This window comes from Carettochelys insculpta, chromosome 1 (genome assembly GCF_033958435.1).
Source record: "Carettochelys insculpta isolate YL-2023 chromosome 1, ASM3395843v1, whole genome shotgun sequence".
Taxonomy (NCBI): Eukaryota; Metazoa; Chordata; order Testudines; family Carettochelyidae; genus Carettochelys; species Carettochelys insculpta.
Window position 1 is genome coordinate 211,420,044 of NC_134137.1, and position 121,896 is coordinate 211,541,939.

The window sequence follows — 121,896 nt, forward strand, 5'->3', positions numbered from 1 at the left end:
TCTTGTTGATAATAATAATAAGAGTTCTACAGATATTTGAGTTGACGAACAACTGTCTGCTTTTATTTACAAGAAAAGTGGCGGGGGGGTGCTCTTGGGTGCTCTGTGGTGTGGGCGTAGGGGCAGAGAGTATAGTGGAGGATGGGGGGGGCACTGGTGGGCCTGCCAGCGTTCACCCCGCGGCCTCATCGAACTGGGCCCACAGGGCCTCCCGGACCCGGGTCCCTTTGGGGTCCACCTGGCGACTGGGGGCAGCGGGTGGCTGCACATCGGCCCTGCCGGCCTCCACAGCCCAGCCCTGAAAGAAGGCCTCCCCCTTGCTCTCGACGAGGTTGTGTAGGGCGCTGCACGCGCCCACAATCTGGGGGATGTTGGTGGGGCCCGCATCAAGGCAGGTGAGGAGACACCTCTGGTGCCCTTTGAGGCACCCAAATGTGCGCTCCACCACCTGGCATGCGTGGTTCAGGTGCCGGTTGAAGCGCTCCTGGCTGGCAGACAGATGGCCCATGTACGGGTGCATGAGCCAGGGCCAGAGGGGGTATGCTGCATCTGCGATGACACAGAGGGGCATGGTGGTGTCTCCCACAGGGATCTCCCGCTGGGGGATGTAGGTCCCCGCCTCCAGCTGGCGGCACAGGCCCGAGTTCCGGAATACCCAGGCGTTGTGGGTGCTGCCAGGCCAGCCCACATAAATGTCCAGGAAACGGCCCCGGCTGCCCACCAAGGCCTGGAGGACCACAGAATGGTAGCCCTTCCTGTTTAGGTAGCGTCCTGCACTGTGCTCCGGGGCGCGGATGGGGATATGAGTCCCATCCAGAGCCCCGAAGCAACTGGGGAAGCCCAGGGTGGCAAAGCCCACGATGGCAGCATCCAGGTCCCCAAGCCTCACGAGCCTGTGGAGGAGCAAAGCGTTGATGGCGCGGACGACCTGCAGGGGAAGCACATTGGAGAGCACCAGTGAGGGGTGTGCAGGGTGTGTGTGGCCCTCCCCTGCCAGGGCCCCCCTCCCCTCCCCTCCCCTGCCAGGGCTGCCTCCCCCTCCCTCCGTGGGTCCTCTTACCTCCATGAGGACAGCCCCGACGGTGGCCTTGCCGACGCCAAACTGCTGGCCCACGGATCAGTAGCTGTCTGGAGTGGCCAGATTCCAGACAGCGATGCCGACCCGTTTCTCGACGCTGAGGGCATGCCGCATGGCGGTGTTCTGGTGCCTCAGTGCGGGGGTGAGCCACTGGCATAGCTCCGAAATGTCTGCCGTCTCATCCGAAAGTTCTGGAGCCAGCGGTCGTCGTCCCACTCTCCGAGCACCAGCCGCTCCCACCAGTCAGTGCTGGTGGGGTAGCTCCACAGCCGGCAGCGTATGAGGCAGGGGGCAGGGGGTGGGGTGCTGCAGGGTTGGGGGTTGCATCTACCTCCCCTGCGGCAGTTCCTCCTCTGTGGCAAGGAGGTGCTCAGCTGCCTCCCGCATGGCATGGAGCAGGGCGAGCACTGCTCCTGCAGGGGCGGCTGTGTGGACCTCTGGCTGCTGCTGCTGCTGCTGCTGGGAGCCCATGACTGTGTCGCCCGAGGTGTGCGTGCCTGTGGCTCTGCAGACCGTGTGCTGTGCAGGCTGCGTGTGCCTGGGAGGGGCCCTTTAGGGGAGTGGCTATCTGTTGCCCCGGAAGCACTAGTCCGCCCTGTGACCCTGTCTGCAGCTGTTCCTGGCACCCTTATTTCGATGTGTGCTACTTTGGCGTATAGATGTTCCCTCGCTGCGCCTATTTCGATGTGGTGCTGCGCAACGTCAACATTGAATGTTGACGTTGCCAGCCCTGGAGGACGTGTAGATGTTATTCATCAAAATAGCCTATTTCGATGTCGCTACATCGAAATAAGCTATTTTGATGTAGCGTGCACGTGTAGATGTAGCCTAAGAGGGTTATCAGAGAAGGTGTGGGGCTGTTAGTGGATGGAAGAGGTAACCTAGTGACAGATGATGTAAGAAAAGCTGAAGTACTCAAGCTTTTTTTGCTTCAGTCTTCACAGACAAGGACGGCTCCTACACTACAATGCTAGACAATGCAGTGAGGGAAGGTGGAGAGCAGCCCTTGGTGGGGAAGGAACGAGCTAAGGAAAGTGATCAAGAGTAGTCAACATGGATTCAACAATGACAAGTGCTGCCTGACCAATCTGATTAACCTCTATGATGAGGTAACAGGCTCTGTGGACATGGGGAAGTCAGTGAATGTGATATACCTTGACTCCAGCAAAGCTTTTCATACAGTCTCCCACAACATTTTTGCTCATAAATTGAGGAAGTATGGATTGGATCCATGGACTACAAGGTGGATAGAAAGCTGGTTTGATGGTCAGGCCCAAGGAGTAGTGGTCAATGGCTCAATATCTGGATGATGATTGGTTTCAAGCAAAGTGCCCCAGGGCTTGTTTCTGGGGCTGGTGTTCTTCAAAATTTTTATTAATGACCTGGATGAGGGACTGGATTGCACCCTCAGCAAATCTGCGGATGACACAAAGCTAGGAGAGAGGCAGATACATTGGAGGGTAAAGATAGGATCCAGAGTGACCTGGTTAAATTGGAGGATTGGGCCTAAAGAAATCTGATCGGTTCAACCAGGAGAAGTGTAGAGTCCTACACTTGGAATGGAAGAATCCCAAGCATTGTTATAGGCTGGGGTCTGACTGGCTAAGTAGCAGTACAGTGGAAAGGGAGCTAGGGGTTATGGTGGATGAAAGGCTGGATATAAGTAAACAGTGTACCCTTGTAGCCAGGAAAGCTAATGGCATATTAGGATGAATTAGGAGGAGCATTGCAAGAAGATCTAGAGAAGTGGTTGTTTCCTTCTATTCGGCACTGGTGAGGCCACAGCTGGAATATTGCGTCCAGTTTTGGGCCCCCTAGTGTAGAAAAGATGTGGATGTGCTGGAGCAGGTTCAGTGAAGGGCAACAAAATGATTAAGGCGCTGGAGCACATGATCTAAGAGGAGAGGCTGAAGGATCTGGGATTATTTTGTTTGCAGAAGAGAAGGCTGAGGGGTGCTTTAATAGCAGCCTTCAACTTCCTGAAGGGGAACTCCAAAGAGGACGGAGAGAAATTGTTCTCAGTGGTGACACATGGCAGAACAAGAAGCAATAATCTGAAGTTACAGAGGGGGAAGTGTAGGCTGGATATTAGGAAAAACTATTTCACCAGGAGGGTGGTGAAGCATTGGAATGTATTGCCTTGAAAGGTGGTGGAATCGGTTTTTAAATCCCAGCTTGACAAGGTCCTGGCTCGGAGGACTTAGCTGGGGTTGATCCTGCTTGATGCAGGGGGCTGGACTAGATGACCTCCTGAGGTCCCATCCAGCCCTATGATTCTATGAAAGCCCTTCTGGGAGCACTGGCCCTGAACTCCCTTAGAGCAACATGAGCCCCACTCACTGGCTATGCTGAGGTTTGCCTACCTCTTTCAGGGAAAGCAAAGATGCTGCAGGGCTTCCATACTGTTTGAGAGAGATCCAGGTCTTTCCAAACTTCTGACATGTCACAGCAGCCCCCAGGTTTTCCCTGGTCTGAGAACCAGCTTCTGCTGGCCCTGCTGCTCATGATTCTCAGTCTGTTCCACTGCATCTGGAGGGACGACCCCAACAGACAGCCTGCAGAGCAGGCCCACAGTGTCACAGTGTTCCAGCTGCCCTCAACCTCTTGGGTGCCTAGGAAGGTCTGGAGGTACCCCACCAGCACTGATTGGTGGTCATGGGGCAATGGGGGAACTTGCAATGGACCCAGGATTTCAGGCTGTGCAAGCAGACCTTCCTTGAATTGTGCAACTGGTTCGCCCCTGCCCTCCAATGACATGATACCAACATGTGGCCCACCATCTTCCCTCGAGAAGTGGGTCGTGCTTGCCCTGTGGAAGCTGGCCACCAACAGCTACAGCTCCGTGGGCCACCAATTCAGCATCAAGGGCCCAGTGAAGTTGTGATCTTAACTCTCTTATGTATTGATCTGAGGGGATATTGTACCCTTGAAAGCCCCTCTCAAAATTTACCGAGAAGTCTTCTGTATTATTTCCCACTGGTAAATGGGGAATTTTCTACATGATTGAACTGTGATTGGAGATGGGGCTGGGGCAAGTTGATCAGGTGGTGTCTGTGGAGCGTCCTGCTTCCTAGTTTTCTCCAGTTCAGTTTCTGTTTGCTTCTTCACTAGCTCTGCTCTGCATGCCTCACAGAAATTAAATCGTGGCTTAAAAAGTAATTTATTTACAAAACAAAAGATGGAAAAATACCAAGTAAGTAAGCATACTCAGTTGCTGGATGTAATTCAAGCAACTAAAGATTATTAGTATTAGAGTACAGAGAATGACTTCCCTGTGATTCAGCTTGGGAGAGTAAAGGGAAAAACATCATCAGCCAAACTGAGAAATTCCACACCAGACCCAAAATAAAAACTTACCTGCTTGCGTCTGTCTAAACAGTTCCTTTCTACTTACATATCCGTGCTCTGACAATGATGTGGCTGGGATATTTACTGGATTCATCAGCATTTTTGGTCTTTCCCGCTTCCAGTCGCAGAACCCAGACAAAGACCCCTTAGTCTGCAATTGTCCCCAGTTCAGAAGGAGGATCCTCACCCCACATTGACTGAACTGGCTTTCCTCCACTGAGATAGCTCCAAGAGTTAACCCTTTACAGGCATTCATTGAGGACACCTAGGCTACGTCTACACGTGAACCCTACATCGAAGTAGCCTATTTCGATGTGGCAACATCGAAATAGGCTATTTCAATGAATAACGTCTGCACATCCTCCAGGGCTGGCAACGTCGATGTTCAACATCGACGTTGCGCAGCACCACATCGAAATAGGCCCTGCGAGGGAATGTCTACACGCCAAAGTAGCACACATCGAAATAAGGGTGCCAGGCACAGCTGCAGACAGGGTCACAGGGCGGACTCAACAGCAAGTCGCTCCCTTAAAGGGCCCCTCCCAGACACACTTTCACTAAACAGCGCAAGACACAGAGCCGACAACTAGTTGCAGACCCTGTGCATGCAGCATGGATCCCCAGCTGCAGCAGCAGCAGCAGCAGCCAGAAGCCCTGGCCTACAGGCTGCTGCACACGGTGACCATAGAGCCCCGCAAGGGCTGGAGAGAGAGCGTCTCTCAACCCACCAGCTGATGGCCGCCATGGAGGACCCCGCTATTTCGATGTTGCGGGACGCGGATCGTCTACACATTCCCTACTTCGACGTTGAACGTCGAAGTAGGGCACTATTCCCATCCCCTCATGGGGTTAGCGACTTCGACGTCTCGCCGCCTAACGTCGATTTCAACTTCGAAATAGCGCCCAACACGTGTAGCCGTGACGGGCGCTATTTCAAAGTTGGCGCCGCTACTTCGAAGTAGCATGCACGTGTAGACACGGCTCTAGAGAGCAGCAGAGGTAAAAGCAATGACTAGAAAGGGCACGCTGGGGGCATTGGGGGATACTTTTGGAGGCTGATAAAATCTATTTTAATAATGCTGCTGTCTGCACTAGCATAAGGTCAGCACTGAAAAATCAAGTTTGGTGTTACTCATGAAATCAGGTTTACAAAAATTGACCTTAGAGCCCCTTAAATTTGACCTAATGAGTCCTGTGGTGAAGACTGATGCTTTACAAACTTGACCTAAGTCCCTTAATTTCAGTTTTTTCCTCTAGTGTAGACCAGGCCTTAATCAGGGACGAGTCGGTGAGGCAGTGGGCTGGTTTGTTTTTGCTTCTTTTTAGCCCCCAACTGATTTTTCTGTGGGTCAGTGGCCCCCCAACCCAAAAAATGTTTTTTGTGTCAAGGGAGGTCTGTCAAACAAAATTTGCTCTATTTGCACTGGGTTGAGCAAACATTTTGGTAAACAGACTGATATTCACCTGCATAAAGCACTCAGCTCTAAGGGCTAATACTATTTCAGAAGCCATATTTGCAAAGCACACTTGGCATTTCAAGCTGTGCCACCAGAGACAAATGTGACTTGTCTATATGTGCAAATCTCTGATTATTCAAAGTCGATTGCATTTGGTCCTCAGCCTCTCTCTGAGTGGTTTTCCATCATCCACTTCACCACTGCTGGAAGAGGATACAATGCCGTGCCTTTCAGTGGAGTTGCACTAATTTATGCAATTGGGATATTTTAACCTCAAGATTCATTCTGATGCATTGTTATGAGAAAAATATAATCTTAGGATTGATCAAAACTTTTTTCAAGTAGGAAAAGTGTTTTGACTACTTTGTTGTTCGCGAGGAGGAGGGTATTTTCTCTCCTTCTCAGACAGTCTCTCCCCGCCCCCCACCCCACACACAGGAAAAAGGCAGCTCCCCAGTTCTACAGTTTCTCCCACCAAATCTTTTCAGCTTATCTAATTTGTTTATAAATCTGTTTATATTGTCTGTACAATTTTGCATTGGTTCAGATGTTGTTAGAATTTCCTACATTAGAAGCTGGGACTAGGCCCTTGTGTTTTATGGCTTTAAAAGAATTCATAACTTTCTCTAATACATAAACTCTCTTGTCTGGCATCCTTGGGACCTGACTGGTGCTGGACAAAAGAGTTAGCTGGACTATGGAAGGTCAATATTATTAAGCAGCTTTGCCAACACTTCCACTGCTTACTGGGCTTTTAGAAGACATGTAGGGGTAAATCACAGCTAAATAACAGCAAAGAACACTGACATCCAGGGCTGGGGAATGGAAACAAACTTTATGAGACAACAGAAAACTCGGCCACACCCACGATAAGTGGTCGTTTGACCAACTCAAATCAAGACGGATTACAGATGTTACCAGACAAGAGAGTTCCAGATTAGCGAGGTTCAGCCTGTATTACATATTCTGGAGCTAATCAAAAGACATACAAATACGATGTGGATTGAGAGGAGCAAGTGTGTGTAGCATGGGGGTAATGGACTCATGCAGACCATGAAACTAGGCATCTCCACTCAGTATTAGGCCTGAAAATTCGGTGAGGCAGTTGGGTTGTACACAGTGGTCCAGTGGGCAGGCCTGGTTTTCTGGTGCTGGAGCCTCTCTTCCCTGCCAACCACTGCCCTTCCTGCATGCTTGAGCTGGGAGCAAAGATGACGAACTACGCTCTGACAAACCATGTGCTCTGCCATAGTTGAACCGCTCCCTGATGAGCCAGAGGATTCACCAGAGCACAGCTCCTCTCTGACCTTCCTTTTCCTCATCAGTCACCTTAACTTCTGGTCTGTCTCCCCTGCCAGTCAAGCTTGGAATTAGCCCTATTAACCCACTCCCCCGCCCCTCCATGGTGCCTTATACTCGTGGTATCTGACCACTCTCGCCTCTGTTTTGTTTCATGTCTAGACCCACGTCAGTTCTGATCCACAGCACCCACCTTAGATAACTGCTCTGTGGCTGAACCCCAGCCCTGCGGCCCCTTACCTCCTCTGTGGGAGGAGCAACCACGATGATGCTGAGAGCCACCCTGGGCCTCACAGCAAAGTGGGAGGGGGGAGCTGGCTCCTCATCCCCAGAAGGGGTGGGACCAAGGGCATGTGCCTCATTTCTCCTGTCCCCCTGTAATTGCAGGCCTGAGCAACCTCCAGTCTTGTCACTCACCTCAGGGGTCCATTGCAGTCCTCAGTCTAACCTCGTACTCCAGAGGCCAACTGCACCCTATCCTGGCCACCTGCACCACTGGCAAGCATGCTGGAGGTGGAAGGCAGGTGGAGCCAGGCCTGCCTGCTGCTCTGGCCCTCACCCAGAACCCCTGACCTCTCTCACTGCTTCTCCTCCAACTCAACCACCACCTGTTTTCTTAGGCCACTTCCGCACAGTCCCACACCTTTTTCCCTCTCCTGCTGTCTCCCCCCAAGGTCTTGATCCTGTGAGAGACTCAGCTAGGTTATTCCCATGGGTAGCAGTGCAGTGCTCTAGAAAACCAACCTCCTGCCTCAGGTTCCATGCAGTGGCCTCAGCCATCCTGTCTGTGGCTTCCCTTTTATCAGGGTCAGCTGTTGCCCTAAATATCTACAGGAGCCCTATGTTGATTTTGTCCCTTGTAGGGCCAATACGGGCCAGTCACCACATCTTACTTCCACATGCAGCATCACGTTCCCCCTCCATTCCCTGCAACATACAGAGGTGGCTCTCTGGCACCCCAGGAATGGGAAAGCTTCCATGTTACCCCAGAAGAGGGAAATGGTCTGTCTTGTCTGTGTCTGGAGTGGGAGCATAATGTGATCAGAGCAAGCTAATGCAGGGAAGTTTTCCTGGCTTTTCTTTGTAGATTTAAATAAGGTTATGACTAAGTGGAATAATCCCTGTGCTTAATCTGAAAAATGTCACGTCATAATGTCATGAGAAATTTGTGATGAGATCGCCAGTGGGAGTCCAAGAAAGTGAGATTTTTCTACAAAAGGTTTACAAAAACAGCATTTTAAAATTTTTCCCATGGCAAAGGAAGTCCAGGTTTTCCTGGGAAGAAGCAGAAAGGAAAAGCAATTGTCCTTTGAAAAACTACTGTGTTTATTTGGGAGATTTAATTAACCTATTAGAGTGGGAAGCAAAGGAAATTTAACTTTGGGTGGGTCTGTCCATAACCACCGCAACATAGCACTTCCCAGCTCTTTGAACATTCTCACCAACGAATAAGTTCTGGAAAAGCAAATCGATTAAGTTAGGAACAAACCTGAACGTCTTGAAAATGTGTCTAGTCAGCCGCATGTTGTATGGATGTGAGACATGGGCGATAACAAAAGATTCAAAGAGAAGGATATTGGTGTTTGAGAGAAGTCGTTATAGAAAGATCCTGAGAATAGGATGGATGCAGAAGGTCACCAGCGAGGAATTATATAATATACAGCCAAAAGAGAACCTACTGCAGAAGGTTGTACAATGGAAGTTACAGCTATTTGGGCATATCTGCAGAATGAACAACAAACAAAAAATCAAGACCCTGATATTTGGCATAATGGATCATTCAAATAGGAGAGGCAGACCCCACAGAGAATGGATAGATGATATAGTAGATTGGTGCGGAGCTAGTCTACAGAAACTAAGCCACTCCACACTGAAGAGAGAAAGGTGGACGGAAATAATGAGGAAGGCATTGGACACCAATGGTCGCTGAGACCATGGTTGTTGTTGCTGGTGATGATGATGATGATTCCTAAGTCCCAGTACTTTGCAACCAGATGGACCTCCACTAGTCTGTGCAGGTTTTACACATTTTCTCTCATGCAATGGATTCAGATGCAAAACCCATTTCTGTTTGATACATAGGCAGCAGACAATCTATCTCTTACCTAGGTCTTTCTCTGTGCCTGCATTCCTAATCTTCTGTTTGAGTGCTGTTCTGTACACATTCCCTACTTCTTCCTTGCCTAGTTTTGCCATGTCTCTTCTCTTCTTTAACTTTGTCTTATATTTTCTCTTGAGTTTCATCTTGATGTTTGTGATCACTAGATGGTGGTCCGAGTCTGTATCAGCTTCTTGGACAGTTCGGCAGTGCTGTACTGATGTTACCCATCTTCTTTTCAAGATCATATCATTCCTATCATATCATATCATTTATATCACTTCCTATCATTCAATCACCATGTCAACCTCCTACAGTCCTTTTGTTAGAATATCATGTTGCAGATAGCCATCTGAAGCTCCATAGCAAACCCTAGTAATTTCTTGCTTCGTTTGTTTCTTTCTCCATATCCAAATCTTCCCTAGAGGCTTAATGGCGGAGTCACTTAGAGAATGATACACTTTAAATTGGCTGAGGAGGGGGGTTATTTGTTTGCCATTCTTCATGGAATCATACAAAGAGTGTGGGTGCTCTACATCAGTTAAAAGATACCATACTAGCAGCTCCTCTGACACAGCTGTATTGGTACCTAGAACCCTGCAAATCTCTGGCCATCTGCTTTATACCCATGGGTACTCACTTTTATGGATGGTGATGCAGATATCCTCAACTCATTTTTGTGGTTACAGATGCAGATACAAATTTTCTGTCCACACCGGGCTCTACTGGTACTGCCCCCAGTCCTGTCCTCTGGCAAGGCTGTACCGACTCCAGGAGAAGCAGCTGAGTGGGAGACCTGGGGCCAGTACATCTGTGCTGAAGGAAGTGCCCATGTGGGTCTACCTGGCAGTCCCACATTCTGTTGTTTCTTTTTTGCTGCTGATGTTCCACAGAGCTCTGTGGCTCAGAAGTGCATATCCAGCACTCTGGGAGGCAGATCCCCTGTCCCAGGTAAGGTGGGATAGTGAGGGGATAGGGTGAGTTTAGGGACCTAGGCTGTCCAGGGAAGAGTCATGGGAGTGGGGTACGTGAAGAGGTCACATGCCCCCTTTACCTGCTGCCCCAGTTTGGGTCCTTCCCAGGAATCACATCCAAATGGTTACGATTTAGGTAGCTAAATGTACTGGCAGGAATTATAAGATCATTCAAGGTAAATATTATGGAGTCTTGGCACTGGAAAGAACATGGAAAAGCTCCAGGAAACATTTCTTCCTGGTGCTAGCAAAACAAGTCTTGAAACATTGAGTTGTGTGTTCGTTTCGAAAGCATGCAGAAGTTTGTAAGTGCACTAACAGAACAATGGCTTTAAAGGCAGAAACATAATTATCATCAACTAGTCTGAGCTCTTCTACGCCACAGTCCTAAGAGTTTTTCCTCTTGGTTCCTAGAGCTCAGTGTAAAGCCCCTGCATGCACAGCTCTTCCTTAACTAGTTCTAGTTCTCCTCATCCCCTCCCCCGTCGCTCCCGTGTTATCTGCTCACATGTACAAAGAGCGAATTAAGGCTGCTCTCCATCTTTTGTCAGCTTATCACATGCATGAAGCCAGAGGGACAGGTCTGGGGATTCTGGTGGGTGGGAGGGAGGGGCACCATCCATCTGCCCTGCTCCTCTCAGACCCAACTACACCCTTCCCCTTCCGTGCCCCACTGTGCTGCCTATGGTACATGCACAGGCAGCTCTCCCCCACCCCTTCCAAGCACTACGGCCCAAGAGTAATGTGAGCTTCAGTGCTTTTAGGCTGTGTTGCTACAGGGGAGAGGTGGGACTGCCCCCCACACACTGGAAACAGCATGGTGCTGACAGTGAGTTCAGGGAGAGGCCACCCTGGGGGGGGGTGTAACGCCACCCTGGGGGTGTGTGTAACACCCCCTCCCCATGCCACATGCTCCCCACACATCACCTCTGTTCAAAGTGGCAGAGTTGATTGATCCATTTCTCTCTGCATCATCCTAAGGTGGAAGACTTGTAGGCCAGCTCTTTATTAGTCCACCTACAAAGACACTCAATAACTCCTGCAGCGTATTGTGTTGTGTCTTTTAAATGTAATGGAGCTCTGTAATCAGGTGAGACCCTTTCTTCTTGTGGTCTCTGTGAGTGGTTCATTGTCTACGAATGGAGGAACACTGAAAATCCTCCCTAATGAGACTTTGACAGGCGACTTGTGCGACCACAGCAGGGAAGGGAAGGTCTGTGCAGTCATAAGTCTGAAAGTGACATTCAGACTCTACACTTTGCTTTAATTTCAGCCAAACTCTGTAAATCAGCAATTAACAGAAATGAGATGCAATAACATATTACCCTCTCCAAATATCTTCAGGAAAAAACTCCCAAAAGGACAGGAAACTCAGGCAACCTCTAAGAAACTTGGAAATAACAAATATTTCTGTCTTGTACGGCACTACCAGATGGACTCCAGCAGGCACCATTTCTCCTGTGCAGCTGCTATTTTACAAGTATTTAATAATACCTGCATGGAAACCTCACAGTCAATCAGTTACTGGTATCCACTTAAAAGCCACTTTGCTTTTTCTCTCATCTTCTCTAGCACACCACAGTCAGATGCACACAAGGAACGCTAGCAGTAGGAGCACTGTGGCCAGCAGCCAAGGAACTGAAACCTTGTGGCCTGTGGAAAATAAAATCAAACAAAAGAACTTCAGATCCATGACAGAGTGGAGAGGGCAGGAAGGGGCACTGGGCAGGGGTGTGTTCTTTCCGAGTTCTAGTGTTTCTCAGGTTAAATCACAGCAGAAATTGGCTGAGTACATCCTCACCAGTCGCCCTGCATGTAAACTGCTTCCCACAATCTCAAGGTGAAATCAGCACTGGAAGCCAACCAATGATAATCTAAGGGTTTAGTCCAATTCTTGCTAAAATTAATGGAAGGACTGGCACTGATTTCACTGAGAATTGGATCAAACCAAAAATGTTCACAGAGTTAATAAGAGCAGAGAGGAAGCCGTGCTAGTCTGTACACTATCAATACAAAAAGCAGTCAAGTAGCACTTTAAAGACTAGCAAAATAGTTTATTAGGTGAGCTTTCATGGGACAGACCCACTTCTTCAGACCATAGCCAGACCAGAACAGACTCACTATTTAAGACACAGAGAACCAAAAACAGTAAGCAAGGAGGACAAATCAGAAAAAGATAATCAATGTGAGCAAATCAGAGAGTGGAGGGGTGGGGGGGGAAGAGGTCAAGAATTAGATTGAGTCAAGTATGCAGACGAGCCTGAGTCACTATAGGGGCTCGTCTGCATACTTGACTCAATCTAATTCTTGATCTTCCCCCCCACCCCTCCACTCTCTGATTTGCTCACCTTGATTATCTTTTTCTGATTTGTTCTCCTTGCTTACTGTTTTTGGTTCTCTGTGTCTTAAATATTGAGTCTGTTCTGGTCTGGCTATGGTCTGAAGAAGTGGGTCTGTCCCATGAAAGCTCACCTAATAAACTATTTTGCTAGTCTTTAAAGTGCTACTTGACTGCTTTTTGTTTTGAGAGTTAATAAGAGTTTGTTCAATTTTTTTCCACTTGAAATTCAGGTTTGTATCAATTTACACTTTTTAAAAAAAGAGATTTCAAGTATGTTTTATATTTAAAAGAAATGAAAAAGCAAGCTGCACTTATTTTCTTTTCAACACTAAATTTTTCATCTCTTTTCAAAAACCTGAACAAAAGTCTCAATTTCAGATGAAATTAACATTTTTATTTTAAATTTTTTTCAATAAAATATCAAAACTTCAAATGTTTTGTGGCAAATTTTGACGTGATTATTAACCATTTACACTAAAAAGTTCATTTAAAATCATGCAACTAATGGACTTAATCCACATTACCAAGCAGCCTCACACACCTTCCCAAATGCTACAAAACTGGAAAGATTGTCTTACATTCAAGGAACCAAATACAATATGATTTGGACCATGTCGATTTCAGTGCCAGCACTCTCATGGGATTATTTTGTGATCTGGGACAAGTTGTTTATGACTGAGTGCTCACAAGGAATTATTCTGCTAGTTTCTATTGAAATCAGTGGAAATTAATCAATGGAAGGAAGCTAACTCCTAAAGCTTTTAATGCTCCATTTTCCTCTCTATAACAAGTGGGCTAATATTACTTCTGTATCTCACCATGAGGCTGATAGAACACATTAATTAGCATTATGATAGCAATGATCTAAAAATGCTTACAAAAATCCAGCCTCAAATGTCTCCCTCCCAGCTCAACTAAATACCAGACACCACTACTAACTTCTACATCACTGTGTTGGCCATAAAAAAAAGGAAGAAAGTTGGTATCACGTGGAAAATTTAGAAGTAGAGAGCACATAACTGAATTCATTACTATAATACATAATACAAGTGATACAGTGGTGACTGAAGTATTTATTTTCATATTTAAGTCAATAAAAACATACAATTCTCAGCTGGAGCCAAGAGTTTGCCACAGGAACCCTGATCCTAGTCAGAGAGAGTATACATAGCTTTCCAACTTTTTTTCCCTCCAGAGCCTAGTGATACACTGCCATCCCCTGAAATCCATCCACACAATGTCCCCCTAGCTGCTTCCAATAGGATTGTGCAACATACTAAGGAAATGCTAAACTCTGAGAAGGACCCTTTCTCTCTTTCCCGCATCGCCACAAACACACTTGTCTCTCCACTTTCTGGAAAATCTGTTTTCAATTATTTCCCCATCCGAAAAAAACCCCCAAAAACCGGCAACAAAAAAACAAAACAAAACAGAAAAGGCTGAAGTTGTGCTAACAGAAAATCTTACAGCCAAGAGGATATTAACACTGATTGTGTGTCGCTTACTGACCCTCTTCCACTTCCACTCTCACACTGTAGTCTCTATTTTTCTCCATGTGTCGTACTCTGCAGATCAGCTCTTCTCCGAGAAGGCCTGTAGAACTGTTGACAAAGAGTTTACTGATGACAGACACCGTTCCATTGGGGTGCTGGACCTCCTCTTCCCTTCTCTCACTGTCAGCTTTTGGCAGTATCCAGGAGATCTCAGGACGAGGCCAGGCGCTGACTAAACAAGCGGCTGTCAATTTACCGTCAGAGAGCACGTAATGGAGGGATCCTCTGAGCTGCTCTGAAAACAAGTGCAATCACAAGAATCTGGTGACCATATGGAACAGCAACAAACCTCATTGCATTCTGATGCAGCCCCACAGGGAAGGGACCCAAACAAGTCCCAGTGCCCCAGACCCTTGCTATGGTTCATTTCCTATTGCCTTGTTTGCCTATATTGAAGGGAACTATCATGGAGGGGGTTAAGCTCTTGTCAGACCTCAAAATAGAGGGTTTCCACTGAGAGGTAAATCGTGTGGCTGCTTCACAATGTCCTTCAACCTGCTCCCAGTAGTCTTGGGCTGTGAGGAAGCTCACACTACTGAGTCCTAGCCATGACTGAGAAGACACTGCAGAGAGTTAGCCCTCCCTCCCTCCCTGAGGTTTAGCTGGCACTCAGAGGACATTAATGTAAGGGTGCTCACAGCAGGAGTTCCCACATGTGTGGGCCTGCAGTGAAGCAGCTCACAGTGCTGGAGTTCGCTAGCAGCAACAGACAGAGTTCTTGTCAACTACAGTTTCAGCCAGTGCAGACATGGTATTGGTGTGGGAAATCTCCCGGTGCTGGAGGCCTTGATGAACCTGATTGGTGAATGCTGTGGGGAAATGCTGTAGATAGAAAAAATCTTTCCTGCCTGTTAGAGATCCTTAACCACAGAGAACCTCACCATAGACAGTCAAACAGGTATCTTGTGGAATGGGTCCAGTCGGAAAAGTATTAAAGAGGCATGTAAAACATCCGTCATCCTGGATTCTGACTCCCCAGAGAGTGATGGCCGTATCATTCAGTGACAGGCGTGTGAAATTTAATCGATCTTGATATGCGACAGCAAGATTTACTCCTTTTTGTAAACTGTGCGTGGCCACATTTTCATTTTGTTTACTGTTTTTCTTCTGCCATGTAACTTGCAGAATTTCATATGGTCCTGTCAAAAGGCAGCTCAATGTCATGTTGCTACCCATCTCCACTACTTTCTTCTGTGTCATCGTGTCCACTGTAGCAATATAAAACAATATAAATGACAAAATAAATGAACAGGAATATAAACATAGTATTTACATTTCAGTGTATAGTAAAAAGCAGTACAGACAAGTAATGCAATCAGTCTCCTGAGAGCAAAGGATGGTACACAGCTCTTGAAAGACAATGAATCAGTGCTTCTTGCAGGAGGGAGCACTACAATGATCTTTTGAAATGCCCCTGCACTGTGATCCTAGAATCCCTTGACCAAATCCCTCTGCAGCTGCTGAGAGAAAATCTTGCTATACTTCCAACCCTGACTGAGCTCCAAGTTGCAATCAAAGTGATGAAGTGCAGCAAGGCAACTGGACCAGACTTTGAATCTCTGCCAAAGTCTCCAAAGAAGGCAGGCCAGAGCTCCACAAACAACACCTCCTGATTCTCAGGATCTGGGTTAGGGAGCGGATGCTGCAAGAGTTCAGAGACACACAAATTGTCAGTCTCTTCATAAAGGGTGACAAGTTGGACTGTGGAAACTATCTTGGCATCTCCCTCATAGCAACAGCAGGTAAAACCGTAGTTCAAATCCTTGGAAACCAACTCGTGCTACTCTCAGACAAAATTCTCTTAGACTCCCAGTGTATCTTTAAACCATTCTGAGGAACAGCAGACATGATCTGCACCACCTGACAAGTGCAAGAAAAATGTAATGAACAAGCCTGATATATGAGTTACGTCAACCTGACCAAAGCGTTTGACATAGTCAATTGTAGTGTCCTGTGGGCCACCCTCTCAAAGATCAGCTGAATTCATTAGCTGAGGGGAATAAGGGAATTTCAAAATGTGTGGGATCCTTTCAAAAAGGACCCCCGTGTTGCTGCACTGAGCCGTGCACGTTCGAAAGCAGCGCTTTCGAAGCACCATGCCTGGAAACATCCTAATGCCAATATTCAATTCAGAGCCTCATTAGTAATCTTCGAAATGGCCATTTGTGTGGCCATTTTGAATTTTTGGCCAAGTGTGGCCATAGTCTGAATGTCAAAAAGACCAAGCTCCACCAGTCTTTGCCAACAGGACAATCTCATGTACCTTCTATTGAAGTCAATGGAGAACTGCTGGAAAATGTTGGAGCGTTTCCCATACCTTGGAAGCTACCTTTGTGCTAAAGTCAACATTGGTGCAGATGTAACCCTTTTATTAATACCAGGTGCCTGCCAGAAGGGCTGGGTTCAGCTCCTAGGGGGTCTCCTGTCAAGGATACAACCAACTGGCTTGAGCCCCCACCCAGTGGCCTGGGACAATCTCACCCCACTTGCTGGGTGCCTGTAAGGTGGTCCTCCCCCCTCGCAAGCACAGAGTCTAAGATAGAAACAGCTTATTTAATGACCACAACCCACCTCAAGGTTACAGTGACAGATGCAGTATATCTAAGCAAAGGAGAGACAAGATACCCTTTACCAAGATACCATCCCCATATGCAGTAGAACCAAGTCTCTTGCTGGGGCTCTTGGCCCTTTACCCCACACACAGTTACAGGGTGTACCTTCTGCAATCCCAAACCCAGAGCCCACAGATACATCACCAGGACAGTACTAGCTGTCCACTTGTCTGCAGCATCCCCTTGCTGCCACCTGCTGGCCACTGGCTACTCCTCCTACCAGCTGCCATCATCCACTGCTCCTTTACCCATCACACTGCTGGGGATTGCCCTGAGGCAGAACACTGTGATTTCAGCTCTGCATGGCCCCAGCTGCTGCTCTGTGATTTCAGCTCTTAATAGCTGTGTCTACACGTGCACGCTACTTCGAAGTAGCGGCACTAACTTCAAAATAGCACCCGTCACGGCTACACGTGTCGGGCGCTATTTCGAAGTTAACATCAACGTTAGGCGGCGAGACGTCGAAGCTGCTAACCCCACGAGGGGATGGGAATAGTGCCCTACTTCGACGTCCAACGTCGAAGTAGGGAACGTGTAGTTGTTGCACGTCCTGCAACATCAAAATTGCGGGGTCTGCCATGGCGGCCATCAGCTGAGGGGTTGAGAGACGCTCTCTCTCCAGCCCCTGCAGGGCTCTATGGTCATTAGCCGTGTCTACACGTGCCCCAAACTTCAAAATGGCCACGCAAATGGCCATTTCGAAGTTTACTAATGAAGCGCGGAAATGCATATTCAGCGCTTCATTAGCATGCGGGCGGCAGCCGCGCTTCGAAATTGACGCGGATTGCTGCCGCGCGTCTCATCCAGATGGGGCTCCTTCTCGAAAGGACCCCGCCTACTTTGAAGTCCCCTTATTCCCATGAGCTGATGCCTTATTATTATTCCCAAGGCATAGGCAGAGCCAAGGCATTCAGCAAGCAAGTTCAACTAATACCCCCCTTCCCTTCTGTCTGCAATGCTTCAAACCAGGCAGCCCTGTGTAATCAATGTCCCATGCAGCCATGGTGACTGCCCTGTCCCCCATAACAACCCAGAGCATTGGTGAGACCTCACAACTCCCACACTGAGTGTCAGCTTATATTGTGATTTTACAACAACGTGTTTACAATAGACCAAATCTCATGGCTTACTTGCTACCCATTAGGCTTTGCCTGAAAGGTATCACACATGCAGCTCTTTGCATTCTCAATGCAGATGACCTCTGGGAGACACATTCCTCCCAGCCTTCAGCAGCATTACGTTCCTGCTGCCACATTCCTTACACAGAAATCCAGCATCATTTCAGCTGTGCAAGCTCTGCTTTTGCCTGTCTGAGACAAAGGGTCTTTGAGAACTGGGACATTTATGCCAAGACAAAGCTCCTTGTATAGTGTACAGTGGTTGTTCCAACACTACTGTACACATGTGAAACCTGGACAACATACAAGCATCATATGAAGGCACTTGAACAATATAATAATGCTGCCTCGGAAGAATCCTAGATATCTGTTGGGAGGATAGGCTCATAAACACTAGCATCCTGGAAGAGTCAAACATGACCAGCTTTGAAGCCATGATCATTCATCTACAACTTCGTTGGACTGGTCATGTGGTTTGGATGTCTGATCAGCACCTGCCAAAACAGATTCTGTTTTTGGAGTTGAAGGAAAGACAGAGGAGAATTGGGCCAGAGGAAATGATATAAGGACATACTAAAGGCACACATGAAAAAGTGCAGCATTGGTGTCGACATTTGGAAGAACCTTGCCCAAGACCACCCCCAGTGGAAAGCAGTAATCTCTGTGGGGGTGGCACAGTTTGAGAAGTCCCACCACAGTGCAGATGAGAAGAAGTGGAGAACAAAAGAGAGGCAAAAACTGCTCTGCACCCCTCCAACAGCTACCTATACCTGCCCCTTCTGTGGTAAGACCTGCAGCTCCAGACTCAGGCTGTTCAGCCATCAGTTGACTCACAGATAGGGAGAGTGACATGAAGATATGCTACTCATTATCAAGTGACCACCAAGAGAGACAAGGGCAATTTATCCTTCTTTGATATCTGCAAGACTGGCACCCATCTCACTTAATTTACTTCTTCCACTGGTTTTGCTCCCCCAACCCCTGCTAAATAAGTCCTGGATTTTTATTATCTAGTCCAATCTGAAAATCAGAAGAAGTGGGTCTTACCCACAAAACCTCATTACCTAATAAATACATTTGTTAGTCTTTAAGATGCTACTGGATGGTTTGGTTTTTAGATCTACATGATTTGAAATATCTCCTGGAAGACTTCTGTAGGTAAATCTGTGAATTAAGTGTCTTCACTTAACTCCCTATCATTTTCTTATAACCTTGTATTAAGTTCTTGTAACTTTGTATTGTATTCCTATACAGAAAGTTTGTAATCTGACAATTTCCTTCACACAGAAGCTTTGTATTAAGTCTTTTTTCTAGAAATACATAGGACTCTGTATTAAGTCTTTTTGCAGAAATTCTGTATGAAGTCTTTGGTAATAGATCTCTCCCCTCGTACTTAATTGTTTGCCCTGTTGAATGACTGAGGTATGAATGAGAGGCGTGGAAGGCAAGCACCTGAGAATAGTTGAAACAGCTGGAGAGGGGAATAGGACCAGATCCAAGGACAGTAAAGACCTGTCAAGTGAAAGAAGATCAAGACATATAGACAACTTTGGGAGCACCTTTTTTTGAAAGCAGATTCAAAAGGCCCACTTTGAAGATGAATGTGGTTGCACTGAGGCAATGCCCAGGGGGCACCAGAGATGACAGACACAGGCAAGAGTGCATCGGTTTACACATACATGTGGTGACTAACTGGTGGAGATTTGCGTGAGAAAGGGGCCACTGTAAGTTCAAAAGTGTCTTGCAGGAAGACCCCAGGCCTCATCTTGTTAACATTGGAACATCTATCCAGATTGGCAGAAACCTGGCTCCATCCTTCCCTGATCTAACTCACCTGATCAGTGAAGTTCAGAGGAGCAACTAGTTGGTAATAACAGTAAGATGGAGTGTTTTTGTGTGTGTGTGTGTGTGAGAGAGAGAGAGAGAGAGAGAGCATGAGTGTAATATATCACACATATATGATACAGTGTTAATTTATATAAGTATTACCAGTAGATGTGGTATTTTGCCCAAGGCTTTTTTTCTGCTGGAATCCCACGGAACATCGTTCCAGCACCTTTTTCCTGGTACCATCATTTTGAAAAGGCAGCTGAGCAGCTCCAGCTACATGTGGCTCTTCAAAGAGCCATTTGCAGCTGCTGCTGCTGTTCCCACTCTTTTCCAACTCCCGGCATCTTTTGGCTCTGAAAGAGGACTCAGTTTAATTGGTTTAAACAAATCAATTCAATTTAATTAAGTCCTATTATCAGCACATCAGGGTGCTGGGGGAGCTGGAGGGAGCCACACAGCTGTGGGGTGAAGAGCAGACAGCCAGTGCACATGGAGCTCTGAGTCCTGGCTGAGGTGAGTGAATCTTAGGTTTGGGCCAGAGGGTTAAGCCTGGGAGTGGGGAGGTGGCAGATTGGGACTGCAGAGGGAGGGGGGTTATGCTGCTGTGGGCAGAGGGGGCCTTTTGGGGCTATAGACAGCGGTTTGGGGCTGTGGGGGGTGGCTTGGCCATCATACAGGGGCATTTAAGCTGCACAGGGGCAGTTAGAGCCTGGAGCAGTGGGTGGCTAAGCGCCTGGGGGAAGTTTGGGCCCCATATGGTGTGGTTAGGTTCCTGGGGGTCAGTTTGGGCCCCCTGGGGGTGGTTAAACTATGCAGGTGATGGTTTGGGATCCACACTGGTGGAGGTTTGGGTCCCACATGGTGGAGGTTAAGCCACTAGGGGGCAGCTTTGGCCCTGCTGGGTTGTTGCTTGGGTTCCGCAAGGGGGCCTTTAAGCTGCCAGGGAGGTTGGTTCTCAGGGAGGGTGAAGGACAGTTTGGGGCTTGAGTTCTTCCACCTTTTTATGTTTCTAGAAGAAAGCACTGGTTTTGCCTTATCCCCTTGTAAAAGATCCTGTATAATTCTTTTAATTACAACACCTCTGCATTCTTCCAGGAGGTACAAATCACACAGGTTGAGAACAACTGTCTTAGAAAACTCAGTGGCATAGTAAATTGTCATATATTTACACTAGTGTAACATGAGGAATCAGAGACCCACCCCCCATACCTCTTGAGAAATCTGAGAAGAAATTCCACGAGCTTCACTTTCTACCCTGCAGAACATGAGGGACATAGCACCCAAAACCAGCTGTTGGAAAGTCATCTGATAACAGATCTCTTCTTTCAGCTGGAGATGGGGGAGAGATACAATACATGAAGTTATAAGCCTAAGTCATTCTATTTACAATGCAGCCAAGACAAGACCATTCTTGAGTATAACAAAACAACATTTGCTAACTTAGTCCATTCTAAAGGGTCCATTCCATTAGTAGAAGCTGGAAAGCTACTTGAAGTTATAGCTGTTTATTCCTCTTTCCCAAGTCCTACATGTATAGCCAGAATTTTAAACAGGCCTCTGAAGGTTGCACCCCAAAGAACTGTGCACATACACAGTACATACAAAATAGGCATTTGCTCATGTAGATCAAGTTTGTGCACCCCACACCTCTAAGCATGAAAAACAAGTGAGTCGAGTTTTAGAGGTATAACTGAACCGTTAGCATCTGCAGACTGAGAAACATGCATGAAAATATCAGGGATGGAGGGAGACAGGGATTCGACAGAGTTAGAACTTTGTGGGCATGTTTAGTTTTCTTATGATCAGTTTGCCTACTAAAATGCAATTACTGCTCTTTGGATTAATCACTCTGCTGCTCAGACAAAGTGACCACCAACTGTGGGTATAGGAAGAAATGTCTCATCTACATACAGCACAATTAGATGGGTGGTCTCTATTGCAAATATTTCTAAAGCACTTTTACCTTAGTACTATAGTATCCGAGTGCTCCAGGACTGCTTAGATCAAAGCTGGCAGATGATCAGACCCCTTTTTTCATTAAAAAGTTCATCCCTTTTTGTGAAAATTTTCAAAATTGGTAAACTTTCAGCCACCTCTAGTTTATATCCTTTGTCTGGCATTGACCACACTGGAGACAAAATACCAGACATGATGAATGAATCTTCTTTGTTTCCCCCATCAAAGTAAGGGAGCAAGCAAGAGCCATACAAACACATGCAGTTTTTCCATAGCATTAACAGCAAAGCTTCTATAGACTGTACATTAAACTAAGTGTTTATGAGGATGGTGATGGGGTGGCAAAGCTTACCCAAACTTCAGAAAAGTTTGTATCTGGAACATCTCCAGTTAAAATGTAGTTAGGCAATATTTAACTGCTATTCTTCAGTCTGCTATGATCATTTTTTCAGAATCACCTCATAGTTTTTAACAATCTACAGAAGGAACAGAAATTGACAATGGAAGGCATTCGTCCTCAGGGCTTAACAGCAAAAAATGAACAACTTAAATCCACTATTTAATAATACCTGTCCCATAGGGCACTCTTCAAACACATGCCTTATATTTACTACATTATTTCATGCATATAAAAAATAATGCATTTGTAAGGAAATTATATAAAACATCTAATTCCTAGTTAAATTCAGCTTGCCTTGCTACTCTGCCAAGTCAATTAGTAACAATATTCTTCACTATGGTGGCATTTGATCAAATCGTTTTCAGTGACTTATGACCTACGAGCAGAGGCTGACAGATTTGGGCTCATTTAGTTTGCAGAAGAGAAGACTGAGGGGTGATTTTATAGCAGCTTTCAACTTCCTGAAATGGGGCTCTAAAGAGGATGTAGAGAGACTGTTCTCGGTAGTGACAGACCGCAGAACAAGGAGCAATGGTCCGAAGTTACAGAGTGGGAGGTGTAGGTTGGATATAAGGAAAAACTATTTCACCAGGAGAGTGGTGAAGCACTGGAATGCATAACTGAGAGAGATGGTAGAATCTCCTTCCCTAGAAGATTTTAAGTCCTGGCTTGACACAGTCCTGGCTGGTATGTCTTAGTTGGGGTTGATCCTGCTTTAGGAAGAGGCCTGGGCTAGATGATTCCTGAGGTCCCTTCCAGCCCTAGGATTCTATGACTTCAATCTGCATGTAGATTGTAAATTGCCTAAAGCAGTTTAGGATTTCTCGGGTGGCAAGAGGACCCTGGGCTACGTGAGGCATTTACTGGTTCAACTGAGACAGCTGAGCACACTTGGACCTACTTTTTGGATCAGGCTTGGAGGCTAGGTAACTTCATTGAAACTAGTATCACAGACCAAGCCTTACTGGCTGCACTCTGAAGTTGAGGCTCATCTTTCATTTTGAGGCAAGGGACCAAATTAACGGAACCAGGAAGATTCCAGAACATTCTGAGGTAGAATATTATTCTGCAAGGTAGACCATTCCGTGGATGGATGGTAGAACATTAAGGGTATGTCTCCACTGCAGTAAAACACCCATGACTGACCCATGTCTGCTGATTCACACTCACAGGGCTACTGTGGAGGGGCTATCAAACTGTAGTGGGCTTGGAATGGAGGTCTGGGCTTGGAATGGAGGTCAGGCTCTGGGATCCCTTATTTACAGTGTTGACATACCCTTTAATACTTTTTATTCTCCACCAGTGACGAGATATCCCCCTAGGTACAATCTTCACTCTCTTGTTTCTTACAGATCATGATCTGTTGACAGATCTGCTGCATGCAGAATAAAAAAAACATCCTTTGTATTTTTCTACATCACAGCAACTTCAAGATGTGTCAGCACATTTGTTTTGGGTGACAATCTGGTAAATCCTAATGGTCTCAATTGAGTAGCTAATGGAGTTCCTCTCACTGTGAGAAAGCTACTTGTTATTGTATGGGCAAGATTAACCCATTTAGAAAAAAGCTATCTGTTTACACAGTGACTGAGCAAGGTCTTGAGGGCGCATGGTCCTCGTCTTGTTTGCTAGATCTTTAGCTGGTAGCGGCTGTTAAAATACTGTCTGAAATTCTTTATAAGCTGGTATAAGTTGGTTTAACATTCTTGACTTCAGGGCTACGTCTACACGTGCCCCAAACTTCGAAATGGCCATTTGCATGGCCATTTCGAAGTTTACTAATGAAGCGCGGAAATGCATATTCAGCGCTTCATTAGCATGTGGGCGGCCGCGGCGCTTCGAAATTGACGCTCCTTGCCGTCACGCTTCTTGTCCAGACGGGGCTCCTTTTCGAAAGGACCCCACCTACTTCGAAGTCCCCTTATTCCCATCAGCTCATGGGAATAAGGGGACTTCGAAGTAGGCAGGGTCCTTTCGAAAAGGAGCCCCGTCTGGACACGCCACGTGGCGGCAAGGAGCGTCAATTTCAAAGTGCTGCGGCCACCCGCATGCTAATGAAGCGCTGAATATGCATTTCCGTGCTTCATTAGAAAACTTCGAAATGGCCATTTGCGTGGCCATTTCGAAGTTTGGGGTACGTGTAGACACGGCCCAGTAAAGCAATTATCAAAATATGTCAGCTGAGGATCTGGCCTTTTGTTAATTATGAAAGAGAACTCTATAATTTTTAACACAAAGCTCTCATAATTACATAATGTTGTGCATAAAATCGCTTTAGATACTTAGTTCCATTTACAACAAATCAAGAGCAAGGAGAGCCCTTTTAAGCCACTGTTGTAAGAGTGACAGGTACGATGCTCAAGCAAATGCTTTGGAGGGTGTTAACAAATTTACACAGATCCTCCATACTTGCTACCTCTAAAACTGTTCTAATTTGCTAGGTTTCATATGTCCATTCTGCCATCTAGCCTGGATTTCACCCAAGAGGGTTAGACTGCCTCCAGCTTTAGGCTGGTTTTAACAGTTGCCAAGTCTTTTTTTTTTTTTTTTTTAACCATGGAACATGCACATCACCTGCTGTTCCCCCACCCCACTCCACCCCAAGCTACAGATACAAAAGAAAACTTGTAAATGATCAATATTATGAATGCTCTTTGAGGCTTTGAGTCCAGGCTCAGCGCATTCCTTCCCCGAGGAGACCTTATGCCTGTTAGTTCAGCCTCCCTACCCGCAGTGTGATCGGATTGCTGGCTCCTCAACTTTCTCCTCATTGACTTCTCCGGGGGAAGAACTTGGGTTTGGAAACAGAGCCCCTGCACTTCCAGGCACTGTGAAACCAATTTGGCAGTGAGTCTGTCCCTAGCCTGCATGGGCGGCTGCTCGGTCCCCCCTCCAGAGATTAGCAGGGAAGGGTGGCTGAGGGAGCAGGGAAACACAGCTCTTTTCAGAATTTACTAGTGTGAAAATGGGTGGTGGCTGAGAGCCTGGATGCCTATTAGAAACCCCTCCCACTGCCAGCCCTCGCTGAAGGGAGCAGTGCCAGATGAACATGGGAGTGGGGTGGCTCAAAGCACTTCTGGGGGTAAGAATCACACTCCTTACCCAGCTGATAAGGTAACAGCACTTTCTGGGTAGCATTGGCAGAGAGAAGAAAACTGTTGATTGAGGATATCCTGAAGTCTCTCCTCCTACCCCCCACCCCAAAGAGACCACCAAGCAGTTCTGTAGCACCTTAAGACTGTTTATTAGGTAATGAGCTTTCGTGGGTAAGACCCACTTCTTCACATTAGCAGTAAAAATAAGAATTCAGAGCCCTTCTATTAATGCCAGATGCCTGCCAGAAGGGCCAGGTTCAACTCTTGTGGGGTTTTCCTGTCAAGGATACAACCAACCGGCTCGAGCCCCCACCCAGTGGCCTGGGACAATTTCACCCCCAATGCTGGGTGCCTCTAAGGTGGTTCTCCCCCCCCCCCCCCCCGCAAGCACAGAGTCTGAGATAGAAATGGCTTGTTTAATGACTGTAACCTACCCCAAGGTTACAGTGACAGATGCAGTTTATCTCAGCAAAGAAGAGACAAACCCCCTTCACCCAGATACCATCCCCATATGCAGTAGAACCCAGTCTCTTGCTGGGGCTCTTGGCCCTTTACCCCACACACAAGCTACGTCTACACATGAAGCCTACATCGAAGTAGCCTATTTCGATGAATAACGTCTACACTTCTTCCAGGGCTGGCAACGTCGACGTTCAACATCGACGTTGCGCAGCACCACATCGAAATAGGCGCTGCGAGGGAACGTCTACACGCCAAAGTAGCACACATCGAAATAAGGGTGCCAGGCACAGCTGCGGACAGGGTCACAGGGCGGACTCAACAGCAAGCTGCTCCCTTAAAGGGCCCCTCCCAGACACACTTGCACTAAACAGCACAAGATCCACAGAGCCGACAACTGGTTGCAGACCCTGTGCATGCAGCATGGATCCCCAGCTGCAGCAGCAGCAGCCAGAAGCCCTGGGCTAAGGGCTGCTGCACGCGGTGACCATAGATCCCTGCAGGGGCTGGAGAGAGAGCGTCTCTCAACCCCTCAGCTAATGGCCGCCATGGAGGACCCCACAATTTCAATGTTGCGGGACGCGCAACGACTACACGTTCCCTACTTCGACGTTGAACGTCGAATTTGGGCGCTATTCCCATCCCCTCATGGGGTTAGCGACTTCGATGTCTCGCCACCTAACATCGATGTTAACATCGAAATAGCGCCCGACACGTGTAGCCATGACAGGCGCTATTTCAAAGTTAGTGCCGCTACGTCGAAGTAGCGTGCACGTGTAGACACGGCTACAGTTACAGGGTGTACCTTCTGCAGTGCAGTCCCAAACCCAAAGCCCGCAGATATATCACTAGGGCAGTACTAGCTGTCCACTTGTCTACAGCATCCCCTTGCTGCCACCAGCCACCCACCACTGTCTAGTGCTGCTTCTACCAGCCACCATCCTTCCCAACCCCCCTGCTTGGGATCTACCTGAAGCAGAACTCTGTGATTTCAGCTCTGCATGGCCTCAGCTGCCACTCTGTAATTTCAGCTCCTGGTAGCTCTCATATGGGGTTTCACAAACACCCTAGTATTCAGCTCTATTTTTCAACAGGTGGGGAAGGTTCATCAAGCCAGACTTATAGCTATATGGCATAGGAAGGGCCATAGCACTCAGCAAGTTAATTCAACCAGTACCCCCCTCCTCTTCTCTGTTACAATGCTTTAAACCAGGGACCCCTGTGTAATCAATGTCTTACACAGCTAAGGCGAATACCCTGTCCCCCACAACAACCCAGAGCATTGGTGAGATCTCACAACTCCCACATTAAGTGTCAGCTTAAATTGTGATTTTACAACTACATGTTTACAATAGACCAAATCTCATGGCTTACTTGCTACCCATTAGGCTTTGCCTGAAAAGGGATCACACATGCACCCCTTTGCATTCTCATGCAAATGATCTCTGGGAGACACATTTGTCCCAGCCTCAGTATCACACCTGCCGCCCTTTGCATTCTCATGCGCATGACCTCTGGGAGACACATTTCTCCCGGTCTTCGGTGGTGTTGCGTTCTCCTGCTTCCCATTCCCCGCGCTGCCGGGGACGGGGGAGCTGCTGCTGCCCCCCACTTGGGCAGCCCACCTTCTCATCCAGCAGCTGCTGCATCCTCCCCTCCCAGGAAAGGTAAGGGGCTTCTGAAAGCGGCGGTTGGGCCCCCTCGACAGGCCTCTTCCTGTGGAGTGGCTTGGGAGGAGTGAGTTTGGGCAGAGCCCTTCTTTTCCACCTGGGCTCCAGAGGGGTGGCTGCATAGCCAGGGGTGGGGTGAAAAGGTGTGCCCCTGCCCCACCTCTGCAGCCCCCCCCCCTTACTGCCCCCCCACCCCCACCCAGCCGCCGCTGGGGGCCCCTCCTCCACCTGGGCCCCCTTCTAACCAGCTGCCCCTTCCTTCTCCCCCTGCTTTCTTAAAGGCTCTGCAGCAGCTGCTGTGGGCCCCCCCCGTCAGGCGCACGCGGGCACCCCCACCCCCCCCATTTCCACCAGGTTGGCTGTGCCCACGCCCCCTCCCACCCCCCTTTATTTTTCACTTCACCCAAGCGCCTGAGCCCCCCCCCCCACCACCACACACGCATAAACTTTACTCCCTCACATCCCAGTGCAGAAAAGGAGCCATTTTACCATCTTGTGCTGGGAGCAGTGGCCATCTTAGGTCTCACCTTCCCCTGACCTCACTGCCCTTGCTCTGCCCTTCCCCCATCTGACTGGGTCCTCAGCCCGGCCGGTGGGGGAGGGGCAGCCACGCCTCCACCCTTCCTTCCCCTCCACTCTCCTCCCCTCCCCCGCTCTCTCTTAAAGGCCCCACGCCCAACAAACTTCCCCCATCTTATAAACCCACCACCATGACCCCCACACCCGCCGGAGGGTCATCCGGTGACCCCCTCCTCCCCTTGTCTTCCACTGTCACCCCACCCACCCCCGAAATGGCGGCCCACTCATCCGGGGCCGCCCAAGACTCTGCCGCCAGGTTGGCTGAGGGCGCGGGCGCAGGCTCTGGGGCTCCCACCACCTCCGCCGCGGCGTCCTCCAGGAACCTGGCCCCGAACCCACCCCCCCACAAGGGCAGGAAGGGCCAGGGAAAAAGGAAGGGCAAGAGCCCCACCCGGAAGGCTAAACCCCCCGTGGCAGGGACTCTTCCCCCCGCTGCCCAAGCACTCGCCGCAGCCTCCCCTTCTCCCCTTCCCCCTGCTCCCTCAACCACCCCTGGGGGCCCCGACATCTCGGCCCCCAGGTCGTATGCCCAGGCGGCGGCCGCCGCCCCGCACCCTGCTCCTTCCGCCTCCACCAGGACTACCATCCCCGACGGTCGCGGCCCCTTCCCCGCGCTCACCAGGAGGCACGGGGTCCGCTGCCTCCTGGTGGCTACCTCGCCCCACGTGGAGACCTACGTGCGGGCGTTGGCACGGGTGGTGGGGTCCGCGGCCGTGGTGGCGGCCCCCCGGATGTTCGGGAAGATCGTCTTCTTTCTGGCTTCGGAGGCCGCCGCCCAGGAGGCGGTGGAAAGGGGTCTGGCGGTTGGGGGCGTGCACGTGCCCCTGGAGCCGCTGGAAGACCTGGGCGTGCGGGTGGTGTTCTCATCCGTCCCGCCCTTCCTTCCCAACGCCGCCCTTCTGCCTTTCCTCACCGCCCTGGGCCGGCCTTTGACGGTCCTGAGTCCCCTCCCCCTAGGCTGCAAAGACCCCGCCCTCCGGCACGTGCTCTCCTTCCGCCGGCAGGCCCGAGTCCAACTGCCGCTGGCGGCAGCACAGGGCGGGGTGGCCCAGGAGGGGACTATACTGGTGCCCTATCAAGGGGCCCAGTACCGGGTCTTCTACACCCTGGGGGAGGCCCGGTGCTTCGGGTGCCGGGCGGCGGGGCATGTCCGGAGGGATTGCCCCCTGGCCCGGCACGAAGGAGAGGAGCCCGGGACCTCCTCCGACCCGGGGGGCGTCAGCCACGAGACTGGCGGCGCCCCGACCGCGACAGGCCCTGGGACCGCCCCTCCTCTTTTAGGCCCGGACGGATCCATCGCCGCTCGGGCGTCGGAGGGCGCCCAGCAGCATGGTGCCGGGAGAGAAGAAGCGGGCGCCGGCGCCCGAGCGGGCACACAAGCCGGGCCCGTGGAGGAGAGGGAGGCAGGGCCGGCGGCAGGACCACAAGAGGGCCCACCCCAGGGCGGGCCGCCCCTCTCCCTCGCCGCCCCACCCCCCTCCTCCCTCCCTCCCTCCTTGTCGGCCCTATCCCCTGGCCCCTCCTCCTCTACTGCCCAGCCCCCCTCCTCGGAGGACTGGGTATTGGTGGGGGGGAAAAGGAAAAAAGGGGGTGCGCGCGTCCGGCACCCCACCCCGCCGGAGGACGGGGTGGAGGTGCCACGCAAGGCACCCAAGAGATCCGCCAGCCCTGCTCCACCCGCCGAACCCCCGGCTACCAACCATCTGCTGGGGGCAACGGAGGTTGCCGCCGCAGCGGCCGAGGAAATTAACACCCCCTCGGCCCTGGAGCCAGAGCCAAAAGAGGCCGAGACGGCCCTCCCTGTGCCCGCGCCCTCCTCCGACACCCCTCCGGCCGCTACCCAGGTGGCTGTAATGGAGCGCCCGGAGGAGGTGGCTCCCGGCCTCGCCCTCCTCTCACAGGAGGTCGAGGCCCTGGGCCTCTCCCCGGTGGCCCTGGACATGGAAGGCCTGCTATTAGAGGCCTGTGGGCCGCCTTTGGACTCTCCCCCACCCCTCCCACTTTCCCTCACCCCTCCCACCAGCGATCCCTCACTTGCCACCTCCTTCTGCCCTGAGTTGTCCCAAGGGGCAACCCCTCCCCCAACTAGGGACAACCCCCCGGCGGAGGTCGGCCAGCCCCCAGACGCCCTAGGGGAATTAGGGCTCCCCTTGCACCCCCCCTTCGTCCCTGCAAATGAAAACCCCGATACCCTCTCCCCCGACCTGCCGGCGCCTCCCGCTGAGAGTGCCGGCACCTCAACCTCTACCCTGCCATTGCCTCAGGAAGCCCCCCTCCTGGAGACCTCCTTGGCCCATATTTCCGCCCTTGCTCCCACCTTGGCCTCACTGCTTGCCACCCCCGCCATACCCCTTCCCAGCCAATGCCCCGCTCCAGAACCCGCAATCCCCCCCACTCTTAACCCTCCCCTTCCTCCTCCCCCCCATGACCCCCCTCTTCCCCCACTGATCTCTACCTCCCCTGCCCCCATACCTCCCCCTCCCTTTTACCCCTGCCCACTCATACCTGCCCCCGAGGACGTAACCCCTCAGGAGGCCCCTCTTGCACTGCCCTCTCCCAGCACCTCCGAGGCTGCTCTACCTCCGCCGCCCTCATCCCTCCCAAACTCAGGCCCCAGTCCCTCCCCCAACCTCTTCTCTGGCCGGGGGGCACAAAAGAGCGCGAGGACGACGGGTTCTCAAGACCCCGAGACCTCGGCACCCCACGCGCTGGCGGGCGACATGCGCCAGTTCTTGGAGGATGTTCGCGGCTCCAAGAACAAGGTTACTCTCGCCCTCCAGCGCTGGGGAGATTTTCATTCTGCCCTGGAGTCCGCGAGGGCCCTTCTGAGGGAGGGTAAGGGGACCGGGAAGAGGGACGCCATGGTCTACCGACGGGCCCGTGGCTTCCGTGACGCCCTCGTCACTTTTGGCGTGGCTCACGGCTTGCTGCGTGGCCCCACGGGAACCGCTGGTGCTCCCTCTGGCGAGGATCCTCCCCAGCCCTCCAAATGGCGCCGTTCGTCTTTGCCACACTAAACATCAGGGGCTGCGGGTTGGGTCTCCGCAGGTGCCGAGTGCTCTCCTTCCTCTGAGAGGGGGGGTACTCGGTCACCTTTCTACAGGAGACCCACACTACTCCGGCCGCCAAAGCCAAGTGGCGGCTGGAGAGGGGAGACGGGGTCCACTTTAGTCATCTCTCGGCCCGGCGGGCCGGGGTAGCGACCCTGTTCTCCCCAGACCTGCAGCCCGAGGTGCTGGGGAGCGTCGAGGTCGTGCCAGGCCGCCTGCTGTATCTCCGGGTGCAGGTGGAGGGGCTGCCTCTTCACCTTGTCAACATCTATGCCCCGACACTCGGCCCGGAGAGAACCCCTTTCTTCCGGCAGGCGGCGGCCTTCCTCGACACCATCGATCCTCGCGAGTGCCTGGTCCTCGGCGGGGATTTCAACTGCACCCTCGAGGAGCGGGACCGCACGGGGACCGAGAAGTGCCAGGCCGCTGCGGACGTCCTCAGGGAGCTCATTAACCGTCGCTTCCTGGTGGACGTCTGGCGCAGCCACCACCCGGACGAGGACGCCGGCTTCACCTACGTCCGGGTGGTGGGCCATAAATCTGTACGCTCCCGGTTGGACCGCATTTACATCTCGCGGCACCATCTCTCCCAGGCCCACGCCTCCAGCGTACGGCCGGCCTCCTTCTCGGACCACCATCTGGTGGCCGTGAAGGCTTCCCTCTCGCCGGGGAAGCGGGGGTCGGCCTACTGGCATTTTAACAACAGCCTGCTGGAGGACGTGGGCTTCGTGGCATCCTTCCGGGAGTTCTGGCTGGCCTGGCGCGAGCAGCGGCACGCCTTTCCCTCAGCACGGCGGTGGTGGGACCTGGGAAAGGTGCGCGCGCGGCTCTTCTGCCGCGACTATACTCGGGGGGCCAGCCGGCGGCGGGATGCGTTGATAGGGCAGCTGGAACAGGAGGTCCTTGAGCTGGAGAGGCGTCTAGCCGCCAGCCCCGGAGATCCATCCCTCTGCGGCACGTACCAGGAGAAGCGGGACGAGCTCAGGACCCTCGACGCACACCGGGCACAGGGGGCCTTGGTGAGGTCGCGAATCCAACTCCTGCGGGAGATGGACCGCGGCTCCCGCTTCTTCTACGCCCTGGAGAAAAAGAGGGGCGCCCAAAAACATATCCCCTGCCTCCTGGCGGAGGATGGCACCCCTATTACGGATCCGGTGGTTCCTCCCTCCGCTCACGAATCCGAGCAGAGTTCCTCTGGGCGGCGTCCACCAACTCCCTGGACGCCTTTGAGGAACGGTGGGCGCTGTCCGGGGTCCTCTGCTCGGTGTCCCCCTCTGGCTCCCTCATTTTAAACCTTTGACCCTCACTCCCACTCCTGGTTTTTCTTTCGTTGTCCCCCGTATCTACTTGGAACCGGGCTGTTTTTAATGGGTCCCCTGTCATCGTGAGAGGGGCCTTGTAGCCGTGGGCAGGCTACGCCCGCCCACTCCCCCGGCATCCAATAGGCCCAGCCTTCAGCAGCACTGCGCTCCTTCTGCCACATTCCCTACATATATATATATGGGGGCAGTAAGAGGAAGAAGCAGGGAGGGGTGGAAGTCAGCTGTCATTAATAGGCCCTATGGAAAGAGTAAGTGAAGTTACATGGGATGGGTTCCATTCTTCCGAATATCAAAGATGAGGAAATTGTCCTTAGAATAATGTGTACGAAAATTGAGATCTCTGTTAAATGTGCCACATTTCACAGGGGGCTTAACTATAACAGTGTTTAAAAAATAGGGCCAAACCACAGCAATTAGCCAGGATAGGCAGGGACACAACCCTATGGTCCAAGTGCAGGAATATCCCTTATAGGCTTTGTTTGCCAGGCTAGAAGTAGATGACAAGGGTATGGATCACTTTATGACTGCCTGTTTGTTCATTCTCTCTAAAGCACTGTCAGAAGACAGCATTCTGGGTTAGATGGACTATTGGTTGACCCAATATTGCAGGTCTTAATGTTCCTTCAAGATTTGGGATTGGGAATATTTTATTGTATTATTTCCTAATTGTTGTAAATTAACACATACATTTAAATATGGGTATAATTTGTGTTTGTGGGTATATTTCTATTTCTTTATATAGTTAATTTGTAAGTTATCTGCCCCGCCTTCCCCCACAAAAAAGAGAAACCTTGAGTTTTCAGGAGCCTAAGTAGTTCCTGGTATAGCAGCTAAAGCTGCCTTTTCCCCGCTTGTCCAAAAAAAAAACAAACCAAAAACTAAAACCTGAAATAACCCCCTGAGGTCCTGGAGCTTTAGAGAAATGATACCTGGCCCATATCCGTGCAGAGCATGAGCTGCTCAGAAGGGGATAGGGAGGACTCAGGCAGCGTGGAAAGGCTGTTGCCCAGGGAGCTGGGAGCTGACGGGGGGAGGGGAGCCTCCTGCTTTGGTGGCTTTGGTGAGGCCTGGGAGCTCAGGCCCCTCTGAAATGCCATGGGGGCATCGCTCTGGTGCTGCGTGCAGCTTTTGAGGGTTGGGAAGTGGCCCAGTGCCATGACCTGAGTGGCTCTGAGGCCTGCTCATCCTTGGCACCTCCCCTTCTGCTAAAGGCTCTCTCCCCCCTGGGACATGGAATCAGGCCTCCCTACACCTTGTCCCCAGGCCCATGGTGGCTCTCAGCGCTGAGTCACGCTCCAACCTCCTGCCCCAGCCCAGCAAAAGTGAGCAAGTGTGGGGAAGAATGAGCGATGGTGGGAGAGGGGATGTAGCAAGTGGGGAGAGGGCCTCTGGGAAGGGGCTGGGCCGCAGGGCAGGGTCAGGTCAGGAGTCTTTGGTTTTATGCGATTAGAAGCTGACACTCCCTGCCTTTTGATGTTGCTGGCTGCTGTCAACCTAGGCAGCTGCTTCCCCTGGCTTGCTCCCAATTTCTCACAAGCAGGAAGCTCCCCACCCTGTCAGCTCCGAACTCCCTGGGCAACTACCTTTCTGTGCTGCCTGGGTCCTGGTATGGTGTATGGAAAACAAGGGCAGAGAAATAAAATCCAAGATCATACATAGGCTCTAGACAATTCTATGCTTGATCCTTGTTTTAGGCAAGTAATAGACTAAGAAGAAGCCAGTAAACAGCCTCCTAGGACACACACCCTGCATGCCTCTAGTCTTTTTTGATGTCCTTGCTCTCCACATTCAAGACAACCCCATTCTATGTAATGCTGACAGACCCGGGTTGCCGGCCCTATGAATAGAATCGCGAGCATAGGGTCTAGAGCCCTGCACTCTACCATGTGAGCTAAAGGCCAGCTGGCTGTCAGCTGAGGCTGTAGAGCAGAGACTTCACTCACCCCAGATGAGGTCGCAGTGCCTCTGGGTACTACATACAGATTAAGGAATAGTAACAGAGCGGTAGCTGTGTGAGTCTGTATTCTAACAAAACAAAACAGCAGTCATGTAGCACTTTAAAGACTAACAAAATGATTTATTAGGTGATGAGCTTTTGTGGGACAGACCCACTTCTTCAGCTCTATAGCAGATAGATCCAGTCCAGACTCAGTTATATAAGAGAGGTCCAAAAAAATTGCAATAAAAACTGACAAATCAAATACATTAACTGAAGGAGGGGGGGTGAGGGGTGACGGATGTTGTGTTTTGCCTGAGATCATTACAAGCATCAAAGAAAAGGAAGCAGCCCTGGTAACGCACGAGGTAATCGCTGTCTTTGTTCATACCAAGTGTCAGTGGGTCAAATTTGAGTGTAAATCCCAGTTCACAAATCTTCCCATGTAATCTGTTTTTAAAGATTAAGGAGTAAAATGCAAGGACTCTGTATAGACACTAGGTGGCAGCAGATATCACAGAGAAGTTCAATGACCTAGAGGCACCAAGAGGCACACTTTAGCTAGGAGCAAACCCAGTGGCTAGAAAATGTAATTTCTTAGCTGACATCGCCTGGCAGACATGAAATAATTAAATACGGGCAAGATTAGACCAGCTTCTTTGCCGAACGGAAGCAGCCTTTAGCACACTTGGCCTTTAAATTCAGGTTTCTGGTTGGGGGGCCCAAGTGTACCCCATGAGCTAAGGTCAGCTGTAACTTCGCTTCCATAGCCTTTCCCCATGCACCCAGAGCACAAGGGACCTCTCTCTTCTGAAAGCAGCATGGGTCCCTGTTCGCACCTCAAGGAGCAGCAGCAGACACTTCCCCACTCTCGAGAGGGTAGGAGTAGCAGCAGGGGAGCCCCAGTCTTTACCACAGCAGCTGGGGTGTATCTGCTCAAGTAGGCCAAGTCTGCAGCACACAGTTCATGACTGGTGGTGTTAGGAAGTCTTCCAGTGCTAGTCCAGTCTTCTAGAACCGGAGTTAACACCCCACAGGACCAGTGCGCAGGCTGAGTTCTCATTTCAGGATAGCTCTGATTCTTCCCTGTCGAAACAGCAGTGATCCCTGGGACATGTTAGGGGATATTGCAGTGGCCAGTTATGGACTTCATTTTGTCTTACGTACTTGTAACTGTCAGCGTGAATTAGAATCCAATATTGTAGCAGGAACAGACCGTGCACGGAAAGCTGAAACAGAGCCACCAAAAGCATATTGTTCTGTCACCAGCTGCTGCTGACAGACCCAATGACTTTTAGTGTCTCTTTTCCCACTAATCTCACAGAGGGTGGAGGGTTGGAGCGTGGAAAATCCTCAGTAGAAACAGAGATACAGAAAGAACATCAGAACCTGTCCATCCTAAGAAACAGAAGGCACAGTTGGAGGACTCAGGTTTAAGAGGAGCTCTTCCTTCCTCCCCACACCACCTGGAAGACACTGACTAAACCTCCCACTCAGGAATGCCAAGAGAGTAGCGGGTGTGTGTGTGAAAGTGAAAGATGTTCTTTTACAGACGTCACATTCCTTATTTTACTGCCTTATGTTCCTCGTTTGTCCCATCACTGCTTCTTGGGCTGGTCTCCTCAGCTTGTCCTTATTTACACTCCTTAGTCTGCTTTCAGTCAGCGCAGGTCCTGAACTCCAACCTCTGCTTAAGCTTGTTAGTCCTTCACTATTTGAGCTTGCAGTGCCTTGGCTCTTTTCTGGAAGCAACACTGTACACAGCTACAACCTCTTTGCTCTCCCAGGCCTTTTACTATCCCTGTCCTTCTCTGTACTCTTCCTTTCTGGCAGGGCATTTTTATTCTATGGGTTGCAATTGTGGGTGCTGGCTTGGAAGGGTGGCTGGAAGCTCCCTGGGTCTGTGATCAAGCTGCTTGCTCATAAACATAGTAAAGCAACTCTCTTCCCCCTGTCTATGCAATCTCCATTAGAGTTCAGTTATTTGGGAACTCCAGACTGGATCACCCCCAGGGTGGAATCTAGGAGAGAGCACAAAATGACCACAGAGGGCTTGGGAGGGGCATGACTGGTTTCAGGACCTCAAGCAGCAGGACTGTGAAGTCCTCCATCCCAAGGAAGGGCACCAGATAGAGAGTTCTGCACTTAACAGCAGGCTTTGAAGCTCAAGAAGTAAAACCAGCAACTGGCTGCTGCACAGAGTTAGCAGGCTTAATAGCAAGTGGGATTCCCAAGAATGGTGAAAATTAACACACAGCCAAGGTTGTGAAAACACTTAGAATCATAGAATCCTAGGGATGGAAGGGACCTCAGGATGTCCTGGAGTCCAACCCTAACTAAATCATCCCAGCCAGGACTTTGCCAAGCAGGATTTAAAAACCTCTAGGGATGGAGAATCCACCACCTCTCCAGGCAACACATTCTAGTGCTTCACCACCCTCCTGATGAAAGAGTTTTTCATATTACCCAGCCTAGACCTCTCCCACTGTAACTTGAGACCATTGATTGTGTCATCACTCTTCCAACAGAAGTAGGGGTGGCAGCACAGGGCCCCTGTCCTAATGGAGAAACTATGCTGAGTGCTCCTTATTTCCTTTTGCTTTCATGTGTCCAAGATCTCCTCCTAAAGACAAATAGGAACAAATGGCCCCAGTTACTAGTAAAAGCAGCTGAAACAAGGCAGAGAACATACCATGTCAGAATGTAGCCTGCCAGAGGGTGAGAACCTCTGGGTTAGAATGCTCAGACACTGCAATAGCATTGCTGGTACTGCAGCCAAACAAGCTGTAGAGAGAGTGGCGCATAGGTGTTCCCATTTCAGAGGAAATGAGAGCTGAAGCTCCCTCCTTATGTCAATCCCTTATGTGCTTCCCCTTTGTTGAGAGGAGGAGGAATACTACCACTGAAAAAAGGTGAGAGAGAGGCAGAGGCACAGAGCACTTAGGGAAGAACAGAGAGAGGGACTGAAGAATCCAGTGTGTTCACAAGTCTCAGACCACAGTTATGAAAGAAACTGAACTGTCAGCTTTCCTCCTTATCCTTCCTTGGCTAATGTTCTTATTTCAAACAAAACAGCAAAAGGGTCATTGACCCAAAGAGCAAAATTCAAGTAAACTCACTTTCCGTAAAAAGCATGTAACCCGTCGGTTAACGCCAGATGCCTGCCAGAAGGGCCGGGTTCAACTCTTGTGGGGTTTTCCTATCAAGGATACAACCAACCGGCTCGAGCCCCCACCCAGTGGCCTGGGACAATTTCACCCCCATGCTGGGTGCCTGTAAGGCGGTTCTCGCCCCCCTCGCAAGCACAGAGTCTGAGATAGAAATGGCTTGTTTAATGACTGTAACCTACCCCAAGGTTACAATGACAGATGCAGTATATCTCAGCAAAGAAGAGACAAACCCCCCCTTACCCAGATACCATCCCCAGATGCAGTAGAACCCAGTCTCTTGCTGGGGCTCTTGGCCCTTTTCCACACAAACACAGTTTCAGGATGTACCTTCTGCGGTGCAGTCCCAAACCCAAAGCCCACAGATACATCACCAGGGCAGTACTAGCTGTCCACTTGTCTGTAGCCTCCCCTTGCTGTCACCAGCCTTCTGCCAGTCACCATCATCCGCCCCTGCTCCTACCAGCCTCCCACCAGTCTTGCTGTCATCTACCAGTCCAAGCCCCAATGCTCAGGACCACCCTAAGGCAGAACCTAGTGATTTCAGCTCTGTGTGGCATCAGCTGCCACTCTATGATTCTAGCTCTTGGTATCTCTAGTGGGGGGTTTACACAAACACCCTAGTATCCAGCTCTATCTTTCAACAGGTGGAGAGAGTTAGTCAAATCAGACATAACTATATGGCCAAGACATAGGCAGGGCCAAGGCACTTAGGAAGCTGACTCAACCAACACCCCTCCCACTTCATTCCACAATGTTTTAAACCAGGGAGCCCTGTATAATCAATGTCTTACAGAGCTAAGGCGACTGCCCTGTCCCCCACAACAACCCAGAGCAATGGTGAGATCTCACAACTCCCACATTGTCAGCTTAAATTGTGATTTTTACAACTACATGTTTACAATAGACCAAATCTCATGGCTTCCTTGCTACCCATTAGGCTTTGCCTGAAAAGGTATCACACATGCACCCCTTTGCATTCTCATGCAAATGATCACTGGGAGACACACTCCTCCCAGCCTCAGTTTCACACCTGCCACCCTTTGCATTCTCATGCACATGACCTCTGGGAGACACATTCCTCCCGGCTGTCGGCGGTGCTGCGTTCTCCTGCTCCCCATTCCCCGCGCTGCCGGGGACGGGGGAGCTGCTGCTGCCCCCCACTTGAGCGGCCCACCTCCTCATCTAGCAGCTGCTGCATCCTCACCCCCCAGGAAAGGTAAGGGGCTTCTTAAAGCGGTGGTTGGGCCCCCTCCACAGGCCTCTTCCTGTGGGGTGGCCTGGGAGGGGTGAGTTTGGGCAGAGCCCTTCCTTTCCACCGGGGCTCCAGAGGGGTGGCTGCATAGCCAGGGGTGGGGTGTTAGGGTGTGCCCCTGCCCCACCCCTGCAGCCACCCCCCCTTACTGCCCCCCCACCCACACCCAGCCACCGCTGGGGGCCCCTCCTCCACCTGGGCCCCCTTCTAACCAGCTGCTCCTTCATTCCCCCCCGGTTTCCTGAAGGCTCTGAAGCAGCTACTGTGCCCCCGCCCCCCCCAGGCGCACATGGGCACCCCCACCCCCCCCATTTCCACCAGGTTGGCTGTACCCACGCCCCCTCCCACCCCCTTTTATTTTTCACTTCACCGAAGCGCCTGAGCCCCCCCCCCACCCCCACCCCCACCCACGCACAAACTTCAATTCCCCACATCCCAGTGCAGAAAAGGAGCCATCTTGTGCTGGGAGCAGCGGCCATCTTAGGTTTCACCTTCCCCTGACCTCACTGCCCTTGCTCTGCCCCTCGCCGACCTGACTGGGTCCTCAGCCCGGCCGGTGGGGGAGGGGCAGCCACGCCTCCACCCTTCCTTCCCCTCCACTCTCCTCCCCTCCCCCGCTCTCTCTTAAAGGCCCCACGCCCAACAAACTTCCCCCATCTTACAAACCCACCACCATGACCCCCACACCCGCCGGAGGGTCATCCGGTGACCCCCTCCTTCCCTCGTCTTCCACCGTCACCCCACCCACCCCCGAAATGGCGGCCCACTCATCCAGGGCCGCCCAAGACTCTGCCGCCATGTTGGCTGAGGGCGCGGGCACAGGCTCCAGGGCTCCCACCACCTCCGCCGCAGCGTCCTCCAGCAACCTGGCCCCGAACCCACCCCCCCAAAAGGGCAGGAAGGGCCAGGGGAAAAGAAAGGGCAAGAGCCCCGCCCGGAGGGCTAAACCCCCCGTGGCGGGGACTCTCCCCCCGGCTGCCCAAGCACTCGCCGCAGCCTCCCCTTCTCCCCCTCCCCCTGCTCCCTCCACCACCCCTGGGGGCCCCGACATCTCGGCCCCCAGGTCGTATGCCCAGGCGGCGGCCGCCGCCCCGCACCCTGCTCCTTCCGCCTCCGCCAGGACTACCATCCCCAACGGTCGCGGCCCCTTCCCCGCGCTCACCAGGAGGCACGGGGTCCGCTGCCTCCTGGTGGCTGCCTCGCCCCACGTGGAAACCTACGTGCGGGCGTTGGCACGGGTGGTGGGGTCCGCGGCCGTGGTGGCGGCCTCCCGGATGTTCGGGAAGATCATCTTCTTCCTGGCTTCGGAGGCCGCTGCCCAGGAGGCGGTGGAGAGGGGCCTGGCAGTTGGGGGCGTGCACGTGCCCCTGGAGCCGCTGGAAGACCTGGGCGTGCGGGTGGTGTTCTCGTCCGTCCCGCCCTTCCTTCCCAACGCCGCCCTTCTGCCTTTCCTCACTGCCCTGGGCCGGCCTTTGACGGTCCTGAGTCCCCTCCTACTAGGCTGCAAAGACCCCGCCCTCCGGCACGTGCTCTCATTCCGCCAGCAGGCCCGAGTCCAACTGCCGCTGGCGGCAGCACAGGGCGGGGTGGCCCAGGAGGGGACTATACTGGTGCCCTATCAAGGGGCCCAGTACCGGGTCTTCTACACCCTGGGGGAGGCCCGGTGCTTCGGGTGCCGGGCAGCGGGGCATGTCCAGAGGGATTGCCCCCTGGCCCGGCACGAAGAAGAGGAGCCCGGGACCTCCTCCGACCCGGGGGGCGTCAGCCACGAGACCGGCGGCGCCCCAACCGTGACAGGCCCTGGGACCGCTCCTCCTCCTTTAGGCCCGGACAGATCCATCGCCGCTCGGGCGTCGGAGGGCGCCCAGCAGCATGGTGCCGGGAGAGAAGAAGCGGGCGCCGGTGCCCGAGCGGGCACAAAAGCTGGGCCCGTGGAGGAGAGGGAGGCAGGGCCGGCGGCAGGACCAAAAGAGGGCCCACCACAGGGCGGGTCGCCCCCCTCCCTCGCTCCCCCACCCCCCTCCTCCCTCCCTCCCTCCTTGTCGGCCCTATCCCCTGGCCCCTCCTCCTCTACTGCCCAGCCCGCCTCCTCGGAGGGCTGGGTATTGGTGGGGGGGGAAAAGGAAAAAAAGGGGTGCGCACGTCCGGCACCCCACCCCGCCGGAGGACGGGGTGGAGGTGCCGCGCAAGGCACCCAAGAGATCCGCCAGCCCTGCTCCACCTGCCGAACCCCCGGCTACCAACCATCTGCCGGGGGCGACGGAGGTTGCCGCCGCGGCGGCCGAGGAGATTAACACCCCCTTGGCCCCGTAGCCAGAGCCAAAAGAGGCCGAGACGGCCCTCCCTGTGCCCGCACCCTCCTCCGACACCCCTCCGGCCGCTACCCAGGCGGCTGTAATGGAGCGCCCGGAGGAAGTGGCTCCCGGCCTCGCCCTCCTCTCGCAGGAGGTCGAGGCCCTGGGGCTCACCCCGGTGGCCCTGGACATGGAAGGCCTGTTATTAGAGGCCTGTGGGCCGCCTATGGACTCTCCCCCACCCCTCCCACTTTCCCCCACCCCTCCCACCAGCGATCCCTCAATTGCCACCTCCTTCTGCCCTGAGCTGTCCCAAGGGGCAACCCCTCCCTCAATTAGGGACGACCCCCCGGCGGAGGTCAGCCAGCCCCCGGACGCCCCAGGGGAATTAGGGCTCCCCTTGCACCCCGCCTTCGTCCCCGCAACTGAAAACCCCGATACCCTCTCCCCCGACCTGCCAGCGCCTCCCGCTGAGAGTGCCGGCACCTCAACCTCTACCCTGCCATTGCCAGAGGAAGCCCCCCTCCTGGAGACCTCCTTGGCCCGTGTTTCCGCCCTTGCTCCCACCTTGGCCTCACTGCTTGCCACCCCTGCCATACCCCTTCCTGGCCAATGCCCCGCTCCAGAACCTGCAATCCCCACCACTCTAAACCCTCCCCTTCCTCCTCCCCCCCCACTCACTCCTTTCCCTCCCCCCCATGACCCCTCTCTTCCCCCACTGATCTCTACCTCCCCTGCCCCCATCCCTCCCCCTCCTTTTTACCCCTGCCCACTCATACCTGCCCCCGAGGTCGTAACCCCTCAGGAGGCCCCTCTTGCACTGCCCTCTCCCAGCACTTCCGGGGCTGCTCTCCCTCCGCCGCCCTCATCCCTCCCAAACTCAGGCCCCAGTCCCTACCCCAACCTCTTCTCTGGCCGGGGGGCCCAAAAGAACGTGAGACCGACGGGTTCTCAAGACCCCGAGACCTCGGCACCCCACGCGCTGGCGGGTGAGATGCGCCAGTTCTTGGAGGACGTTCGCGGCTCCAAGAACAAGGTTACTCTCGCCCTCCAGCGCTGGGGAGACTTTCATTCTGCCCTGGAGTCCGCGAGGGCTCTTCTGAGGGAGGGCAAGGGGACCGGGAAGAGGGACGCCGCGGTCTACCAACGGCCCCGTGGCTTCCGTGACGCCCTCGTCACCTTTGGCGTGGCTCACGGCTTGCTGCGTGGCCCCACGGGAACCGCCGGCGCTCCCTCTGGCGAGGATCCTCCCCAGCCCTCCAAATGGCGCCGTTCATCTTTGCCACACTAAACGTCAGGGGCTGCGGGTCGGGTCTCCGCAGGTGCCGAGTGCTCTCCTTCCTCCGAGAGGGGGGGCACTCGGTCACCTTTCTACAGGAGACCCACACTACTCCGGCCGCCGAAGCCAAGTGGCGGCTGGAGTGGGGAGACGGGGTGCACTTTAGTCATCTCTCAGCCCACCGGGCCGGGTTAGCAACCCTGTTCTCCCCAGACCTGCAGCCCGAGGTGCTCGGGAGCGTTGAGGTCGTGCCGGGCCGCCTGCTGTATCTCCGGGTGCGGGTGGAGGGGCTGCCTCTCCACCTTGTCAACATCTACACCCCGACCCTCGGCCCGGAGAGAACCCCCTTCTTCCGGCAGGCGGCGGCCTTCCTCGACACCATCGATCCTCGCGAGTGCCTGGTCCTCGGCGGGGATTTCAACTGCACCCTCGAGGAGCGGGACCGCACGGGGACCGAGAAGTGCCAGGCCGCTGCAGACGTCCTCAGGGAGCTCATTAACCATCGCCGAAGACATGCTCCTCGTGGTCCGGGACCCGGGAGACCTGGCGCATCTGGAGGCCTGCCAAGCTATCTACTCGGCAGCCTCCTCCGCCCGGGTCAACTGGGTCAAGAGCTCTGGCCTGGTGGTCGGGACCGGATGGCAGACGAGCCGCCTCCCACCCGCGCTTCAGGCCATCCGGTGGAGCGCGGGTCCGCTGCTTTATCTAGGTGTCTTTCTCTCCGCCACGCATCCCTCTCCGCCGGAAAACTGGCAAGGCCTAGAGAGCAGGGTCGCTGAGCGGTTGCGGAGGTGGACAGGGCTACTCCAGTGTCTCTCCCTCCGAGGGAGAGCGCTGGTGTTGAACCAACTAGTCCTGTCCATGCTCTGGCACCGCCTCAGCACCCTGGTCCCACCCCCTGGGTTCCTGGACCAGCTCCAGAGGTTAATCCTGGAGTTCTTCTGGCCAGGACTGCACTGGGTCCCTGCAGGGGTACTCCATCTTCCCCCGGAGGAGGGGGGACAGGGCCTGACCTGCACGCGCACTCAGGTCCATGTCTTCCGCCTCCGAGCCCTGCAGAGGCTTCTCAACACCGTCAGTGCAGATAGTCCGGCATGGAGCACGCTGGCGCACGCTTTCCTCCGCCGTTACCGAGGGCTCCGATGCGACCGGCAGCTCCTCTATTTATCCTGCAGGGACTGTCCGCGAGGCCTCTCGTAGCTGCCGGCCTTCTACCAGGACCTCCTCCGCACTTGGCGGCTGCTCTCAGCCTCCAGGTCCTTAGGGGCCACCGTGGGAGAAGACCTCCTCGCGGAGCCCCTGCTACACAACCCCCACCTTCGTGTGCAGGCGACGAAGTCTCGCACGGTGCGCCGGAGGCTGGTCCTAGGTGGAATTACCAGGGTCGGAGACCTCCTGGACTACGAGCGGGGGGACTGGATGGAGGCCCCGGCGCTCGCCCGGCGCATGGGGCTCTCCGACCTACGCTCCCCCGTCTCGTACTCCGGGAGGTGAAGGCTGCCCTGCCCTCCACCGCTCACAGTTACCTCGGCCGGGTCCTGCGAGAGGGTGCACCCCGCCCCCCTCCCACTCCTAGCCCTCCGGACCTCTTCGTGGGCCCCCGGCTTCGCGATCCTGCCTGCCCCCCTCCCCCCCATCACCTCAGCCGGCTGCACACTTTCCAGCCGGTCCCCTTCCGAACCGCACCTCGACACCTTCTGTACGCGCTCGTGCTTCACACGCTCCACTTCCCCACCCTCGTGTCCCGCCCCGATCACAAATGGCGGGACCTCTTGCCGTCATCGGAGGGTGGGGAGCCCCGGTGGGCCGGCCTCTACTCCACCTTGGTCCCGCGGCCTGCCGGGGACATCAGCTGGAGAATCCTCCACGGAGCGGTGAGCACGGGCATGTACCTGGCACGGTTCACCCCCATCCCGGACACCTGCACCTTCTGCGGCACAAGGGAGAACCTGGCGCACATCTACATCGAGTGTGTCAGGCTGCAGCCCCTCTTCCGGCTCCTCCATATCCTCCTCTTGAGGTTCTGGCTGCACTTCTCCCCACACCTTCTCATCCTCTCACACCCTATCCGTGGCCCCACAAAGTCGCGGGACCTCCTCGTCAGCCTCCTCCTGGCCACGGCCAAAATGGCCATTTACAAAACCAGGGAGAGGAGGCTGGCAGGGGGGCGACCTGCGACTGTGGGGCCTACTTCCGTTCCTCCCTCCGCTCACGAATCTGAGCAGAGTTCCTCTGGGCGGTGTCCACCAACTCCCTGGACGCCTTTGAGGAGCGGTGGGCGCTGTCCAGGGTCCTCTGCTCGGTGTCCCCCTCCGGCTCCCTTCTTTTAAACCTTTGCCCCTCACTCCCGTTCCTGGTTTTTCTTTCGTTGTCCCCCGTATTTATTTGGGACTGGGCTGTTTTTAATGGGTCCCCTCTCATCGTGAGAGGGGCCTTGTAGCCGTGGGCAGGCTATGCCTGCCCACTCCCCCGGCATCCAATATGTACAATCATTTAGAGCCTTTAGGGTCTGACTCACTGGGTGAAATAGAATCCTGCATCTGGGCTGTAGCATGCGAAGAAAGGGCATCTTTAACCTCCTAATAGTAGAGCATAGAAACTGAGAGGAGAAGTGAAGCCAGCATAGTCTGGAGAAGACAATACCCTGCTTTAGGCTCCAAATTCACTTTAAGGAGCATCCTGGAGGAGATCTCTTGGGATTGAGCCCCATTGAACCAATCCTGTGAAGCCAATTTTCCCAGAGAAATACTCATTACCCAGGGAGAAGAGGAATTTTTGTTTGTTTATGTTACCAGCTCTCTGCTCCCTTGCACAATTTCATGTAGGGTCAGAGCTAGAGACCATGGCCTCTTCGTCCCCCCTAATAAGCGGCTGTAATGAGAAGCTGAACATGAGTTAAAAGTTGTTTAAAAGATTTCCTGATAACGCTCCTCAGTGGAGCAGTTTTCAATAATCAAGATCATTTTCCTGATTTTTGCCATTTGCTTTTGGTTTTTTTACTGTGACACAAGTAGAGACTGGGCAGTTTCATATCAAATTATTTTCACTTTCTGGATCTTATCCTCTTGTGAGAAGCTGAAATGTATGAGTTAATATACTGGAGCTTTGGGGAAGGAGGGAGGGACTGAGAGAATTGCTGATCCCCTTACAAGGTGTGGCAGGGCACAGTTCCATGCTTGCAGAAGGGGAATGGCCTCGAACAGAAGGGCTGGAGCTGGGAGTAGCCTTCCTTTTCCAGCCCTTCAGCACTGCCTAGAGTGCACTGCCTTGGGCTTCAGAAGCAATTTAAATGGCCCAGAGTTCCAGCTGCCACTGTAGTGCCAGGAGCCCCAGGTCCTTTTGAGTCAGCTGCCAAAGGGCAGTTGCCCCCTTTGCTCCTCGCTGGCGGGCCAGGGGTTGCAAATACACTAGGGGACTGTTTGTGTATTAAAAACCAAACAAATCTAAAAACCAAAACCATTTCATCAGGTCATCGGCATTGCCAGACTGGATCATCCCTGAGGATTCAGGCAGGCAGGTGTTCTATCTTGGACAGAGACCAGGACCAGATGCTGCAGGGGAAAGTGCAGGAAACCTCAAGAAGGCAACAACAGAACAACTTGCCCATAGTGGAAGTTTCTTCAGCGGTTGGCTTATGCCTGCAAGCAAGAGGGTTTATAGCCATTTCACACTTTACAAAAGCACCAAACTAAAGGTACTAGGGATTTTCTCATAATACATCAAAACCTCTTGCTCTCCTGTCAGTCCACCAAGCCCTTGGCCTCAGTGATATTTTGTGGCACTGAGTCCCACAAGGTAATTGTGCTTTGAGAAAAGGTCTCTCCTTTAACTAATCCTCAAAACCAGAGCTTTTTTCATGTCGTTATTTGTCTGTGTTTTTTTAATTGGGAATGGCAGTGGGGAAGAGCACTGCGTTGCTGTAACATTCAATTTTAGTCCCTGTCTTTTCCCTCTCCGCACTTGGAAGGTTTTCCAACTTTTCCATTAATCATTTTTTTTGTGTCTTTCTGTCTGCAGGAAATATTTGGGAAAATCATGGAAATATTTGTATTACTCCTTAACTGTTCAAATATGTAAGAGGCCAGACTGAATCAGTGGAGTCTGTGATTAATTGCAGAGCTAATTTCTTACAGTTACTCAGGCAGAACTTGCACATAGCAAGGACATAAGTGTACGAGAAGGAGTTTGCTTTCAACTTTGAGTATGTCTTCACTGCCCAGAAGATTGACCTGGTCAGGGTCGATCTTCCTTGTTTCAATATCAAATGCCTGCTAGGGGCATGCAAAATTGAATGATCAGGGATCCACAGTCAACTCCTGTACTCCTCAACATCGCAAGGGGTAAGGGAGGTCAGTGAGAGAGTTTCTCCTGTCAACCTCCCTCAGTGAGGATGGCCAGGTAAGTCGATTGTAGAGAAGTCTGTGCCAGCTACGCAATTGCCATAGCTAGAATTGTGTTTCTGCAACTGACTTTAAGGTGTCATGTAGACCTGGTCTGTGTCCTATTTTTATCTCAGAGGACACAGCTCTCCTGCTAGAACTCTTTGGCACTGCTTCATTAGCTAAACACAACAGGAAATCAGAGCTGTAAATGCTGGAAAATTGTAAATATATTTACTTATTTTTGTTGAAAAGTGAGAATTTAGACAACTATCAGCAGCTAATATGAAGCTCAAGAATTCTGAATGGTGAGAAACTCTCCCTCCCTGCCTGACAGGACTCCCCTATCTCCTCATTCTATCCTCCCTTCTCCTCTTGTTGTATGCGGCTTTTTCTCAGCACTCTGGTGTGAAATCATCTGGCAATCCCTGTCATACATCTGGATACAAGTGTGAGGATAAAGTGAGATGCCTATTCACCCATGTAACTGGAGCACCAAACAAGCAGAATCGCGCAGCTGACATAGTCAGCATTCAGGCCACCAAACATCACAGAGGAAGTTTATTCCTGTTTCATATTTTTCTTTCTTCACCTCCAAGCAACGTTTTCTTTCCATTAGAAAAACTTGGGATTTAGCACTTTTTTCACATTCTTCAGTGACCAAGCCTTAGTACTAGAGACCTCTCTTCCCTCTCCTGCAAAATTACCAGTGTTTCTCCAGCCACACACACTCCCAGCCATGGTCTACATCTGATACTTTATGGTATTTCCGGCACTCATTTTAGGTGGTAACTAGGATCTTGCATCTGCGAGCAGCTCCTATTGTTTGCTTTTTTCACCTTTCTGCCAGAGGCAGGAATCCTTTGTGCTCATTTTTAAGGTTTTCACACTTCCATTGGAAAAGTACAGTAACCAAAATTGGTTCCAGCCTCAGATTATGTCATGGCAGGACCATTTCTACTCCAGACTTAAAGACAAAGTAAGACTATTTTACAGATCATTGTCCTGAGTACTCAGCTATTAAACTCCTTGAATAATACTAATGAGTCTCACTTAGCAAGTCTGGTTTAGTTAACTGATTTATATTTCAAAGTCGTATTTCTCACTTCAAATACAGGAATCATACATGCAGACAAACAGAACATACACATTCAGCAGATTACAATCCTTCCAATGATGTATCACAAGATTTGTTTTGCATGAAGCATAGTGTTATGTTGTATTCTTTCTCTAAAGCATATTTCCATAAAGAATATGGAGTGCAACAAGTCACACACACACCGTAGACCTCCCTATCCTCTCCTTGTGTCAGAAATCTCCATGTCCACAAGCCCCTATCCCATCATTCAGAGCCTCCTGAAACACATTTATTCTGCCTCAGCTCCTCCAGCTGCTAGTGCATGTCCTCACTGGCCTGATCCTTCATTCATATGCATGAGGACTGTACCATCTTGGTACTTTATGATAGCTGGCTAAAACAGGAAATCCTCAGTTTCTTGCAGAGCTGTCTTCAGCCATTATAAACAATCGAAGCATGTTTGTTAAATGTTTAAAGCCCTTATATAGGTGTGTGCGAATCCTGTGTGTCCACCACCACCGATGGCTCAGGAACCTCCTTCGGGCCGAGGAGCTGTTCCAATGCCTTGGGCTGGCCCTGGCCCCCGATCGCCTCTGGGAATCCCTGGCCCAGCTATAGAACTGCCTCAGCTCCTTCACCTTTGAGCAGACATAAGCAGCCATGCGCTAAGGGTATCCCTGCCTCCGCAGCCCCAGTGACAGCCGCTCATCAGGCTAGGAGGAAGGGGCCTCCTGGGGGTTTCCGGAGTGTGGGGGGCTCACCATCCAGGTGATCGGCTGTGTGGCGCGTCTGTCTGTCTGCTGGAGCATGTGATGGGCAGAGCTCATGCTCCTCAGGTCCTGGGCATGCTCTCAGCTTCCTGCATGGGGTTTCCGGGGCTGTGTGGCTTTAAGGGGCTGGCCCAGGGACCATAGAGTCCCACCAGGGCTTGCTAGTGCATCTCTGTGCTCTCTGGAACCGCCACCATGGTGGACCCATAATTTTGAAATTGCAGGCCAGGAGTGTCTATACATGCCCTATTTTGAAATTTGGTTTAGAAAGGTGCTGCTGTTCCCGATCCTTGAGGGGAAGAGCAGTTTCAAACTTTGAGCCCCTTCTCACGGAACACAATTTCAAAAGAAGCTGTTGGGCCTCTAGATGCTCCGCAGCCTCTTTCAAAATTGGGCTCCCTTTTGAAATTAATTTCGAAATAAGGGGTAAGTGCAGACGCACCCCCCATTGTTCCTCATGTCCTTTCTCAGGATCTCTAAAATCTTAGCCTTTAATATTAAAGGTGGGATTGCTTTCACTTATAACTAGCCTCAGTGCTAAAAGGAGCTGAGCCCAAATTGTCCCAGTCATGCTGTGTGTACACCATTCTGTTGGGCACAGCTAACCTGGTGCATTCTGTGAGTTTCCAGAGACAGGCTGGCTAGCAGACCAGGATGATTTCAGAGGACCTGTCATTATCTTCAAGGCAAACCATGGACTGGGAGACTGTTGTCATTTTCAGTGGTTAGCAGATCGGCAGTACCAGGGACCCAACATCCTGTTAAGCACAAATAAGTCTCTCTCTTTTTAAGCTAGAGGGGCAACAACATGACTCTTTGGCCTGGGCAACCAAAGAAGCAAGAGAGAATTCCTACTCATATGGCTTTACCAGCATGCCTCAGCCCTAGGGATAGGACTTTCTTTCTTCTTCAAACCTTTTAATTTATAAATATTTTAAAGAAAAACCCGAAGGGCTCATACACCTAAAACAGCAACTCACATGAAATTAGATTCCAGAATTAGAATCTGAGTGTGGATCGTGCCTGCTAGACCTCAGTTACCCACAAAACCAATCCTGCACAAAAGACTCAACTGTGGGGTGACGGGAAACTTCAGCCACCTCTCACTGGAGCCTGGAAGAGGAAGTATTTTGGGAGAACTGCCCAGAGTAACATCTCCTCAATCTCCTGTACCAATTTGTAGACAACTAGGAGGAGGATTAGTTGGCTTAATTTTTCACCTCTCTCTCTCTCCCTCTCTCTCCTGTTTTTTAAAGAATATTATCATCAAAAAGAGCCTAATAATGGTATTAGGTCATTTATTAGATTGCCACTGTTATGAATGGGAGCTGCAAAGGAATGAAGGAACGCCTACTCTTACCTGGAGAACTAGGAAAGGATTAAGCTAACCTGCCTCTGAGGGAGATACTTTGGGGGAAAGTGGCAAAGAACCAATAGGCACTAGGGGAAAAATTCAAAACCCAAACTGAGTAATATTAGCATCTTTGCTAGAAACAGAGAGAGAAGAGAGAGGGATTTCTCCGACAGAAAAGAAATGAGCTTTTCCAGAACAGATCCCCTAGGGTCATTAGAATTTGTGAGTTGGGAGAAGTTTGGTTAGTTGCATAAGGTTCAATGTTTTCATTGTTTGGGAGTTGGGAATTATGTCTGAGCTTGGTTATTTGTTCCTTCTGTTCTCTCCTGTAACCAAGAATCTGACCCAGGGAAAAATCCCTGAGTTTTACTTCAATTCAATGCTTACAAAGACAATCTTGTTTTAATAATAAAAGTGCCTTCTCTTTGTTAACAAGTACTGGTTCATCCTTTGTACCCTACAGGGGCTTAAAACTATGTGCCTGGCTGCAGACACATTACCAGAAAATGCATAGCTCGCTGCATGTTTTTGTCAGGATGGGGGTGGGGGTGCACCTGTTGTTTCTTTTCAGCTCTGTGGGAAAAGGAGATTGGGAGGTTTTCCCTCAAGGGAAGAGATTTCTTGTGACTTCTTTCCTTGAAAGAGGATTTTGTACACTTCAGGGTAGCAGCTACTGATTGATTTCAGGGAAAACTAAAATCAGGAAAACTCTTCTGTCTCTGGCAACTACAGAGAGGGTCTACCAGCATTTTATTTGGGTAGCTGCCCCCACCCCCCTTACCTGCATTTGTAGTACCAGGGTGGGGAATCAGCTGTGACAGCCACCAATAATTCAGACAAGACAGATATGTTCAGTAAAGTATCAGAGGGGTAGCCATGTTAGTCTGTATCTGCAACAATGAAAAGTCCTGTGGCACCTTATAGACTAAGGCTGTGTCTACACTAGCCAAAAACTTCGAAATGGCCATGCAAATGGCCATTTCAAAGTTTACCAATGAAGCGCTGAAATACATATTCAGCACCTCATTAGCATGCGGGCGGCCACGGAACTTCGAAATTGAAGCAACTCGCCGCCACGCGGCTCGTCCAGATAGGGCTCCTTTTCGAAAGGACCCCACCTACTTCGAAGTCCCCCTATTCCTATGAGCAGATTGGAATAAGGGGACTTCAAAGTAGGTGGGGTCCTTTCAAAAAGGAGCCCCATCTGGATAAGCCGTGCAGCATCGGGACGCATCAATTTCGAAGTGCTGCGGCCGCCCGCATGCTAATGAGGCGCTGAATATATATTTCAGCGCTTCATTATTAAACTTTGAAATGGCCATTTGTATGGCTATTTCAAAGTTTGGGGCTAGTGTAGACACAGCCTTAAGAGATATATTGGAGCATAAGTGTTATTGGGCACTTTCATCTTTGCCCATGAAAGCTTATGTGCCAATATACCCGTTAGTCTGTAAGTTGCCACAGGACATAGAATCATATAATCTTAGAGCTGGAAGGGACCTCAGGAGGTCATTGAGTCCAGCCCCCTATGTATGAACTCCAATTAAACCCCCTGGTATGAACTCCAACTAAACCATCCCAGACAGGACCTTGTCAAGCCATGACTTAAAATCCTCTAAGCTATGTCTACACTAGCCCCCCACCCCCCCGCCTTCAAAAGGGGGGCGCTAATGAGACACTTTGGGATATGCTAATGAGGTGCTGCAATGAATATGCAGTGCCTCATTAGCATAATGGCAGCTGCGGCACTTCAAAAGTGCTGTTTTCAATTGCGCCTGGCTCATCTACATGGGGGCACTTTCAAGAAGGACCTGTGTAGACGAGCTGGGAGCAATCAAAAGATTTTGAAGTGCTGCGGCTGCCATTATGCTAATGAGGCACTGCACATTCATTGTAGTATCTCATTAACATATCCCAAAGTGTCTCATTAGCATCCCCCTTTTGAAGCAGGTGGGGGGTAGTGTAGACATAGCCCTAGGGTTGGAGGCCACCACTTCTCTCGGTAACACATTCCAGTGCTTCACCACTCTCCTGGTGAAATAGTTTTTCCTAGTATCCAACCTACATCTCATTGTTTTTATGTTCAATAAATATTTCTGTCCTACATTAGTAGAAAAAAACACATCATGTATTTATATCATGAGAATTAAACATTTTCATTTCCACTGGAAACACAAGACAATGTCAAACAGCAGCTCTTAAAGTTAGACATTTTTCACTCGGTAGGTCCAGGTTACTTGTATCCAAGAGTGTTTAAATGTGCTTGCCGAACAGCTCCTTGGAACCTTAATATTGCTTTTTCTCTAATTGTTGGAGTGCTGGGGATATGCCACAACACTAAGATAAGGCTACTGCTCTGTCTCTGTTTTGAAATGGAATGTGTCTGTGTTGATGTAGAAAACAAAACAGTCAATGGGAACTAGAAAACGCAATGGAAAATAATTTCCTGTAATTTTTTTTTAAGTCTCTGTATTAAGTTTTTACAAGATAAAACTACTTCGACAGACTGCAACAATTCACTGTCTGGATCAGATAGTTGTTCAGGCAACATGGTGTGTTTACACCATAAACTCTTGTACTCTATTGTGGCACTGCCTTACATCTGTGTTTGGTTGTCCTCAATACTTACCTTGCAATCTCATGTTTATTCAAGCACTGGCATGCAGCCACACTGCAAAGTGGATCAAAAAAGTGATCTGCTTCATTGACAGGATGCGGCCAGACTACCTGGACACTCTCTCTATAGAATGGTGCCCAGAACCCCTTCAGACAGGGTCCCGTGGCTGGCAATCTCTTCTGGGGGCCCCAGCAAGTTGCACCCTTAAAGAGAACCCCAGATGCCCATTCTCTGCCCATGCTGAGGCATGCCTACCTCCACAAGGGACAGCACAACTGCTACAGCCTAGCTCTAATACTTGCTGAGAGTCACAGCACTTTCCAGCTAGCCATAGTGCCAGAGCAGTCCCTGGGCTTGCACTGGCCCCACCCAGAGGTGCTTCAGCACTTGCTGCACCTCCTCACAGCCATCCTCCTCTTCCTCTGGGAGGGCAAGCCAGCCACCACCTATGAGGAAACCACCATCGATGCCACTGTCCCATCTGTTCCCAACCCCCTGGGTGCACAGGAAAATCTGGAGGTACACCACCAGTTCTGATGGGTGAAACCATCTCATCATGGGACAGTGAGATGACCAGCACTGGCTCTAGAACTTCCACGTGTGGAAGGACACCTTTCTGGAGCGCTGCTCCTGGCTTGTCCCCTCCCTCCAGAGACAGGACACCTTGCTGTGGCCCACCATCCCTGCAAAGAAGTGGGTCACCATCATGCTCTGGAAGCTCACCATCCCCAACAGCTACCAGTCCATGGGGAACTAGTTTGGCATGTGGAAGTCCACCATCAGGGAAAGTAAGGTATGCTCTGGTAAGGTATGCTCAGGCTGCAGCCCCTGCACTGGGAAGGGACAAGAAGCTCCTTCCCCAGAGGACCATGCCATACCACCCTCACACAGCCCTGCTACCAGAGGGCAGACTCACAAGGGGCCTCCCAGAGAGCTCAGGAGGTAAGGGTACATGAGGGGACAGAGGACCCCACCCTGGGGCACAGGGGATCCCTCCCTCAATCCCTGACATGAGTGTCCCGTGCCCTCCATTTGCAGGTTGTGACAGCTATCAACAGCATCCTGCTGTGAAGGGTGATCCATCTGGCAGATGTGGATGTGGTTGTGGCCAGATTCACTGCACTGGGGTTCCTGAACTGCCCTAGGACTATCAATAGGACCCACATCTTCATCCACGCTCCGGGCCACAGTGTGGCCAAGTACATCAACTGCAGGGGATATTTCTCCATGCTATTGCAGGCCCTGGTCAATCACCATGGACACCTCCTCAACGTGTACATGGGGTGGTTCAGCCAGGCACATGATGCACAGGATTCTGCAACTCCAGCCTGTGCTGGAGGATGGAGGTGAACACCTTCATCCCCCACCAGGAGCTGGCAGTTGGGGATGTGCTAATGCCACTGTGCATCGCGGGGGATGCCACCTATCCTCTCATGCCCTGATTTATGAAGTCCTACACCAGCCAGCTGGAATCGAGCAGGAACTCTTTAATGCCTGACTTTACTGGCCCTGGATGCAGGCCAAATGTGCCTTTGGGCAACTGAAGGCGTGTTTTAGGTGCCTTCTCACCCATCTGGATGTAGGGGACCACAACATCCACCAAGTTGTGGCCACAAATTGTGCCCTCCACAACATAGTGGAGGGAAAGGGAAAGGCTGTCCTCCTGGGTGCTGGGTGGATGCCAGCCAGGGGTATGAGCAGCTGGGTGCAGCCCCAATCTACTAGGCACATTGCGATGGGCTGTGGATCTGTGAGGTTCTGAGGGAGATATTCTCCCACAGCCCCAATTACCATCCCCAGGCACCCCAAGCAGTGGCCTTGGGCCTGCTGCCCTACTCCTCCCACTCCCTTCACCCCTTCCCAACTGCTCCCCAATAAAGAGGGATGTGGGGGTGGTGATCAAATAACTTGTATATTGACAAAAGGTAAACATGTTGAATTAAAAACTACTAACAAACTGCAAAACCAGTGAACTGTGTACAGTGGGAGGGCTTGGGACTGGGGTGGGGAGACCTCAGTCCATGGAGGGGGTGGGAGACCACAAACCTGAGGGGGAGCAGGACCCCAAGTGGTGTCAGCCTCAGGATCCCCTCCCACCACTGGTCCAGGGTCCCCATCAGAGCCGGGTTGGGGCCAGGAGCAGGGAGAGGTATGGAGGTGGTGGGACTGTGGCAGAGTCTGGGTTGGCAGAGGGGGCTGGGGAGCAGCAGGGACAAGCACAGGAGGGGAGATGGGCATGGCCCTCAGTCATTGCCAGAAATCTAGAAATCCCTGTGGGGGTATGGTATCAGGGGCAGGGGGCAGAGGTGTGGGGGCAGCAGGGGTGGAGACAGGCAGCAGCCACAGGCAGCTCGGCCAATATGACCCCCACATACCAGTGGTGGCATCAAAACAGGGCATGAGTTGGTCCCCGGCCTGTAGCCACCACTGTAGGAGGTCCATGAACCATCAGAATATTGCTTAACACGGTCTGTGAAACAAATGATGAGGCCGAGGTAGGGCCAGAACCCAATGAATTACAAAGAGACAGGCTATCATGCATTGACTTTCCCTGCCAGCAGTTCATACATCTGTTCTTATCTGGGTTTTTTTAACTTTTCCTTTAGCCAGGGAGAGTTTTTGCATGTTTGTTTTTTATGTCAGATATTATAGTCCCCTTCTCACATTATCCTGGCCTGCCTTAAGAGTGGTACGGAGTGTCTTCCAATTGCCTATTGAAGATGTTCACCAACAGAATTCCTTCAGTCTCTAAAGGAGGTTTGAATTTCACTTTTTTTTTTTACTCAGACTGGTCAGCTCCAGTTTCTTTTATACTAGTTATTTTCAATTTCTGGTTAAATATTATACTGGGGACATTCGTGAAATTGTCCTTGTTGTTTCTGTACAAATTTGACATTGTTCTAAATATGGTCTATTTAAATAGCAAAATACATAATCATATTCTTACATACTCAAGACAGAAGTAGGTTTTCCTCTTCTCTTTTCCACATTTTCCTGTTTCTTTCTCTTGATTCATTTATCCTAATTTCACCCCACATAGCACTTTGAATCTATTACTCTTAAATGATGAATAAACAAACGCTTCTAAATGAATAAATGGAGCAAATATTTTTACATGAAGTCTTTGCACAAAAGGGAGAATGAAAATGGAGTTGATATGTAATATGATATGATACAGTGATATGAACAGACAAAATTATTTCTTGTTTATGTTGCTCCACCATGGCTACATCTACACGTGAAGCCTACATCGAAATAGCTTATTTCGATGAATAACGTCTACACGTCTTCCAGGGCTGGCAACGTCGATGTTCAACTTCGACGTTGTGCAGCCCAACATCGAAAGAGGTGCAGCGAGGGAACGTCTACACGCCAAAGTAGCACACATCGAAATAGGGATGCCAGGCACAGCTGCAGACAGGGTCACAGGGCGGACTAGCACTTCCAGGGCAACAGCTAGCCGCTCCTTTAAAGGGCCCCTCCCAGACACACTCAGCCTGCACAGCACGCGGTCTGAGGAGCCATAGGCACACAGACCCCGGGCGACGCAGTCATGGACCCCCAGCAGCAGCAGCAGCAGCCAGAGGTCCACCCAGCCCTCCCGGCAGGAGCAGGGCTTGCCCTGCTCCATGCCATGAGGGAGGCAGCTGAGCACCTCCTTGCTACACTGGAGGAGGGGCTGCCCCCAGGGCAGCAGGGCTCAACCCCCAACCCTGCAGCACCCCGACCCCACCCCCGCCTCACACGCCGACGGCTGTGGAGCTACCCCACCAGCACCGACTGGTGGGAGCGGCTGGTGCTTGGGGAGTGGGACGACGACCGCTGGCTCAGGAACTTCAGAATGAGACGGCAGACATTTATGGAGCTGTGCCAGTGGCTCACCCCCGCACTCAGGCACCAGGACACCGCCATGCGGCGTGCCCTCACAGTGGAGAAACGGGTCGGCATCGCTGTCTGGAAGCTGGCCACTCCCGACAGCTACCGATCCGTGGGACAGCAGTTTGGTGTCGGCAAGGCCACCGTCGGGGCTGTCCTCATGGAGGTAAGAGAACCCACGGGGGCAGGGCAGGGTAGAGGAGGGCAGGGCAGGGCAGGGCAGAGGAGGGGAGGGGAGGGCGGGGGAGGGCAGGGCAGGGCAGGGGAGGGCAGGGCAGGGCCACGCACACCCTGCTCATCCCTCATTGGTGCTGTCCCATGTGCTTTCTCTGCAGGTTGTGCGTGCCATCAACACCATGCTCCTGCACAGGCTCGTGAGGCTGGGGGACCCAGATGCCACCATTGCGGCCTTTGCCACCCTGGGCTTCCCCAACTGCTTCGGGGCTCTGGATGGGACTCACATCCCCATCCACACCCCGCATCACAGTGGAGGACGATACCTGAATCGCAAGGGCTACCATTCTGTGGTCCTCCAGGCCTTGGTGGACAGCTGGGGACGTTTCCAGGACATTTATGTGGGCTGGCCTGGCAGCACCCATGACGCCCGGGTTTTCCGGAACTCGGGCCTGTGCCGCCGGCTGGAGGCGGGGACCTACATCCCCCAGCAGGAGATCCCTGTGGGGGACACCACCATGCCCCTCTGCGTCATCGCAGATGTGGCATACCCCCTCCGGCCCTGGCTCATGCACCCGTACACGGGCCATCCCTCCGCTAGCCAGGAGCGCATCAACGAGCGCCTGAACCACGCGCGCCAGGTGGTGGAGCGCTCATTTGGCCGCCTGAAAGGACGCTGGAGATGTCTCCTGACCCGCCTGGATGCAGGCCCCAACAACATCCCCCTGATTGTGGGTGCCTGCTGCGCGCTGCACAATTTGGTGGAGAGCAAGGGGGAGGCCTTTTTCCAGGGCTGGGCTGTGGAGGCCGGCAGGGCCGACGTGCAGCCACCCGTTGCCCCCAGTCGGCAGGTGGACCCCGAAGGGACCCAGGTCCGGGAGGCCCTGCGGGCCCACTTCGAAGATGAGGCCGCGGGGTGAACTCTGCCAGGCCCCCCACTGCCCGCCCCTTCCTCCACCACACTCCTGCCCCAACACCCACACCATGGAGCACCCAACCGCACCCCCCTCCCACTTTTCCTGGACAAATGACAGGACGCACTTGTGGCTGAACTTAAACTGCTTTTTCTTTGAGAACTTTTTTTTTTAACTATAAATATATAAAACAAGAACAAACTATATACAACATGTGGAACCAAAGTAATATGTACAAATAAAACAATAGTAAGAAAAAAGTGTCCTCATTAATAAAAAGAAAACCAGGGAGGATAAAGGGGAGAGCTATTTACATGGGGGGATGGGGCAAACGGGGGGCACAAAATAATAACTTCAAACTATATACAAGGGGGGGGCCACGTCCCAGGCCCCTCGCCCCTAAAGTCCGGCACTGGGCGTGGGCGGCCGGGAGCCCCGCCGCGGCCGCAGCCCTGTCCGGGGCTGGCTGGGGGCGGGCCGGACCGGAAGATATGCCCGGCGAGTCTCAGCTGGCTCCAGGGGTCCCTCAGCGCTCCGGCCCTCAGCGGTGGGTGGCGGGGCGACGGCGGACGGGATGGCAATGGGCGGAGCAGCTGGTGGTGCGGCTGGTGGAGCAGGCACGTCAGGCGCTGCCTTGGCCGGCGCAGCATGGGGGGCCAGGTAGTCCACCAGGCGGTTGAAAGTCTCCATGTAGGCCCCCCATGCCTCTTGGCGCCAGGCCAGCACCCGCTCCTGCAGCTGCAGGTGCTGCTCCGCGACCTCCAGCTGCCAACGGTGGATGGCCAGCAGCTGGGGGTCCATCGCCGTCGGCTGTTGGTGGCGCGGGGTCCGCCGTCTAGCCCACCGTGGGGCCGGTCAGTCCTCAGCCAAGGGGCTGGCCTGGAGTGATGGTCCTGGAGGCCTCTCCGGCGCTCTCTTCCGGTCCTTCTGATGGTGCAGGTGCGGGACACAGGAGAGGAGGGGGGAAGAAGAATGGAGACAGGCGTTAGTGTGGGCCCCGAGCCGTGGCCTTTGTCCCCCCAGCCCTGTGCTGCAGGTTCCCCATCCCCATCCCCGGGAGATGCTGCTGTGATGGATGGGGTTCAGGGGTCCCCCTGCACTGCACCCTGTCCCCTGGTGGGAGCGACTCTCACTTCACTCCGCAGGGTCTGACAGCAGGAGAGGTTTCTTAGGCCACAGATGCCCAGTTTCTCCCAGGAGTGACAGCACCAGCTGTCGGAAGAGACAGTCCTTCCAACCTGTCCTGGGGAGAAGACCCCCAAGGGGTGCCCCTCTGGGATGCAGCTTTCCCCCTCCTCAGGCTGGCTGCCTTCCAGCTCTCCCTTTCCCTAGCCTCTACCTGTGGCCCCCGCCCTCCCCCGCCCAATTCCAAGCCAGCTCGGCTCCTCCCTCCTCTTTGTTCAGGGCAGAGGTGTCACCTGCCAGCTGTAGCCCCAGGATCATCCTTTGCCCCCGGGAGCTATTCGGCTCTTGTTGCTCATATGTAGCCTGAGTCTCCCTTTTGCACTCCCCTCACTCCATCACATGCTGCTGCTGCTGCTGCTGCTGCTGCTGTTGCTGCTGCTGCTGCTGTGGGGTGTCCCACCCCCTCCTCCCGGGGGCCCCTCGAGCTTCCGCTCCCCCCTGCCCCGGGGATGGGGCATGGCACTGTCGTGCGGGCTGGGGGGCGGGGCAGGGGCTGATGGCTTCAGTGCTGTGAGGGCCATGGCCCTGGTGTCCTTGGGGCCATGGCCATGTGAGCATGTGGGGGGCCCTGGACACATATCTATTACCGCCCACCCCTCAACCCCAGGGTGTACACCAGAGGGGGGTACGTACCTGTCGGTCCACTCCCATGGTCTGGAGATTCCCGGGGGGCGGAGGCCCTGCTGCTGCTCCGGGATGGCAGGAGGAGGATCTGCAGCCCGGATTCTGCAGAGGAGGAGCCCCCCTCCTCCTCCTCCTCCTCCTCCTCCTGCCGCGATGTCCCAGGGGTGGGCTCCGGGGGGGGCCCCCGGGGTGCGGGGCTTACCTCCGGGGCGGACTCCGGCTGCAGGGCCTGCTGGGGCTCGTCGGCCGAAGTATCAAGGGTGGCCGGAGGAGAGGAGGTGTGCCGGGGACCCAGGATGTCCCTGAGCTCCCTGTAAAAGGGGCAAGTGACGAGGGCGGCCCCAGATCGGCCGGCCGCATCCCGGGCCCGGGCGTAACCCTGCCGCAGCTCCTTCACCTTACTCTTGACGTGATCAGGAGTGCGGGCAGGGTCACCCCGGGCAGCCATGCCGTCGGCCAGCCAAGCGAACGCATCCGCGTTCTGCCTCTTGCTCCCCATTACCTGGAGCACCTCCTTGTCTCTCCAGAGCCCCAGCAGGTCCCGCAGCTCGGCCTCCGTCCAGGAGGGGCCCTGCTGCCGCTTGCCAGCCTGGCTGCCCGCCTGGCTGGGCTGGCTGCCCTTGCTCCCCTTGGGGGGGGTCCCCTGGGGGTGCTGGGGGGGCTGCCGGGCAGCCATCGCAGCTGGGTGGGTGGCTGTGCTGGCTGAGGAATGTGCAGGCTGGCCGCGTGTCTGGGCTGCCGCCTGCACGTTCCCTGAGCTTCCTGCACAGGAAGGGAGGGGGAGGGGACCTTTAAGGGGCCGCTCCATGCGGCCACCATTGAGCTGAGGGGCTGGAGAGAGCGTCTCTCAACCCCTCAGCTGATGTCCGCCATGGAGGACCCCGCAATTTCGATGTTGCGGGACGCGCAACGACTACACGGTCCCTACTTCGACGTTGAATGTCGAAGTAGGGCAGTATTCCTATCCCCTCATGGGGTTAGCGACTTCAACGTCTCGCCGCCTAACGTCGAAGTTAACTTCGAAATAGCGCCCGATGCGTGTAGCCGTGACGGGCGCTATTTCGAAGTTAGTGCCGCTACTTCGAAGTAGCGTGCACGTGTAGACACGGCTCATGAGTGTTGAGTATTGTTCCAATATGTTTTCAAGAGATATCTCTGTGTTGAAGGACACAGAAAAGTGAAATGTAATGAGATCAGAGAAGTCAGTACTTCCTTTTCTAACAGACAGAACAATAGTACCACGGTTTAGTGCTGCACAAATCTAGTAATTCTGTGTTGTAAAAGGAACAACAAGCTAAGACGGGGAAGTGTTGTGGAGTCACGACTCACGACCACCATGCCTCCTGCTAGTCACAGGGCAAACTAGCTATGACACTCAGCTGGGTGCCCTCTTCTGGACTGTGTTTCACTCATAGCACTGCTGGTTCTCCCTGGACATGCGCTGGTATCAGGACTGTATTGTTGTCTTCAGGATACAGCCCTCCTGCAGTGCCCACTACCTGGTCTCTTGCCCTCTTCTGGTGTATAAGTAGTTCTCAGTCTCACGCCTGCCAGCTTGACCAACTTCAGCAAGGTCTAACCCTTTACCTGAAGGGCAAGCTGCAGTCTGTACTGGCCACTGTCCCTGGTGGTAAGGTGCAGTATAAGGAGAAACCCAGGTCCACCAGTATTCTGGGTCCCAGCCCAGGGACCCTCTGGCAACAACCTTGCCCTGCCCTTCTTTATTCTCCCTTAATTTCCTACGTTTCCTTTCCCTTGACCACTTCCCTGTGATCCTTTGCATCATCTTGGTCCTTGTATCAAGGCCTACAGCCTGGGAGTTAACAAGCTGGAGCTTCTTTCCCATTCCCTTGAGCCTGCCCAGCACTGCTGTGTTGAGATACTGCTTCACTGGGAGCCAGTCCTACACCCTTCGTGGTCACGACCCAACGGGCCACTGCTCTGCTAGGCAGCTCCTTACAACAGAGCTGCCACAGCAAACTGTTTTCTGAGTGTCTCCCTAGGAACCCTTTCCTGATTGGATGGGGTTTGCTTTCATCCCTCCTCTGAGGGAAAGGGGGAGCTGTCTCACTACAGGAAGGTACATAATTCCAGAGGGGTGAACTGACAGCACACCAACAACACTGTCACAATTTTTACATCACCCTTTCTTGGGCTTTGAATTTGAGCTCCTGTGTTTGCCAAGGCTTCCACTTCCCAGAAGGATTTTGGTGCAGTGTTGCTGTGCAAAATCTCCCTCCAATTTCTCTTTCCCAACCTATTCTAAGATGCTTTGCTGTCCCATCTCCCACTTTTCTCCTCAAGTCCCTCCTTAATTTCAAAGCCAGGTGTCTTCCTGCTTCTCTGCCTAACTCCATTCACCTTCTTGGTCATCGGGGAAGATGGATCCACTTCTTTTGAAGGAGCTAGCTGTACTCTGGCAGAGCTATGTAAGTACCTAAGATATACAGATGCTACTGGGTGTTATGTTACAGACTAAAGGCAGTGGTTCTCTTATTCATGGCATTGTATTTTTTTCAGTATCTCAGAATTGCCAGCAAACCAAAACATCCATTATCCACACAGTTCTAGCCACAACTATTGTCTGCATGCTTTCTAGCTCCAAGTCTCAGCTCAAGTGTATTCTCTGGAGTTAGCTACTAAAAACAGAGAGAAGGGAAAATGATCCCCCCTCATCACCATTTTATGTCCCAGTCATGTAAATAGAGTGTCTCTCCAAGACACTGCACAATGCTTTGCTAAAGTCCTTCTTTCGGGCGGGTTTGGTTGCCGAGTTGGGGCACAGGCATGGGTGGCTGGTATAAGAGGCAAAGGGAGGCGGCAATGCCTCCCCTGGGTCTTAACACGCAGTCTCTCCCTTCCTCCTATTCCTATTCTGACAGTTCCCAAAGGTTCCTACAAGAGAGTATTACTGAACTTTGCTGACAGGTGGCCCTTCCCCTAAAGTGTGTTTCTTAATTTAAAAGTGAAAAGCCTTGTATCTTGCCAGACCTAGTAACATTACATTGAAGCTATGAAAGAGCCATGAAGTAGTAATTAAAACCATTTAGCAGGCGTGTGCCAATCCTGAATTTACTGACAAACGCTGTTGTGCATTATTACAGCTACAGGATATTTGTTTAAAATTTACTTTAAATATTTCATTAGTTTGTAGATGAATCTTTTAAAATCACATCTTTAAAAAATCCTTGCATACATATTTAGGTGCAAATCTGAGTATTCAGCTTTAGCCTTAAACACTTGGATCTTCAGATGTAGTTTTTAAATAAATTCTTCAAACGACCACCCTTCTATAAAATATACATTTGAATTTTAATTATCATAGTACAAAACTTGTCTTCCTCTCCTTTCTACCCAGCCCTACTCTGGTTTCACCTTTCAGCTGAAGAGATCCCTTAAACCGACGAGATTCTGTTTCTTCCAGACAGCAGGCCAAATGAGTTTCCCTTTTACTTCTAACTACTTGATGAATTAATTTTAAGAGAACACTCCACAAATATCAGTATCTTACTAAAATATAAAAACCTTTGTTATGCCTAAAATCTTTGGAAATTTATTTTAACATAAACATTTAGCAAACTTCATCATCATGTCTTGTTACGAAAATCACACAAAATAAATTAATGCTCCCTTTTTCTAAAAGCAATGAACTTTTATGAACACACTAAACAGGTCTGCCTGATTTATTTCAAATAATGTCTTGGTTGCAGTGAGTTTAAATATCTAGTAATCTAGAATGATTACTTTTGCAGGCTTAAATGTATAGTTAAAATATAGAAGCAGCTTAGAAATATTGATTGAGAAAATGTAAAACAGAGAAGGGCTGCACCATGTGTTCCATAATATTTAATGTTGTACTCATCAGGACAACTGACTTGCCCTTATTACAAAGATTTTCCAAACAAACACGTGACAAACTTCAGGTTATATCAGAAATCCTGTGACCAACATTTTTTATTCCTGAATTTACTGCTTTTAATAAGTACTTTCTGAATGCCCAGTCTTCACAATTTTGCCTGCAGTGGAAAACATGCTAGATATTCTTTAGAAAGAAGTGTTTGAAGAGTGTTTTCTTCCCAAATGTTATTTGCTACATGTGGGTTCAAGGATGTGTCTCCAAAGGGTGAGTAGAGAGGAGAGGAAGACAGTGGGAAAGGTGTGGGACAGTAGGTAGGGGGTGGGGCCTACAAGGAGCAGGGTTGGAGTATGTGGGGGGGGGCATAGGCTGGGGAGCTTACCTCCCCAAGAAGCAGTTCCTCCTCCCCGCCCCTATGGATATTGGTTTCACTGCATTTTCATTTTCAATAGTAAAAGTTTACCCTTTCTCCAGTTTTTAAAAATTTACTCATCCATCTCTTTAAAATCTTCAGTAAATGAATAATTCAGAGTGCCTTCCATGTTCTTTTCTTTTCCATCTGAAAATATTGGTCTGGGTACCAGTGTGACTCTTTGATTCTCCTTTGATTCTGAAAAAATTCTCTTCTTGCAAGAACTTCCTAGGAGTTGCTGCAGCAAGAACAAGTGATACAGATATGTTACATCAGAAACAAAAAGTTTATGTTATCGAATATTGAAAAGCGATGGGGAAAACATGCTAGCGTAAAGGTACTATGCAGAATTCTGAGAAGTTAGTACCAGAAACTAGAACATAATACAATGAAAAAAATCGGTGTGTACAAAGAACTCAAATTAAGAAATATATCAGTAGGCTGGGGGTGCTTACAAAACATGAAAGTTTATAATTTACATGACCAGGTGCCACTAGTCATATTATTCTTTCTCAGACACATGCATAAAAGGACGGAACGAACACCTGGGGGAAGGCATCTGTGTGATACTGCATATGGAAGAATCTAAACTCTGAACTCTGAACGCTTCTCCTCCATCCGTCCCTCTGTTTGTGATACTTTTTCTCTGCCTCTGTTCCTTTTTAAAGTAAATTATTGGTGAAGAACTCTCTGGAGATCTACTGGGACCACGACTTGTCGAGCAGCTCACTTCCTGGCTCTTAACTCATCCATTCCAAGAGCAGAAGGGACCACTGTGAGCCACAGTCACCTCCCGTATAACACGGCCATAGAACTCCATGAATAATCGCAACCTCACACCTTTTAGAACAGCATCCTCTCCTTCAGTTCTGAACATATCCAATCAAGAGACCCGACCTCACCCTTTCAGGAGCTGCCCTATCTGTCCATCTGCCTTCCCGTCTGGTACAAATACACCTTACCTTCGACTCAAGAGTGTCCAGATGCAACCTCCAGTTATTGCCTCCTGTTACCTCTTGCTCTGCTAGATTGAAAAATCCATTACCTAATATTTGCTCTCCACATAGGTACTTATATTGCTGTCCAGTCACCCTTTAACTTCCTCTTTGTTAAGCTAAACAAGGATCACTACATTTATCACTCTAACACGTTTTCCCATCCTTTCATCACTCTTCGCTGAACCTTTGCTAGTTTACCAACATTTTACTTTCACTTAAAAAAAGCTTCCATTCCTGCTCATTTTTCAGTAGAAATCTCACCACTCACATGCTTTCCCCGACCATACTGGGTGCGTCTACACTTGCATCCCTCTTTTGAAAGAGGAATGCAAATGAGGGACATCAAAAATGCAAATGAGGTGCATGCTTGCATATTTGGCACCTCATTTGCATAGTCTAATTTCGAAAGAGTTTCTTTCGAAAGAAGAAAGCCAGTATAGACGCTGCTCTTTTGAAAGTAAACCCATCTTCAAAAGAATTCTTCTTCCCTTTATTTAATGGCATCTACACTTTTGAAAGAGGAATGCAAATGTAGATGCACCCATTGTGGCTGGAATAGCTCAGTGAGCTCTTTGGAGGACTTCAGTATTGATGTTACCTAAGACATCAGTCTGGGTTTTGAGTCTACCTCCCCTCAACGCAGATGAACAGAGCTGATTCTTAAGGACACTCAGAGGAATATAAGGGGGAGAGTTAGGGTTAGGGTTAGGGTTGATGGGAATGAGCAGATGGGAATAAGGGGACTTCGAAGTAGCCGGTGTCCTTTCAAAAAGGAGCCCCGTCTGGACGAGCCGCGCGGCAGCTAGCTGTGTCAGTTTCGAAGTGCCACGGCCACCCTCATGCTAATGAGGCACTGAATATGTATTTCAGCGCTTCATTAGTGAACTTTGAAATGCTATTTACATGGCCATTTCGAAGTTTTTCGCCAGTGTAGACATAGCCGTGTAGACGCTGATCTTTGGAAAGTAAACCCCATCTTTGAAAGAATCTGTCTTCCAATTAAATAAAGGGAAGAAGGGTTTTTCCGAAGATGGGATTTACTTTCAAAAGATCAGCGTCTACACTGGTTTTCTTCTTTCGAAAGAAGCCCTTTCAAAATAAGAATATGCAGATGAGATGCCAAATATATACCTCATTTGCATTTTTGATTTCCCTCATTTGCATACCTCTTTTGAAAGAGGAATCGAAATGTAGACTCACCCCTGGGCTACGTCTACACGTGCACCCAACTTCGAAATAGCTTATTTCGATGTTGCGACATCGAAATAGGCTATTTCGATGAATAACGTCTACACGTCCTCCAGGGCTGGCAACGTCGATGTTCAACTTCGACGTTGCTCAGCCCAACATCGAAATAGGCACAGCGAGGGAACGTCTACACGGCAAAGTAGCACACATCGAAATAAGGGAGCCAGGCACAGCTGCAGACAGGGTCACGGGGCGGACTCAACAGCAAGCCGCTCCCTTAAAGGGCCCCTCCCAGACACACTTTCATTAAACAGTGCAAGATACACAGAGCCAACAACTAGTTGCAGACCCTGTATATGCAGCACGGACCCCCAGCTGCAGCAGCAGCAGACAGAAGCCCTGGGCTAAGGGCTGCTGCACACGGTGACCACAGAGCCCCGCAAGGGCTGGAGAGAGAGTATCTCTCAACCCCCCAGCTGATGGCCGCCATGGAGGACCCCGCTATTTTGATGTTGCGGGACGTGGATCGTCTACACGTCCCTACTTCGATGTTGAACGTCGAAGTAGGGCGCTATTCCCATCCCCTCATGGGGTTAGCGACTTCGACGTCTCGCCGCCTAACGTCGATTTCAACTTCGAAATAGCGCCCAACACGTGTAGACGTGACGGGCGCTATTTCGAAGTTACTGCCGCTACTTCGAAGTAGCGTGCACGTGTAGACGCAGCCCCAATGTCTGTATTGAGAACAACAAGAAGTCCTGTGGCACCTTATAGACTAACAGATATGTTATGGGACAGACCTCAACTGGCTAGGGCTTTGCTAAGTTGTCTGACTCACATAAGACATGAAAGTAAAATATACATTTTTCTGTTACCTCATTTTGATATGAAATACTCTGGCTCTTAGGAGTTGGCAGGCACTGGTATATCTCTCCTCCATCTTGTTTCAAATGCTTTTTTGCTCCAGGAGTGCTGAGTATGCTGCTGCTCTTTTCTCTGTGATGTAAATTTAGGGTATTTATACAAAACTCCAAAAGGTGATAGGCATTATACAGAAGTATGGTCCCCTCGCCAAAAGAATTTAACATTTATTTAGAGAAGACAAGTGAGAATGACAATAATGGGTTAAGACAGTGGAAGGGGAGACAGATCACACATATCCTGGCTCTACCGTCAGAATTGATTTCAAGTGCCATGATGAACTGGAATAGGTTTGTGTAAGTCCCTTGGTAACAGAACTGACCTTTGAGCCCTGTAAGAGGGAATCTCAGTTTCATTTTAATCATTAAGTTTCTTTTCCTGTGAAGCTAGCTATGAAATGGAGATCCACATGAGCCAATGATGGGACTGAAGTGAAACAAGCAGCGGGACTCGTCTTCTGCAGTGAGAAACTGAAGAGCAGAATGTTTATACAATAACTGCCCAAAAGACTAAAACCAGCTCTGCCTGAGAAATATTCTTGGCCTCCTCTGAGGCTGAATGTCACCGAGCTGAATGTCACTCATTCAGGATGCAACAGTGCTGTAGAGTGCCTGTATTGTTGTATGGTGAAATGGGGTGAATAAACAGTAACAATCAACAGGAATTCTGAAGATGCTGAAGTCCAGTACTCCTTCCCTGTACTCACCTGCACAGGGAAGAGAGACTGAAACTCATGCACTAGGAGACAGTTGGAGAATATTTTACTCAGGAATGCTGAATGAATTGCTGACAAAGAGAACATTCTGGAAATGGACTCTTGTTAACATTTATGGCAGCACATCAGTAGCTAGAGATAGGTTTGAAGCCAAAGGACAGGATTTGTAGCCCCAGCTTGTCATGTGTAAGATTTATACAGTATGTAGCCTATCCAACTAGTCAGCTTACTTGCTTGCTTATATATCCTCTGTTATGGATTGCTTATTTTATTCTGGGTTTAATCAGTTGTTTTTATAAAAATAGATTTATAGGTTGATATTAAAATATCACAAATAACATAATAAATAAAATAATTCTCCCACCAAGGCAAATAACCTAGAAAATAGATAGACCACAAAGCCTTGTGGGAATTCTGGGAAAGGGCTAATGTGCATGGAGTTCTCAAAACCTGACAACACTTTGGACACAGTCTACACATTTCCTGCTGACCACAAAAACTGACACAGCACTATCTGCACTGGGGAGTTCGGCTGGCATGATTATGTGACTCACAGGTGTGGGTATTGGTCAGTTGTGTAGATCTGGCCTTAGTCTCATTTCAAAAGGCATTTAGGCACCTAGAAACCTAAATCCATTGACAGTCAATGGGATATTGGCACCTATGTGTCTAAATCAGTTTTGAAAATGGGACAAATTTCTAAATCATGTAGACCCTGCAATTATGAGGGTAATAACATGTAAATATCATTACAAATCCACGGCTGAGACCCCAAGATTTGTTTTCAAGGTCTGAAGAAATTCAGATGACATTTATTTTAGGGTACACTATAGACTGAGAACAACGTCTCTGAAAAAAGATGAGGAAGGAAAGGATGTGTGTAGGTGTGCACCAAACAGTGTAAGGAAAAAGATAATGCAGAAACTTTACATTGCAATGTAGTATTAAGCTGTGGAGTCAGAAAGAGGAAGGTAAGATAATTCTGTGAGCTAACTGTGTAAAATAATTCACTAGAAAATAATGCAACTTACTCATTCCATTTTCTTTTCTTTTGTACCATGACGATAATGGTGACTACTATGGCAATCAGAATAAAAAACAATATGCAAAGCACCTGCCAGGTATACATCCTGCTCTCCTCATCTGATGCTGAAATGCAAATTAGCAAACAATGAATGTCATGCAGTTATCGAAGATTTTCTCACGTGTCCTGTCAAGATACCAGGAACTAACAATCACTGAGTTCTAAACTCAGTTCTGACTATAACCGTAGAAACTGAATGTGTTGTTTTAACATCTCTGAGTATCAAGTATAAAATCAGAATACGCAAGTCAGTTATTCATGATGCATAAATAATCTGATAATTAAGCTTTTCTTCTGTTTCTGAACTGGTCACAAAGAATTGCTGATCTCTGATCATGTCTTCCTTATTCACACTACAGTGTTTCTGAGTTTGTTTGAACAGACTGGTTATATGTCAGTTGTTCAGTTACATCATTAGCTCTTCTGAAATGTGATTGGACACCTGAGTTACAAAGTTATGCTTCTGTTCACTGATTGGATGGAGGATTTTGTGATTCAGATGTTTCTACAAAGCAAAATTATTTAAGAATAATAGCCACTATTCTGAAATACCTTTGTGAGCATCTACACAAATCAACCGCTGTTTTGGATGGCTTATTTCAAATTTGGCAAATCTCTTTCTGTGAGGAATAGTGCCAATTGCAAAATAGATCTATTTCCAAATGGGGGATGTGAAGACAGGGAATAAGGGCTGTTTCAAAATAAATTGTTCCAAAACTCAGTATATTCCAAAATAAACCTGCTGTGTAGACACAGTATTTTGGATTAACCCACTGCTTCCAAGTGCTCTTATCTAAAATAGCCTCTACTGTGTGTGGGCACACTATTTCAGAATAAGTTTTGCTTATTTTGGGGATTCTCTCTAGGGTGAATGCATTATTCCAGAATAGCTTATTTTGAAATAACAATTCAGGAATAAACTATTCTGGAATAGTTCTGTAGTATAGAAAACCCCTGAGGCTATGGCTAAACTATACTTGCTATTTTGGGATACAAATTTATTCCAAAATAGCTATTTCATGGCTAAACACTGAGCATGAAATTGCAGTGTACAAGGGATAGTGGAAACTGTGCAATAACCACATATTTCAAACTTCAGTGCTGTGTGGATGGCACAAAGTTTGAAATAAACTAACTTGAAATAAATTATGCAATTTGTGCAATGCAAATTGTGTAAGTTATTTCAAGTTATGGCTACAGTGTAACCGTAACCTAGAAGAATAAGGATTAATGTATAGCTAGTAATGACTAGTAAATAATATTGTGTCCATATAAACAAAGAGCTTTGCTCATTCTTAAAATGGGTACGAATGATATATTTTGCATTATAGCAACCCATATTCACAAATGTGTTTGGAGGATTAGTTAGTGGATGTGAAATGCTTTGAAAGTGCTAATTAACCATTCTTGATAAAAATTACTATTAGACAAAAGAGTCCCGTAAGCACTCTTTATTCCTTTATTGTCTTTTAGACGTTTCAGAAAAAAAGCGGTTCCAAGTTTACAATGTGCTTCTATTTCACGCGCGTTAGAGTGCACCATTTTACATCAAAGATTCAACAAGGTGGCTTCTCAAGATATACTTCTAATTTCATTTTCAAAATCATTACAGATTTTTCTTCAAAGTTCTCAGTGCATGACATAACTATTCAAAAACTCAGTTATGTTGATAGAGACCAAAAATGAAATATTTTTGACGATACTTCCTGTACAAAATTTAATGTCTTAAAAAGGACCACTATGGCATCATTTTCTAGGCTGCATTTACATTAGCAAGTTCTTTTGAAGGTTTTTCAAAGAAGTCTGTTTGAAAGAACCCACAGAGCATCTACACACAAAGGTCATTTCTACACATGGCACTTTTAGGCTTGCTAATAAACAACCCGAAAAATGCTAATGAGGCATGCACATAAATTTCCAGCACCTCATTAGCATGCAGTCACATGATTTGGAGTCCAGAAAAGCTTCTTCCGGACTCCAAAACAGCGTGTAGAGGCGCGACCCCTGGGAGATCTCCTGGAAGGAAATCCCCCAGGGGCCACGTCTCTACACGCTGTTTTGGAGTCCGGAAGAGCTTCTTCCAGACTCCAAATCATGTGACCATGTGACCAAATCATGTGACCAGAAATTTACATCTGTGCCTCATTAGCATTTTTCAGGCCATTTATTAGCATGCCACTTTTGGAAAAGGTGGCATGTGTAGAAACAACCAAAAAGTGTTCTTTTGAAAGTAAATGGAAAGAATGCTGCACTCCTTTCTAAATTGCACTTCCTTTCCCTTTTCATGAAGAACATCCTCTTCTGAAAGCTTCTTTCAAAAGAAAACATGCATAGACACTCCACAGGCCCTTTTTTTCAAAAAAGCAGTCCTCATGGGGCCTGATTTTTCGATCCCTGGCCTATTAAGTCAAAAGAGCAGGGGCTGTGTGCATGGTCTCTTTCAAAAGAGCAGATTATTCTTTTGATCCACCTTTTTGTGTGTGGACACACTCTTTCAAAAGAAGTTTTTTCGGACGCGATCTTCTAGAAGGGCTTCTTTCGAAAGATCTCTCTAGTGTAGATGTAGCCCTAGGGTCTGGTATGCAATAAGAGTTTAGGTTAAACTTAGCTGCATTGTGTTCCACTGACATTAAGGGATATCAAGATCAAATTTGATCATCCTGCTTTTCATGGCTACGTCTACACATGAATGCTACATCGAAGTAGTGACATCGAAATAGGCTATTTCAATGAATAACGTCTACACGTCCTCCAGGGCTGGCAACATCGACGTTCAACATCAACGTTGCACAGCACCACATCGAAATAGGCGCTGAGAGGGAACATCTACACGCCACAGTAGCACACATCGAAATAAGGGTGCCACGCACAGCTGCAGACAGGGTCACAGGGCGGACTCAACAGCAAGCCGCTCCCTTAAAGGGCCCCTCCCAGACACACTTGCACAAAACAACACAAGATCCACAGAGCCGACAACTGGTTGCAGACCCTGTGCATGCAGCATGGATTCCCAGCTGCAGCAGCAGCAGCCAGAAGCCCTGGGCTAAGGGCTGCTGCACATGGTGACCATAGAGCCCCGCAGGGGCTGGAAAGAGAACATCTCTTAACCCCTCAGCTGATGGCCGCCATGGAGGACCCCGCAATTTCGATGTTGCGGGATGCGCAACGACTACATGGTCCCTACTTCGACGTTGAACATTGAAGTAGGGTGCTATTCCTATCCCCTCATGGGGTTAGCGGCTTCGACGTCTCACCGCTTAACGTCGATGTTAACATCGAAATAGTGCCCAACACGTGTAGCCGTGATGGGCGCTATTTCGAAGTTAGTGCCGCTACTTCGAAGTAGCGTGCACGTGTAGACACGGCTCATGAGGATTAATGCTAAATTTAACCTTCTTTAGCAACTTTAGGGTAGTGTAGATATGGCAGCAGTGTGAAAGTCGAAATTCTTAGCTTCCTGGAGATGACCCACAATGCTGCAATCTAACCACTCTGGGCAGAACTTTCAACACTGCTGCTCTCCCATGTGCCCAGGAAAATGCCCTGGAAATTTTTAATTTAATTTCCTGTTTGGCCACTGTGGTAAGCAAAGCAGGTAGCACACCTGGCAATGAACGTCCAGGGTTACAGATAAGCTCCAACACGGAGCATGCAGGAGATCTTGGATAATTGCTGTGTGAGAGGGATGAATCTGTGCAGGCAGAAGAACACATAGGGGATGGAGGAAAAAGGATACACTAAGGACATCCAGTAGCATCACATGAAAATAAAGAAGCCGAGGCAGGCGTACCAGAAGACAAAGGAAGCAAACAGGTGGTCTGGGTCACGGCCACAAACATGCAAAGCACTGCTTGCCTTTGCTCACCATCCCCTCTCCAAAAGCTCCCACCCTGAACTCCTTTTCTGTCTCTACTTCTCTGTGTTCTCTAAATAAAAATGCATGATTTCTCAATGGCAGTATCTTTGCTGCTTGTGTGCTATGGGGTAGGGGGAGTTTATAGGGTTTATAGGCCAGCACATGATTCGGGGGAACCTCAATAAGAGCAAAATACATACTTTCCTTCACAAAGATGTTTTTCTAAGCCTCTCTGATTCGCAGTAGCCTGTGATATGCTCTCCTTGTTGCTCTGGTTTCTGGTTGCTCATACTTAGTGGCCAAGTGATTTGCCTTTGCCCTCCTGCTCGGCATAAAATTTTCCTCCTCCACCTCAGCTTTTGCTGAGGACCAATTGAGTCAGGAGGCTCCTGAACATGGCTATTAAATGGCCAAAAGCACATTTTACTGCCATTCTACACCTGCTCAACCTGTAGCTACATTGCTCCTTACTGAGGTCCAGTTTGCCTGTGTGTACTTTTATGAGCCACAGGAGCAAGGGTTAGGCTGGGTCTCCAAGGGTAATTATTGACATCGCCATGTCTCCAATAGCAATTTTCTTGACTGGGAAGAAAGTTCCATCATTACACTTTTTGAAGATACCAGAGTTCCTAAATCTACATGTCATGCTCCTCTCCCAACCATCCCACGTTGATGTAGTTGACACGGCCCTTGTGATTCAAAAGGACCTGCAATACCATGGAGACATATCTCTTGTGGTTTATGTATTCTGTGGTATGGTGGTCTGATGCCAAGGGAGGGATATGTGTTCCATCTATTGTCCTGTCCCAGTTAGGGAACCATATCATGGCAAAACCATCCACTGGGTCCTGCAAATTTCCCAGTCACCATACTTCATAGCAAGAGGGTACCGATTGTCTTGGCTACTTAAATCACAGCATCCCCCACTACAGATCTGCCTACTCAGAATTGATTTCCTACTGACCAACATTGCAAGCATCCATGGAGTTATTGCCACTCATTTCTTTACTTTCAGAGCAGGTCTCACTATGTTATTGCTGTGCTTTGGTGTTGGGGAAAGCAATGCGCAAACTTCCATGAAAGCAGCCTTATGCATGCAAAAGATTTGTAGTCACTGCTGATTGCCCCATGCCTGCAGAACTATGGGGTCCCACCAGTCTGGCTTGTCTTACGGCACCAGAACTCCACTTTGTCAAAAGGATCAACTGCCACCAACATCTGCCAATTGCTCCACTCCAGTGGTTCACACACATCTGCATCCATGTCCTCAGCACACTTTCTCTCACTCTGGTGGTTCTTGGCTAAGCTCAGCGCATATTGCAGCATGATGTGCAAGGTGCTCACAATCCTTGCCAAACAGTCTGAAGCTGAACAGGGTCCATGGTTGCCCTGCTACAGTGTCTGCATAGATAAACAGTGAAAACTGGGCATGAGAACATAGTTTGCCTTTGTTTTCAAATGGGAGGGGGGGAGATAAGTGCACTATGGGAGGCTGATGACACGAACCACCCTCTGCACTTTTTGTCCTGTCAGACATCGGGAGAACAACCCAGAGTGCAAGTGTGCAGCAAGGAGCAGTGGGATAGCTATAGACAGTGCATTGCTGTCTGCGTCAAAGATATTCACCCTACTGGGGATGCATTCTGTTCAACTCATGCGCAGAGTGGGGACATGCACCTTCGGCTTTACAACCTGGATGCCAAAAATCAATTGTAATAAATTCATCCTAATGTTACAGTGTAGACAAACCCTTTGGGAAATATGCTAATTTGTTGTAAGAAATCCAAAGGATCCTTAGTACAGGACTTCCATTTATCTGAAGCTCCTGGAACATCTCTAGGATTGCCATATCACTATAAGTGCCTGCCTCTGAATATCTCCACTTATTTCTGCAGTGCAAGGGACTGCCTGATTTTAGCATGAATACTTGCAGTGAAGATGTGGAAGTTTAGGTCGCCTCTCAGACTAGCCACCCAGTGTGTGCTCCAGTGGGGATGGTAGTTCCCGTCACCACCCAAACTGCCCCAGCCACTCCAATATTCTTAACACACCATCTTGGTCTGAGCTAGTGCATCTTTGTCCATCCATACTGTGAAGTGTCCAGCCAGCAGCTGTGTACACATACCTTCAGGTGTATGTACATAGCAGAGTCTGTGCAAATTATAACTCAAGTGTTCTCCTTAACTCAACTCCCATGCACACACAAAAGTCTCTAGCTCAAGTTAAGTGGTATGTTAACTTGGAGAGGGCTGGCTCATGGGTTGTGTGAGGGGCAGGGAGGTGTTGATTGCAACAGGAATGGTGCTGAAGCTACTACAACTTACTCGCAGCTAATTCAGTCACCCTGCTTAGCACAGCACTATGTGTAGCTGCACTGTAGTAATGCCAGTGTACTAACTTGAGTTCATTGTTGCACTGAAAAGAAGCCCTCAGATACAAGCCATTGAGTAAAAGCAGACTTCACAGGGCAAGTTGATGACCAGCCCAGATTTAACCACAACTGCATTTCTGCTTTAATTCACTGGAAGAGAACAAACTATGCTTACCTTTTTAATGGCTTTTCTCTGCTCTTCACTTCCCAGACATTCTTATTCCAACACCTAACTCGAACCTACCTTTATATTCTTTGTATCCTTTGTATTCTTCTGTTGGGTAAATTGTTTCTTTCCTTCCCAGAGGATGGTTTACTATACAAGTCAAGGGCTGGTGGTTATTTGATGCCGTGGGCATCACAGACACCTTACTTGTCACTGTGACTGTTCTGTTTGCATTCTGAACTGTGTGTATCACAGGTTGGCCAATCAGGATACCCTCAGGCTTCCACGTAATTTCTGGGGCAGGTTTTGCTGTCACTGAGCAGCTTGCAGCGAAGAGCCCCTTGGTACTGATGTTTAGCTGGAGTTCAGTGCTTACTGCGGAGATCCCTAAGAGAAAAAGTAGAGTGCAATGGAAATGACCATATTCCTTACACAGTAACCAAATCATGTTCCAAGTTTTTAACTGAGAATCTAGATTATTCCTGATATGTCTAATATGTTCCTTTATAGTCTTAGATTTTATTTCTTTATTCTAATATGTTAACTGTTTGGTAGGGGATTTTATGAAGGTGGAAAGGGTTGGAAATATAAGGAAATTGGGACCTGCTTCACAGATCTACAGGAAACTCCCAGCACATTAGACAGTCCCATTTTTGTGATGGAAAAAATCTATTTATAAACACTTTTGAGACACCATCTTTCTCTCTCTAGAGTCTAAATTCAAGGAAAGATCTCCATCGAACTAGGGGTCTATATATGGGAAAGGAGCAACTTCAGAGTAAGCCTGGAGAAATGTCCTTTTGCATCAGTCCAGAAGATAATCCACTTGGAAGTTGCTTTATAAACCTCTGAGTGGAAATTCTCCATGCTATGGCAGTTCCCTTTGTGAGCTGTTTACACGAACCATTCCATTCAGGCTTAGCTGAGTTCTCAGCTTGTTAAATACCACCAATTCCCTCTCTCTTGTTTGCCAAATTAGCGTTCAGTTTTCATGTCTTTGATTACCAGGCTCACACCAAAGCAAAAGAGAAACACTGTAGCCGTGTCTACACGTGCATGCTACTTTGAAGTAGCGGCACTAACTTCGAAATAGCGCCCGTCATGGCTACACGTGTCAGGCGCTATTTCGATGTTAACATCAACGTTAGGCAGCGAGACGTCGAAGCCGCTAACCCCATGAGGGGATAGGAATAGCGCCCTACTTCGACATTCAATGTCGAAGTAGGGACCGTGTAGTCGTTGCGCGTCCCGCAACATCGAAATAGCGGGGTCCGCCATGGCGGCCATCAGCTGAGGGGTTGAGAGACGCTCTCTCTCCAGCCCCTGTGGGGCTCTATGGTCATCGTGTGCAGCAGCCCTTAGCCCAGGGCTTCTGGCTGCTGCTGCTGCAGCTGGGGATCCATGCTGCATGCACAGGGTCTGCAACCAGTTGTTGGCTCTGTGGATCTTGTGTTGTTTAGTGCAAGTGTGTCTGGGAGGGGCCCTTTAAGGGAGCGGCTTGCTGTTGAGTCCGCCCTGTGACCCTGTCTGCAGCTGTGCGTGGCACCCTTATTTCGATGTGTGCTACTTTGGCGTGTAGACGTTCCCTCGCAGTGCCTATTTCGATGTGGTGCTGCACAACGTCGATGTTGAACATCGACGTTGCCAGCCCTGGAGGACGTGTAGACGTTATTCATCGAAATAGCCTATTTTGATGTCGCCACATTGAAATATGCTACTTCGATGTAGGCTTCATGTGTAGACGTAGCCAGTAAGAGGAATGGCTGTGAGGACATCTGTAGCAAGAGTGGTGTGAGGAGAACTGGACTGGGTAGAGCCCCTCACATACATCCCAGCACAGACATGCCACATTTCTCAGTTGTCCTTAATTCAGCTGCAATTATTTGATAAGAGTCTGGCCACTGAAGTAAAGCCTTGCTTATGAAAACAATCTGTAAACCACAAACTACCCCTTCTGCCCTATGACTGCAAGAGAATCAACAAGCCACCGCATCTTGAATGACATCTTAAAATAGATACTAACTACTTATGCTAAACTGGCTGTTCAACCTTGTATCTAGCTGTGGTGGTTCTCGAAGCACCTTTTGCAGGCAACAGTGGCCTATGTAGTTCCAAATCTCCCTCACCAACAGAAGTTGATCCAATAGAAAATTACATAGACCTTTTGGATCCAATCCACTAGAGGGTACTGCATCATCAGAGCAAAACAAAAGTTTTAAAACTCACATTGTACAGCAAGGCATGTTTCTGCAAAGAAGGATCCATAAGGAAATGCATTGAAGATGCACTTATAACAGGCTTCATCCTCCAGTGTCACGCCACAAAAAATGATGCATGCGGAGTTCAGGGTTGAAGCACTGAAGCAAAGTCTCTTATTTAAATGGTCTGTAGATTTGAATCCATGTGCCTTGCTGTAGGTAGCCATGTTTTTGTATGAAGAGCCATCCTGTTTCTGCCAGGTGACTTGTAAAACATCAGAAGATTGTGTGAAGTTACATTTCAGGGTCACATTCTCACCCACGACTGCTGGAGGAACTCTCTCACATGTCACTGCTTCATTGGCACCTGGAAACAGTCACATCAAGAATCAAATTAAAAGAGAGACTGCACGATCCACGCAGGCAATCTCTGTAACAGCCCTGGGACAACACCCTCCTTTCACCAGCGATAAGTCTGGAGGATACAAAATGAAAATTCTTCACTGAAATCTCCTCCTGGAGGGGAAGTGATGAAATAAGAGCATGCTAAGACAATGATATCTGCCCAGTGAAAGCAGCCTTATGCACTTGTTGAGTTCTATTTCAAATTTGCAAAGATACTACCAAGTTTAAGAGGTGCAAAATGTTTTCCCAGCAGGAACCAGAGCTTACAGAGGTTTGCTCACAGAAATCTCACCTTCCATTCCCATTAGCCTCTATCTTTGACATTAAACCATATTGATTTGAATCAGCTACAGAAACACCTCTTGAGGTGAAGGAACATCAGGGGAGGATATAGTTAGAGTTTTCCTGTGGCTAACTGTTTTATGCTTTTTTCAGAAGCTTATCACCCAGTCTCTCTTTGCTTTTCACTCCACCTCCCTGTCTTGTTTGGCCTGACCACCTCTGCCCTTGTCTGCTACCTAGCCCTCTCTTTATCCTGTCCAGTCCTTTTCTCCTCACAGATATCACACGGCCACAAGCACCGCCTGGCTCTTCCCTTCCCAGCAGAGAAATCTATGCTGACTCATTGTTTCCTTTACTTTCTAGAAATATTGAGCTTTCCAACTCATGCTTCATAGAAGCAGCTGGAAACAGACCACATGGAACCATATACCCAACCAAGGCTCTGCAGAGCGTGAGTGTGGCTGGGTTACGGTGTTCAGATAGTAGAGTGACACTTCTATAGCCCCAAGAGACCTGTAGTGAGTCAGTATGGCCGCCTGCAGACCCAGAGGCAGAGAAGGCTCTGCAGAGGCCCTGGTGGGCGGGGCCGGAGCCAGGAGACCAGAGGCCCGCCCCTCAGAGGGTGGGCCCCAGGGCTAGAAGAGCCAAGGGCGGGGCTCAGGAGCTATTAAAGCCTGGGCCTCCGGGCAGGGAGGACGTGCCTGCACGAGCTCCTCGGCGCCAAAGGGAGAGGGCTTGCTGCTGCCCAGCCAGGCCGGAGGAGCAGGCCCCCAGCGGCTCCAAGCAATCCTGGGTCCATATGCCCCAAGGGGACTACCTGGACTTCCCAGACCTACCAGGACCTTCACGCCGGCGGAGACCCCCTGCCTTGGAAGAAGCCCCAGGAGCGGTCTGCCCCAGAGTCCCGGCGATCCTTACAGCACTCAGGCCCAGGATCGCCTCGGGTCTCCTGTATTACCGTCGCCCGACTACCCCTATGACATTGTTATGGACGACTGGCCAGAGCCCCCGAAGGTGGATGACCTGGAGGAGACCGACCTAGGGGGACCCCTTGACCAGATGGACTGGGACCTTCCACCAGCAGAGGTAGAGGTAGGAAGTGGCCCGGGGAACGACGCTCACAAACCCATGGCAGTGTGTTGCGGTCTGGATCCCCACTGCCGGGGTGGCGTGTGAGCGACCCCCAGGGCCCCGGGCCAGGTCGCAGTGGAGTGGGAGGGCCTGCGACCCCCTACCCCCCACTCCTTGATAGGGCCAGCCTGTGCTGGGCCTGCGCTTAAACCCTTGGGTTGCTGCCCCGCCCCAAACTGAGGGCTGGGCCTGCGCTTAAACCCTTCTGTTGCTGCCCCGCCCCAAACTGAGGGCTGGGCCCAGAACTGTGCTATTACTTGGGGACTGCTGCCCTGCCCCGGACTGAGGGCTGGGCCCAGAACTGCGTTATTACTTGGGACTGCGGTCCTGCCCTGGACTGAGGGCTGGGCCCAGAACTGTGCTATTACCTGTGAACTGCTGCCCTGCCCTGGACTGAGGGCTGGGCCCAGAACTACACAACTCTTGTGAACTGTGGCCCTGCCCTAGATTGAGGGCTGGGGCCTGTATGGTGTTGTAGCGGTGAGCCGCTGACCGCCCAAACTGAGTACGGGCTGGTGCTCTAACCCCCTTTTTGCTGCCGCCTGCCCTAGGCCAAGGGGCTGGGCGTCTCTGGACTTGTTACAAGACCTAAAAACATTCTTGGTCTCTAGGGGGTGAGGGGAACTAATAATAGAATCATAGAATCATGGGGCTAGAAGAGACCTCAGGAGGTCATCTAGTCCAGCCCCCTGCTTCAAGCAGGATCAGCCCCCACTAAGTCATCCCAGTCAGGACTTTGTCAAGCCGGGACTAGAAAACCTCTAGGGATGGAGAATCCACCACCTCTCTAGGCAACACAGTCCAATGTTTCACCACCCACCTGGTGAAGTAGTTTTTCCTAATATCTAACCTACTCCTCTCCTTCTGTAACTTCAGACCATTGCTCCTTGTTCTGCCATCTGTCACTACTGAGAAAAGTTTCTCTCCATCTTCTTTAGACCTCCCCTTCAGGAAGTTGAAGGCTGCTATTAAATCACCCCTAAGTCTTCTCTTCTGCAAACTAAACAAGCCCAAATCCCTCAGCCTCTCCTCATAGGTCATGTGCTCCAGTCCCTTAATCATTTTTGTTGCCCTCCGCTGAACCTGCTCCAGCACATCCACATCCTTTCCATACTGGGGGGCCCAAAACTGGACACAGTACTCCAGATGTTCCCCCCCTGTATTTGGTATTTGTGAGGCCACAACTTCTCTAGAGCTGGTCAAAATGCTCCTCCAAATGCACTCCAATGTCATTTGCCTTCTTGACTACAAGGACACACTGTTGAGCCTTTGCTCATGGACTTTAATATTGGGGATGAGAATAGGCTGGTCTGTTCCATTTCTGTTCTAATCAGTAACAGAGAGGGAGCCGTGCTAGTCTATATACTATCAAAACAAAAAAGCAGTCAAGTAGCACTTTAAAGACTAACAAAATAATTTATTAGATGAGCTTTCGTGGGACAGACCCACTTCTTCAGACCATAGCCATTCTGGTATGGCCATGGTCTGAAGAAGTGGGTCTGCCCAACGAAAGCTCACCTAATAAATTATTTTGTTAGTCTTTAAAGTGCTACTTGACTGCTTTTTTGTTCTGTTCTAATCAGTTTTACTTTCTGGCTCCCAAGCACAAATGGCTGCAATGTTTGTATTATTATGTTGGGATGAAAACACAGCAGGGGACTGTCCATTTGGTTAAAACTTAAATTCCCATTGGACACTCAGGAACAGCCATACTGGAATTAGATCACCGGCCCATCTAGGCTCATATCCTGTCTCTGACTGTGATGAGTAGTAGGAGGATCCTTCCCCCCACCCGCCCCCGCCATCACCTGTTGAAATTATAGAGTAACTGCTCTTCAGTGGCATTTCTTCGTAACTTCAGCTAAAAATTTAAATTATTTCACCATTAAGTAGATCCTAACCAAATGGCTTTGGATGTTCTCATTGGACACATAACTGTCCAACTGTGGTTGGATCCTGCCAAGTTCTTGACTTGATCACAAAGGAGCAATGAGACCCACAAGCTGAGTGTTCATTTGTGAAAAAAGTGTCTCTTTTAATTTCTACTTCTTTTTGTATTATGAGAGGACAAGGAGGGTTGCCTGATTTCTGCAGTACACATTATTCTTCGATCCGTTGTCTTGGCCTCTCTTAAATTATCTGCCCCATTCTTTAATTTCTCTTAAAAACTGAAGATTCCTCTTGCTTTTCATCTAATTATTTTAATTGGCTATGTTGGAACTGCCTGCTTTTTCTGCAATACATATCTATACTTACATATCTATATAATGTGCATTGGTTTTTAGTTTTGTTAGAAAAATATGGGCCCATGGTGAACTATAGTGTGTCTTTAATTACTTGCACTGCTAATTTCTCAGGGCTTTCACTAGCAGAACACATATCAGTAAAGATGAGGGGATCTGGCTAGGAAGGAATTTGCTATTAACCGTTGGAGTCATAGCAGCAAGGATACGCTGTTTTCCTGGCAGAATTCTTCTCTAATTACTGGGAAATTTAAAATTAATTTGGTATTATTTATTATAAGCAGGATTATATAGAATTATTGGTTAAGGAGAGAAGGCAAATTTCCCTCTCTCTGTCCTAGCCACAATGTGGCATTGCTAACCTTTGCTAGTATTCTTAATGATTTAATGTCTGCCAGGACAGATCAACTATCCACTCTCTCCCTCCCATCCCCCTTCTTCATGTTATGTGTTGTTCTCTGCTCCATTTAGGACTGAATCATACAGCAATCCCCATCATGCAACTCATACACAACAGAGGATAAAGAAAACTTGTACTCACCTGCACAAGGAGTTTTAAGCAGGCTGTGTATTCCCAGCAGAGTGAGCCAGAGTTCAGGCCACCACACTCTCTGCAAAGACATCTTGGAGGAGATTTATTTTATTTTATGGATGATTTTTCTTTTCCCGCTGGGGCTGCAAAAAGAGCTTCTCTCCCAATGAGACAAGCCTAAATTTGGCGCCTTTTTCCAGTCCAAAGTTCAAAACTGATTGCACATTCCACTGTGACATTGCCTGTATGCATCCAATTACATGCTCGCTCTCTTCCTGTTCCCCATCTCCTCTGTGAGCTGAGGTAATTGCAGTTGATACCTGAGTGCCTGTCTGGCAGGAAGACAAATAATGGGAGTGTCAGTCATTAACCGGCTGCACCAGCACTGGGCTTTCACCAGAGCTAATAAACTGCACAAACTGCAGCAGTCACTTCCCACCCCTTCTCCACTTCCCTAAGTCACCTGTTGAGCCCCCTCCTGCAGACACACACTAACCTTCTCCCCAGCAGAGAATCAGCTCTCTCCTACGCATCCTAAGGGTGATTTGCTCATCACGTTACACAGGCTGGTGCAAACTATTACCTACTTCATGGGCAAAGTGGTATGGCACTGAGGGGAAATGGTGGATGCCCCTCTTAATGCAAATATCATATGGATACAACCCTTCACATCCCCATGTGGTTCTCTTCATCGCTGCTCAGTGTCCCTTTGGGAGTTACAGTTGTATTCGACTCACCAAAATACCTGCTCCTTTTCCCCAGCTGAGGTGTTTAGGCCAGGCTAGAAATCCAGCCCTTCACGACTCATAATGTTCCTGCAACCACTTTGTCTGGTTCTCCAGTCCTCCTCACTCCTCATTCTTCATATGCTTCTCCACACACATCACAGAAACCTTCCTCTTCCTGAGCTAAAGACAGATGTACTGAAATCTCCCGCTTTCATCTCTGGCTCTGAAATCTTACCTCTGCTCTTCCAGGGTCCAGAATCTCTAAACCAGAAACTGCCCACCAGAGCCTTAGGACGAGGTGGGTCAGCTACCCCAGGCCCCGCACTTTTTGGGGCCCCTCAGTGGCTGCCCCAGACATCCTATGGAGAGGTTTACCCGAGGCCAGGGGTTGCATGCAACTGCGCTTTCATTCCCCACCTCCCTCCTCATGGGCAGCAGGAGTGGCAGCCTGCTCCATTCCACCTCCTTTTCAGCCCACTGCACCTAGCCTCTCTTGCTGTGGGGTGGGGTGGGGGGCGGGAATCAAACCCCTGCTGCTGCTGTCGCTGCTGCCACATGCAACCCACAGCCCCAGGTACTCCCCCAAGTCTGTTGCTGGGGGAGGAGTAACAGGGTCTGGTGGGGGTGGACTAGAGGGGGGGCAGGATCTGCAGAACCGGAGGGGGTTCCCCAGGGCCTACCCCCAGCTCAGGACAGCCATGACACCCACTCCTGCTTCCTCATGTTCCCCAGCCTCTGGCTGTGGCAAGTCATATCATATAGAACTGTAAGGGACCCCAAGAGGTCTTCAAGTCCAGTCCCCTGCCCTCACAGCAGGACCTAGCACCACACCTATCAGAGTGTGGTTTTTTTTTCAAATCTAACTTGCCCCAGACCCTTGAAGGGCCCATCAAGGACTGAATTTATGAGGCCGGGTTTACAAGACTAATGTTCTAACCGCTGAGATAGACAGAACCCTTCCTTTTCCATCCTCAAATGTGCACACACAAAAGGTTTTATGCCCCCAAGTGAGAGTGCCTCTGTCAAAACAATTCCATTTCAGATGCGCATGATCCAAAGGAAGGAGTCATCATTTTGGGGTGGGGAAATACGTTCCATTTTATGCTGAATTTTGAAAAAATCTGAACTCCACCTTGATTCAAGTTATCCTGTCCCTCAGTCTCTCCTGCTGCCTTCCCCTTGCTGGGTCCTTTGCACATTCAGATTATTCTGAAAACACCTCACTTCTTCTTGAGCCATAGAAGCTTCATAGTCTCACCATAAATCACAGCTATTGCAACAGTCCCTTTACTTGGATATAGCTGTGGGAGACAGTGGTCCTGAGAGAACACTGCTGTATTAGGAGGAGAGTAAAGACATTGCCGCTGGATAAATTGGAGGACTGGGCCAAAAGAAATCTGATGCAGTTCAATAAGGAGAAGTGTAGAGTCCTGCACCTGGGGCGGAAGAATCCCAAACATTGCTACAGGCTGGGGACCGACTGGCTCAGCAGCAGTACGGTGGAAAGGGACCTAGGGGTTATGGTGAATGCAAGGCTGGATATAAGTAAACAGTGTGCCCTTGTAGCCAAGAAAGCTAATGGAATACTGGGGTGCATTAGGAGGAGCATTTTGAGCAGATCTAGAGAAGCAGTTATTCCTCTTTATTTGGCACTGGTGAGGCCACATCTGGAATATTGTGTCCAGTTTTGGGCCCCCCAGTATAAAAAGGATGTGGATTTGCTAGAGCAGGTTCAGCGAAGGGCAACAAAAATGATTAAGGGTCTGGAGCACAAGACCTATGAGGATAGGCTGAGGGATTTGGGCTTGTTTAGTTTACAGAAGAGAAGACTTAGAGGTAATTTAATAGCAGCCTTCAACTTCCTGAAGGGGAGCTCTAAAAGGGAGGGTGAGAAACTGTTCTCAGTGTTGTCAGATGGCAGAACAAGGATTAATGGTCTGAAGTTGAAGAGGGAGAGGAGTAGGTTAGATATTAGGAAAAACTACTTCACCAGGCGGGTGGTGAAGCATTGGAATGCGTTGCCTAGAGAGGTGGTGGATTCTCCATCCCTTGAGGTTTTTAAGTCCCGGCTGGACAAGGTCCTGGCTGGGATGACTTAGGAGGGGTTGATCCTGCTTGAAGCAGGGGGCTGGACTAGATGACCTCCTGAGGTCCCTTCCAGCCCTGTGATTCTGTGATTCTGCTTTTGCCAGCTCTGTCACTGAATCAGCTCATGTCCTTAGCCAGGTCACTTGTCTGCTCAGTGGGCTGACGTTTCCCAGCTGTTGGAAATGAAGGAGATAATGTTTATCCATCGCACAAAGTGCTTCAGTGTGCACAGATGGGCAGTTCTAAGTCACCCATAAGATTATTTCAACAGTTTCTGGGCATATACAGGGTTAGCCAGGAAAGCAAAAGAGACAACAGTGAGGGACTAGAATGGGATTTTCAGTCATGGAAGGGATACTGGTTAAAAAATCTTATTTTATGTCAATTTCTATCAGTGTGGTAGCACCTAGGAATATGTCTACATAAGGATCAAAGATAACCATGTCTGGTCTGGCTCAGCTCACTTGGGTTTGGGTTGTGGAGTGATAAATTGCTGTGTAGATCAAAGCAAGCAATTCTGTGGCACCTTAAAGACAAACAATATTATTTACTAGGTAATGAGGTTCAGAGGAAAGACCCTGGAGCAGATTCTGGAGCAGAACTGATTGGAAAACTAAGAGAAAACTGAGGAATCAGCTAAATACAAGAATTAAAAAGGAGGGAGAGGTGGGCAGAGGAAAGATGGGGAGAGAAAAAAAATCTCTGGGAAGTGTCAATTAAATTAAGTGATATGGCTGCCGTCCCTGCAAATATCAAAGGGGAGGAAATTGTCCTCATAATGCACAAGATAATTGAGATCTTTGTTGAGTCTACAGTGATAGGTATCAAACTTGTAAATGAATTCCAATTCAGATGTCTTCCTTTGTAATTTGGCGTTAAAATCTTTTTGTGTAATACAAAGTTGTTGCAATACAAAGCTCCTGCCATGGCTCCCTGGCACCTCTGCCGGCTGTGCCTCCTGAGCCCTGAGCATGGACGGCAGGTCCTCAGCCCTAGCTGTAGGCCACTGCTCTCCAGTCCCAGCCACAGCTCCCTGGCCACTTCTGCTAGATCAACTGGACACAGCTCCAAGCGCTCTTTTGAAAGAATGGAGCAGGAAATGCCATGGATGGGGTCATATGGCTGACAAGCCCATCTGGGGCTATGGCCAGCCACTCTCTCCCAAACAGCACCCCACCCTGCACATGCTGAGGCCTGCTGAGGTTCCCCAAGCAACATAGAGCCCATGAAGGGACCAGATGCCCAGCCCACAGCTAAATGGATCCCCAGCAGCTACTCCTGGTCTGAGAGCTGTCCATCCTGGATGCCGTGGTCAGCATTCTGGCCAAGGTGGTCGCAGTCACCTCCACCTCCTACTGGGGGTGAGCCCTCCCACCGGGGCCATGGATCCCCTCTATGTGGGACCCCGCTGGCAGTCCCACCCCAAGTGCTCCAGCCCCTCTGGAGCCACCCCTGCAGCTCTGACTGGTGTGAGTGGCTGGTGATGTGGGACTGGGATGACACCAGATGGCTCCAGATTTCAGGATGAGCAAGTGGACCTTCCTGGCTTGCCCCCACCCTCAGAGAGCAGGCACCCACATGTGGCCCACCCCCGCCCTTGAGAAGTGGGTCATCATCACCATATGGAAGCTGGCCACTCCCGACAGCTACCGGTCCATGAAGTATCAGTTCAGGGTGGGCAAGGCCACTGCCAGGGCTGTCCTCATAGGCATAAAGCAAGCCCAGGTCACACACCCACTACAGGGAGGTGAGAGGGGATGCCTGGGCAAGGGGGACCCTTGGTGGCAAGGAGCCGGGGTACAGGGCTGGGCACACCCCATCAAGCCCTCACAAGCATGCATGCCATCCTCCCATGCAGGTCATCCACATTCTCAATACCATGGTGCTCCACAGGGTCATCTGCATAAGGAATCTGGACGCAGCCATCACAGGCTTTGCTGCAGTCAGATACCCAAACTGCTTCAGCATCCTGGAAAAGATATATATCCCCACCTATGCTCTGGACCACAGCACCAGCTGCTACATATGCCACAAACTTGGTAGTGTTCCAGACGCTGGTGGACTCAAAGGGCTGGTTCATGGACGTCTACATGGGCTGGGCAGGCCAGACACAAGACGTTCGTGTGTCACGGAATTCTGGCCTCTGCATCCCCCCTTGAGAGCTCCCAGTCGGGGATGTCACCACACCCTTCTGCATGGTGGGGGATGCTGCCTGTCCTCTCAAGCTCTGGCTAATGCAGCCCTATACCAGCCACCTCGAATCCACCCAGGAGCTTTACAATGCCAGGCTAACCCAGGCCCACAATGTGGTCAAGTGAGCCTTCAGGCGCCTAAAAGGGCCGGTTCAGGTGCCTCCTCACACACGTGGAAATCAGGCTGTGGAACCTCCCCCAGGTGACCAAAAATGAAATATTTTTATATTGATGATACTTTCTGTACAAAATTTAATTTCTTAAAAAGGGACTCTGTGGTGTCCTTTTCTAGGGCCTGGTTTTCAATAAGAGTTTAGGTTGAACTTAGCCACTTTGTGTTCCACTGACTTTAAGGGCTGTTAAGATCAAATTCAGTACTTCTGCTTTTATGAGGTATAATCCTAAATTTGACCTTGCAAGACCAACTTTAGGGTAGTTTAGACATGGCAGCTCTGTAAAAGTTGATATTCTTGGCTTCCTGGAGGTGTAGTAACTCCAGTGTACTAACTTGAGCGCATTGTTGCACTAAAAAGAAGCCCTCAGATACAAGCCATTGAGTAAAAGCAGACTTCACAGGGCAAGTTGATGACCAGGCAAGATTTAACCACAACTGCATTTCTGCTTTAATTCACTGGAGGAGAGCAAACCTCTGGATAACTATTCTTACCTTCTTAATGGCTTTTCTCTGCTCTTCACTCTGCAGGCTGTCCTGTTCCAACACCCAGCTCTAACCTACCTTTTCATTCTTCATATCCTTCACATTGTTCTGTTGGGTGCATTGCTCCTTTCCTCCCCAGAGGACGGTTTACTATACAAGTCAAGGGCTGGTGGTTCTTTGATGCCATGCCAGGGGCATCTGAGACACCTTACTTGTCACTGTGACTGTTCTGTTTGCATTCTGAACTGTGTGTATCACAGGCTGGCTAATCAGGATACCCTGAGGCTGTAATGTAATTTCTGGAGCACGTTTTTTTGTCCCTGAGCAGACTGCAGTGAAGAGCCCCTTAGTACTGATATTTGGCTGGAGGTCAGTGCTTACTGCAGAGATCCCTAGGAGAAAAAGTAGAGTGCAATGAAAATGATAATATTTCTTGCCCAGTAACCAAAACCAGACTATTTGTGGTATGCCAAATATGTTCCTTAGATTTAATTTGTTCAATATTATCTGCTGTTTGGTAAGGGGTTTTATGAAGGTTGTGTAGGGTTGGAAATTTAAGAAAATTGACACCTTCTCCATAGATCTGTAAGAAACTCCCAGCATATTTGCAAAGCCTGATCTTGTGATGGGAAAATGTGCTGATAAACACTTTTGAGACACCAAGGTTGTGTCTACACTACAAAAATAACTTCAAAGTTGCTTACTTCAAAGAACAACTTTGAAGTAAGCAACTTCAAAGCTGAGCATCTACACACACCCTACTTCAGAGTTAAACCTTGAAGTAGGGCACTACTCCATTCCCGGGACTGGAGTAAGGACTTCAAAGTTGGGCTCCCTACTTTGAAGTTAATGTCAAAGTAAGGGAAAAGGTGTGTAGACTCTCTGCTGGCTACTTCGAAGTAGCGCCTAACTTTGAAGCTGACTTCAAAGTTAATTCCTAGTGTAGACACCCCCGATGGTCTTAGTGGAGATGCTGCACTTGGTGTACATTACTAAGGCCTTGATTTCATTTGTGATCATGCAGAAATTGCAGGGTCCATAATATTAGGCTTCCAGTGTAATTTTGACAACAAGAGCCCCTGCTGACTGCCTGTCAGTTTTTCCAAATTATTTCATATAACATGGGTCCAGGCTTTCTTTTCTATCATTTCCATGTCTTGACCTCAATTCAGCTGCAATTTGATAAGAATCTGGCCACTGAAGTAGAACTCCGCTTATTACGACAATCTGTAAACCACAAATTACTCTTTCTGTCCTATGACTGCAAGAGAATCAACAAGCCACTGCATCATGAATGATACCTTGGAATAGATGCTAACTACTTATACTATACTAGCTGTTCAACCTTGTATTTAGTTGTGGTACTCTAAGTGCCTTTTCCAGGAAAGAGTAGCCGATGTAGCTCCAAATCTCTCTCACCAACAGAAGTTGATCCAATAGAAAATTACATAGACATTTTGGATCCAGTCCCCTAGAGGGCACTGTGTAGTCAGAGGAAAAAAAATGGTTTAAAACTCAGGTTGTACAACAGAGCAAGTTTCTGCACAGAAGGAGACACATGGAAATGTATTGAAGATGCACTTATAACAGGCTTCATCCTCCAGTGTCACACCATGAAAAGTGATGGATGATGAGTTTAGGGTTGAGCCACTGCAGCAAAGGCCCCCACTGAAAGGGCCCATGACTGTGGTTCCATATACCAGGCTGTAGGTATCTATGGTTTTGTATGAAGATCCTTCCAGCTTCTGCCAGGAGACTTTTAAAACATCAGAAGACTATGTAAAGTTACATTTCAGGGTCACATTTACACCTACAGCTGTTGGAGGAACTTTCTCATGTCACTGCTTCATTGGCACCTGCAAAGAGAGTTAACATCAAGGATCAAATTAAAAAAGAGTCTGCCCCTTCCATGGAGGCAATTCTACAACAGCCCTGGGATGCCACTTGGTGCATGTATGTATTTTACACAGGTCCAAGATATGGTGTATGTGTGTTATGAAGCTCAGATCCTAACAGCTGCCTAGGTCTTCTGTGCAAGGGATACACTGTCTTTGCCTGTGATGTCATGCAAAAGTAATTATGTACACAGCTTGAGGGTTTTCAGGCTAGGTTAACAGCTGGCCGTCTACAAAGGAGGTGTTAAATACCTATCTCATAGAACTGATTCCCCTTCCCTCACAACAGGACCTATTTGCCCTTGATCCCTAAATGTCCCCCTCAAGGATTGGGCTCATAACTCTGGGTTTAGCAGGCTAGTTCTCAAGCCATTGAGCTGTTCCTCCCACTCAAATTTCCTTCTCTCTCGCTCTCTCAAGAGCATCTCTACGCCCCCCAAAGAATGGCCAGACAATCAGTCATATGAACCTTGTTTTACTCAACTACTACATGGAAAAATACACCCTGTTGACTTTCTTCTGAAATCCTCTTCTACCTCTACTCTATTTGGCCTGCTCCTGTCTGGCAAGACAGTGACAAGTGAAAATCATTGGAACTTGCAATGACTCTACCCAGAAGTGAGATGAGAGTTGCCATCACAACACTCAAGAAGTTCACAAAAGAGCCCTCATTTAGGCAAGTGTGAGCAGAGAGGGTACAAAATGAAAAGTCTTCACTGAAATCCTCACCTAGATGTGAAGTCATAAAATAAAAGACCAGCTTTGCAGTCAGAACAGCCTGATGCACTTGAGTTCCATTTCAGACCTGCAAAGAAATAGTACCAGATATAAGGGGTTTAAAATGTTTTCCTAGCGGGGCCTAGATTTATACAGATTAACTCACAGAAACCATCGTTTCACCTCCCTGTCATGTGAATTAGCCTCCCTCTCTGTCACTGACCACTGTCAGAGGTGTGGCATCACCAGCACAAAGGTTAGACCGATCATCTAGAGTATCATGATACCACAGAAACACCTCTTACAGCAAAGGAGCATCAGGGGAGGATATAGTTGTAGTTTTCATGTGACTAACATGTTTTACATTATTTCACAAGCTTATCACCCAGAAATCCTTTTGCTTTTCACTCAACCTCCCTGGCCTGTTTGGTCTGAGCTCATCTTCCTTTGTCTGCCACCTTGCCCTCTCTATATCCTGCCCAGTCCCTGTCACCCCAAGGACGTCCCTCTCCCACTAGTACTGCCCAGCTCTTCCCTTCCCAGCAGAGAAACCTATGCTGACTCATTTGTTCCCTTCAAAGGGGCTCAGAGGGAGGAACTGAGTGGCTATAGAAAAATGTATCAAAGCAAATGTTAAAAAATGCAGATAGTGGACAGGTTGAGAAAAAGTTCCTGTGCATTTGGAGCTCATACTTGGATTACCTACAAATAGAAGTTTAGCTTAAGAGATATATAGTGCACATGCTATGTCATCAGCAAGAGGAACTGCACGGCCAGTGAAATACTACATGCTGAATCATCTAGTGCATCATGAGACTGATCCAGCCTCTGTGCTGGTGATGCTTCCTCAAAGAAGACTTATGACGAGCACCTAGACTTTTCTTCCCTGTTCTCTTATGATCTAAAACACCCAAAAGGCAACGCAGGTGAGCTTAGTTTCCCAAAACAGCGCTTCCGCCTCACTCATTTGTCATTTACAAGCAAAACTGAAGTACAGCATGAGAATAAAGGGCATCTCCTGTCACTTATCACCAGAGCCTGGAAAGCTGATATCAGGATAGTGCAGAGCAGCGAGAGCCCAGCCCACAAGCGTCTGAGGTGTTGGACTTTTATCTTTAATTTCCTTCCTGTACTGCAGGGACAGTCTGTCAGAGCGTCCTAGATTCTTCCTCTGATATCTCCCCAGTTCTTTTATGAACCAGGCAGATTTTGATCTGTGCCATGAATGTTAAGGCACTCTATCCACTCTCTCTCTGTGAATTTCACTGCTCCTAGTCCATACTCAGACAGACTGTTTAGTAGCTGTTGGAATCCTAAAACGAGGGCCTAGAATAGGAGCTTGAGTCAAATTGTTTTTTAAGACCAGATTTCTAACTCCACTTCAGAATAGCAACAAGGAAAACAGCTTTAAAAAACTTGAAGGCATTTTCTCTAGCTAGTGCTTTTGCTTTTGGACTTTAATCATGGGCATGAGAATAGGCTGGTCTGTTTCATTTCTGTTCTAAATCAGTTTAACTTTCTGTCTCCCAAGCACGAATGACTGCTACTATGTTGGGGTGCAAACACAGCAGGGGACCGTTCATTTTGTCTCTCTTTGGCTGCATCTACACTGAGCTAAAATTGATTTTATTAAAATCAATTTATTAATGTTGGGTTTTATCAATTCAATTTTGAGCATCCTCACATTCCCATGTGCTCCCCACAAAATTAACTTTTTGCTGTCACCAAAATTGACTGTTGCAGCAGTGTATTGTGGGAAACTGTCCTACAGTCCCCTGAGCCCTGTAGCATTCTGACTATTTTCACTGCGGCAGCTTGGGGAAAAATGCCCCACAAGTGGTTGTGGGTATCTGACGACATCTTCCGACATTTCATTTCTTATATTTCATTTCCCTCATTCCCCGGCCATGTTAACCAAATGTCCCTTTTCCCAGGCGGGGTCAGGTTTGCCTGTATGAGAGATGTGTTTTTGGTAACTGAGGAGAGGGCAGGGATAGTAAAGCACTTAGGAAAGGTTAGAAAAAAGATTTTGGGTTTCCCAACCGACACGTTTACCAGATAGGATGTGAAAGCACTGGATCTTTGGGGGCTTGGATCTGGATTTAGACCTCCTGGCATAGGAGATCTTCAGATCAATAATTTTGGCTCAAAGGCCCAAGAGCCAGCCCAGGGCACCAAGAGGAGTGTCCCTCCTGGACTGGGTGAAAGGTGCAGACCCTTCTGGACCTGTGGGGAGAGCAGGATCTACTCCAAGACCCCAAGGTGAAGTGCCATAATGCCCAAGACCACCCCGGCGGAGTGAGGTCACCTCCCCTTGCAGCATAGAAGAATCCAGACGAAGGTGAAGGAGCTCCAGCAGGGGTACAACTGTGCCCAGGATGCTGTCCGGTGCTCCGGGGCAGGACCCACCACCTTCCCCTATTACCAGCAGGCCCAGGCTTGGATCTAGGCTTAGACCTGGCAAAGCAGACCCTCAGAACAAGAATTTTCATCCTTGCAACTACTACAAAACCTGGAAATGTATGTGTAAATAGTAGATATGAGCAAAACACACTGAAAATGCCATGTATCATAAAATCAGCTATAGCCCGGTTGGTCATTGCAAGGCTTTCTTACAGAAATGTGGTCATTGTAATTGCAGAGCTAGTACATTGACTTCAATGGCCTTTGGATAAAGCCCATACAAAAATTTGCTCTGACTATAGCCAGCCTCAAAAATTGTGACCACCCAAGGATACTTTCCCCAGTTCGATAAATGACCCCCGACTAAAGCCAGCCCCCTGCCCTTTGGATAAAGCTCATACAAAAATTTTTCTCTGAGAGGACAGCCATTCTAGTGACCACGTATTTTCTTCTGTTGCCCAAAAATCATATCCACCAAGAGAGACTTCCCCCGACGGCTGAAAGACCCCCTACTACAGCCAGCCCCTGAAAATCATGATTGCCCAGGGACACTTCCCTTTGGCAGAGAAAAGACCCACAAATAGCAGCCAGCCTCCCAATATCCTACCCACTGAGGGAGACGTTTCCTGGGCAGCCACAGGACCCTCACTGCCTGCAAGCTGCCTGGTGCAGCATATCCTTTTATTAGTTCGGGGTCAAGCCACATTGATGCGGCCGAGTGCACGGAAGTTCCAGACTGCGAGGCACTTCTGTGGGAGGGAAGGGAAAGGATGTAGAGGACAAAATGTAAGAGGCTGAAAATAAGTTTCTCATCCTATCATACAAGCATGACTCCCACCCACAGCCTAAACTGCCAGGTGGTGTGTGTGGCGGGGGAGGGAAGTGGCTGGCTCCAGGAAGCGCAGAAAAAAAAAAAAAAGCAGCTAGCAGAGATAGACACAGAACCACAGTCCCCACAGCCATGCTACTAGCAAAGAAAGAAAGAGAGAAGATTTTTCAGCCTCTCATCCCTACAGCCAGGGGCTTCCAGGTGCCAAACTGAAACTGTCTTCCTGTTGCCTAATTCCTCTGCACGTGACAGCAATGGAGATGGAAGAGGCCAGAGAGAAGAACCAACCGTGAGACATTGTGGGACACATTCAGGCCATGTCTGGAGGCTAATGAATTTGATTTAAAGACATGGCACTTCCTCACTACCAGTCATTCAGAATTTTAAATTCAAACTAAACACTATGCCCGTCAGGTTATTACGATATTATGATATCGTTACTATGTCGATTTTAGTGCATCATAAATTGAGCTAATGGAACTTACAGTGAAGACAGGCACTTGGTAAAATCTGACTAAATGACTTAAAAATTGATATTATCTTGTAAAGTAGACATAGCATTCCTGTTCCCCATCTCCTCTGTGAGCTAAGGTAATTGCAGCTGACACCTGAGTGCCTGTTTGGCAGGAAGACAAATAATGGGAGTGTCAGTCATTAACCGGCTGCACCAGCACTGCACTTTCACCAGAGCTAATAGACTGCACAAACTGCAGCACTCTCTTCCCACCCCTTCTCCACTTCCCTAAGTCACCTGTTGAGCCCCCTCCTGCAGACACACACTAACCTTCTCCCCAGCAGAGAATCAGCTCTCTCCTACGCATCCTAAGGGTGATTTGCTCATCACGTAACTCAGGCTGGTGCAAACTATTACCTACTTCATGGGCAAAGTGGTATGGCACTGAGGGGAGACTGCAGATCCCCTTCATAATGCAAATATCATATGGATACAACCCTTCACATCCCAGTGTGGTTCCCTTAATCACTGCCCAATGTCTCTTCAGGAGTTACAGTTGTATTCGACTCTCCGGAAAACCTGCTTCTTTTCCCCAGCTGAGGTAGTTAAGCCAGGCAGGAAATCCAGCTCTTCATGACTCATAATGTTCCTGGAACACTCAGAAACTTCCCTGTACAGTCCCTACTTCCCTCTTCCAGGGCTAAAAACAGGTGTACTCAAACCTCCCCACTGTCATCTCTGGCTCTGAAGCCTCCACTCTACTCTCCCAGGCTCCAGAATCTCTACGCCAGACAATGCCCACCAAAGCCACCCTACCCATAGGATGAGGTGGGATGGCTACCCCAGGCCCCGTGGTGCCTGCCCCAGCCATTCTATTGATGGGTTGGGGATTACCTAAGGCCAGGCCATGGCAACAGGATTTTCCCCACCACCACCCTTTACGTGGGTGGCAGGAGCAACAGCCTGCTTCTCTCTACCTCCCTTCCTGCCCGTTTCACAGAGATTCTCTGCAGCGACCTCAGGGGGAGAAAGGGGTGGTGGAGTAGGGAGGGTGTTCTGCTGCTGGTACAGCCATTGCCACATGCAACCTGGTTGCTGGGATTGCTGTGGGGAGAGGGTAACAAGATCAGGTAGGGGTGGCCACGGGGAGGGGCAGGGTCTGGGATCAAACATCCACAGGCCAAACACCACTTCTGGCCCAGGCCAAACACCATTTCTCATTGAAACCATCTTCATAACTTGTACCTGTCATTTCCTTCTTTGCTTTTCAGAGGAAACCTGCCATCATTGATCTTTGTTTCCTTCTCTTTCTTGGTTCAGAGGCTTAGTGGGCACACAGCTATGCCATGGCCCAATGCCATTATTTACTTACAAAGTCCTACAAGGGCAGCAGATATGTTGCAAACAAGTGAAGACACAGTCCTTGTACAAAGTAAATCTTTAGACCTAAGGTCTCAAATGAAGTGGGTTTTATCACTGAAAGCTTATTCCCGAATAAACTAGTTAGTCTCTAAGGTACTGCAGGATCCCTTATTCTTGTAGACATCGTAACGTGTCATAAGCGTGGCGGGATCTCCAGCCCCATGCCTCTTCTGAGGGCTTTCTTGACACCCTCAGGCCCCAATGGCTTAGTCCCTATCCCTCAGTCAGGCCCAGAGACCTTGTCAGGCTTCAGCAACCTAGTCAGTGCTTCCCCTTCCTTGGGGTCACAGGGGTGGTGTAGGGGAGTCCAGGCCCTCCCACTCCACCGGGATCCAGCCCAGGGCCCTATTGATGGTGTGTGTGTCTCTCTGACTACCAACTCAACAGGGATTCCCACTGCAACATACTGAGCTAGTAGGACACCTCCCAGCTCCCTGCCTTGGGCTACTTCCTACCCCATCTCTGGTGAGGTGCACCATCCCAGCTCTAGCTGCTCCTCCTCAGACTGATGGTTCTGCTGCTGCAGTCGTAGCTTATCACTGCCGCTCGGGCTGCTGCTGCTCCCAGGATAAAGGCCAGGGAGACCAGTCAGTGTGAGCTGGCCACCAGGGGAGAAGGAGCAACTCTTGAAGTTTGAGGTATAGGTAACAACTGTGCATTGTAGGTCAGGAACAGGCAGTTAGAGATGAATTCTAGAAAGTTCTCCAGTGGGCCGGTTGCATGTGTAACAGAGCTTGCCCTCATGTTTCTTATTTAGTGCCTAGAACAAAGGACACCAACAGCGAAGGAGCTTGGAGTAGGGGGACAGAAGAGTTATATAAATCTTTTGTTAACAAAAGTGGCCTTTGAGCCTATATAAACAAATCCCAAATTTTGCTTTGCTTTAAAAAATAAATAAATCTATAGCCATTTTTAGGATCTGGGCTTGCTAGGAGAATGTAACTGGGAGAGGAGGGGGGGATGTGGCTCTTCTGTTCCTGTACCTTAAAAGGAAAGTCCAGAGAGGTTCACGGGAGAGGGATAGCTCAGTGGTTTGAGCATTGGCTTGCTAAACCCACAGTTGTGACTTCCATTCTTGAGCGGACCCTTTAGGAATCTGGGGAGGCGCCTTTTCCACCCAGCAAGCCAGGCCCCCACCTCCCTGACTAGTGTGGAGATGGTACACCCCATCACATAAGAAACACAGGCTGGGACCAAGGGAGAAGGACACATGTTAACACAGGCAGGTGAGATTTGTTAAGTTCACATCTTGTTGATTCTGTTGTACAAGAGAACCCTCCTTCAGCTGAACATGCCGAAAAGTTCTGATCATCTTGGCCAATAGCCACTTATGGACCTGCCTGCCATGAACTTATCTAATTCATTTGGAAGATAGTTACTCTTTTGGCTTTCACAATATCCCCTGTCAATGAGATCCAGTGACTGACTGAGTTGCAGGAAGAAATGCTTTAAAGCTACTTCCTAGTGCAAGCTAATATATGGAGATATACCTATCTCATAGAACTGGAAGGGACCTTTGGAGATCACCAAGTCCAGCATGCTGCATTCACAGTGGGACCTATTACCATCCCTGGCAATTTTTTTTAAATATATTTGCCCCAGATTCCTAAAGGGTCCCCTCAAGAATGGAAGTTACACATGAAGTTGCAAGTTCTGTTACACATCCAACAGGTCCACTGGAGAACTTTCTAGAATTCACCTTCTAACTGCCTGTTCCTAAAACCTGATCTACAATGCACAGTTGTTACCTATACCTCAAGCTGTGCAGTGAGAAATAAGAAAGTAGTAATGACTCTCTACAGACATGACATGGCAGCAGGTGGCTCACAAACAGGTGCTCACAAGTTGCAATAATAAGTCTAGAGACCACTGAAATGAAAAGCCTTAGCAGAAAGCACATCCTGAGCATCAGGCAGTGAAATAAGAGGGAGAAATGGATGGAGACCTTCAGCCAATGGGAGCTCCCTTGGGCACCTGTGAGCTCAATGTTGGGTTTGTAAAAGCAGGTCAGGACTATTTGGCTCTACAACTATTTCCAAATGGTATTGCCAACCTCAAGTGTTTAAGAAGTGAGTCACAAGAATGGCTTACAGGTCAAATTTTGTGTTTGTTTTCTTGGATTTGAGTCAACCAGGTGCATTTGAGATACACGCTTAAAGCTTTTCATCCACAAAATGAAAGACTACAATGTTAAAAATAATAAAAATACCAAACAGATTTTGAAGCCAAGCCTATGTCTACACAGTGCCCTAACCTCGAAATAAGGTACGCAATTTGCACTACACAAATTGTATAGCTTATTTTGAGTAGATTTTAAAATAGTCTATTTAGGCATGTGGTGCTGTCTAAAAGGCATCACATGCCAAAATGAAGCCCTATTTCAAGGCATGCCTGTATTCCTCATGGCAATGAGGTTTACAGGGATGACAGAATAGTGCGCTCATTATCTTGAAAATCGTTTTGAGACAACAGACATATTGCATAGATGTGGGCAGCTATTTTGGGATACCTTTGTATGGATGTAGGAGTGGAGGCTTTAGAAAGCAAGATGCAGTATAATTTCTGCTGGAGCCCTTCACTGAGGTACTGACTCCTTGTTGCCTCATTTCCTATTGCTGACCATGGGAATCACTTTGGCTGCCTCAGTGCTATCAAGTTCTTTCAGAAAATCCAGCACCTTTTTTGAAAGAACTTGCAGAGCGTCCACACGCAAAATGAGCTCTTTCAATCCGAAATCAAAAGACTGCAGCTCTTCTTCCAGAAGCCATCTTCCGCTCCCAGTTCAGGAAAAGCACATCCTTTTGAAAGCTTTTTTTGAAAGCAAGCATGTGTAGACACGCCGGGGGCCTTTTTTTCCCCAAAAGAGCAGTCCTCTTGGCATCTGATTTTTGATCCTTGGCCCATTCTTCCAAAAGAGCGGGGGAGCTGTGTGGATGCTTTTTTTCGAAAGAGCAGATCTCTCTTTCGATCCACTCTTTTGTGTGCGGATGCGCTCTTTTGAAAGAAGTTTTCGCAGAGGCGATCTTGTGGAAGAACGCCTTTCGAAAGATCGGCGTAGTGTAGATGTGGCCTTTCTGTCCCGTTAACATCCTCCCCCACCCCCCCATAAGACAGCTTCTGAGCTGGTAAAGTAATAAGATAGAGGTGGAAGGGGAGTATTTAGGTAACTTTTGCTGGCTGCCTTCTGAAAAGTGCTTTGCATCTCCTCTTCCACCTGGCCTGACTCCTCCTCTCTTCTGATCACATGAACACACAACCTAGCCAGTTATTCCTCTTGCCCTCCTGTCCCTTGACCAGGCTGCACCGTCCCCTTCACCGGAAGCACTTTCATCCCACTGGCAGCACCTGGTTCTTCCCCGTCTATGTATCAGTGATACCTACTGGAGAAAGTTGTGCTAATTATCCATGTTTCTTTCTGTCTTTCACAGCCACCCAAATCCTCCCAACCACTCTCAAGCTTTTTTGTAAAAACTGCCTAGATGCTGTGATAATGGAAAGAGTATGAAAAGTGACAGGTTAGAACTCTCAGCCATTGACCCAAGAGTGGTGCGCCAGCAGCCCAAAACAGGTTATCATCCTTTGGAACATTTCCCTCCATTAAGAACTCCTTTTTAACCAGGCTAACATGTGCCTGCCATGTGTCTGAGAATCGCACTGCCCTTAATCCTTGCTCTGGTCAGCTGCAGGGCTCTTGGAATCCCATGTAATACCAATGCTGCCTCCTCCTCGTACCCCCTGCCAGTGAGGGACTGGAGTGGGATTTTTAATCATTGAAGGGACACTGGTTAAAAAAATCATAATTCTCAGTAAGTCTCTTTGAAGATCCTAGCACCTAGGGGTATGTCTGCACCAGGATTAAAAACAATCATGTCTGGCCAGGCACAGATGACTTCAGCTTGGACTTTGGGTTGATAACGTGCTGCGTAGATATTTGGGCTCAGGCTATCGCCAGAGCTCTGGACCCTGCAGAGAAGGAGAACACCAGAGATTGTGCTCCAGCCTGAAAGTGAATGTCTCCACAGCAAATTTTTAGCCCGGTGAGCTCAGCCTCCTGCAGCTGTGCCACAGGCTTTGATCCCCACCTGGACTTGCCTTTAGATCATGAAAAAAGAATGGATTTTAAATATACTGACTTTCCACCATTTATACAGTTTTGCATATCACTCACCACGAATCACAAAAATAGAGCGGAGTGTATCACTTCTGTTTCTAGCCAGTTTTACTTTCCAGCTGTCATGCACCAACCCAATGTTGCAAAATTTGGGTTGCTAATCCGGCAGGGGACCATGTTTTAAGAAAAATCAGGAAACAAAAAAAAACCGAACAAATAAAACAAACAAAAACCAAAAACTAAAACCAAAAAAAACCACTTCCCTACCTGGGATGATTTATTAGGGATTGATCCTGCTTTGAGCAGGGGCTTGGACTTGGTCACCTCCTGAGGTCTCTTCCAGCCCTATAGTTCTACATCTGACCTCCTTAAGAATTAAGTAACGTAATGCCAGTTCAACTCTATAGAACAGCAAAGGCCAGAATCGGACACTTAGACATGAGAGACAAGAAAGGCCAAGTGGGTAATGATTAAATTATCTAACTATAATGGAAGTTTTTTCCTTACCTCCTTCATTAGATTTTGGCTTGTATCCCAACACAGGAAGGCTTGTATCCATTGCAAGTCCTCCTGAAGGTATTTGAATACTTTTGGAGGGATACATCAGCAAGCATGGCAGACACCAGAGCAGAAATACATTTTTTAGATGAATATTGCTTGCCTTCCGTTGTGCACGCCCCCGCATTTCACACAATTTGTAAAAATACTATAGAACTACAGACATTCTGGTTAATCTCATAAACACCCATGAATTCTGCCAAAGTTTTGGTCTCCCAGGAATCTCATGCCACTAAAATTCTACCAGAAAGTTGTGCTCTGTTCCCTTGAGCAATTTTAAGTTAGCATGCTGCCTTTTAATTTTATTCCATGGCCTCATGCTTTTGTATTACAAGAAGGTCAACTGGAACAATCCGCTTTAACTTCCCTATAAAATTAGATGGGAGCACCTGATTTGCCTTTCATATAATTAAATATTTTGTTATCAACTTGTCTTATTTGTCTCCTTTCTCAACTATCCGATTCTTTGCTCAAGTCCAAATTGTCTCTGCTTTTGCAAAAGATGAGAAAGGCAAAATATTTCCCTTCATCTTAGCTCTTACAGAATATTGTTTTATTAAGATGACTAAAAGAGGAGATAAGAAATCAAGCCTGGCTCTCTGATGGACCACACAGTTATTCTCTACAGTCCTCATGCAAACGGTGCTCTAATGTAGCAGACTTCAGCATTAGGCCTCTATCCTATCCAGCAGGAATTTTGATTTTCTTTTCATGTTAGCTCAGCTCAGAGAATTGGAACTATAGGTGCTGAGGCATTTTGGATAAATTAGTTATCTTTTTCTCAATCTCTGTAGAACTATGACTGGTGAAAAATGAAAAATTCCCCAGTTGTGAATTTTCCAGCTGCATCTGGTTTCTTTTCCCCAGCAACCTGCACTATTACCAACAATTTAAGTACTATTTCAGGATTACATGCCACCACTATTTGTTTATTCTCTCCTCCATGCACTTTCATTTCATGTTATTTGTCTGCACCTCTAGTAGGAACTGAATCATCTGGAACGTGTATGTGAGAAACAAACGTGAGGTGGAACAGATTATACTTACTAGTGGCCAAAGTAAGAGATCAAAGAGCCGAGTGTCAGTTCGCACACCAACATCTTGGTGGCTTATTCGACCTTACTGCTTTTTATTTGTTTGTTTCCTTTAAGTTGTGGATGAGAATTTTCAGTAAGCTAAATATAGGATTTGGTGCCTTTTAAAAATTATTCATGATTCCCAATCTGAAGTGACTTATTGTTGTATGAGTTAACTTTACAAACCATGCGCAGAGATTGTTTTTCAGTTTAGCGGGTAAACAAAAATGTTTATTTTGGGTCCACCCAGAAATAAGAAAAATCTATTTTCTGGAAAAAAAGAGTGAAAGTTATTTCAAGTTGAACAAAACTGAGCTTTTTTCAAAACGGCTTTTTCAAAAAATAAAGTAAAATTCAAAGGAAAAGGAAACTAATCAAAACATTTTATTTAGAAAAATGTCAAAAGGAAATATTTTCCTTTTTTCACTTTTCCAACCCCAAATTCACAAAATTTAAACCTCAAGATACCTTTTTTGCAAGAAAGAAAAAGTTAACCCAAAAAATTCTGACTAGCAATCTAGTTGACGCAAATACTGGATAATAAATGCTGCCTGTGCCCTGTATTCACCCAGCCATGTTCCCTATCTGTCCCTTTATTCTGCTCTTACTCTACATAAATTCCATTTTGCAATAGTTGTAGTTGTAGGCTTCACCAAAACACTGTGAATCATTAAGGCTGGAAAGGAATGTGGCCAAAAATCATTAATTAAATTCACTGACCATTGGTTTTTTATTGCCACAGCCAGCTGACAATCCACACAGTACGGGACTCAGCTGCTCCAGCCTGTCCAAGTGCCCACCCAAACCAAGCTCCAGAGCATCCAGAATCTCCTCTTCAAACCACCAGCCCTGCATGTTAACTCTCAAACAGTGTCACAGGATATAAAGAAAGATAGCACTTTGCTCAACTTGATGCCATCAGAAGTGCTACTCTGAGGGGTCTCAAACTTGTTTACAGCATGGATTCCCCCGCTTAATGGAACAATTGCCTCTTAGACACCTTCCATCCCAGCCTGCCATGATCCCTTTCATACTTGGCCAACTATAGAAACATTTGCTCCATAGATCCAACTGTCAATTTTCTCCTGCCTAGCTAATAAGATGTGTTCAGTGTTCATGACATTCTTGGAGCCCCAGTCCCCTTATAATCCCCTCTCCACACCAGACACACCCACCTAACAGAATCCTTCTCCTGCTACAAGCACCCCCTCAGACCCAGCATTTCCATCTCCCTTTTTCCATCTGCCTCCAAGAAACCAATTGCTCCCTACTGAACTTATTCTCCTCTCCCCTTCTCCAGAACCCTCCAGTCCCAGAAGGAGGGTCCACAGCTAGCTGCTCTCTAAGCCTCTCCTTTCTGCTACCCACAACTGCCATAATGGATACACTTCAGCCTCTGCCCCCTGAACTTCCCCTTCCCGGAGTTCAGAGCCCTGCCTACCACTCAGCCCCTGAAGCTGCTGCTGCCGTGGGTGTTTTCTTTACATCCGTTCCTGTCTTGACTTCCCGCCTCTGTCCTGACCCATTCTGCTGACATGCTGGCTACTGTCAAGCACCTCCCCTTTCTTTTCCCATGTTCTCTTGTTGCAAGGCCCAGACCTCATTTTGTTCCTTCATCACTCTCCAGCGCCTCCCACTTCTTTGTTCTGGTCCCATACTTAGAACCTGGCACCTGGCCTGCTCTTCCTACTGGGCTGTCCCATTACAGCCTACCCCCAATGCCCTCCTCCAGATTCCTGTGGTGCAGTGGGGTCAGGGCACATGAAGAAACCAATTGCAGCCATTGTGGGGCACTGTGGGAAGAAGGGAAGTTAACTGCAGGGTATGGAGAAACACTAAGGGGAGAAGAACATGAGGTTCCCCATTCCAGTAAAAGCCCCAAGATCATGTTACTCTGGTTATCATGTTTCCTGTGACGGATGATTCATGGCTTACAGCCTGAACTTGGCTTCAGTCCCGTGGTGGCTGCTTGCCCTGTTGCACCCTTTGGGTTTAGCTCCAACAGCTTTTAGGCTCAAGTCTCCATGTCTTGCAGAAGCTTATTATATGGGTCACTAGTGCCTGCTGCTTTGCTGGCTCCTCTCCGCATTATTTTTCTATTATTGTATTTGCAGCACCTCTCAGAGGAATACCCACTGAAAAGTTATTTCATGCTTTATCTGTTCCCTCTTACTGGTAATTCAAGACTCCCAGCATCATAAAATCCAGCAGAGCCCCCAGGCTTCAAAGAAACAGACTTGGGCTGTTGTGATATTAGAAGCCTTATTCCCCTCACCCTACACCTCTCAGAAATCTCACTTAATACAATGATATGAAAAAATAGAAAACTTGTATTTTATTTCTCAGAATACACAACTATAATTTAACAATCTCAGACAAATGCCTATTGCAGTCTATACACAGCTAAGCTTACTGGGTAATTTATTCAAGCATAAATAGACATTAAAAAGTCATTTTGTGGCATTTTTCTTGTACAAAACTTGGCATGTTGCATGTCATTCAGTTCATACAGAAGTCTGAAGAGCTGTTACAAACACAGCTAGATATCAGTATCGCACACGCGAACTCGGCCCTGCTTTTATTTCGCCATTGGTAGGCAAAATTCTCCCAGCATCAGGCATTCATCTATCCAAGAGTACTCTAGAGGGAGGAAGCTTTTCAGGGCCTTGTTTATTATTTTTTGTGCACAGTCCATGTCTCACATCCTTGTTGCATATGGGAAGAACCTGGAAGAAAATAAAAACGTTGCTTTTCAAAAATAAATAAATGAATGAATGAATGAATGAATGAAAGATGAATGACTTTAGAGCTGGAGGAAGGTGTACTCTTGCAGCTGTTGCTTTCCCTATTCTAGCACTGATATCCTTACCTGTTCCTCCGTCTATCCCCGTAATGCTCCCCAAGTCAGTGAACTGCACCACATCTTGCAGGTCATCCCCTCCCAGTGTGATGGTGGTGGTGTTGAAATACTTGGAGAGTATTATGGGCATAGATGAAGGAACAGATAAGGGTATTAACACCAGAATAGGGAAAGCAACAGCTGCATTTAAGACTCTCTGTCCCATATGGCATTCACAAATAATACCTGTGAAGATGAAAGTGCAGGTCTTCAACACAAGTGTGAAGAGTGTGCATAAGAACATAAGAGTGTGCTTTTGTATAGATGTGAGACCTAGGCTGTGTCTACACTAGCCCCAAACTTCGAAATGGCCATGCAAATGGCCATTTCGAAGTTTACTAATGAAGCGCTGAAATGCATATTCAGCGCTTCATTAGCATGTGGGCGGCAGCCGCGCTTCGAAATTGACGCGGCTCGCCACCACGCAGCTCGTCCAGATGGAGCTCCTTTTCGAAAGGACCCCGCCTACTTCGACGTCCCCTTATTCCTGTGAGCAGATGGGAATAAGGGGACTTCAAAGTAGGTGGGGTCCTTTCGAAAAGGAGCCCCATCTGGACGAGCCACGCGGCGGTGAGCCACGTCAATTTTGAAGTGCCACGGCCACCCGCATGCTAATGAGGCGCTGAATATGTATTTCAGTGCTTCATTAGTAAACTTTGAAATGGCCATTTGCATGGCCATTTCAAACTTTGAGGCTAGTGTAGACACAGCCCTAATGTACTAAAAAGTCTCCAAATTACAAGCTACAGGTATTCACAAACAGATGCCTGAGGTACATCCTTCACATAAAATGACATGACATGGTCAAAAATGGGGAGCTTTGGAACAGAGCAGAAGAACCAACAGACATTGAAATCAAAAGAAGAAAGTGGGGACGGCTAGGCCACAAGCTTTGGAAACCACCATCCAGCATAGTCCATCAAGCCCTCACATGAAACCCGCAAGAAAAACGCAAAAGAGGAAAACCTTGGACAATGTGGAGAGGGTCTACTGAGATTGAAGGCCAACAACTGGGGTATCCTGGAGCCAGCTAGAAGTTTTGTCCCAACACAGAGTGAAGTGGAGGAGACATGTAGCTGACCTGTGCTCCAAGTGGAGTACAAGGGTTAAATAGTAGTAAGATGTAAGACTGTCTGGTATGCTGATGGACTGCCCCTGCTTGTGCCAGAGATGGGGGACAAGTTTCTCCTGCCTGGCCCTACCAATGGGACTCCAATGGTGACAGCAGTACAGCCTCCCCAAATTAGCTTTAATCTTAACCTCTCTGCACAGTGTTGTTTTCTCTATGACACAGTACTGTTTCTGAAATTATTTTCCAGAAGTGGTTCCCCTTGTTTTGTACTGAAAACTGTTTAAGGACCATACTGTTGATCAGACTAAACCATTTTCATTTATGATTCTCAAAACAGTAGAGATCTCTCGTAAAATCACTTCACTTTTTTCATGCCTTAGTTTCTCTTTCTGAAAATGGAGTTAAGGATATTCACCCTCCTTTTTTAAAGTTCTTAAATACAAAAAGGAAAGGAAACAGGCAAAAATTAGGTAGTGGTGTAAGGCAGGCACAAAAGGGAATACTGGGATTTTCCATTGATAGTGAAATTTGCACAGTGGTTGAACTTTTGAACCTCCCTCCCTGGCCCTCATCACCTCTGCCATCCCCCACTCTCCACACACAAATAGACAGGGTAATTTCTAAACACAACTCAGCCTGGCTCAGGTACAAGGACAGCTATTCTATTATCAGCCCAATTTCATACTGACTTCTGAGGACACACCTACACTACTCTGGAAGATCAACCCACTCAGGGTTGATCTTCTGGGGTTAGATTTTGCAATTCTAGTATAGTCACAGTCCACCCCTGTACTCGTCACGAGAACAAGAAGTAAGGGAGGTTGATGGGAGACACTCTCCCAGTCAACCTTCCCCTATACAGACAGCCAAGTTAGCCGAGCACAGACACATTGATTTTAGCTATTGGTTTAGCTAGGATTGTGTATCTGTCGCTGACTTTCTTAGTCTAGTGTAGACATAGGCTGAATCATCCTCTGTCGTGAATTATAGATATGTGCTCTAAATGTATGCTTTCAAGAGTTCCAAACAATGTATTGTCTAAATGTAAAATAGCTCAAAGTTTGAGAAATATGTGGTTACAGATAGATAGTGTCACTTTGTTATTTTAAAGCCTCCATGAAGCCTTTAGGGTTTCCATGCCACTTCCAAGCCTGGATAAAGGAGGAGGGTTGGTCAGTTAATTGACAATGAACTGACCATGAAACAACAATACAACTTAAACCTGATGCCACCAACTATGTACTATAGCATAGAAAGAAGGCATGCCACCTCAAGAACAGACAAAAATATGTGCTAGTGACAATACACAAGAAAGGAAGTGCATTGAGTGCAAGAACTACCTAACAATTGCCCTAATGAGTCATCTAGGCAAGGTGCTGATGATGACACTGACGGAGAGACTAAAATTGCAGATAGAAGAACATCTAGTGGATGAGCAAGCAGGGTTCAGGAAAGACAGAAGTACCATACAGCAGATACTGGCACTAAGATTGATAGCGAAGAAATCTCAATGAAAGAACAAGAACATATACTCTTGCTTTGTTGATTTTCAGAAGACATTTGACAGTATAGATCAGAAAATGACTTGGGCTGTGTTGGAGTCATATGCAGTGGATAGCAGACTGATTGAAGGATTGTTGAAGGATATCGTTGTCATTGAAATATATCAATGACAATGCAGAGGCAGCAGTCAGAACGTGCAGAGAGTTGGGAAGTTGGTTGAGAACGAGTAGAGGTACAAGACAAAGAGATCTGATATCGCTGAATAGCTTCATCATGCATCTAGAGAGAGCAATGGGCAAGATCCAGGAAGAGATAGAAGGGATGACTGTGCACAGGATAAGAATTAACAACTTGAGGTTCATAGATGATATAGTTATCTTTGAGATAGATGAGGAGAAGCTGGTGAAAACATTGCAGGTGCTAAACAAGGAAGGGAATCAGTACAGACTGATTATGAACATTGATAAAACAAAAACAATGGTATTTGGAAATAAGAAAATGGGAAGGAAAAGCAGTGTAGATGGGATTGAACTAGAGAATGTAGAATATTTCATGTGTCTGGGGAGCAACATAATGTATGATCTAGACTGTAAGAAGGAAATAGCAACTAGGATAGCAAAAGCAAGAGCAAGTTTGAAGGTGGTGGATAAGATCTGGAGAAGCAAAGCGGTTAACTAAGGAATGAAGCTCAGTCTTGAAAACGTGTGTATTCAGCAGCATGTTGTACGGATGTGAGACATGGGTGATAACGAAAGATTCAAAGAGAAGAATATTGGCATTCGAGAGAAGTTATTATCGAAAGATCCTGAGAATAGGATGGATGCAGAAGGTCGCCAAAGAGGAATTATATAGGAAGATACAGCCAAAAGAGAACCTACTGCAGAAGGTTATACAACGCAAGTTGCAGTTATTCAGGCATATCTGCAGAATGAACGATGAATGAAAAATCAAGACCCTGTTATTCAGCATAATGGACGGTTCAAGTAGGAGAGGCAGACCCCACAGAGAATGGGTAGATGGTATAGTAGACTGGTGTGCAGCTAGTCTACAGAAATTAAGCCACTCTGCACTGGGCAGGGAAAGATGGAAGGAAATAGTGAGCGAGGCATCAGACACCAATGGGTGCTGAGCCCACGGTTGTTGATGATTTGTTGTTTTACTCTATGATAAGCCAAGCCATGGACTGGGAATGCTCTAAAAGTTCAGACAGACTTAAGCCACCTGGTTTACTATTATTAGACAATTTAATCTAGTTGTTCTGTTTTTGAGTCATTTTCCTATGAGCCCTGTTCCATATGGACCTCCCGAGTGTCTCTCTGCTCTGTATGCTCTGAGTGCTCAGAACAATCCTGTGCCTTCAAAGAATGAAATCTGAATTTGACTGTTACAACAGCATTGTCTTATTCTCCAGCAGAATTAAAAAGGCATCACAAAACACAGGAAAGTTTGACAATGACTGACAGACACAATGTTTAAATTCTGGGTCCAGTGTGTTGCAGCCCTGGGTTTACTTACTAGCACAGACTAGCCCCTGTGGAGGTAATTTGGGAAGACTCACCCAACACAGATTAGCTTTGTTTCTGTCTATTTGGTGGTGTTGCTTCCAGCAGTGGCAGAGGCACAAGAGGCACAGAGCCCCCAAGAGAATCAAAGAAACCACTACATAGATTTTAACAGCACCATCTGTTGCTGATTGACCTGTAGAGAAAGCAAAACACTTTTCACATGAGCTGTCACTGACTTAATACCTGTCAGATTCTCCTTCACCATTCTCCAAAAGAAACGTGAAAGCTACAGATACAGGGATCTGACAGAGAAAGGAAAGGGACACTTCAGAACAAGATTCCTTTCACGAGGGCCTTGTGCACTGTCTATATGCACAGCTGTTTGTGCTCAAGGTTTTTGGGAAGGCCATTGTATTTCTGTTGCCTCTTATTAGGCGAAGTTTACCACCAGTCATGCTTTTCTCTTTCTCATGTGTCCCAGACTTCTCTCCCTCTCTGCTCTACTGCCCTAAAGGGTTTGTCCTCTCTCTCCCCCGTGTGCCAAGAGTTCCATCATCCTCTCCCAGCTTCGTTGGAGGCACCTCCTTTTCTTCTGGCCCAGGCTCCCGTTCTTAACTGTCTCAGACACCCTCCCTCCTCTGCTTCCCGCATCAGAGCAGCTTCCTCTTCCTCCTTCCCCAGGCCAACCTCACACTTACCCCAGATGAGCCCATTCTTGGGCAGAGTCAGTGTCACATTCAGGAGTGGATGTTGGATCACACAGCCAGCTAAGTGCTCCTGCTGAATCCTGGAAAGGACATGTGTGACATTGCTGGTAACTGTCACCATCTGGTCTGAGTGGCTGATGAGAGACCATTCTGACTCCTGCTGAAGGGGATGGGACAGGTTCCAGCTAATCTGTGGAGCTGGTTTCCCTGTTACTGAGCAGCTTATTTCCACCACATTCTCCTCAGCATTGTCTGGACTGGGTACGAGCTTGGCCTCCAGCCTGGGCTCCGATATTGCTGTTAAGCATAAGAAATAAACCCCATTATTAACACCTCACAGCTCTGCCTCTAAGGTAGCTGAGTGAGCCTGCCTGGGCAAAGAGGAATTTGAAGCCTGTGTCTTCTGTTGCCTGATGAGAACAAGCGCAGCATTTGGTTTTACTGCCTAGGGCTGTCTATTGTCTCAACCTGTCAGGGCCCAGCATGTAAAATTTGAAAATGTCAGACAAGGATCCCAAAATGAAGTGGTCAGGGACACAGAGGGTGTGCACTTTGCCATAGCTTTTCAACAATCCTGTGCAGGAAATCCTTCAGTGTGCTAGACTCCCAGGGGATCTCACTCTTCCTTAAGGGCGTCTCACACAGCCTCAATGGCTCCGAGACCGAGGGTTGGTCCACACAAGGAAAGTTAGGTCAGTCCATCTTCCATGCTCCGGTGTGTGAAAAATTCACACCTCAGACATACACTCGTAAAGAGTCCTAAGCCCCAGTGTAGACAGCACTAGGCTGACCTACTTACCACCTTTCAGAGAGGTGGATTTACTACAGTGAAAAGAGAGGCCCTTCCCGAGTATTAAGTGTTTGCGTTACACTCCATCTGGGCCACCATGTCACTGCTAGTGTAGACATAGCACGAGCCCCTGGGCACTCCTGTTTCACACGGTGAGCTCTGCTCTTCAAGTCCAATTGAGATAGACTCCTGTTCAGAGACTTGTTACCCTGTTACCCTTTTCTGGGATAAAGGACAAGAGAGTGTTCAAACTGGCCAATGTCAGGGCTCTAACCAGCCAAGCTGCTGTAGAAGCCTTCTTGCCTTGCTCTGTGTCTGTGTCTGTGTCTGTGTCTGCATGTCCTGGGTAAGAGCTTCTGCTGATCTCCAATCCAAAGGCCAGATGGTATCAGAGCCACCTGACACCTTTTCTGTTTGTACTCCAGCTTGGGGTTTTTGCTCTACTTCCCTACATAGATCTGGCTAGTGCAAGGGAGGTCTCCTTCTTCCTTGGCTGATACTTGCTAGATGTAAATGTCCTTTCTTTTCCTGGGTCCTCCACTGGCATGGTTCAGTTTCAGCCTACCTTCTGAGTGACCCATTCCTACCACTCCAGACATGTAGGTGATCCAACACCTCATATTGCCTTCTCTGCCTCAAAAGCAGCTTTTTAAATTCTTTGTGCTTTGTACATAGAAATGCAAACCACAGAAGAAAAACTGACACATGCACAGGAATACTAAACATTTTTGCAAAATTCCCACATTCTCCATAGAAGAAAGCCACCAACTCAGAAGGTGGGGGGAGCAATATGGGTGTCCAAGTCCCCAAAACACCACCATCAGATTTCAACAATATGCTAAAGAGTTGGTAAAAGGCAGAGGTGGAATAGTGGGAAGTAACAAATCAGATATAGCTCTAACATTAGAGATCTGCTCCTCCCAGCCAGATTTCTGTTTCTTGTCTGTATAGTTTTAAAAGGAGAATTACTGCTAGATGGAAGATTCTGGGACTTTCAGCCCTGCAGCTGGATGTCAGTTTATACAAGAAACATGTACAACAGAAACAGAATATAATGCAAACTTCCCCACATGGACACCTTCCAATCAATATATGCAATATCATTCGTTGCGTATATGTTTGGTTATGTATCTGCAGCTGATCAGTCTATCATTAATGCGCTGCTATACCTTTTTGTTTCTTATGTGGTGTTTAGGGGGCATTTCTATTTAGAGATTATTATTATTATTATTATTATTAAGGAAAAGATTCACAAAAAATGGATTCCTGAAGTTATGTGGCTAAAAAAGGGTTTAGAAATTTAAGTAAGTGGCTTGGTTTTTGCAAGTGCTGAGGGAGCATCCAGCAGATTCCATTAATTTAACACAAGCTGATGGGTCTTCGGTACTTGTGAAAACCAGCTAACTTACTCAGATTCCCCCCATCCTGCCAAGACTTACACAGGCATATAACTTCAGTCTTGTGTGTAGTTCCATAACATTAAGTATGGACATTCCTGTAGGTCAGGCGTCAGCAGCCCCCACTATGGGTGCCAAGAGTGGCATGTGAGCCAATTTTCATTATCACGTGAGGCGGGAGCTCAGCCCTGTTCTCTTCCCCCATGCAGCAAGTATCTTGCTCAAAGACTGTAGATCAACGAGACCAGCTAATGCTGCCAACCACCACCTAAATGGTAAAGCTCTGCATCTTAGTGTATATTAATGAAGCTGTTGTAAGTAAGACTATTAGTGACTGGCATTCGGACTGTACATAGAGGTTAAAAATGTCAAATTTCAGCACTCCACCTTGGAAAAGTTACTGACCCCTGTTGTAAGTGATGCATCTGGGCAGGATTAGATCCTATATATGGATTTAGGAGCCCACATTTAGCCATCTGTATTTGAAATGCTTGATCAGAATATTATGTAATTGCAGCCATAGCCACTCTAATTTAATTTGTGTCAGATCTAAGAGAGTTTTGCTGTGATGAATGAGTTGGTAATGCAACTTTTATGCTATGGTGAACCATTCATTACCTAACTTTTAAGAAATATGCTATTGAGTGATGGGATTAATAATTGCCTTGCCATCATTTACCAATTATTAAACAATCATTTTTGTTTTGGAAAATTTCCAGGTTTATGAAAGTTTTATAATAGTTGCCTCTTGAACAGGAAAATGAAGATTTTATTCTTAACAATTCATGTTCATGTAGCAGACAAGAAACTAACTTCTTAAAGGAAAATGTGAGATCAGCCAAGTTTATATTAGATCCTGTATATACTAACACCACTCAAAATACACCTGACCAGACAATGAATTTCCCAAGCCATCATGCTAGGGGAGCAAAACTAGGAGATCACGTGGCAACCTTAATAATAGACAGGCTACAGCTACTCCACACTCAGATTTGAAGACAGAGATTCTATGGAAACAAGATGATCTTATTTTTTTAATCTCATGTCTCTTTCCCGATGGTGAATTTCAAGTGCATTAGTTTCTATGGCATGAGTCATTTTTCTAAGACTTACTTAATCTGTTTACAATGATTGTGTCTGCTCATGTAACTTCATCATCAGCCTCTCACTTCCCTGCATCATTGATCAAAGCAGACCTATCACTTTGCCCAACTGATAGTGCTGATAAATTACAATTGGGTTTTTCTTAAAACTACAGTGTGAGAGCCAATGGGGGTTTTGGCTGGAATTTCTCAGAGTTCTCCCATGTAAGCCTGGAAATTGAAGGGTTCAGTCTCACAAAGAGCATTCTGTTTCAGTCCACAAATAACATTTTGAACTTCTTCTTTTATTCACAGGATATGTAAAAACAACAGAGCCTGACTTCCTCCACCCACTGCATTGGCTTCAAATACTGGATTGTGACATCCAGAAACAGTGCAGCAAAACCGATACCTATCACATGAGCCAATGCTTCCTGCAACTTTCTACTGGGAGGGCTTTAATGGAACGTCAGCAGAGAATCATTTACAAGAATGTGTATTAATACTGTGCACTTTTATGGCACCTCCAGTATCTAAGCAGCTTACCAAGTTGGGCAGGCAATGGCTGACTTAGCTCATAGCGCAGTCATGAGGCACAGAGCTATTGGAACTTTCCTGAAGTCACACATATCAGCACAGGAAAAAATAAGATGGCTGCAAGTTTCAGACCCCTCAGCCTCTGGACTCAGACTCATGCTCCAGCACTACAAAAAGCTTCCTACACATTAGGTGTCAGGCTGAACTGGACCTCTGACACCCCAAGAAGGGAAAGGGGAGTTTTAATGCCACGGTGTGAGCCTCAGTCTGTAGCGCCAGGCTCTAAGGCTTGCAACCGGGCATACATTTTCCTGTGTAGACAAATGAGTCAATGGCAGTGTGGACTAGAACTATTGTCCCAAATCTCATTCCTTTTCAATTCAGATTGGGCCATTCTATGCCTACCCATATTAGAACAAAGAGTGATCACCACAGAAGATCTATGAATCTGATATCGCCAATTCTCAGTCTGGTTAGCTCTCCTCTTCCAATACACAGATGAGAAATAATACAAAGGACACTCAGCTATAAAGAATATGATCGACTCTAAGGGGTTGATTGTAATCCCAGTGAAGTCAGTGGGAGTTTTGCAACTTATTTCAAATGGGAACAGGCCAGGTTGTCATGTTGAGAGTGTGTGTACTGGGATGCTGCTCGCTCTTCTTCTCATTCCTCCGACTGTCAGACAGTGAGGGGAAAATGCACAAATTGCGTAAATTACTTCCCTGTCCCCTCCCCTAACTGGCCAGGAGCAAGAGATATGCACACAAGCCACTTATTTTCCCCTCGTTCCTGAAAATTAGGGGAATGGGAAGAAGAGCAAGCAGCATCCCTATACATACAGCTGCTCCCTGCCCTCCCAAAATGGAGCCCTTAAGAGTGGGTTGCATTTTAGGTGGTCACAATTTTATCTAATGGCTGTCAGCAGGAATTGGGGCATCTCTGCCACTGACTCGCTGCATGGCCTGCGGCAAATAACTCAGTTTCTTTGTTGTTTACTTTCTCCACCTGGGAAATAGGGTCAGTACTTATCCACGTGCTTTCAGATCGTCAGAGGTCTGGGGTCATCTATATGTAAGTTATTTACAATATATCTAGAGGCACGTGAACAAAATTTCTAAAATGATTCTATAAACTGGCCAAACTTGATTCTCCCTAAATTAGCCAATCCCCATTAACAGTAGTTAATTGTAATTTCTCTCCCCCCGCCCCCCCCAATTGCATTTTCAGCAGCTTCTATTCACTCTTTTTAGTAATGTTTTATAGATCTTCAGTTCCAAAGGAGATAGTTCATAAAACATCCCCGGCATCCCCTGCGGTGTGGCTTTTCTGGCACAAAGGATTACAAGGAAGAGGGAGAAAAATTGTTCTCCTTGGCCTCTGAGGATAGGACAAGGAGCAGTGGGCTTAAACTGGAACAAGGGAGGTTTAAGTTGGACATTAGGAAAACTTCCTAACTGTCAGGGTGGTAAAACTGGAATAAATTGCCTGGGAGGCTGTGGAATCTCCATCACTGGAGATATTTAAGAGCAGGTTGGATAGACACCTGTTGGCGATAGTCTGGATGGTGTTCAGTCCTGCCGACAGGGCAGGGGACTGTACTTGATGACCTCTTGAAGACCCTTCCAGTTCTAGTGTTCTATGATTCTATGATTCTAAAGGAAATATCTCACACACACTACCCTCGTTACAAGGTTTCTCTCCTCTGTTTTAGCAAAGCCACTTTGAAATTGTCCCCTGCAAACCTAGTCATTCCCTTGTACCTATGCTTTCTAGAATAGTTGTCTGTACATATAGTATACAATAAGTGATTTGACTTCAATTCCCCTAACCAGGTATAAAGTAGTTAAGGTGTCAGTGCTGGAAATAATGCTCCTAAGAAATATGGAGCTTATTACCGGCAATCACTAGAATGAAAACTCCCACTATCCAGCTCCTCCAGGTCAAGTTCAGTTCGAGCTAGGGTAACCATCTGTCCTGTATTTGGCAGGATGGTCCCATATTTGTGACACCAAAAGGGCATCCCTAATTATTTTTAAAGGGCCTAATTGTCCCGTATTTGGGGGCCCCCCACGCACCCGCTGACCTTTTCTGTCAGCAGTTGCTGGCCAGAGAGCACTCAGCTGCCACATCTGTGCTGCTTTCCCAGGGTTGCGGGGCGAGCGCTGGAGGCTGCCACTTCCCCAGGGCTGGGATAAAATCAGTGATGGACATGTAAATCCAGCTATGAGAATTATGTAGCTGGAGTCAATATATCTAAACATCAATTTTTGCCACTGCCCCCACAGCAGGAGGTCGACGGGAGAAACTCTCCCATTGACTTCCTTTACTCCTCATGACTGCCAGGAGTGCTGGGGGTGACAGTGGCACCACAACAGTTTAATTTAGTGTGGCCCCACTAAGTTTATCAAATGCAATCCCAGAAGATCGATTGTCAGCACATTGATCTTCCCCTCAGTGTAGACCTATCTTGAGTTCTTCTTAAAAAAAAGTAGCTTTTAAGTTAGTGGGGTACAGGGGGGTGGGGGGGGGACAAACATGTAGGATTCCAGTCAGAATGAGACATGTAACAATAATTAACAGGTCTCTAGTCATTTGCCAATAAAAAAGTTTCCTCAGTTACACTAGAATAAGATTAAGATTTAAAAATGTATATCAACTCTTACACTTCACAATCTCACCACTCATTGCATGTGAGGAGGTTTCTTCTAATCCAAACACATATTATGTAGCTCTTCCACATATGAATTTTATACCTTCTTCCAAAGCATCTACTACCAGACGGAAAGGGCTATTAATCTCATTCCACATGGCAAGACTCAACTTCACCCATTTTGATCAATATTGTGGAAGTTATTTATAACACGTCACTCTTTACATAAAAGATAGTATAAGATTAAAAACAAAGACCTTATTAAAAACAAATAAGATTAAAAACAAACATACAGACCATAAGTTTTGTTCAAAAGTAGAATAAAACCATTTGATAATTCTGAGAAACTCAATACACAAATAGCTGTCAAAAAGAGAAGAGAACATAGATGAGGTTTGACTGTATGCATTTTGACCTAACCACAGAAACAAATGCTTCTGAGTGCACGTGTATTAACAGAAAATAAATACATCCAAAAAGGAGAAATTTGCTAGCAGGAAGGTCAGGGCAACACAGACTATATCATTGAGTGCTCTACAGACAACTTCTCCTAGTCTGAATAGTAAGAGAAAGGATTTGGACAGGCAGAGCTACCGTTCCTAAAAATATAGGATAAGTGAGAAAGATATATGTGTGCAATTAACTTTCCTGTAACAACCGAGCCAGGGTTTTTTAAAAGTGCAATTCCATCCCAGCTACCTGAAATGTTAAACTGAGTTTTTCCACAATTTGTCTCTTTAGGTTTAGGAATTAGTTAGGTGTCTGCGTGTTCATTCCCTCCATGCTTTTTTCTTCACTTTTAAGAAACCTCTGTCCTGAAAGCTTAGGGGATTTTCCTGCATTTTGGGGTTTTACTGGGATGTATGTTTTTCTAGGAGATGCTAATACTAAGAGCTAGACCTTGCCTTAAACAAAGGACTGCTTGCAGGCTTCATCATCACGAGGTATTTTGCCTCAGACATACAGCCTTGAGGCACATGTACACCTATCTACATATTCTAGAAATGTGTGTCTGTCTGATCAAGAGTGCCTCCTAAGCGGTAAGAGATAAGACCACTAAATGTGCCTGGAATAAGATTGTTTTCTAGAATGTAGGAGGCTACTAGGAGGCACACCCTATAGTGTGTCATGGCCACAGGCAACAGCAAGGTGCCAGTGATGGAGACTGTGACAGCTGTAATACCATTGAGGCAGCAGGGGAAAGGTAAGCTTCCTGCCTGCCACCCAGGGAAGCAAGGTCTCCACTGTAGCCAGCCCCAAGGAGCCCCTGACCTTCTGCCCAGCACTGCCACAGACCGTGCTGGGGAGCTGTCCCACCACCACAAGTGTAACTACCCTGATGTAGACTAGAACCTGGGACTTGCTGGAGCTTAGCACAGGTGTCTCTACAGCATGAGCTGAAGGCCAACTGGCTCTCAGCCAAGGTTGTAGAGGACATGTATTCTTTATCTGTGAAGTGGTCTAGGTACCGCTACATGGGACAGTTAACCACACCTAGGTGTGTGGCTTACACAAGCCCCAGGGAGATGCCCTTCACCCAGTGAGGTCCCCACAGCAGCCATCCCCAGGAAGCTGCACCCTGCCTAGCACCATCCTGGCCAGCCTGGGAGAACTGCTACAGGGCAGTCCCTCGCTGGCTTCTCTGCCCCCATACACCCAGCCTCTTGTCCTGCGACCCTCCTCACTCCTAGCCCTGTCTCCTGCACTCTCCAATCCCCCAGCCATCTGCCCTGAGCTCCTCCATTCACCCCCAAACTCTGACTTCTGTACCCACAACACCAGCCACTTGCCCTGAGCGCCTCCTCACCCCCAATCTGGAGTTCTGCACCCCCTGCACACTGAACCCCACCCTAAGGACATAAGCAATGCAGGGTAACTGTGCTTGTTTTATATACCCTCTGCCCAAGACCATCAGGAAAGTGACGCAGAGCAACCTGCTTGAAGGCTCAGGCACTGAGAACTGCTGGCTTGTAGGCAGCACTCAGATGGCTTGGAAACAGCGTTCCCTCTATTTTTTTCCGTCCATGGGCAAAAAATTTTTTGTTATGTGCACCGAGGCCTGTGTGGGTGTGCATCACCAACAGGAACACATGCTGCCCATTGTGAGTGCTCTTTGATAATCTGCTGGAAGGCACTTGAAGCTCTCCTGGGCAGCTGGCCCAAGCACTCAGCTTACAAGGAACACTAGTTGGAAACCAAATTTCTCATTCTGTGGGAAATTGAAAAGTTACGAAATAAACTTGTTCTGCGCAGGCATGAAACATTAGAAGCTCACCGTGCATTGGGTACCTGGAAATTTCATTAAAAAACTCTGAAACAGTTTATCTGGACTTGTCAAAACAAAATTGATGCTATCTTCCAAGCTGTTGGAGAACACATTACGGGGAACCTGGAACGTCTGTGGATTCTGGCTCAAAATGGGGGTCCTACGGAGGTGGGACAGCCAGCACAGGAAGTGCTGGCCCACTGGAGGCCTCAAGTACAAATATTTTTACCCCAAAGGATATAAAAAGCAAATGTAGGGGGAGTGCTGGAGCTGCTCATGGCTCTAGGCAATTACTTGTGCCTAGCACTGGCCCTGTTGGAAGTCAAGCTAGCAAGATATCAGACAGGATTCCAGATATTGATTTCATTGAACCTTCCAATGAAAAGCTATGTTCCCATGAAACGTTGCGAGTTGCCAAAGGTGAATATGACCCGGTGGGAAATTTGAGACTAGCTCTATCTGGCACAATAATCAACTGCATATATAAAATCAGTTTCACATATTGGCTGCCACACCTCAGTAAAACAGGCACAGATACTCACTTATGTACGGGGTGGCTGCCTATTTCTGCTCATTTTCAGCTAGGGTTTGTCTACACTTACGGGTAGATCAACACTCCAGAGATCATTGTCTCAAGCATTGATTTACCAGGTCTAGTAGGGATGCATTAAATCAACTGCTTCTCATGCTCCCATCAGCCTTGGGACTCCACAGTCACAAGGACTAAGGAACCCCTCCCGTTGATACCCTGCAACGATGAAACCACAGTAAGTCAAAACAAGTTAGGCTGGCTCCAGCTATACCACCACATAGCTGGAGTTGAACACGGCTGCCTAACTTAGTTTGCATTTGACCCCTAGTGTAGACCTGCCCTAAATCATATTGTTAAGGCAACCCTATTTTTTAACTGGTTATTTTTATTACATTGATTGACATCAGTGAAACTACATCTCCTGATATTTTTCAAACTTGTTCAGGACAACCTAAGCTGAGCTCCATGAAGTGTTCTTAAGTCACTTAGAGAAGGGCAAAACAGACAAAATCCAGCCACAATAATGTAAAATTCTCTCTGCTTCCTTTGTACAAATCACTAACTCAGTGCCATAATTTTCATTGTTATTCCATTATCAATATGCTGAACAATGCATGCAACAGCTGCCTTTGGAGTAATTAGTTTGAAGAGTCTTGAAGAAGTTAAAGAAAAAGAACAAACAACAACTCTATAAATAACATTTTAAAAGCAGTTGCTTAAATTACATAAATAAATAGTACAAAAATATCAGTGTGGGAAAAGGTCAGCCTTAGGTGCACAGTTTAAATTCCTTGCTTGTGGTAGGGTGTCATAGTTGGAAAATATATAACAAGAGAATTTAAAGGGAACACTAAGTAAGCCATAGAGTAGAAGCCACAATTTCCTGATTTAGACATCTGGTGAACTAGTGACTAGGCAGAAAGTGAAAGAACTCACCACTTTAGCTGGGTACAGGTTTTCAGCTCCAACTTTTTTGCTGGCAAGAAAAGGCTGATGTACAATACCAAAGGGTTTGGCAAATTCATGTCAGTTTTCCGGAAGTGTTTCAGTTAAACAAACCAAACTTCCTTTGGGTTTAATAAAAGCAATCTAAAACACTTTACAAGGGTTATCAAAAGTGAACCTTTTGTTTGAGCCCAAATTAATTGTTGTTTGTACCTTACAATTGGATGGATTTATTGAGTTTGGCAGGGAAGAGTGAATCGCTGGTGAATAGAAAAAATGCATTATTCACACAGCTTCGCTCACCACAGCTTCCCTATCAGAGGTAAAAACCAATGAAGAAGGGAAAATTGGGTCATCTTCCCACTGAGAGCAAGAGATTAACCAGAAATCTCAGTAAAAACAACCACAAGCTAGGTAACAGCTACAGTTTCCGAATAGTCAAAACCCTCCTTCCTGATGTCTTACCATAAACTTTGAGGCATGTCCTGCTGGTGATGGACCCCAGGGGAAATGTGTTGAAGATACATTTGTAACAGCCTTCATCCTCCAGTGTGACTGCGTGTATGGTAATGGCAGAGACTTTCAGCTCACTTGTGGTGAAGTGCACACGGCTGCTATAGTCACCCAGGATCCTGTGACCATTAATCTTGCTGTAGGTTGCAATGTTGCCCTGGGCCTCCCCACTCTCCTTCTGCCAGGTCACCTGCAGCACTTCATAATCCTCCATCAGCTGGCATCGGAAAGTAACATTGTCTCCTTTCTTGGAGGGCTGGACTTTCCTATGAATGATCTGCAGTGAGCCTGTGGGAAGACAGGACGCATAATTATGAAATTCGCTGTCATTCACTCATCTCCCACACTGAACTGAGATTCTATTATCTATCAAGGCAACACTCCTTTGCAATTTCTGAGTGAGAATTCCTAACATGCTTTGCCTTCAGAACTCCCATAAACCCAAAGACTTACACTGGGACATTGTACCTCACCATGAGAACTAAAGCAGCTCTCCCTGGCTCATTCACTCTGTGGCCTATGGGCTAAAGATTCCAGCAAGAAAGCCAGCTCAGATCACAAGAACAAGGGCAATTATAGTCTTTGTTTTGAGGACATTTTCCTGCTCTATCTGGACTAAGAACTCACAAAAACACTCCTAAACTAATAAACAGCTGCACAGGTTGAACCTCTATAGTCCAGCACTCACTCATTCAGCAACATCTGTAATCTGGTAGTTTTAGTTAGTCATGGGTGTGGCCAAGTTCCCCATGGTCTCATAAACTTTGTTTCCAGCCATCAGTCCTGGCTCTCAGTGTTCTGTGCTGTTGTTTAGCTGTAATTTGCCCCTGAATATCTTCTAAGAGCCCCATAAGCAGTGAAAATGTAGGTAATGCTGCTGGACAATATTAACCTCCCATGGTCTGACAAATTCACTCGTTCAGCACCCGTCCAGTCCCAACGGTGCTGGACAAGAGAGGTTCATCCTGTACTATATTAATAATTTCAGAACCCTATGGATATCTGTCCATTTGAAACTCAATTTAAAAAGCTGCTTGCCCCACCCTTAGGGCAATTTTGACATACATACACAACTATCAGCGACCAGAAAACTTAGTTGAAGGTAGACTGATGTTTAAAGCAAATTATAACCACAATCCATAGCCCACTAGGCAACTGCAGAGCCCTTTCTGATGGCCCAAAGAATATAATGTTCTGAAAAACTTCATCAGGTAGAAGGGGACATGCCCACAAAAAACTATTTCTCTATACCAGGGAATCAGGGAAGAGAAGCACTCCATGATAAATTGCCCTTCTTTCCTTCAAATAAATAGAAGCAGGTTGAAATGCCACTGAGGCAACAAGTTAGAGAGATTTTCAGTCTCAGTCTTTCACTTAGCATTGGTCTTCTCACAGAGCCCAAGTTAACATTACTTGGCTGGTACACGTCAATACGTGGATCCTGCACCAGCATGGGAAGACAGATGTCAGTGACGAGAGGCACAGCACTGAATAGTGCTTTGTTCATTAACTGCTTTTTCACAGTCAGCTTGAGAAATATATATGGTGTTCTGGAAGCGGCAGATGGTTATAGCACAGTACAGTGTGGTTCCATTTTCTTCAGGAGTAACAGAGAGAGGAGGTGTAGCAAGGATCAAGTAGCCTGTATGTCAGTCATTATAAAAAATTGCATCCTGACCCAGTAGGAATCCACTGACACTCTTTAACCAAAATCATTCTTGTAATGTAAGCTGAAAGCAAGCTGTAGCCTAGGTGGGTTGCTTGCTTATAGTCATTTGTAAACAAATACATCCATTTGCCTCAAGATGAGGGATATTCTCCTTTTAAGTCAAACTGAAGACACTATAAATTAAATCAGCAGTATGAATAATCTAGGAGCATCAGATGAAGCATTATGAAGCTCATTTAAGTTCTATCAAAGCCATATCACCAAGCACAACACTGCCATGTGTGTGGCCAGCAGCATTATAGACATGAGAGTGTTAATCAGGGAATGGTAGGTGAGAAGCAAGGGCTTCTGCAAAGCTTGTATTAGAGCGATACATTACCAGGTTGGCAGGATGTTTGATCAACAAAGTTTCACACATGGTTTTAGTCAGAGAATAGAAAATTTACCTGCTGCCATCACCCAGACTCCAGAGAGGAAAATGCACATGAACATCATCTCAGCTGTGAGCTCAACCCGAAGAGCAGGCAATGGAAGGCATTCTGTTCTGAACTTCCCTTTTTATACACTAAACAGACTCCAGGAGTGGGACAGATTAACTTCTACTGGAAATCATGTAATCAGTTTCTTCCTCTTTGTGATATCAGTACTTTTCTTTCACACCTACAAGAATTGCTGTGTTTTGGGGGAATTTGATTTTCTCTCATTTGGTAACAAAGATTATTCTGAAAGTTTCCCACGTGATCCCACTATCAACTCCACATGAGTGTCTACTTGGAAGAAATGCAGACTGGAATAGCAGAGTGAAATTTCAATCTAGATGGAGCTAGGTGGACAGAGCTAGGGGAAAGTTATAAGAGGAAAGGGGGGGTTGTGGAAATCAGGATTAAGACGTATGTGAATAGCTATGGGGTCACAGGCAGCGTTGTAAATGCAAAGGACCAAAAATCATGGGATTTCAAAAAAGGTGATAACGTGTTTTTTGGCCTGTCTTTTGACTTTGCAGTTCACACTCACTGTCTTCCTGGCTTTTCCTCCTGGCTGCCCCTTCTCTCAAATTTATTGGCTAAGGTGATGTTGGCCCCCACACCTTCACATCTGCCCATTCCCTACCCAGCAAACAGATATTTCACCATCAGTGTGTGTATCAGGTCTGTCACCTTACCTCAACTCTGCTTCTCACACCCTATTTACCCAGT

General features: G+C 48.4%; 2 protein-coding genes and 2 pseudogenes across 2 annotated transcripts; all 4 read right to left on the bottom strand.

Moving 5' to 3' along the window:
• Positions 1-3,521: 3,521 nt before the first annotated feature.
• LOC142011261 (OX-2 membrane glycoprotein-like) lies at positions 3,522-15,513 on the bottom strand (annotated as a pseudogene).
• Positions 15,514-62,948: 47,435 nt separating this feature from the next.
• Positions 62,949-81,635, bottom strand: LOC142006998 (nectin-1-like). The gene is made up of 6 exons (XM_074983509.1): positions 81,509-81,635; positions 76,935-77,273; positions 74,787-75,095; positions 68,263-68,380; positions 66,471-66,591; positions 62,949-63,647 (listed from the first exon to the last, which is right to left on the bottom strand). The coding sequence occupies exons 1-6, from the start codon at positions 81,588-81,590 to the stop codon at positions 63,483-63,485; spliced, it is 1,134 nt and encodes a 377-aa protein (XP_074839610.1). The 5' UTR covers positions 81,591-81,635; the 3' UTR covers positions 62,949-63,482.
• Positions 81,636-87,247: 5,612 nt separating this feature from the next.
• LOC142011308 (OX-2 membrane glycoprotein-like) lies at positions 87,248-94,105 on the bottom strand (annotated as a pseudogene).
• Positions 94,106-102,950: 8,845 nt separating this feature from the next.
• LOC142011351 (OX-2 membrane glycoprotein-like) lies at positions 102,951-119,494 on the bottom strand. Its single transcript, XM_074990720.1, has 5 exons — positions 119,485-119,494; positions 118,984-119,364; positions 108,308-108,613; positions 107,663-107,802; positions 102,951-103,356 (listed from the first exon to the last, which is right to left on the bottom strand). The coding sequence occupies exons 1-5, from the start codon at positions 119,492-119,494 to the stop codon at positions 103,252-103,254; spliced, it is 942 nt and encodes a 313-aa protein (XP_074846821.1). The 3' UTR covers positions 102,951-103,251.
• Between the last annotated feature and the right edge of the window lie 2,402 nt (positions 119,495-121,896).

Bases quoted from the DNA above. Each gene is read 5' to 3' on its own strand.
- LOC142011351 (XM_074990720.1), bottom strand. The intron at 108,614-118,983 runs GTAAGACATCAG...TATGCTTAACAG, and splicing joins GACATGCCTCAAAGTTTATG to CAATATCGGAGCCCAGGCTG. The intron at 107,803-108,307 runs GTAAGTGTGAGG...CTTTCTCTACAG, and splicing joins CAAGAATGGGCTCATCTGGG to GTCAATCAGCAACAGATGGT.
- LOC142006998 (XM_074983509.1), bottom strand. From the start codon at position 81,590: ATGTCTTTGCAGAGAGTGTGGTGGCCTGAACTCTGGCTCACTCTGCTG. The intron at 77,274-81,508 runs GTGAGTACAAGT...GACTGTTTCCAG, and splicing joins GCTTAAAACTCCTTGTGCAG to GTGCCAATGAAGCAGTGACA. The intron at 66,592-68,262 runs GTAAGTTGCATT...TTTACATCACAG, and splicing joins AAGAAAAGAAAATGGAATGA to AGAAAAGAGCAGCAGCATAC.